The 121,896-nt window shown below is 38.6% G+C and overlaps 4 protein-coding genes across 5 annotated transcripts in view; 2 read left to right on the top strand and 2 right to left on the bottom strand.

The window, feature by feature from the left end:
- Nucleotides 1-1,066: 1,066 nt before the first annotated feature.
- LOC117783636 (probable serine/threonine-protein kinase yakA) lies at nt 1,067-104,563 on the top strand. Of its 2 annotated transcripts, XM_034621139.1 has the most exons (8): nt 1,067-1,318; nt 3,036-3,149; nt 37,485-37,530; nt 49,177-49,224; nt 99,631-100,847; nt 102,172-103,512; nt 103,591-104,214; nt 104,419-104,563. In XM_034621139.1, the coding sequence occupies exons 5-7, from the start codon at nt 100,231-100,233 to the stop codon at nt 104,039-104,041; spliced, it is 2,409 nt and encodes an 802-aa protein (XP_034477030.1). In that variant the 5' UTR covers nt 1,067-1,318; nt 3,036-3,149; nt 37,485-37,530; nt 49,177-49,224; nt 99,631-100,230; the 3' UTR covers nt 104,042-104,214; nt 104,419-104,563. The 2 variants fall into 2 exon arrangements, with proteins under 2 accessions (XP_034477030.1, XP_034477031.1); XM_034621140.1 differs by lacking the exons at nt 1,067-1,318; nt 3,036-3,149; nt 37,485-37,530; nt 49,177-49,224 and adding an exon at nt 92,277-92,444.
- Nucleotides 43,705-46,413, bottom strand: LOC117785994 (V-type proton ATPase 116 kDa subunit a). Its single transcript, XM_034624300.1, has one exon. The coding sequence runs from the start codon at nt 46,411-46,413 to the stop codon at nt 43,786-43,788; it is 2,628 nt and encodes an 875-aa protein (XP_034480191.1). The 3' UTR covers nt 43,705-43,785.
- Nucleotides 104,564-118,130: 13,567 nt separating the features above from the next.
- On the bottom strand, nt 118,131-119,540 carry LOC117785013. Its single transcript, XM_034622884.1, has 3 exons — nt 119,215-119,540; nt 118,479-119,064; nt 118,131-118,390 (listed from the first exon to the last, which is right to left on the bottom strand). The coding sequence occupies exons 1-3, from the start codon at nt 119,413-119,415 to the stop codon at nt 118,143-118,145; spliced, it is 1,035 nt and encodes a 344-aa protein (XP_034478775.1). The 5' UTR covers nt 119,416-119,540; the 3' UTR covers nt 118,131-118,142.
- Nucleotides 119,541-119,873: 333 nt separating this feature from the next.
- Nucleotides 119,874-121,896, top strand: part of LOC117784840 (E3 ubiquitin-protein ligase Topors) — a 5,725-nt gene continuing 3,702 nt past the window's right edge. Inside the window, exons 1-2 of the mRNA XM_034622678.1 lie at nt 119,874-120,709; nt 120,772-121,226. Coding sequence (XP_034478569.1) covers nt 120,320-120,709; nt 120,772-121,226 — 845 coding nt within the window. The 5' untranslated portion in view covers nt 119,874-120,319. The remainder of the gene's footprint in view (nt 120,710-120,771; nt 121,227-121,896) is intronic.

The following is a 121,896-nucleotide window of genomic DNA, read 5'->3' as shown; positions in this document are numbered from 1 at the left end:
GACAAAGTTATGGAAATTTGACAAAGTTGTGGAAGCTTGACTTTTATCCGACTTTTGGCCTAGCAACTTTACAAGTCAAAATTTTTGTCAAAATTTACATGAAACGGTAAGTTTCGTTTATCAACTGAGCTTTACAATTTTTTAAAATATATTTCTAAATAAACGTATGTAGGATTGACAAATTACTCTGTTTGTTTTGTGGTAATTTTAGAAAAAAAAAATCTATAGTAAGATCTTTGATAACTGTTAGTTTCTCGCCCTTTATTAAACATTTCGTTAATTGCTTTAAGTTTTATAATTAACGCATCATTTAAGCTAAAAGCCTTTCAGTTCGTTTGATTGCATTGCATTCCATGTGTTTGTTGAAGTAAAAGTAAAAATTTGACTCAATTTGTGGCCACACTTGAGCTTTAGTTATTTATTTGCTTATTTATGAAATGTGCCATGGCAACCACCCAGTCAACTGGCCACAAGGAACCACCCACTCAACAACCTAATCACCCAACCACCACTCGAATCCCCACTGCACAGACAAAACAGTCAACCAGGCAGTGTTAACAGCTGTTTGGCTGTATAACAGACACTGTATAACAGCTGTAGTTATAACAGCGAGAGAGCAAAAAGTAAACAAGAAGCACAAACCGGCTGTTGTTGTTGCTGTTGCTGCTGCTGCTGCTGTCGCTGCAGTTTTTACTTCCGTTAAAGAGCATGCGAGCAAGTGAGAGAGCGTGCTATGCAAAGAGAGCGCCGTAAAGAGAGCGAGCAGCTTATGACTGATGCTACTACCTTTTCAGCAAATACTACTACTATTAATACTATTTTAACAGCTGCTGCTGCTGTTAGTGCATAAGTATTTTTGGGCAAGCGGAAGCAGCACCAAAGAGAGAACGAAATGACAACGACTTGAAACGACTCGTTCGACTTTGGCTTCGGGCCGACAGCGACGACGATGCGAAAAACCAGTTAACTGCTTTGGCTGTGGCGTTGGCGTAGCAGCGGCAATTGTAGCAAAGGCAGCAGCAATAGCAGCAGCAAATAGCGGCAGCAGCAGCTCCAACTCTTGGCCAAGTTGACGCATGAGTTTCAGTTGAGCTTTGCCAGCCAAAACGACAACAACGACGACGACGCTGCGTTGGGTGCATTCTCGATTTAAGCTCTTCGACTCATTGACGAGTTCGCGTCGCGTTCAACAAACAACCCAACAAGCAAACAAGCAAACAAACAAAACACTAAACAACAAATCAACAAGCAACAATAACAACAAGTTCAAGACAAGCAAACATCCAGAAAATACAAATAAATACAAATACAAAAAACGGTAAATTCTTCTGTTGCACAAAACGTAAACAAATACACAACAAAACTTGCTAATTAATCAGAGAGAAAGAAGAATCAAAAACAAAACAGGCAACAACTGCGGGAGGCCATTTCGCTAAACTCCCCCCTTTGAGCCAACAAGAGAAACCAGTTTGAGGCACAGCAATAATTAAAATAAAACAACAACAACAGCAACAACAACAAAAAGTAGAATATACTTACTTAGATAATTTTAAGTAGCAGCAGCAGCTTTAGTAAATTGCATTAAACTTAAACAAAAGGGCAGCTCGTGCTTGACAAAAACAAAAACTGCAAGTTTGTGTGTGTGTGTGTTTGGTATGTCTGTGTGTGTGTGTGTTTGCTGGTGTGTGTGATGACTGCCTTCTAAACAGCCTTGAAAGCTGCCTCTGCTGCACTGTCAACCGAGCAGCAACAACACGAGCAACAAAGCGTTCCACAAGTCACAACAAAAGCAACAGCAGCAGCAACAAGAGGCACATAACCAAAGAGCCAAAGCAAAAGCAAAAGCAAAAGCCAAAGCCAAAGCTGTTGATGCTAGGAAGACGCGCAGCTGACTTTATGACGTCGCCAGTTTGGCGTGTTAACCTGGCCAAGAGCAGCAGCCACAGCAACAGCAGCAGCAGCAGCTACCTGGCTAGACATGAAACCTGGTGTTGTGTCTATCTGTTGCTGCCAGCCAGCTTGCAACTGCAACACACACACTCACACACACTTAAAAACATGTACGCACACACACTCACTTCAACACACACACACACATTCTGACTTGTGCTTGCATTTCATACAGAGCAACAACAAAAAGTAGTAGTTGAAAAAAAAACAAATGAAAATAAAAGAAAATTCGCTTTTGTTTTGATGAGTTTTTGCCATAAATTCTGCAACAGTTGCCCATACAAATTTTCAGCTAAAAACCCTAAGAAAATAGCTAAAAGGCGCGCAAAATTTCTATATGCAAGTTTAGCTACATATGTATGTGTGAGAGTGTATGTTTGCATGTGTATGTGTGTGTGTGTGTGTGTGGAAAAACCGGTTGCAGTTAAGTTTTTTGCGCTTGGCATTTTTTTTTTTTTTTATATTTCGCGCTGGGCGAAAATAAATAAAAGCGATTAACTTGAGACAGTTTTAGTAGCCAGCCCCCAAATCCACACACAATGCACACACACACACACAGACACACACACACACACATAGAGTGTGGCCGGCAGTGTTTTTTTTTTTCTTTTACATATTTGCAACATAAATCTGCAGGGCATAAACTCCAGTTGAGCTTCTCTTTGTAGCTTGCTACCAGTTACAGTGCCATATATATTCCAAATGATTATTTGCTTAACTATAGTTTAGCTTTTTTCCTCTCTCTCTCTCTCTCTCTCTCTCTTACTTTTATTCCATTGTTTGTCTGTTATTCATTTGCCTGGTTTTTTTTGGCATATCTTTTGTATATTTTGCAGCATGATTTTCACACACAACTGGAGGTCAAAAGAAATGAAAATTTTCAAAAGAATTTCATAATTTACTTTTTCAGTTATTTTGTTGTGTGTGTGTGTGTGTGTGCGTGTGTATGTGTGTGCGTGTGTATCGAAAATAATAATAATAATAATAATTTTTGATGAAATTTATTGTGTATTTGATTTGTGGCTTTGTTTCTAACGTTTCTAACGCCGTTTTCTGCATTATTGATTGTAATTTATGGCCAAAAGGCATTCGCAACGCGCAACATTTGATCAAGCCGGAGGAGCTGCCCTAATATCAAAGTGAAGCCCGAATCTTTGGACCGGTGTCTGATTAAGCAAACGGATTTTCATTAATCACAGGTGAGTTTGCCCAACTAACTAACTAATTTGACCCAAAAGGTGAATCGATCGATGCAGCTTTACATAATGTGCAGCACGGGAGTTGCCTCAAATTTGGGAATGGGAATAGGAATGGGAATAGCAACTAGAACTGCAGGTGGCAATATTAAGAAGGTTGTCTTAAGTCAGCACAGCTTAACTGAGCAATTTCAAAATGTGTTTTCACTGCCTCGATGCCGGTTAATTGCATTTGGGCTAATAGCAAACGTAACTTGCTACAAATGAAAATAAGCTGTATTGCTGTCAATTGGATGCTTGACTCTTTAATAGTTATTTATATTAAATATTTGCTAGATTCGTTTGCAGATAAATTGCAAAGTTCGCAGAATGTACTTGAAGCAAAAATTGTTTGTATTAATTTGCTGACTTCTCATTAATACAATATGCTGATTTTTGCCTAAAGGGTATTTTCAAATTGTAGCACATTTATTTGTTGAGCTGTCTGGAAAATTTGTTGCTTTTTCTCTGCTTTATGCTGGAATTGCGTTTAATCATCGCCTTTAATGTCTCATTTTATGCACACATTAATTACTCAAATTGCTTTCATTACGTGTATTGTTCTGCTCCCTTTGGGAGTACAGTGGTATAAAAAATATTACGCCCATAGGAAAACAAATTAAATGAAATTGAAATGTTTGTATGCTTAAATAATTTCAACTGTCTAATGAGAAAGACTTTCAATTAGGCGTATGCGTAATAATCTAGTTGTTTTATACATTTAAATATCGCTCATACGCCGCATGGTCTAATTGATATTAAAATTCACACACTCTGGCAGAGCAACAAAACGTGCTTTGAATTATTAAAACGCCGTCAAAGTTGTGCGTAAAGCAAATCAATTAAAATCTCAATATTTCTATATCTACATATAACTCCCTCCATTGAGCTATGCTAAACGCTGCGTTTTATCTGCATCGCTTTGTTGGTGTTGGTATTGTTATTGCTTATGTTTATGTTGATGTTGATGCTGATGTTTATGTTTATGTTTTTATGCTCCCTCCGCTCTACACCTTTTGCAATCTGCATAACAATGGCCTGAAAGCTGCTTAAATGCTGCCATTTTCAGAGGCAACAACATTTTAATTAAAAATCTTTTGCTGCGCTGCGTTTTTGGGTTCGTTTTCGCATTCGCCCCGATTTTGCACGTGTGCGACAAGCCCCCCTCATTGCCACGCCCCCACACTCAAATGGGCAACACAGACAGAGAGTCAGACAGACAGACAGACAGACGGACAGACAGACGGACAGACAGACAGCCGACGGCAATAAATGTTAACGAGCATGCAAAATTTGCATAAAATGTGCGCGTCTCATTTTTCAGGTTGGAAATTCAAATTCAAATTCAAAACACCAAAAACGAGTCAATTTTTGCATTTCAAATTTTTTTTCGTTTTTGTTTTGCTACGCAATGAAATTGTTGTCTCTTTCCGTATGTGTATGAATGTGTTGGTGTTGGCAATTAAACGGACATCGAATTAATCATAAAATGTTAAATTTGTATATGTATAAAATTAATTTTGCAACTGTCGATGGGCATTTCTATAATAGATGCGAAAAATGTTTACGAAAAATATGCAAAACGCATTTTTCTGGTTGATTTATGATAATTGGAAATTGTTAAAGTTATTATTACAAATTGCAGCTAAAAACGAAATATTTTTTTACCATAAGAATTTATTGCTTATTTCATTTATTGCCACAGGAAATATTCAATAAATGTTAACTTTATGAAAAAACAAAAGTAAAATTGAAAAACTTTCTGTTTTTCATTTAGATTTTTATTGCATGTTTACTTGAAATGACTTACTGATATTAAATTAATATTGTTAAATAAATTGAAATGACATTTTTGCAGAAAAGCAAGTCAGTTTTTAACTGATTTGTTTGAGCAACTTACATAAAAATTCAGTCTATTTAGAGACCACTTTAATATTTAAATAATAATAATATGACTCATATATTTTCCTTATCCCTTTCTTTTTTCATTATTTTAGCTGTATATTTATTATTTGCATGCAATTCTTTTGTATATCGTGTTTCCTTCTCATTTTCAAATAACTTCCATTTTTATTACGTGAATTCCCCAATGCCACGCCCATCGCCCACCTCGAATTACTTCATTATTTAACTCATTAAAATCCACTTGAGAAATTTGGGATATAATTACATGAAAGCCCATTTAACATTTGGGCCCGAGTCCAAAAGTGTTCCAATTGAATGCCGCATAATTGAATGAGCACTGCACTAATAAAGGCGTGTGTGGGCGTGGCACTGCATTAAATTATTGCACCGTCTCCCCTTCCAAATGTTGTTGTTGGTTTTTTCTACTAATTAATATTGCATTAATTGAAAAACAATTGCATTGCACATAAATCAACAAACATTTGCATTCGATTCGATATCGTTTCCATTTTCAATCGCCATTCCAAAATGTTCATAAATCATCTGAATTATTGTTGGGTTAATTAAAAAAAAGTAAAACGCAGCTGAAATTGCGTATATTACAATTACAAATTGAAGTTTTGTGTGCCGAGTGTTAAATTGAAGTTAATTTTTAATTATGGCCAAAAGAACGCACACGTTAAATTGCCTTTTAAAATTCAATTAACATTTTGTTTCCACTTTTAACCAAGCCATCACTTAATTCTGCCGCGAGGTGAGTGTAAGAAGTTACAAGAAGTTGGAAGTAAAATGTGATTTATTACAAAATTACTTTCCCATAGGTATTTGCTTTAAAGGTGTGTTTGGGTCAATGCAATCTTAAATAAATATAATTTTTCACAATTGTTAATGCTTTTATTGAAGCCAAAACTGCAAACCACCAAAAATTTGCTAAAAGTGCAGTTTGGCAGTTCGAACCATAGAGCAAGACTTTGGTTCGGTTCGCTGGTTTATGTAACCCCTGAACCCAAGTTTTGGGTTCGAACCTTTAATCAATTTAATGCTAAAAAATATTTTTATTCAATATATTTATTTTTGACCTTGTAAACAGTATAAATTTTATATTTAAAAAAAAAAAAAAATAGCATTTGGTTAGTAATCATAAATAATTTGGAGCATTACGTATGACTAATATTTATCCAAAGTCTCAAATAGTTACGTATTTTTAGAAAAGCATACATTTTATGTAAATATATTTTTCTCAAACCGAACCTTTTTTTTTAATTTTATTTAATTTTTATTTTCAGAAATATTCAGATTTATTTTCAGTTTTCAAGCATATTAAAGTTGAAAATTATAGTGAGTTTTCTTTAGGTTAAAAGCTCAGCTAATTCTTCTAATTTAGTTTAGTTGAAGTTAATGCTATTATACTTAAATTATTTAGCTAGTTTTTACTTTAACTCTATTTGAAGAGCTTTTCATAATACAATAATAATCTTTAATAATATCCAATACTAATACTATTGGCAATTGCATGCACAACCCTCGCGTTTAATTCTCATGCGCAGTTTGATTGGGCCAAAATGCGTACGAAGAACTTATGGCTTATTGTCTTGAGTCTTCTTGCGAGTTGGCCCAAACAATTACGCGCATGTGCGTAAGACTCTGTTAACTTGGCTTTGAGCTGGGAGCTTGGTGCTTTGGCTCTCAACAGGAAGCTGCGTCGCTTGGCATTTAAAAACGTATTAATTTTGACGCGCCAGTTTTCATGTTGTTGTTGTTGTTGTTTGTGTGTTGTGTTGTGTTGTGTTGTAGCTGATGATGGTATCTATAGCTTTGGCCCGGACTTACAGCCGAGAGTGATATAAACGCGAATAAGTTACGTCAATTTTTCTGTTGGCTTTTGGGATACATTTTCGAAAAGGTCTACAACCTTGGAGTTGGCCAAGTGGCAGCTATGGCTTTGAGTTTAAGTTTGTGTTTGGTTTGCTTTGCTTTGATTATTACCATTAATTAAGTCGATGCTGTAAACGGATTGCTTTACGTTTGACAAATGATGTGAAAGAAGCCAAGAATCTGTGCACTCTACAAGATTGGCTAAGATGTGTGTAAATATTAGCATAAGTATTACAATAATCCAAGACTATTTAATGCTAATGAGTGTGGGCCCATCATCTGATCATCTGATATGACAACTTACCGCCGGGAGACACAACAGCAGAATGAATAAGATGAAGAGAATAGCACAGAATAGAACAGAATAGAATAGACCAGGCCAATGGAGCCAATGACCCAAACGCAACTGTTAAATAAACGAGCAATTATTAATGCGAACTCAAGTCGATCTGCGTCTTTGTTGGTTTCTTGTCTGACTTATAAAACATTTCATTACACGATACAATTGAGTGAACGCCTTGAACTTCCGCTTAAAGAAGTTCAAATACACACAGACGGATACAAAGCTACAGATACAGATACAGCGGCCAGAGGAATGACAGTCATTATACCCGTTACTTAAAAAATAAGTTAAAGGGTATACTGTATTTGTTGAAATGTATGTGACAGGTAGCAGGAGGCATTTCCAACCCTATAAAGTGTATATATTCTTGATCAGCATCATCAGCCGAGTCGATATAGCCATGTCTGTATGAACAAAAGAATAGAGCAACCAAATTTGCACTTTAAAACCAGCAGAGCAGCAGTTCGTAGGAAAATTAAGTTTTTTTTTGGTATATAACACTATATATTATTAACTCTATTTAATCTCAGCAAGATCGGACAAGTGGCACAGCAGTAATAGCTAACCAAAGTTCCTAAAGCAATGCAAGCTCCTAAAAGTATGCAGGAATTTTTTTTTTTTTGGAACTTACAAATATGCATCTAACCGAAATTTTTAGATATAAAAATTAGATAGCTATAGTATTTCTTTAAAGTACTTTTATATATATATTTAAATAAGAGACGGGTATACTATAGTCGGAATCTCAACTACAGCCTTCTCGACTAGTTTTATGCTGAGTTGTGGCTCTGTGTGTGTAGATGTGTGTGTGCGTGTGTGTGTGACTCAAGTTGAAGGCATGTTTCACACTTCAGAGCCTATCGGCGGACGCAAAAAGCCAAACAAATTGTAAAGTCATAGGCAATGCCAACGACGATGAAGACGAAGCGCAGAAATGGCAACAGCAACCAAGTCCAAGACGAACTTGGTGTTGGTCTGCTCGTCGAGTGGCTGCAGCCAAAGTTAAGCAGTACAAAAAGGCTTTTAATTTTAATTTGCATATGGCAGAACGCGCTCGAGCAGCGCAACGAACCAGCAGATACAAAGTATTAAGTAAGTATCTGCTAGATACATGCATCGCAGCAAGTACTTAGAGAGCGCGGCGGCCCTTGCAATTTCAAGTGCCAACTTGTGGAAAAACAGCACAGCACAGCACAGCAACAGGGCAGCAGCAACAACAACAAAAGAAACAACAACTTTGCTAGCAAGTTGGACTTGGCCATGGCCCATGGCCTGGCAAAAATGCAAGTTAAATTTAATTTATTTCTGCTGCGATTGCTGCGCTTGTCTAACCCCTCCCTCTCTCTTTCACTCTCTCTCTCTCTCTCTCTGAGTGTGTGTGTGTGTGTGTGTGTGTGTGTAAAAAATGGCCAAAGGAGTTGTTCCAAGTCCAAGTCCAAGTCTCACTCTCTTCTTAAGTGGGGTTCAACTCTAATGACCGCGTGTGAAAATGAAAATGGAAATGCCACAAAAGTTGTTGGCGTCGCCGTCGACGTCGACGTCAACGTCTGCGTCGGCGGCGTTGGCGGCCAACGTTGCGCTCTGCTGAGCGCGACTTGCGAGCACAACTTCAACTTCAACTTCAACTTAAGCTGCAGACACGACTTGACTTGGTCAGGGCGCAACGCACTTGCCACATGCAACATGTGAACTTGTGAAAAATCGAAATTCCAATTCGTTGTTGTTGTTGCGTCTGAGAATGATTTACGTTTAAATAACATGTTGCATGTAATGTGTCTTTGTTGCAGCCAGCCATCATATTTGCTTACCCTTTTCCCTTGAGTACTGCATCCCAATAAATTCTCAGCTACTCTCGAAGTACAACTGTGAGTGAGGCTGCCTCCTCGTATTCTATTCAAAACGCTGAGAAATTGAGAAATGGCAAGCCGAATCACGAATTCAGGTCAGCATAGAACGTTGTTAACTTCTGTACAAATTATATTCAATTACAGAGCTGCTTTATCAAGATTTCAGCAGCTCAATTATGTCTCTCGCTCCAAGGAGAAGGGGAATTAGAGGGGTCAAGGGACAATTTCACAATTCTATCAAATTGATAGCAGTCACCTCTGCATGAAAGCTATCTCGAGTTCAGGCATAATTCTCATAATTATATAATAATCAATATATAGTCCAACAATGGCAGAAACAAAGAAACAAAACAAACACCAATTGAGTTGACAACCATAATGAGAAAAAGAAAAGGAAATACTCAATCTAATGATGCTCTTCAATCAAAACAATATAACATTTCTTAAGACTATAATTTAGAAGATATTTTTATTAACAGCTGAAATTTATTTCTCTTAAATGAATTTTGAATATTCAAATATTTTTTAAAAGCACAAAATAAATAAAACTACTTTTAGCTGTTGCCTTAAGATACCTTTGCAGCCTACAACAGATTACAGGGTATAAGAAAAAGATTACTTCAGCACGTTTTAGAGGAGACAACACTTAAAAATGGCTTTAAACTGTGTGGTTTTTGTTCAGCAGCAGTTTTTGTTGTTGTTGCTGCTGCTTTTCGCATGACTTTTCAACAACAACAATTTTACATAATTTTCTTTAGTTAACTGAAAGCATTTTGCCCAATTTGAATGGCATTTGGACTCATCTGTTTTTATGGCTGGCATGTCGAATATGCCAAAGCGAAAACTAAATTCAAACAAAACAAAACAACTCAATTTAATTTCTTTTGCTTATGCAAAGATCGAAGCTGCAACGACAACGGCAGCTGCAAAAAGGAAAATGTTGAAAGAAATCAAAAGAAAAAGGAAAAGGAAAGAAAAAAAATCTATTGAAATTATTTCGTAATATTTGCAATTTGTTAAAACGTGCCCCGGAAAGTTGAATTTGCTATTTGTTTGTTTGCCATTTGCTGCTGACATACTCCTATTGTAAATATTGTAATTGCTTAAAGGCTTTACACTGCACTTTTTACTATTTGTTGTTGTTGTTGTTGTTGGCATTTGTCTTATTTGCTGCTCATCGCAGTTTGATTGCTTCGTCTGCAGCCGATGCGGCGTATGCGCAATTTCAGCAAACAAAAAAGTAAAATTAAATTAAATAAATGCTTATTATTTACACATTGCTGCAAGCAAAAAATGCACAATGTTGACCGGTCAGTCAGTCGTCTGCCCACGGCAACAGACAAGCATATTTTCATACTTTACACTGGCAAAAATCAACAAAAGAAATACCACAACAACGATAGGTAGGTGTAACAACAACAGCATTAACAAATAAAAATATTGTCCGACGACCTGCTGCAAAATGCACAATGCATTTAAAAGCTAAAGTAAATAATTTAATTAGCTGCTGTTGCTGCAGTCACAAAAATTTTAATTCATTTATTCATGTGCAGCCAACACACTTAGAAAAAAAGTGTACTGCAACTTTGTCAATTGGTTCAGCAAATTAAATAAAACTTTTAAGAGTGTTGTCCATCGATTAATCTAAAAGTTTTGACTATGAATATTATTGAAAATGTAAAAAGATTAATTAAATACAAGGAATTTAGCTTGATTTTAAGAAATCAAAAAATATCTTTAATGGTTATATTACCATAAGGGAATATTTAATCAATTTTAATTAAATTATAATAATAATCACCATTTAAAAAATTACATGAATATTTTTATGAGTAACAAAAATATATTTTAACTTATGTAAGAAATCACAAAATATCGTTAATGGGTTTATTACCATAAGGGAATATTTAATCAATTTTAATTATAATAATAATCACAATTCCAGAAATTATATGAATATTGTTATGGGTTACAAAAATATATTTAAATTTTTTTTCAGAAATCACAAAAATGTCGTTAATGGTTATATTACCATAAGGGAATATTTAACCAATTTTAATAAAATTATAATAATAATCACAATTCCAAAATAAATATGAATATTGTTATAGGTTACAGAAATATATTTAAATTTATTTAAGAAATCACAAAAATATTGTTAATGGTAATATTACCGTAAAGGAATATTTAATAAATTTTAATTAAATTATAATAATAATCACAATTCAAAAAATTACATGAATATTTTTAAAGAATATGAAAAATATATATAATTTGATTTAAGAAATCCAAAAAAATATCGTTAAACATAAAATATAAATATATGAATATTGTTATGTTTAATAAAAATACTATTGTTAGTGCAATAGATTGTATTTTGTCGCTTTTTTATATCTTTCTCCCTCACTTTCTCTTGCATTCTCGCTCTCTGCTCACCTGCCAATTACTTAGAGTGCATTTAAACGTCATTGTGATCTTAATTTCCGGGTTATGCTTTTGCTTTTTGCTGCAGTCTCACAAATATTTAATTTTTTTTTTGGCTAAAGCCGGTTTTTTGTCATTTTTGTCTGTGTTTATTGCACCGGACACGGTCTGCAATTTGGGCCACGCGCCTACAGCAACAAGCACACACGTTATATGTTCACGGATTGGGTGCAGAGGGGGGAGGGAGGGGGAAGGGGGTAGCTGAGATGTAGTGTGAAAAATGGCTAACTGCATTGGCAGCAGCAATTCGGCCAAAGTGACAAATATCTCGATACACAATGTGACAGGTACATTCTTTGTTGAGGTTGCGAAATCGTCGCAATCGAAAAACCTACAGATAGACAGACAGACAGACGGACAGACAGACAGACAGACAGACGGACAGACAGACAGACAGACAGACAGACAAAAAGACAGTTAGATAGATGGATGAATGGATAGACTGTTAGATACATATGGAGACAGATAAACTGTCAGAGACAGAGAGAGAGAGAGAGAGAGAGAGAGAGAGAGGGATGCAGACATATTGAGCTCAGAATTTTGGCACATGCCAATGACAACCGCAGCAGAAAAATGCCAAAAGCGAATGCAGTCAAATGCCAAATGATTTGTCAGCAATCGTTGATGGGGTGACAATGACAGGAAGTGGTGAGTGGGTTAAAGGGATGTGTGTGTGTGTCTGTGTGTGTCAGCCAAGGTAGTTGAAGGCAATTGCAGAACAGACTACGAGTATGCTTTGCATATCGATTTGATTGCATTGCATTCAATTAGGTAAATGGCAACACCTTGTGGCATGCGACAGCTGAGATGTCTGAGTAGAGCAGAAATGTGAAGGGGGACTGCGAGAAGGGGAGGGGAGGGGACTTGAAGCAGCTAATCAACGCAGCAGCAGCACATATTCGAAATTCTGCTAATGACAGACTGCTCTGTGGGTAGCACTTCCAGTTCTAATGCTTCAAATCTGGTTAAGCAGCTATTTTTGAAAGCCAAAAAAAAAAAAACCAAAAATACAGAAAACTAAACTGAAAGTTTGACAAATTTTTTCGCCAGCAATTTTATTAACGATTATCCAAAATTGCAAAGCTGCAAAGCAACTTAAACTAGAGTATAGATTGAATAAATTGAAAAAGCATACAATTAAAACATTTAAATTCACTAAATTCGCATGCCAAAGATTTTTTATGACTTTGATAATAATCCAAAATACACGTGTAACTAATATCAAGGCTAAATTAAATAACAGTTCAATAAAAGTAATTGTGCGTTAAATTTAATTTTTTGATTGGAAGTTAGAGAAAGAAATCGAGAGAAGCTGAGATATAAAAGGAAGGGTATAACTATTATATTTGTATGCTGATATTATCTGCAAATTACTTGTAGAAGAAGGTTAGAAAACTGCACATATGGCCAAATAAATAGATACAATCGATTTAAAATTAAGCTGTGAGATACTTTTATAAGAGCGACATTTGAAAAAATGGCTGTATCAATAGGACTTTTTTTTGACATGTATAGAGAGGTGTACTTCAAAAAAACTCTTTAGAGAGATTTTAATTAAACGTGTACTTTGATGTCGCTTTAAATGATACTTTTACTGGAATATATGAAATTGCATGATTGCTTTAATTTTTGCACTTATATGGCATAGAGAGAGATGGATAGAGTAGGTGTGTGAATAAATCTCCTGGACATACCTTTGAATACAAATTTTCCCATCATTACAGTTTTTATCTTTGGCCCATAATTCACTTCGACATTGGCGCTCCATTTCCGCTGAAACGGCCCTGTTTTAAGGCCTGCTCCTTCCCTGTTTGCTCTCTTTCCGCCTCCCTCTCCCCTCTCCCCTTTGGCTGGCAGCTTACCTCGTACACACGCACTGATTGGCTGTGGCAAGATACGAAGCGAAGTATAAACGCTGCTTTTATGTGTTGTATCTTTAATTGATTTTCGTCAGTCGACTGATTGAATTGGACTTAAATGCGACAAGCGACGCCAGCTTGGGCAGACAACAGTCTGATCTCTTACCTTCACCCTCCCCCCCCCCCCACTATCGTAATTTCCTCATCTTTCTCTAGTTTGCTGTACAACAAAATTATCTAATTTCGTCGTCAGATCGTGATTGTTCCACAAATGACATTTGACATGTTATGCGGATTTTTGTATTTTTTGGGGCTCACAATAAACTTAATTGTATGATAGGAAATGCTGGCAATGTGGCTGTTGTTGTGGTTGTTTTTGTTGTGGCTGCCATATGTGCAGCAGACTTTGGCTTATCTGTTGGAAAAAAAAAGTAGACAAAAAGTGATCATAAATTTGGCTGCTAGTTGCAATTGTTTAATTGTTCGCAGTTGCATTTGTTCAAATGCATTTTTATTATATTTTTGTGTGTGTGTTTGTTGTTGTGGCCGATAATCGGTTTAAAAGTGACTCAACTTTTGGCTGCATTTAAATGCTTGTTGTTGCAGCTGAAAATTATTGTCAATTGTTGTTGGCCATGTGGCGCATAAGCCGAATTAATTTTCAGCTGTTTGTTTGGTGTTGCGTTTTTTTGTTTTTTGGAGTTTTAATTGTGCAATTGTCTCGCTTTAGCATTTATTTTTGTTTTGGCCCGAAGTTCAAGTTGGCTTTTAACAACACGTTGGCTTATGCAAGCAGTCAACACTTGGCTAGCGCGACCTTAGCTCCATAATATTGTGGGCCAACCTATGACATCTGGCTAGACAAAAGATCAAAGATTTTTCGATCATTTTTCGATCATTTTTAGTTGCAGTTATTTTGTGTTACGGCTGATTTCGATTTGCCATTATGTATTTATGATAGAGAGCTGCCCCAATGCCTCAGGGCTGCCAGCTGATGTCAGTCGACAGTCAGTCAGTCAGTCAGTGTGTCAGTCTGTGTGTCAGTCAGTTTGTCCAGCAATCGTGATCGATGCGGCCACCAAAAGTACAAAAATACAAACAAAACGCCGCTCAAAGTTTCGGCGGTTTATTGTTAAAGTTTTGGCCTCTTCTCTTTTGGAATGCGATCATGTCTTGGCTTATTGGCCGAGGGCTAGAAATTGGCCAAAATCAAGCAAACTGATTTGCACAACTGTCAACGACAACAGTTGCAGCTGCATTATTGTTTTTTTTTTTGCCTTATATCTCGAAACTCGAACTCTGGCTTATAAGCATTTTTTTTTGGGCCAAGTTTGTCGTGGCCCTTTTCAATCGGTCAATTGATTTGCCTGCCAGTTCAGTTCTGTTCAGTTCGTGGTCGGGTCGTGCCCATTTTGAATAAAGGTTCGTCAATTGCTTGCAGCTCCTTGAGCAATTTGTCGTTGATTAAATTGAAGGTGGGTTTTTTTCATTTTTTTTTTAAGAGCTCTCTAAACTTTTGCTACATTTGCTACAATTTAGCTACTATTTCCATTTCCTGTGTGACCAAAGTCATTAACATTTCTACTATTTAGTAGCAAAAACTTTTAATTTAATTACACACACACACACACACACACACACACACACTCACTACATTTGTAGTGTAGTTTTGCTGCGTTTAAGTTTTAGCTTCTTACTAGACTCGAACTGTATTTTAATTGAATTGCCGTTTTGTAAGTCGAGCGTTTTATGTTGCTTGGCGCACGTCCTCTGAGCTCAAAAGTCCAAAATCCAATCTGAGCCAAATCCGTTGCCATGGCTAAGACCATTTGCAATGATGTCGAAACTTTAAAGCGCGCAGCCAAATTCCAAATGAAGATAAACATACAAAAGTCACACATGACCAAACGATGCTGTCTCTCTCTCTCTCTCTCTCTCTGACAGACTGACTGACAGACGTGGCTGGACCAAAGTTCTGACAAACTTGGCTAACCGCCATGGCAGACAGAAGGCAGGCACTTGCTGGCATATGCGGCGTATGCGCAATGCACAAATAAATGTCAACTTAGATGACATTGGCTTTTGTGACAGTGGGAAAGGGAAAGGGGCGTGGCGTGGCGTTCATCTCTTTTAGCGCTGAGCCCGCATTTAATAAAAATGAATTAAATTAAAATACGCAACTGCTGACAAAATGTCAAGTGTAGCAATAAAACGCAAGAGCTGAAAAAAGGGACAGACAATGTTCGGCCGTGCCACGCCCGTCATGTGGCACGGGGCACGGGACAAGGGGCAACGTTTGCTGAACTGAAACTGGCAAGCGTTCCTAATGAATTACACAGAATGCGGGACCGTTGTCAGGCAGTACACAGTGCCTTGCCACGGCTTCCAGTTCCAGTTGGAGTTCGGGTTCGGGTTCGGGTTTGGGTTCGGGTTGGGTTCTGGTTCTTTAGCTTTCCGACAGCAGCAAAAATTTGCAAAATTAATTTAACAAATTTTTAATTGCTCATGTCGTTTGCGCGTCCGATCATCGTGTACCAGGCCAGGCAGTCAGCTCAGCTACACTGAGCGAAAACTAATTAGCAATATTACAATATAATAATTATATGATGATTTCTATGGAGTTTCATCTTTGATAATTATTAACAATATTACAAAATAATAATTTTATGATGATTTTTATGGAATTTCTTCATTGATATTGATTAATTTTGTGTAATTTTTGAAAAAGCTGACTGTATTTTAGCGAAAAAAATCACATGTAATGATTATTTATGGTCTAAAGTGTTTTTTTTTTATAAATATTGAAATCACTTTAAATTTATGGCTTAGGATCACGATTTTTTTCCGATATAGTTGCATCTTATTATAAAGGGAACTCAACAAAAAATCTATAAAAATTAATAATTTCAAAATCATGGCAAAAAAAGATCCTAATTTGATTAAAAAAATAAAAATAGCATAATTAACAATTCGAATACCCTGTTTTAAAGTAGGTAAATGGGAGACTCTCCAAAAAATCCTAAGGGAAATAAGTGTATGTGCATAAATGTTTTTATTTAAATTTTAATCTACTTTTAGAATGAATTTGCTTTAAAATTCTTCAAATCATTGCTGACCAATAAATATTTTTACCCTTGAAAAGAGAATAAAAATATAGTCCCGAAATGTGACCAACCCCATTGAGTATAAATATTCTTGATCAGGTCGATCGGCATGACAATCTTACTTGCTTAAATATATTACAATTGTTAACTGCTGCATTTCGCCCAGTGTAGCGATATTAACAACCTGCCTTGAGGCCTGCTGTCTGTTTGTTTTTGGCCGCTTCGCTTTTTGCGTGTCTTCATCGGCAGCTGCGACTCGCAAAGGCGGCACGGCACGGTGGTTTGCCACAAAACAAGTTGAAGTTTAAGGTCATGAGTGTGTGCGCACACACACGTACACACACTCACACACACACACACACGCACACACACTCAGGTGCGTATCCAGTCAACTGTCAACATTAAATATGTATGCGGCAACATTTTATGGCGCCTCAAGTTCAAGTGCAACCTGTTAATGGCGGCAAAACAGAAATGAGTAAAATTCGCATATGGGTTTCTTTTATTTTCGCATTTCACTAGAAATTGTTCAGCAGCAGCAACAACAACAGAAACAACAAGAAAGTCTGCAGCAGCTGCCAAATCAGCTTTCCATTCCCTATCTACATTTTCCTCTCCCTTCAACACCTTTCAACTAGCAACAGCTGCCAAAAATTTCACTTTGCTGACAGGACACAGGACGTAAAAATGAGAAAAAGAAAAGGATTACACCTTAGACCCACGTGTCGTATGTGTTATGTGAGTGTTCAATTGAATGGACAGGCAAAGGCAACAGAATTGCCAAGAGAGACTGTGGCAGCTGCCTATGCTATGCTATGCATGGGGCATGCAACACACACATACCCGTTACACCATTTTACATATATAAAAATACTTTTATTTCGAAATTTTGCTCAGCAATAAAAGTGAAAAAGCTAACGGAATTGCTTGAGCCGCCCTCGCAACATGTTGGCCTGACTTTAATACAATATTTATTGATACACATGAGCTGTGTGATATGTTGCAGAGAATCGCCCCATAAATCTCTTAGCTGATGAAATTTCTCATTCATCAATTGCAATTCGAATACCCTGTTTTGGAGTGGGTAATAAAAGTTTTTAATTAAATTTGAATACTCTTTTAGAAGGAAAATGCTTAATTTTATTTGCTCAAAATTCTCATCATTATTACTCATCATTATTACATTACTGACCAATAAATTGCCTGTTTAATTAATACAAAACTATTCAAATTAAATTTGAAAAATACACATATGCATTTTTATTTTATAAAAATGTTGTAAATTTATTATATTTATTTTTAGAATTAACTTTAAGTATTATTAATATTTTTTCTTTTTTTTTTCTTAAATATTGAACTTTAGTTTTTTTTTTATTATATATATTTTTAAGTTGATCAGTCATATTAGAAGAAGTTATATTTTATCACTCTTTTTATTCCTAATTGAAGCTTTAGAAGTACAGCGTATGTTAAGTCGACCATACTCATTTGTATACATTGCAATATTCTGTCCATATAAATCTCGCGTCAATCGTAGCTTATAAGTATTTTAAAGGGTATTTTTCAGTAGATCAGTCAGTGTTGTCTGTTTGCTTGTGAAGCGACTCCCTAGTGAGTTAATTTGCAAATATTTTGCCACTACTCAAATGCATTCAGCTGGATTCATTCAACGAGTACTCGTACTTACAATTTTAGCCAAACAAATTGCATTCATCATTTGTCAGCTACATTGTTTGGCAAAGCGTTTTCCCCCGAGGGGAGAGCAGCTGTTGGTTTTCATAATTTGCCAGTGGAACAAGCCAACAGCTACCAGTTGGCAGTTGCCTTTAGCCAATTGCCAGTTGGCAGTTGCCAGTTGTGAGTTGCCAGTTGTGAGTTGCCTGAGGCCAGTTGCCAGCTAACAGATTCCCAGCCAGCAGCTTTCAGTTAACTGGCTATCAGGTCTCAGTTCTCCGTTCTCAGTTCTCAGTTCACCGTTCTCAGTTCGCAGCTCTCTCAACTTTGGCAATTTGTGTGGCAGCTCAATGCAGGAAGTTGGCAATCGACAAACGATGGCCATGATAATGATGATACGACTACCAGGCAACTGGACAACTGAACAACTGGACAACTGGGGCTGCAGCTGAGAAATGCAATTAATTACTTATGTAGATGGCTCCCAGTTTGCGGATCCTGTGACTAGCTGGCTCCGAGTCCCAGCCTGGTCATAATCAGGCAACTTAATGTGCAGCTAGCTGGCTAATCAGCCATGCAATCCATTTATAAAAGCCAGCAAAAACAAATTAAACTCTGTCTGCAGTTAACTATCTCTATCTATCTATCAGCAAATATATGTAGCTCTATCTGTAGCTGTAGCTGTATCTGTATCTGTAAATGTATCTGTATCTGTAAATGTAAATGTATCTGCTAGTTGCACTCATTGTTGTCATTTAAAATGCAAATTCGCATCAGCAAAAGCGATTAGCTCGTGTTGATGACGAGCTGCAGAGCTGCCACAGTGGTGCATTTTGCAATAAAAATATTTAAGCGACATTTATGTGCACCACAAAAAAAAAAAAATAAAGGAGAAGGGAGACGGCCATAAAAAAGATGCGCAAACAAAACGCATGAGAAGCAAACAGAAAACTGAATTAAGCGTGGGTTGACGTTGGTTGGTGGCAACCCTCGACATCCGTTGTGGCATGGCACTAAGCGCAGCTTCCGCAGATGGCGACAGCGCAGGATGCCTGCCAGTCAGACAGTCAGTCAGTCATTCAGTCAGTCAGTCAGTCAGTCAGGACAGACAGCCAGCCAGCTGAATGAGTTGCCAGGTAGCCAAAAGGGACTGTGAATGCAGCTGGAACTGGAGTTGCGACAATGGCAACGGAAATGTTAAATGCCGACGTCGCCCTAAGCTCAGTTTCCTCTACACCGATAAAAAAAATGTTAGAAAATCTAAGAATTTTGGTGAAAAAAAATGCGTCGAGAAAATAAAATTCTTAAAGTAAGAACATTTCGACCAAGACCAAGTTTTGATTTTAAGAAAAAATGCTCTAATTATGAGAATAAATGTTAAAATGTATGTCAAAAAATAATAAAATTAAATAAGATTATTAAATTACATTTTTTAATTTTGATTTGCATACATTAAATCTTGGTAAATTAATAAATGTTATTTTTGCATGGTTACTAGTGGGACTCGAACCGCCGCCTTCTGCTTTCAACTAAAGCGGCGTCTCTAACCGAATCGCCACGGATCCACTTATTGCCTGATATAAAATAGAACATATTTATACTTTCCTAACAATTTAGGATTTTAATTCTTTTTTTTTTAAATTAACATTGCCTTTATTATTGAATCTTCTCCAATTTTTATTTTTTTTAATTCTTTAATTCTTGTATTAAGAACTTCGATTTTTTAGATTAATATTCTTAGTATTATAAATATGGTCTTAAAATGGTCTTATTTTAAGAACAAAATATTAAAGATGAGTGTTCTAGATTTTAGAAGTAGGTTTTTTTTTTTCAGTGTACTCACCCCCCTCTCTTACTCACTCACTATCTCTCTCTTTCTATTTTTATCTCCACAATGCGAGTGAATTCATTGATCGTTGATTGAATTTCGATTCGTTAGGTTTTTGCCTGGGCCTGTTACCATTTGCGTCTCTCTCTCGCTCTCCCTCTCTTTCTGTCTCTCTCTCTCTGTCACAATCTGTGTCTCATGTTGTCGTTTTTATTCCCTGCTTTTGACTCTGCAAAAGGGATAACGACAACAACAAGAACAACAGAATAGACATGTTGCCATGTTTGTTTACTGGTCTGCCGCTGGGCAGCTACTTAACTGCAGCTATATATCTATATGTGTATGTATATATGTATCTATATGTGTGTGTGTGTGTGTGTGTGTGTGTACCTTAAGTGACTTGCGACATAAAGTGCTTTTATTGATGTTCATTTGGTATTGCAATTTGTAGCATTTGTGACATTTATGTGTCTGCAACTCAAATCGCATTATGCAACTTCATGGCAAGACTTTCGAAAGGATGCTGTCTTGTCTGACATATGCTGACCTTTGATAGGACATAACATTTGTTAATCTTCTAATGGGCGATTCATATATGCAGATTAGAGCAAGACAGAGCCAGTGTTAGACAGAGACAGTAAGGTGAAACCACAAAGAAGCCATAGACACAGAGGAGACCTAAGCAGCAAAGGAATGAAGTCTTAAAAATGTTACTTTAGTAGAGCTTTAAGAAGACGCTACTAAAGATAGTTAATGCTTAGGCATTGAACAGTAGCTGTTGTTGTTCTCAGGTGCATTGACCAGGCCAACAAGTTGGCTGAGTGCAATGACACGAGCTGAAAGTGACACAATTAATTTATTTACTCATTTAACGCCGACTAAGATCAATGGACAAAAATATATTATTTCGAATAAAAATAAATTTTAGAAAATAAAGTAAATAAATAAATAATAAAATTCTTTTATAGAGAATTTTAAATTTATAACTGAAAAAATAAAAAAAGTTTATATTATCAAAAACAAGGATCTCAAATAAGAATTATTTTAATTATTAAAATTAAATTTAAATACTTAAAAAAAAATCATAAATAACTTTTAAGTTCGATTTTAATATTGAAAATTTAAAATTAAAGTTAATAACAATTTTAACTTAATTATTTTTATAATTTTTTTTTGTTTGATTAAAAAATAAAAATTACAATTAATGTTTACACTAAAAAAAATCTTTTTTTTTCGATCCCTGATCAAAACATACCTTTGATAAATGTTGTCCAAATTCAATTAAATTGGAAATTAATTTAAGTTACTTATATTTTGATTAAGTGGCAACCACAGTTCAATGCTCTGCACTTAGATGGCATTAGCATAAATATTTTAAAAACATTTGAAATTTGCATAGCTAATTCAATTCAGTTCAGTTTTCAACACTCGCTTGACCTACCGCAACTTTTTGCGTTGACTGTAATAAATCGAAAGAGAAAAAAAAAAATGAAATATTGAAAATAATCGAGATAAAATAAAAAATCAGACTGAAAGCTGAAACGCCACATGCCTTAAATATTTGGTTTATAAATTACGCGAAACATGTTTTGTGTGTTTCGTTTAGCGCTCAGCTGAATATGTATCTATCAGATACAGATACGAAATACGAATACGAATACGAATACGACTACGAATATTAGACACATGTGGTGGTAACTCGTTTGGGCAGTTGGGCAATTTGACTTGCCTCAAATTGCGATCTCAATCCCAAAAAACACAGCTTAACGGTTGCAGTTCAGATTCATTAATTTATCACTGCGCCGCACTTGGCTAATTTTATATTTTATATTTCGAGTTAGCAATTAAGTGTGAAACATTGTTTTGTATGCTATTTTTTTTTTTTAAATTTTTTTCCAATTCATTTTCGAGACGGCCTTGTTAACACCACAACCGGGCCAGTAAGAACAGCTTTAATCGGAGCAACAATTAGGAATAGGACGGGTTTTGAGCCACGAATATTGAATACCCTGAATGAAAAAGAGAGATGGAGACAGAGAAAGAGATATAAAGTGGAATGAATAGTAGGTTTTAGAGTGGCAAACATGAATTAAAAAAACTTTTATATAAATGCATAATGTATCCATAAATGTACAAAGTATCTATCTATTTATTTTTTTTAAGTATCTATGACTATATTTTAATGATATATAATTGAGCCATTAAAATACAAAGTGTAAAGTTAAGAGCAACATTAGATTTGATTTGAGCATATAAATAGTAAACTGAGAGATAAGTGTATCCATAATTAATCATTTTATTATCCTGATATTTAAATACCTCAAAGTTAAATTTGTTATTAAAAAAATTTTAAATACCTTCGGTAAGTGTATAACAGGCTATTAAGTTTTGAATTACATTGAAATATGGAAGTTGCTACACGGAGAAAGATAAATTATATTTAATAAGTTGCTTTATCTGCTTCATTGAATATTGCCAGATCCAGCATTAGTTGCCGTTATAAATTTAATATGCGATTTTTCAATTTGTGATTGTGCGATAGCTAAAAGTATTTTTCAGTTTGTCTGCACAAAATTGCTGCATATTTGATGTGACCTCGTGTGCAGCTCATACCTGCCACATGTAGCATGCACGCATATATCTCTAGTGTTTTCATAGATTTAATATGCACACATTCTCGTAAATCCATCCTGAAAAGGGATGCAACTTTTGTGGTTGTGTGCTTTTGTTTTTTTTTTGTTATTTTTGTGCTTTTAATGTTTGTTTCTGTTTCAATCTTGTGAATTTCTTTTTGGGAGCGCATTACGTGCGACGAAGTTGTTGTTGCCACACCACCACAACAAACAAATCAGCATCCTCCACTCCCCCTCCTCCCGCTCTCTCTCGCTCTCTCTCTGCCTCTCTCTCTCCCTCTCAGCATACCATCAATTTGTGTGTGTGTGTGTTTGTGTGCTCTGCTGTTTTAATATGCGTTTAGCGTTTTATCGTTGCATTCAACTTGCCAATGCATTACCTCGCCACTTGCAACATCCCCCCCTCCACCTCCCCCAGCCACTGTGATCAGATCAGCGTTGTGTTTTAAATTTCATGGCAAAAACTTTTGCAAATCCATTTTGCGGTTTGTTGCAAGTGTTGTTGTCGTTGTTATTGCTGTTGCTGTTGTTGTTGACTGCATTTGTCACTTGTGTTTTTTTTTTTTTTGATTGCAGTTTATTATACCCGTTACTTAAAAACTAAGCAAAAGGGTAGATTGTGTTCGTTGGAATGTATGTAACAGGGAGAAGGAGGCATCTTCTGCACTATAAAGTATATATATTCTTGATCAGCATCTACTAATTCGGCTTATATAACAATATATTATTATTTGTTATCTATTTGTGTTCTATCCCACTTAATCGCAGCAAGATCGGACAAGTAGAGCGATAGTAATAGCTAACCAAAGTTAGTAATAATTTAGGCAATACAAGCACTCAAAAATATGCAGTAGTTTTTATTAGACAGCAATCTTAACAGTTTCGCATTTGGTCGTGGAAAGCCAAAAATGTGCCATATTCAAATGTGAGCAAATGTTAGCAAATGTGAGCAAATGTGGCAAATGTGGCAAATGTGAGTGGTTGTGGAAATAACCTTTTTTTTTTATATATTGAAATAAGTAACGGGTATTCTATGGTCGGTATCTCGATTAAAGCCTTTCCGACTTGTTTTATATTTTGTTTCTCATTTCTTTTGCTGCGTTTTGGTATTTGTTGCGCCATGTGGCATGTGCAGTTATTGCCAAGTCCCATGTCCCATGTCCCGTGTCCGATGTCCCCTGTCCAATTGTCCACATGTGTCCACAGCCTGTTCCTGCCCCCGCATCTGAATATTTGTGCAACGTGTTTGCGGCGCTGTTTGCTCAGCTTTATCTGTGTTGGTTTATGCCCCTCTGCCCCTCTCTCCCTCTCTCCTTTTCATCCTTTCTCTCTTTTTCTATGTGCGTATGAGTGTTTCCAATTTTCAACTGTTTGCTTTGGCTAACACACACCAAAACACAAACACACACACATACACAAGAAAACGTATTTTAAAAAAATATATATTCATATGCTGCGCTCTATGAAAATTCATATTTTTTTTTCTCCTGTCTAAAAAAAAAATTGTTCATTAAATTTGTGCAACCTTTTGTGGCAGTTGCATTTGCTTAGCGGCAGAAGGGACACTTAAACTGTGCAATTTATTGGCCATATTTATTATAAAACATGTAGTTCGAGTTCGTGCCACGCAAAGCGACAGAAACCAAAGTCGTTTTGCGTTACCAAGTGGCAAGTGGCAAGTGGCAAGTGCACTGCTGCTGGTTCCCTTTTAACCACAAGTTTTCCAACGTTTTTTTGTACTCGATCGCAGTGGCAGTTTTTTTTGCTGCCAACTAAAAATAGCTTTTCCACACGCTTTCAGTGTGTTAAAAATAACATCATATTTTTTATAGTTGTTGTTGTAGTTGTTGGTTGCCTGCAAATTGAAGAAATATGTTGCAAGCGCTTAAGAGAGTGAGAAAATGGCGCCCCTGCTGCTGCCAGCTAATAGTTAATAAAATGCTTGGGCTTTAAGTGCCATCCTCCAATCCAGCACACTGCATAGTTGCCTCCCCACCCCACTACCCCGCTTCCAGCAGCCCTTGTGAATGTCTAAGCGAAACATAACACTAAATTCTGCAGTTGCTTTTGGTCTGAACTTGTAATCAAAGTCAACGCGGCAAATGTACCTGTTAGCATGTACAATAACAACAATAACAACAACAACAACAGGCTGTTGCACCTGCCAAAGAGAGCAGAAGAGAGAGAGAGAGAGAGAGAGAGAAGGGAAGAGAGCAGGGCTTTAAGGGCTTTCATTCCTGTCGCAGCTCTTAATGCCTGCGTGTCATGAATGGCAGCGCAGCATTTCCACTTTAGGTCTGACAAGCAAACACACACACACACTCACAGATAGACATCACTTGCCTTTTTTGTTGCCTGATAAAATTATGACATATGAAACTTTGGCTGACATCAGAGGCAAAGCCCAAAGCTAAAGCCCAAAGCCAAAGGCAAAGGCAAGCCAACTCTGAAGTTGGCTAGCAAAGCATGCAAAGTATTTTTACCGCCGTTGCCTTTTGTGTTGGCTTTTCGTTCTGGCCATAAACATGCACACAACATGGTGACGTAGCTGATAAAGCGACTCGTCTCAAATTTATTGCAACTCGTTCCAGGCATTGAGTTTGGAGCACTCTTCGTGCTAGGCGCGCACTTGATTAAACTTTACTCGTATGTGTATGTGAATACACTCGTATTATACTCATGAATAGTTTGCCCTGGCGACACGTGTGTCACGGGGGCGTGGCACACACTAAATTCGACAATTTGCTGAGGTCATTAGGCAACGTTACGCATACGCAGCGTTTACACAGATAAATAGATAGAAAGTTAGATAGATAGATAGATAGATAGCTAGTTAGTTAGTTAGTTCTATGGATAGATAGATGCAGAGATAAGATAGTCAGTGTGTGTATGTGTGTGTGACTCCCTGGGGCACACATTGGCATATTTATTTTTGCTGCCCTGGGCATTGCCATTTCACAGTACGCAGTTTTAATTAAAATGAAATTAAGTCGCGGTCGCCGCGCCGTTTGTGGCTGCATATTCGCTTTTAATGCAATGACTGCACTTTTAATATAAATTTTAATAAGTTATGTGCGTGGCAAGGTAATCATTTCATAGCGTGAGATGTGGCAGCATCAGCAAACCGCAAAAACACAAGTTGAACAGGTTGAAAATGACTGAAATCATATTTTGAAATATTATTAAAGAAGAAAGTGGATGTTTAATGTCCGCTATTAATCAATCAAACAGCAGTTTCCTCAATGGACAGTTGATCGAGTAGCTCGAATTGTCGGAAACAATCTTAAACAAAGTGCAGTTTAATGTCATTTCAACAGAGGGAAGAAAAAGATTGAAAGTATTCAAAATGCGTTTCATTTTGTCACTCTCGTTCTTATAAAAATAAAGTCTGGCAGCGCTGTGTTTTAAGTGCAACAAAATGGCAACGCTGCATTTTTATTTTAAAGTCGAATACAAGCAAGTGAGACTTATTTGAATTGCAGTATAGAAACTGTTTGAAATTGAGTTGAAAATACTTGGTTGATGATCGGAGTGAAAGAAAGGCAAGGGGCAAGTTTTAATACGCTCAGCAAGGGTTTACAAGTATATTCCATTTGAAATAAATGCAGTAAAAAAGTAAATAAGGCAGCCAAGAGTCGCAGTCAAGCGGACAGTGGCAACTCTGGCCAACACTCTGCCACAGCAGCAGCCAAGCGGCAACAAAAAGTTGTTTCACTTCTTTTTTTTTTTTTGATGCTATACATTTTTCGTATAATTTTGTGAGCTGCTCTCTTTGGGCCAAGAGTAAGCAGTAGCCAAAAGTAAAGCAATGGGCCAGTTCAGCTTACCAGGGCTGCAAATTTTGGCTTTGAAAAAGGTTACAGAGCTGTGCAAAGGGGACTGCAACTTATAAATAAAAACATATTTATGCAGGGCTAAGACTGAGAGAGACAGAGAGAGAGAGAGAGAGAGAGAATGGCTGCCACAAGGATAAGGATGAGCGTGCAAGTTTTTGAAGCGCACTTTTAATAAACAAAGGCGGTTCAACAAAGTGGCAAATTGTGCTTTGCCCGTTGTTGTTAATTTTATCTTTTTGTTGTTGTTGTTGTTGTCTTTTTAGGGGCAGGCTTGTACTCATATTCATTGGCCCCGAGCAAAGGCAACAAAGGCAAACAAAATTTATTGCAGTTCGCGGCGACGTTTTTGTAATTAAATGTTTGGTCAGCTCGGCGAGTGCTTATTATTCATCAGTTTGATAGCAGCATTTAATTCGATACATTTCAAGAGAACCTTAAGCTGAGGCAGCAGCTAAAACAAATGCAACAAGCCGCATCACAAGAAAAATACAAAAAAAATATGTATATATATCTGCAACATTCTCAGGCTATTGGCCTTGCTTTTTGGGGCATGCTAGGGGCGTGCCTCAAAATGTTGCAAAATGTTCTTTTGAACTGCTCACATAATTTATTTGGTATTTTTCATTTTCATTTTAATTCTCTTTTATTTTTGTGTTTTTTGTTTCTTACGAAACTGCCAGAAATCATGCAAATTAAATGTGTTTTTATTGTTTACATTCAAATGCGAATTCGAAATGCGAATTTGATGTTTGTTTTTGACAGCGATTTCTAACGTATACATTTCGGAATTCTTTCGAGCTTTAAAGGCCGCTAAATTAGCTTAATTATACCCCAACTCGAATGTCATAGACCAAAAAATTCTTCTCATTTTTTTTGCCTTCTTTTTGTAGTCCGAATCAGAAACTTATAAATCAAAAATCGAGTTTGTGATGTCATAATGTGAGCTCATAAAGTTTTATAGTTCGTTTTGCCCTTGGCGAGCCGAACATCTAATAATCTAGTCGTAAAGTTTTGCGAAGCGATAAAAACAGGCAATCTGCAAGTGAATAGTTTTTATTAAACAGTCATAAATGTGCAGTTGAAAGATGTTTCTATTCCTTTATTAGCATTGAAAGTTGTACCCATTAGAAGTTGCCTAAAGGCGGTATATTGGTTAAGTATTACTGAAAAATAATTCGAGAATAATTTTCTACAAGTCTATTAAATGCGATTGAAAGTTGTATGATAAAATATAAAATGTATGAAATTAAATAGTAAAGCAATTTATATTAAAGGAGCAATAGTTTAATTCATAGAATATCTCCAGGGTATCTGTCAGTCAAGCACTTTTTGTTTGCCACATTCTCACACATTGCTTAACATTTATATTATGAGCATTGGCTTTGGTAACTGCCCATTTGAAATTCTAACGGCTCTTGCTACATTTATGCCAATTAAGCCTGCCTCAGGTGCAAGTAATGGCTGCAACAATTGGTGGCAGCAATGCCAGCAGATTATCCATTAAAATAACAAACATTTGCAGAGCACATTAAATAATTGTCATATAAAAGTTGCTCGTAAATATTTTATGGGCATTTTGCAAATGCACGCACATTGAAAGATACATAGAAATATAGATAGAGATACAGATACAGATACAAAGATATACAAATACAGAGTGTAACAGATGCATGCAGCAAAGTGGCAACAACAACAATGAGCTGCCAGAGTTATGAGTTTCCGACTTTTATTCATGAATTCGACATCATTTACACACATTGGCATTGTTTTTGTCTTATGAGGGGGGGGTGGGCAGGGGAGTGGGGGCTAGGGAAAATTGAAAAACTGGGCAGCTGCTGTTGCTCAGTTGTTGCGGTTGCTGTTGCTGTTGCTGTTGCAATTGTATTCAAATATTAGACATAAATTATCATTGAAAATGTGCGCAAAAAGTTTTCGCTTTCCGCAAAACTTTTTGTTTGCCCTTTGCTCTCCGCCCTCCGCTCAGCGTTCCGTTAACCCGCCAGCATAACCCTCAGTCATGTAATGCAGCTTCGGCCTTGTTACTAATAACCTCAATTCGAAGTGTGCACACACACAGAAACACACATCACACACACATAAGTTTTGGTTGATAGTTTGAAAACAATATTGCCAACTCTCTTCCCTTCCAAGAGTTGCCCCCGCCTTGGCATATGGAGCCCAAGAGGGTGTAACAGAGAATTCTTAGCCACAGATTCTGTTTAATTAGACATGCGAGTCGAGTTACATCGTTAAGGAATCCAAGTATACAGAAAAGACCCTTAGGAATTTATTTTTAGCAAGTTGAAGCTAAAAGAGGCAGAAAGGCAAAGAGACCGAAAACTTGATAAGCTTGATAATTTATTATTATTATTTAGCTGGAGAAATGCAATTCGTTTTTGTTTGCTATACAATATCATATTCATTTGCTGGAACTCTTTGAGCACCCCTCGTCATATCAATGTCAAAGTTTTGCAGTAGCAACCGCATTGTTTGCTGGAGGAAAAGTCTAGCTGCTCATATTTCGCCTGCTGTTTGCCAGTTTTCGCTTTTCTTTGGCTTTTTAATGACTTTTCACTTTTCGCTGGCGCGTTCTCAGCTTCAGCTTCAGATTCAGATGCATGACCAGAGTGTGACAGATAGATAGATAGCGAAAGAGAGAGAGAGAGTGTGAGTTAGAGGGTTAGCAGGTGAAGCATTATGACAACAATCTGACAGAGAGAGAGATAGACCCGCGTCAGGAAAAGTGAGTGTGAAATGTTAACCAAACTCGGCGACTGCCACTGATAATTAGAGTACAAATTTGTTGCGTCGGCGTCAGCGTCGGCGTCGCTTCAGTGCCGGCGAAAGTAACACAAACAAACAAACACAGACCAACAACATGGCCAAGATGAAACGTTAACGGCATTGCTTTTGGGCTAGTTGCACCTACTACACTGATAAAAAAACTGTTCCAAAATCAAGATTATGGTCTCAAAACTAAGACGACCAAGTTCTTATTTTAAGAATAAATGTTCTTAAAATTAAAATAATATATAAAATTTTAAAAATGATTTTTTTGATTTATAATTTTCTGTTTTTTTTTTAATTTTGACTTTTATACATTTTATTCTGTCTTGGTAATTTTATAAATGTTGCTAAAAGTTCTAACTTTAAGAGTAAATGTTTTTAAAATTAAAATAATATATAAAATTTTAAAAATGTTTTTTTTTGATTTATAATTTACTGTTTTTTTTTAAATTTTGACTTTTATACATTTTATTCTGTCTTGCGAATTTTATAAATGTTATTTTTATTTGTTACGAGGGCAACGGGCAACCATTTGTTTCATATGAATAGTAAATATTTATACTTTCCAAACAATTTAAGATTATTATTCTTTTATTAAGAACTTTGATTTTTTAGATTAAAATTCTTAGTATTAGTAATATGTTCTGAAAATGTTCTTATTTTAAGAAAAAAATATTTAAGATGAATGTTTTTGATTTTAAAAGTTGGTCTTTTTTTCAGTGTACGGAGACTCGGCTTGTTTTGGGGACGCTGTTGCATGTGCGTGCCTCTAACTGTAACAGATAAATGCAAATTTATGGCCTCAACGTGCAGAACAAATTGCCAACAATTTAGCCGAGTTTACCGTTAAGCAGCTAACCGCTGAAATGCAAGCGAACTAAAAAAAAAAAATACTAAATTTAATTAAACTGCAAGCGAGGCTGGCAAACATTCATTAGCTGCAACTGAAAGAGAGAGAGGGAGAGAGAGTGAGTGAGCGAGCGGGGAAGAGAGAGTCCAGAGGGACGTGGCCCACAATTGGCCATAATACGAGTACAGCTCTCAGCATTTCCGTTCAGAGAGAGGGAGGGAGAGGGGACAGCCATCTATCTATCTATATCTAGTATCTATTTGGCTGCGTATCTATCAGTTACAAATTGTATCGAGTGCAATGTATAGAATTTATTGCTTCCTGTAAACAAAAAAAGAAAAAAAAATAAGAAAAGCAAATCCCCCCCAAAACCAGCGACAACAACAACAACAGCAGCAGCAACCACAACGTTGATGATAATGATGACACTGCAGCAAAGTGTGGTTGCAAGTTGCAAGCATGGCCAAGAACCGAGTCCATTGCTGAGAGTTGGCAATTATGCCATTTGACATAATTCATAACTGCAACGGCTATTGGACCAGTTGGGCAACTGCCACTGCAACGCGGATGCATCGGTTCCAGCTGCAACAACAGCAGCAACAACAACAGTTGCTGGATGTGCAATCACTTGGCCAATTGCCCGTTTGCCTTTGTGTGTTGTTATCATAAATTTATGCGCTCGTTTCATAAACGACAACAACGAAAGTTGTTTGATGTTGTTGATGAGCCCAATGCACAACTGGGAGTTGTTGCTGCTGTTGCAGTTGCTGTTGCTGCTGCTGTTGCTGTTGCTGCTGCGGTTCTGTTCTGTCCACTGACCAGTTTGCAGAGTTGCGTCTCATGGGAATCAGGTTAACGTTGAGCGCGCAAAAGTTTTTAATAAATTGACAAAAGTTTGTCATATGCATTGTTTGCCACAAAACTGCGCACAAGTGGCCCGCTCTCAATCTCAATCTCAGTCCAAATCTCAATCCCAATCTCTGGCATGCTACAAAGTCTCCATTTACCGTTCAGCAGCGTCGCTTCGTGTGGGTGGCTGTTTGGCTGGTTGCGATGTTTGCGGTGGTTGAGCGGTGATGCAGTGGCTTCATTTGTTGCACGTTCCTTACCAACTGCAGTTATGGCGTTTTGATGAACTTTGCGCTAGCAAAAGAATCTTTTTTCATTCGTATCTTTTAATAAACTACAATAAACTGTTAGAAAGTTGGGCATATTAAATGCAGGAAAACATTTGTCACTAAGTTTTGTTATAATAACGCTGAACTTTATCTGCTTTGCCATGTTGCAAATGCATTCTTATGCTTGTAAACATTTTTACAATTTTATTTTTTAATATTGGATATTATAGAAAACAAAATTATACATTATTATCCATGTATATCTAAGCAGTTGATCAAAAAAGCTATTTAGGTTTTTAAGTAAGATTTAAAGAAATCTATTAAACTTAAAATTGACAGTTAAAAAAAAATATATATAATAATTGCTTCAGATGACGTTTTTTTTTTTGAGTATCTAATTATATTTGAACAATATTGCATCAGGAAGCTAATTTAATTAATTAATTTACAATCATTTCGCATAAAAAGGTCGGTCTACAATTTAAATTTGAATAAAAACATTTAGCACAGTATTTATAGAGTATTGGGAATGATGGTGATATGTCTACATAATAAGTTATTCTTTGGATTTGAATATTTAGGAAATTTAAAATATGTTCTCAATCAAAATGTTACTGCAATCTGAATGAACTGGTCTTAGACTTATATAATTGATTGGGTGATAAAATATACCACACTATTTTATATATTTATATTTTATGTTTACATTTAATATGAACTGTAGTCTTATATAATTGATTGGATGATAAAGTATTTCACACTACTTTATATATTTATATTTAATATGAACTGTAGTCTTATCTAATTGATTGGGTGATAAAATATACCACACTATTTTATATATTTATATTTTATGTTTATTTTTAATATGAACTGTAGTCTTATATAATTGATTGGGTGATTAAATATATCACACTATTTTATATATTTATATTTTATGTTTATATTTAATATGAACTGTAGTCTTATATAATTGATTGGGTAATAAAATATATCACACTATTTTATATATTTATATTTTATGTTTATATTTAATATGAACTGTAGTCTTATATAATTGACTGGGTGATAAAATATATCACACTATATTATATACTTATATTTTATGTTTATTTTTAATATGAACTTTAGCGCATTTCCCAGTCGTATTTGTCCAATTCAAATCTTACTTTCCTTTCATACTTTGTATGCGTAGAAACTTTTCACGCAGAAGCACAAAGTGAAGCGGCAACAACATTTGAAGAGTGTTTGCCAAAGACTTGAACCTGCTGCTGGACTGTGAACTGCGTTCTTCCTTTGTACACTGCCTTTACTGTACTTTAGCCAGTATTCTCCCTCTGCTTACTCCTCTACACTTGCTTTTTAAAAATAGATACCACAATATTATGTCTGTGGAATTTAATTAGGGCAACGTTTTTGCATTTGTCTAATAACAAGTGGAGTTTTCTTTTTCACAGTGCTAACATTTGGGTTGTTGTTAGTTGTTTATGCCAAATAGTGTAAGCAGTAAAAGCAACAGCAACAACAGCAACTGAAAACTGGTAACAAGCTGTGCCCAGATAATTACCTGTGTATAAACTTTTCATATTTTTGCTGGTAAAAAGTATTTACTACATTTTCGATGCCTTTGAAAGTTTATAACATGCAAGCAACAGTTGTTGTTGCTGTTGTTGTTGTCGTTGCTGTTGTTGTTGTGTTCTAGTTGTTGCTGCTACATTTATATGCATTTTTCAAAGGTTTATGCTACTCATGCCAAGCTCAGTTTCGGTTGTTGTTGTTTTTGTGGCTGTTTCGTTTTACTTTCAACTTGCAACAAAAAGTGGCACATGTCGGCAGCACAGTTTGTAATCAAATGAAATGCAACACACAGAAGCAGCAACACAAATTTATGAAAACTCATGCCGGCAAAATGGGAAATTGTGTGCAAGCAGCAGCAGCAACAACAGCAGCAACAACAGCAGCAACAACAACAACAACAGCAACAACAACAGCAACAACTGATTGCTGTTGTAGCGCTTCATATGGTGTGTGTGGCACATATGAAAGCCCTGCATAAATAGCAAGTAAAAGTACGAGTATCAGATACAAATGTATTTCACCTGCTTCACGCTTTTCACTTGTACAACTGCAACAAGAATTTTCACTTTTCTTCGGCATTGCTGTTGTTGTTGTTGTTGTTGCTTTAGTACTGAGTGCTGAGTACTTTCTGCCGCTGGCAGACAACTACGAAATGTTGCATGCCACATGCAAAATACAACATCGCCTGATTATTATTTGCCATTATTGTTATTGTCAATAATTTCAACTTGATTCCCCTTGATTGGCAGACACTTGAAAGTGCCAGGGGAGACTCTGTCTCAATTCTCAGTTCTCATCACTCACACTCACAAAACATTTTGTTCAATTTACTCTCTATGTGTGTGTGTATGTGAGTGTCTCTTCCAAGGCTTGTTTATTTATTATGTATACATGCAAAATTGGCCTCCTGTCGAAACTTGCTTATAAACAATAGTTCAAGGTTGCAAGTAAATAATTTCGTTAGTTTGATGCGCCATCGAAAATTTTCAACTTAATTCTAGACAATATTAAAGTTTTGTGAGTTCCATTAAAGTTAAAGCTTATCTGCATAACAAGTGTTGCCAAGAAGTTTCAGAACAAGCTTTAATAGACTTTAAAGTTGACTAAGCAGACTAAGTCAAGTTTATTTTTTTGACGAAAGAAATGAGGGAGATAGAACGAGGAATGTATTTTCAATTTACAGCCAGTTGGGACAAGTGTTAGTTTGTTAAGTGCTAGCTAAAATTAAACTAGCTTAAAGCATAAACGTGCTTTTAAATCTCTATTTTAAATGCTTGTTAAGATGTATAACAGATCCAATTAATTTTCGGATTGTTCTGCATAAAAATTGGAAAACTCAACTTTTCTTCCATACTTTCGATCACTGCCCATGTTTCCCATACACTTCCCTTGACACATTTCCAAAAACTTCAAAATGTCATAACTTTGTCAAATTTTATCCGATTTTATTCCGGATTGTCAATTTTATCATTATTTGGCCTCTATTTTCATTCTGCAACAAAATTGAAAAACTTAATTTTTCTTCCTTCACTGTCAATTTTTTCCATACTCTTACCTTAACACATTTCCAAAAACTTCAAAATGTCATAACTTCGTCAAATTTTATCCGATTTCCTTCCGGATTGTCAATTTTATCATTATTTGGCCTCTATTTTCATTCTGCATCAAAATTGGAAAACTTAATTTTTCTTCCTTCACTGTCAAATTTTTCCATACTTTCGATCACTGCCCATGTTTCCCATACACTTCCCTTGACACATTTCCAAGGACTTCAAAATGTCATAACTTTGTCAAATTTTATCCGATTTTATTCCGGATTGTCAATTTTATCATTATTAGGCATCTATTTTCATTTTGCATTAAAATTGGGAAACTTAATTTTTCTTCCTTCACTGTCAATTTTTTCCATACTTTCGATCTCTCCCCATACACTTCCCTTGACACATTTCCAAAAACTTCAAAATGTCATAACTTTGTCAAATTTTATCCGATTTCCTTCCGGATTGTCAATTTTATCATTATTTGACCTCTATTTTCATTCTGCATTAAAATTAAAAAACTTAATTTTTCTTCCTTCACTGTCTATTTTTTCCATACTTTCGTTCACTACCCATGCTCCCCATACTCTTACCTTGACACACTTCCAAAAACTTCAAAATGTCATAACTTTGTCAAATTTTATCCGATTTCCTTTCGGATTGTCAATTCTATCATTATTTGGCTTCTATTTTCATTCTGCATCAAAATTGGAAAACTTAATTTTTCTTTCTTCAATGTCAATTTTTTCCATACTCTTCCCTTGACACATTTTTAAGAACTTCAAAATGTCATAACTTTGTCAAATTTTATCCGATTTCCTTCCGTATTGTCAATTTTATCATTATTTGGCATTTATTTTCATTCAATGCATCCAACTTGTAATCCATTGAACTTCCTTCACACTTTTCCAAAAACTTCAAAATATCATAACTTTGTCAATTTTTATCCGATTTCCTTCCGGATTGTCAATTTTATCAATATTTGGCCTCTATTTTCATTATGCATTAAAATTGGAAAACTTAATTTTTCATCCTTCACTGTCTATTTTTTCCATACTCTTACCTTGACACATTTCCAAAAACTTCAAGCTGTCATAACTTTGTCAAATTTTATCCGATTTCAATCAGAAATGTCAATTTTATCATTATATGGCCTCTATTTTCATTCTGCATCAAAGTTGGAAAACTTAATTTTTCTTCCTTCAATGTCAATTTATTCCATACTTTCGATCATGTTCTCTGTACTCTGATTTGGCAAGCCTCGATATTTGAAATTCGATGTATTATTTACCAATTGTTTTTTTTTTTTCCATTTTTCCATTTCAATTTTTAACTTGATTCACAGTCTGGATTTACATCACTACTTTTATGTTATTAATATTGGTTATAAACAATACTTACTCTGGAATATTTGTAGTCAATCACTATTTATTTTGAACTAAATTTCAATTTGCAGCTCTATTATTGTTATATCGTCTTCTTATTTGTTGCATAATTGATTAGAAACTTTCTGAGGCGTAAACAGCACTTATATTTATAATAATGTCTTTGCAGCACTTTAAATCTAATTTAAAATTAATTAATTGCTTTCCATTCTGAGATAATATTTAGATTGAATTTTGAGTAGATGTTATAAGAACTGTCAAAAAGCATTTGAGCACGTGGCTATTGTTCATGTCGCTATTAAAATCTAAATGAAATTTTCATGCATGGCCACAAAACTAATTACAACTGAAGTGTCAAGCAATTGAGGCAGTTTATAGTTATAGTTGTACTCAAAGTTGTATTCTGATTGTAGTTATAGTTGCAGTTGCAGTTGTAGTGGAAATGGAAGTTGAAGTTGAAGTGTCTGCCGGCCAAGTGGCAAGCTGAAAAGTTTGCTGCACTCGGCAACAATTCACACATAAACATACATACATACGTAACTTTAAGTGCGCCAGACAATATAAAAAATGTAGCTGTCCAAAAAAAAAAGGAAAAAAAAATATCAAATGAAACTAACAAAACGAACTTTTTTTTTTGTGTGTCTTGCTGAAAAATGGCTGCAACATAAAAATTGACCTCAGCGACAAAAGGCGACGTTAGACGATGTTAGGAGCCAAATAGTTGGAGACAGAGAGGCGCACACAACGACGAGACACAGCATAAAAGTGGAGCAGCAATTGGCCCTGCTTTTGAGCCCCTGCCCCCCCCCCCTGCCCCCTGCCACTGCCCCCAGTACATGCCACTGCAATGCAACTTGGACTCGCACTTGGACACTGAATTGAATTCGGCAGAGCGTGTGTCTGTCTGTCTGTCTGTCTGTCTGTCTGTCTGTCTGTCTGTTTCTCTCTGTGTGTTTGTGTGTGTGTCTCTTTGGTGGGGCAGACAAATTACAGTAGCCAGATTTCTCGTCTTTCAATGTTGTTTTGCATTTGCATTTGCAGCCATAGTCATAGTCATAGCCAAAGCCACGCCTCCCTCTCATCGCCCCTTCATGTAGCTGCCTCTCTTGTTTGCCTCATGCTGCTACACGCGCTGAACGTGTTTTTTGCTTAAACATTGTTGTTGTTGTTGTTGTTGCTGCTGCTGCTGCTGTTGCTGCTTGTTGTTTTTCATGCCTCGCATGTTATTTTGTATATCTGTTTTTTTTTTGTTTGTCCAAAGAATGTGGTTTACTTTTTGGATGAGTTAACAAGCGAATCGTAGCACATGTTGTTGTTGTTGTTGCTGTTGTTGTTGCTGTTGTTACTGCTGCTGCTGTTGCTGTTGCTGCCTCTTCAAGTCTGTGTACATACATGATTTTGAGTCTAATTTGCGTTGAGCTCTCGGAAATTTGTCATAGAAAGTGTTTTGTGCTAAAATAACCGCTCATAGATCAGTTTCGAGTGATAATTTAAGTCAACGTCTGACGTGACAAATAGTCTACAATTTAGCCACTGAGCTGAGCACAGCTTTGTACTAAGAATTTCAAAATGATTTATGCCTGACTAATATGGCAACAAGTGTGTCTACTTAACTATTTTGCTAAAATATGTTCTTTTTATCTTTATCATTTCAGCAAACTGATTTACAAGTGCAGCATTTGCCGTCCGAGTTTCCTACGGGTAAGCTACTTAATATTACGTATACGCCTAGTATATATAACTATAATTAATATTATTATTTTGCTTAAGTATTCGTGTGTGGCAATAAGGAAGCATAGCTTATAATCTATTCTGGGAATAAATAGTTTTTAAAGCTTATCTTTAAATCCAAAATATATGAGCATAATTTTAATTATTAAATGCTTAGATTGAATAGCAAGAACTTGCAGATAGAATAGTTCGTAGTAAAGACAAATTGCTAGAAATTATATTAATTGTAGTCGTAAGTTAGGTAAGAAGATACAGACTTGAAAATATTTGGGTATTCTTTTGTTATTTTTCAACTTACCTGTTGTTATCTATATAAATGCTTTAGGAAGTCGCTTTTTAGTTGAAGATTTTGCATTTTGAGGAGTTGCTGACAGTTTCAAATGGTAGAATTCCTTCTGGCTAAAAATAAGCTAAGCTTGTGCCAAATGTGTCAATTCATTGGCAAGACGATGTCGAAGTCTTCTCTCTTTGGCTGCCAAGTGGAAGCCAAGTGCTAACAGCAATTCTCTCACTCTCTCTCTCTCTCTCTCTCTCTCTTTCTCAGATATTTTATATTTTTTTCTGTCTCTTGGCATACATATGTGTGATTTTTGCTAACACTTATGGTAATGAGGCCTAGTTTTGTGACTATAAACAGATTATCAAAATGTGCGCTCACTTTTCTTTAATGGCTTTCGCTGCTTCAGTTGAGTCATAAAGATTGAAAGATGTTTAATACGCACTTGGGAGCCAGATGTATGTGAATTCTTCCCCCCCTCGCCTCCCTCTGAGCATAGTTGATGACGCAGTTTAGGGCGTGGCCTCATTTACCGCTGACATTTGTCGCACGACGCTTGCTTCGTTCCGTCCCACGCGCTCAGATTTATTGCCAGCTGCGACGCTAAGCGACTCCGTTGTTGTTGTTGTTGTTGTTGCTGACTTATTTATGTGTTGCGTGGGCAGCGTTGTTGCTGTTGCTGCTCTTTTATTTCGGCAGCAAACGGTTGCAAATTGCGCAGCATTTGGAAGCTGTCAGCCTGCCGAATCCATAGAGACTTCACATCTCTCCCACTCTCTCTCTCTCTCTCTCTCCTTGTCTCTTCTGTGTTGCCAGCGAAATTCTTGCTGCCCTTTTGGAAAGTTGCGCATGTGGAGGCGACAACACATTTGGGCCATAGTGAAATTAGTTGCCATAATAATTATAATTATTTATGTAGCATTTTTCCAGTTTGCATATTACGGCTAATTTCTTAAGTTGCGCCAATAAATTTGTGATAGTCTTAGTGATTTTTCTGTGGCGTGTTACGGTAGCATTTGGCATCAATTGTTGTTGCTGTAGATGGCATGCCATTGTTGTTGGCTTTGTTGCTGCCTCTTTTGCTGTTGCACGTCATTCAAATGGCAGACAGCCAACGAACTTCGTGTTCAAGTGCTTCTCAGTTGAGCTGAACTGAACTGAGCTGAGCTGAGCTGTGAACTGAGTTGCTCTGAAGTCTTTTAACTCTTGAGTTGCATTTTCTTGGCTGTCAGGCGAAGGTCAAAATGCTCTTGTTGTTATTCTTCCACCTGCGCTGCAGTTTGTCAAGTGATTAAATCAGTTTGTACACTTCCCAAAAAAAAAAAAAACATGAAGAATTTAAGAAACGTTTTTTTGTGAAACTTTTCTTTTTAATGATCCTGATGCTTAGTTTTACTCTAGTACTTGAAATACATATATTTATGCTGGACAAAAATATCTTTCATATTATCTTAAGAAGTAAGACTTTTTAATGGTCATTTGAACATTTTAAATGCTGCACTTTTAACTGCCATTTGGATAAATATATCAATTGTATACAAATACAATGTTTTTTCTGTCTTATTAATTAAATTTATGGTCAGTTGCATTTTTAATAAATATATTAAATTCATACAAATAAAATGTTTGTTTTTCGATTTAATTAAATTTCTTAAATGATGTTATTAGCACTGTTTATTTCTTAATTATTTGTGTTTATTATTTAAATATTTCTTAATTTGTCTTATTTATATAAATAGTTATTTAAAAGTCTCCCGTATTTGCTGTCAGTGTACGCACAGTGACCGCAAAGGTGGCCCACACAAATTAATTGTAGCAAATTATGAAAAGTTAAACAAAAATTGTGAACAACTCCAAACAACTGACAAACTGGCAACTGACCAGGGCAGCTGGTGCTTTTGACCAAGTGGCTGCTCACTTGGCTGGTCAATGCCATTTTGTTGCTTTTGTTTGCTTTTACTTATATATTTTTTTTTCTATTTCTGTTGCTGTTTTGTTTTGTAGCTGTCGTTGTTGTTGTGGTTGTTTTTTGGGGTTTCTTCAATTTCGCGTATGCGCGTAAACAGCAGCAAAAAGCGTTAAAACAAAGCTAACGGTACATATTTGCGCTACGTATTTGCTTTGCGCTGTGGTTTTTAACGAGATTTCGTGATGTTTTGATTCGTGCTGGCAACTGGAGCACACACGCACACACACTCCAATACACACAGCATCATGGTGTATAAATATAATGTAAATAGCATACAATCAGCTTGTGAGATTTTGCACTGCACATACACAGATACAGTTGCATATACACAGATACATTTGGGCTTATGCACACTGTTAATTTCGCGTTTTGTTATTTAATTTGCAGCTGATTAAATTTACTTTAACGCAGGAATGCAAATGATAGAAAAAGAAAATTAAATTAAACAACAAATAGTTAAACGAATGCTGTATATTTATTTGTTATTTATCTGGTAGATAAGCTTTATTAAGTAGCTGATTATGTGGTACTTCACTTGTCGCCTGTCTTGCATATCTTATATACTTTCTGCCTTTGTCAATATCTTTATCATCGTTGTCTTTCGCTTGTCCTCATTATAAAACACAAATCATGCATTGCGTTTACTTAACGGTGCTCACACAAAGCTGACAAATTTATTGTCGCCGACGACATAACATAAATCGGTATCAGGTCTGACCCACAATTTGATGCCAACTGGAAATGTGTCAGCGACAAGCAAATTTGCCAAAAATCGTGCTGTAATTGACATATATATGGACGCATTATACAGTTAGCGTGTATCTCTCGTCTGGCTTACATTCTCATTATACATGCACGAAGGGGGCAAAACAAAAGACTGAGACAACGAACTTGCCAAGATCATGTTAAGCACATACAGACATAAAGACATTCTCATACATAACACTGTTGAGTCGATTTAACATACAATACCATAAATCCATTGCAGATATTTTCATTGTTAAGTCAATTGAGAATTTTACACTTTATGAAATTCATTCAATAATAATGTGATTGAGGGAAAAGTTCTGAATGAAATGTGAATATTATTCCAATAAATAAATTATTACACAATACAAAATTACTCTTAAGAACATAACTTGATCAAATTAATTACGAATTTTATCTAAAAAGTATAGATTTATTTATTTAAAAGTCTAGGACAATTGAAAATATTTTTAATTATTGCTCAATGAAATTTCAATTCCCAAGAAGACATTTTGAATAAATAATTAAAATCAACAAAGTTATAGTTGTATTTACTTGTTAATAAAATGCATTTACTTGTTAATAAAATGCTAATTTGCTTAAATTTAGAGAAGAAATTATTCTGGTGAATTAGCTAAAGTTTCCCAGGTTGATTTATTTCGTAGATATTTTTGCCAATTTGCATTTCTCAAATCGAATGATTGTCTTTCTATGGCGAACGTTTATTTAATTCTCTTGCCTGGTAATAAACTGCTAAATGCTAAAAATGGATTCCAAGTTCGAACAAAATTTCACTTTTTCGGGCAGTGGCTGATGCTGTTGCTTATAAACAAAAAACAAATAAAACAGAAGCGAAAAACCGGTTAAATTGCCAAACAAATTCCGACATAGTTAAAATTAATTTTTCTTTTTGCAATTTTAATTAAAGCGTTTTGTTGCGTTCAGTGAAAGTCTCGGTTAGAGTCCAGAATTTTGGTCAACTTTTTTTTGTTAATGGGGCCAATTGTCGGCTTCCGTTGCGTTAAGAATCAGCTAACAAATAAGTGCAAAACAACAATGCTATTAAATTTAATTAAAATGAGCTAACAAAAAGCAGCAGCAGAAAGTTTTAAACAATGCACAATTTGTGGCAATTTCAGTTGCACTTTTTCACTTGCCAACTGGGAAGCTGGACACTTGGCAGCTGTGGAGTTGGGGCAGGGGGGTAAAATGTGCAAAATGTGTGGCAAGTTAATTAATTAATTTAATAACGCGCTGTTTACAGTTATGTGTTTTTTTTTTTCGTTGTTGCTTTGCTCATTTGCATTGTGTTTGTTGATGTTTTCATCAGGTAGCTGCCATTGCTGTTGTTGTTGTTGTTGTTGTGGCTTTTTGTCGAACTCTTGACTTCATTTGAGACGTAGCAGCTGCCAGCCAAGTGCAAACAATATTTTTGTTAGCCGCTGAAGTGAGTTAAGCACTTGAGGTGCTTCAGGCCTGTACCCCATTTCCCTTAACCATTCCTCCCATTTTTCCATTCCCCATTGGCGTTGTTGGCATTCGTAGCTCCACGTAGCTCAAATGTCCTTCTGCTGTGGCAGAAATTCTTCAGCGTGCATTGACATTGCGCTTGGGCTTTTCGAGTGGTTGCTGCTGCTGTTGCCTGCCATGAGTTGAATTTAACACCTTTTTTGTTATGGCCGGCATGTAAAGCCCAAAAGCAGAGCTAGCCGGAGCCTGCCAGCCTAGACAGTTGTTGGCCAACAATAGTACAAACAAAAAAAGAATAAATAAGAGAACGTGGCAACAATGACAACAGCCACATAGAAGCAGCAGCAACAGCAACAACAGCAACAGCAACAGTGGCAACAACAGCAGCGCCCTTTAAGGCTGGCGCAATGCACTCAAAAAAAAAAATAAATTGATGACCCAGCGCGGAACGTGACGTGATGTGAAGTTGTAGCGGGAGATGGAAGCATCAACAGCAGCAGCAACAGCAATGCGACGTTTTAGTTTGAAATTGATTTTCCCCATGCGGCGACAACAAGAACGACGTTGACCTTGCTTTGCTTCTCCCGAGGGACTTGACAATTGTTGGCCATAAACGCGCTAAGCAGCTGCCCATGGTGGGTACACACTCACACACACACACACACACACACATGTATGGGCATAGAGCGTTTCGCATTAGAACACAACTTACCAAATATAAACAAAAGACTTAGGCAACGAACTTGCCGCACAGCAGAACTAAACAATGGCGCGTGCTATGGCTAAAAGCCAAAGCCAAAGCCATAGTCACAATCATACACATAGCCAAAGCCTGTTTTGGCCAGGCCAATGCGTAGCTGGAAACCTGCTCTGATCATGAAAATGCAACCAACTTGAGTTTTACTCTGCGCTGTCGTGTTTGTTGCAGTTGTTGTTGCTGTTGCTGTTGTTGTTGTGTCTTTTGTTTAGCGGCCAGAGATCTAATAATAAGGTACTGCGCTTGCTAACGAAAGTTATTTATGCATGCAACAAGTCTACTTAGGCCTGCATGCGTCATCGGTTGCTGTTCATAATTTATGCCAAGACTCGCCCCAGCAACAGCAACAGCAATGGCAACAGCGTGGGTGTTAATGGCGGCGCGACGCAAACAGAGCGGCAACAGTCGCTGCCACAGCAACAACAACAACTGCTTACTGCAATAGTCACGCCAGCAAATACTCAGCTGTGTGCTTTGTATAGAAAACAAGCTAAACAACTACGACAAGAACAGCAGCAGCAACATTAACAACAACAAAGCAGAAAAAATACAAAAAAAAAAGTGCTGGCAGCTTCAAAAGGGTCGACGACTTTTGCGCCCGCATTGGCACCCATTGGCAAACGTGCAACGTGCAACATGCAACATGCAGCTGGCAATGGCCGTCGCGAGTGGCATAAACCAAATAAATGGAAATTGTTTAAAGTTTGCTTTGGTTTATGGCCTTAGACGCTGTCGCAGTCGCAGTCGCTGTCGCTGCCAATGCTAATTGCAATGGAATGTCCACACACAAAATGCAGATGCTGATGCTGATGCTGGTCATTTGCGTGGGTTGCAAGCAGCTTTGTGGCCGTTGCAAGCCGTTGTTAATTATGAGCATTTGCCACAGCTGAAAGACACTTCCTTATGTTTAGCTCTATAGACAAAAGTTTTAATTTGCAACTGACATTAGATATCTACAACAAAAAAAAGAAAAACAAATCGAAATCAAAGAATTAAAAGCTCCATTTAACCGCGTATAGTAGATGGCGGAAAGTAGAAGGGACGAAACATTTCGCCGGCGCCATTAAAGAATTTGGATTGAAACTCCACCCAGTGGAGTCGCAGTGTGTGCAGAAATGCCGATAGACCCTCCATCATGACCAGAATGGCGACAGTGAGTATGGCCCAAATGAAGAAGGTGGCCGTCAGCACGGGCACGCCCAAATAGATGGGTAAATTATTGGAGATGCCCTTGGTGAGCACCATGTGGAACAGAACATCCGCCAGCTGGCTGTGGGCCAGAGATAAGGCCCAAAGGCGCAAATAGGATGCGGTATGGGATACAGAACCCAAAACACTTTCGATGGTGTGAATGCCAGAGTGTATCCAGATTTCGGTCAAGTCAAACTCGACGGCATCGGCGACTGAATGTGATCTGGTTTCCGATTCGCGTTTCTCCGTATCAACACTGTAACCGACAGAATAATGCAGCGAGGATTTCATCTCCTTAAGGGTTTCGCGTCCTTTCTCCTGTAAATCATTCATATCTCGCTGCTCGCGTTCCTTAGTCAACCTCTTCTGGCGACGCGTCAAATAAATGGGTTTGCCGGCTAGCAAAATGGGCACGGCACAAAAGGCAATCAGCACCAGGACATACTCGAGCATGCGTTCGTGGGGAAACATGCCTTTGTTGCAGGTCTTCACCTCCAGCTCGGTTGTCTTCATCAGCATCATGTCAATGAAGGTGATCAGCACCGACGGGGCACAGGCAGAGTTATAGGGCGTCTGTTTGAGGCCACCGTAGGTGAGCCACTTGAAGAAGATGAGAAAGACGAGATAGCAGAATAAACATATCATGAATATACACTGTGGAATCACCATCAGAAACAGATCGCACTTTCGATTCAGTGAAATGCAGTTAACAGCTGCCAGAACCAAGCCGAACATCATCTGTGAAATGCCCAAAATGATGGCCAGTTTCATTTTCAATGAGTTGACAGTGGTTATCGAGTCCTCGCCACTGATCTTCCATATGGGATCCAGGCCAATCGGATATGGATGACCCGAGTAGAATTGCGGATTGTTTGGATCCAGGCCAAACTTGGAGCTCATCTTACGAACTGTACTCGAGTTGTAGACACAGCTCCAACTGGAGCCAAACACGTTGATCGGCATGGCAAGGACATCATTGTAGATGAACCCAACGTACACCGAGAAGATGCCCATCAGCAGAATGATATAGCGACCGGCATATAAAATATTTAGTATCTCATTATCACTGCGCGCAGTGCGTTGCATTTCCTCGATGCGTTTCTCCTGGAAGATCAGGATGCAGGCAAACAGGATCAGAATCAGGCCATGTCCAAGATCCCCAAACATGATGGCAAACAGAAAGGGAAACGTGATGATTGTATATGGCGCCGGATTCAGCTCCTTGTAGTCCGCCATGCCATACGAATCGATGAGATTCTGAAAGCCGTGAGTGAACTTGTTCAGCCGGAAATATGTGGGCGGTGTGTGTCTGGATTTGCGAGTGCGCAACAGGAGCAGAGGCTGCGGATTGAAGCCTTCAGCCTCACCAATCTCGGCCAGAGCACCACGATTCAGTGCGTCACGAACTTCAGCAAGCTGTGAGGCGGGCAGAAAGCACTCGGCCTGCAGATACTTCTGATGCTCCTGAGCTCCCACTGGACTGAGTCGATTGAGCAGATCGTAAATCTTCATGGCTTTGTTGAGATTAATGCGCATTGTGTAGCTGGTTCTGGCGGCAATGAGCAGGATTCGTTTTTGCACAGACTTCGTCTCGCTTAGCACGAAGCTGACGTCTTTGGATTCCCTCTCCAGTTGATTGATCATCAGCAGACGCTGAGTGGATGTCTCGGGACACTCAAAGATGGTCACATGAAAGGCTGCACAGCACTTGAGCAACTTGGGGCGTATGTTCACCGATATGGTCATCAGAAGCACCACAAATTTGTGGACCAACAAACGTCTATGTCCAATCTGCTCGTAAACCTTCTCGGGCATTTCGGCACGTCGGACCAAGAGATTACGCCCGAAGAGTCGGTACAGCATCAGCTCAAAGACCGGAAACTTTTCCACATTGATGCTGCCCAATATGTAATTGAGATGCGAACTAAATGGTGAGCCATCGGACGTATCTTTCAGTATCTCCTTCAAGTTCTCCTCCGCATAGAGCAGCTGGGCACCGTGTGATCCATCGGATGTGAGCATCTTTTGAGCCTTCTGTATGGCATAACGTTTCTCCTCCAAATAGTTGTGACGCCGCTCCAACGTGGTGTAATGCTCCATAACAGAACGCATCTCCTCATTCATTTGACGCAGCTGCATATCATAAAGTGGTATCTGCGATTCCCTCGGACGCTCCTCCACATCCACTTTGTCGTAGTAAGTGGGATAAATGTCCTGACTGGGCATCTGACTCTCCAAGAATTCCACATAACGCAGCAACTCCGAGCATTGATATACCTTATGTGTGTACATGCCGTTTAGCAGACGATCCTCGTCGTAGACATTGTTGAACTGCAGGCCGCCAGTGTGACCCACCTCGACCAGGCAATTGAAGGCGTTATCCTCGTGCACCAGCAGCTGTGCCAGCTCCATGTTCTCACTGCAAAAGAATGCCTTGGCCATGCTGAATCAGCCAGTCAGTCAGTTGAACAGTGGAAACAAATGTCTAATGTCGTTTGGAACTGATTCGAATATATTGTTTGCTTTGACTGGAAGCTGGCCAGGCCTGCTGGATTCTGTCTCCTGCTAATTGATACGTTGCTCACTCTTGTCGCTTAGCCAGGCAGACAGTTAGTTGCTGTTGTTGTTGTTGTTGTGGTTGTTGTTGGCGTGTTTGCTGTGTCTCCACTTAATACGAGTAGCTGCAATGCTGCACAAACACCAAGCAAGTCTCAAGCTTGCGGCCTGTGCATAAGATCAACTGCGATAATTTAGCGTTTGCATGCTGCTGTGACCCCTCCACCTTCACTCACCGCTCCCCTCTCTCCGTTATCCCACTGCTTGCACACAATTGCAGTCTTGTATCCGCCCACATCTCAGCCTTTGCAACGCTACACTGCGCAACACAACAACACATTAGCAAGCAAACAATTTATGCTTTGTTCTCGATGGGAAAACTTAAATTTACTTTATGCTGATTTTGTGCAGTTTGCACTGTATTTTAATGTGCTGTATACATACAAAACTGTTCTGAATTCTGCTTACGCCTTTAAATAATATATGATAATACATATTTATATATTTAAATATTATTTTTAAAATTAAAGAAAAATTATTTAATATCTATTTGATGGAAAAATTTTGTTTTGTGCAGAGCATTATTGAGTTGTTAATGAAAATATTTATATAAAACCTCGCTTCAAATTAAGTTTACTCTTATACGTGTAATAAATATATTTGATATTTAAGATTATGATACACTTTTTAGTTATTACTCAAAATAATAATTTGTATTTAAACAATTTATGCTTTGTTCTCGGTGGGAAAACTTAAATTTACTTTATGCTGATTTTCTGCAGTTTGCACTGTATTTTAATGTGTTTTATACATACAAACCTGTTCTGAATTGTGCTTAAGCTTTTGAATAATTTATGATAATACATATTTATATATTTAAAAAATATTTTTAATATTAAAGATAAATTATTAAATATCTATTTGATGAACAAATTTTGTTTTGCGCAGAGTATTATTGAGTTATTAATGAAAATATTTATATAAAACGTCGCTTCGAATTAAATTTACTCTAATGAGTGTAATAAATATATTTGATATTTAATATTTTGATGCATTTGAAAGTTTTTAATCAAAATAATAATTTTAATTCTATTATTTTTTTAAAATTTAGACATTTATAAATAGACATATTGTATTTTAATGCACCACATTGCTTATGGCTGAATATTTACTGCAGTTTCTAACTAAAACACTTAAATATATATTGTTATACTGATTGTAAAGCTCAACAAAATCGCTTTGATTGAAACTTGAATTTTAGGAAATATAAGTAAACCAGTTAAAATTTCCGTCGTTTTGATAATTTTAGAACAGTCTCAATAAAATTGTGCTAAAAAACCACATTGAGTGTAGTCGATAATTGTAGAAGTTGTTGTTGTTGTTGTCCCAAACGACATTTTACTCGTTTGACAATTATTTAAAAGCTGCGTTTGCATTTATTCAAGTGTCTGTGCTCAATGTGTGTTTTTGGATTTGCTTTTGTTTCGTTTTTGTTGAGGCTGTCAACGCGGCGTATGCTTAATCTGCTTATATAAGAAGCACTAGTTGGCATTGTTGTTGTTGTTTTTGGTGTTGCTTTTGATGCTGATGCTGTCGCTATTTTCTCATCAAATGCCACAAAGATGCAGCAACGTTTTCCCATACAAATCGAAGCTTAAGCGTTTAACACAAATTGTTTTGTAATTTTAGGCCTCTGTTGTTGTTGTTGTTGCTGTTGCTATTGCCAAAAGCGTTTTACTCATTAGCTGCTGCTAAAAGGAAAATGTGCTTGGTGAAAATTTCGATACCATAAAATGTTCGTTAGCGTTGGCCAACAATAACAACAATAACTATAACAGCAACAACAACAACGACGTACAATAAGCCCAATGGCAACAATGGCTAAGATCGCTCAACAATGAAAGTAAAAGTGGCAAAGCGCACTGCACTTGATAATTTCTTGGGCAAGCAGCTTGTTGTCTCTATAGAGTTGTTGTTATTGTTATTGTTGTAGTTGTAGTTGTTGCCCCGTAGTTATTTTTTGGTGGACAATAAGCCGCAGTTGTTGTTGTTGTTGTTGCCGTGCCGTTCGATTTCATTAGCTTTTATTGCAGCACTTTTGTTGCCAAAGAAATTAAGTCACCAATTGAAAGTTGAAGGAAAGCAAAAGTGGGCTATGTTTTCACTTTTGCCAGGCCCAACAATTGCAGCCAATTCAGTTAGCCATTTGCATGCTGGCCAATAAATAACCAAAACGTGGCCGAAAACCGTTCAGAACTGCAGCTGCAGCCCAAAAAAACAATGTAAATTGCAGCACGTGCAACGGTTTAGAAGGTGACATGAGCAAAGAATGGGAGAGGAAGGGAGGAAAGGGGAAACTTGTATATTCGCTTGGTGTCTAATGCCACAACTTGAGTTGGGCGTAAAGACAAAACATATGCCACATGAATGTTGAAACAATGCAAGGAATAAAGTTAAAATCATTTCGAATAAACTTTAAATTATTTAAATGTGTTTTTAATGATTCTGGTCTAAAATAAATAAAAACTTACTAATGACCTAAAAGTACAGTATTTATTTATGTTAAGTGCAGTTTATTTTTAACAATTTGTTTAGTTAAATTACTTACGTAAACTAATAAACTTTCATAATGTCTCTCTGTACTTACAGTGTAATGTGAGTCGCATTGAAAAGCCGAAAAGCAGACGCCATTAAAAGGTAAGAAGCAATCGATTTTGGCATTAAACAGCAATTAAGTGAACGCGAAAGCCAACGCCCACGCCCTTGCCACGCCCACGCCTCCTATACAAACACACAATTCACTTTTCAATCACAGCAAACGAAGAGAAAGTGCACTCACAACTCGCAACGTGTAATTTGCCACTGGCCCACAACAAGTAGAACCCAAAATTAACGCCTAAACAGACTCAGACTCTTCAGCATTATTATGGCAATCAAGTGATGCCAGGGAGGGGGGAATCATTTTAATTACAATATGTGAAGCACTGTCTGAAGTTATTTGAAAATAGGGTCAAGTTTGGAGCACACGAAGCAGAACACACAGAGATGAATTTGTGAAACGAGAGCAAAAGACAAGCGAAAGTTGAAAGTGACAACAATAATGAAAGAACAACAAATTGTTGCTACTTGCGTGTACAAGTAATTGCCACAAATTTTTGGGGGGGCCTATTTAATTAAACAAATTAAAAAAATAAAAATGTATAGAGAAAGATTGTTGTCGGATACAAATGATTCACATTTAACATTCGTATATATACGTGTATATTTATAAATGTACACATGACGCTGAGCACTTAAGAATTAACTGTGCTTGCCAACTGTTAAGATTTTGGCATTGAATTGGACACTTTGGCTTGCAGCTGAATGCAAGTTCGTTGCTTAAGTCATTCGTTTTGCGACCTTATCATTTTATGACTGTGACGAGCTGTTCTTGTTGTTGCGGTGGTTGTAGTTGTTATTGTTGTTGTTGTTGTTGCGTCAGTGCGTGGCAGCTTGATCTTGGCCTGGCTGGCACTGGCACCGTTACAAGTCTCAGCCTAAGTCTGAGTCCCGTCACTTGCAGCGCTTCATTAAAATGTCTGCCTTGGCCAAATGGTTTTTGAAATTGAAACGTCTACGCAAATGCATCTTCGTCTGCCGCAACTGCAACGTTCAACGTTCAACGTGCAACGTCGTCGTCAAACGCCGGCGGCGGCAACTCTGGAGCTTATCTGGCAGTGAACGCATCAAGCGCTCGCACTTGGCTTTGGGGCGATGCCAAGGCCCGAGTCGAGTTCGAGTCGAGTTTGAGTCTAAGCCCGATCACGGCTGCTCTTGTGGTCGTTCTTTGTGGCTACGCTTGCCCCGCCGACGCTGCCACCAGCGCACAATTTTCAATTTGCCAATTGTAGCAGTAAACTTTATAGCTGTTTTTTTTTTTCTCTCCTTCTACTTTGAGTTCTTTTTCTGCTCCCTCTCTCTTGCCTGTCCTGTGTACCGTTAGTTTGTTGTGCATGTGATTGGCCTAAGGTGTTGGCCAGGTACTTGGCCATTTATGTACTTACCTGCGTCTGCCTCACCTGCTCCACATGTATGCCTATCTGTGTGTATGTCTGTGTGTGCTGGCCTTACTAATTTGCGACAATTGTTCAGACCATTAGCCAAACTATCTGCTTGTCTGGCAGTCCAACAGTCTGGCAGTCTGTCTGACTGACTGACCAGTAATTGTGGGCGTGGCCACAGCAATTCCAACTCGCCCGTACATAATAATTTATTGAGGAATTCTGGCATGAAATGACGCTCATATTGTGATTTAATAAACGGTGAATGCCCCCAGAGACAATTCGTTGATTGCCGGTTTGACAATCATGCAACGAGGCATGCAACAAATGATGTGATTAATTTTAACGGAAATGTCAAAGCATTTTTCAAATGCAAACTCAAGCTCATTCAAGCAGAGACAGGCCTTCAAAACGAACACGTTTTCAATACTTGTAATTATGTGAAATTAATTACTTTGAACTGTTGATTATATATTACTAAATTTCGAGTTTGTTGCCAAAAAAACAATTCATGGACATGGCAGAATAAATACAAAATATTATCTGCATTATTTTAAATTTTTCATTGATTTTTAATGTCTATTAAACTATTTATGACAAGCATTCCTGGCATTTTATTAAATCCAACTTATGACAATGATTTTATTATTAATTATTTGCTGTTTTAAAATCAAGCTGCAAAAAAATTATATAATAATTAATTAAAATAAAATAAAATAATAATAATAAGGCGAGTTTCCATGTAATACAATCTCTGAAATCATTGAGTAACCCTCGTTGCAAGCACGCCTCTCCGCCTCTCCCTTTTGCGCTTGTCTAGCTACGGGGGCAACTTTACTTTGATCAATTTATGAGGCAAATAAATTGGAATTGACAGGCGGTGGCAGCTGCAGAAAACTTCTAATGAATTGACGTTGCATTTTGCGTAACTGCGGCATTTTGTGGCAAAAGCTCGTGCAACGTTGTCTAGTCATTAGTTTGCTTGGTAATTTGAAACAAAAGACCGCACACAAATTTACACACAAGCACACACACACAAGCACACACACTCACACAGAGAGTTGGCAATTCATTAGACACACGCTGTGTTGCATGATTCTTGCAATTTGCAACAAAATATTTTGAGCAAACATGACCCAATTTTTTATTATATTATTTTTTTTTTATATTTTTGTGTTGCGAACTGACCAACAACAGGAACAAGAACAAGAACAACAACAACAACAGCACACCGCACATGTGCAACAGAGAACCCAAAAGCCCAGCAGGGCGTCCTATCTAAATGTGTGTGTGTGTGTGAGTGCGGCACGAGTTCAAAGTGAAATTCATAATGAAACACAACTCTCGACTCAATCGACTCGAAATTCACATGGCCGCAATTTGCTGTTGTTGTTGCTGTTGCTGTTGTTGTTGCTGTTGTGTTTCAGAACCTAATCAACACATCATCAATAACAGTGGGAAATCATTTGTTCTATGTGTACATTATGTTTCAGTCCGTCCAAAAGCTGTGCAACTGTCCAGCTGTCTAATCTGCGCTCCATTGGAGCCGCGACTCTTGCCACACATGCCCCGCTTGCCCCCTTGCCGCCTGCCACTCACCGTGTGGGAGATTAATCACACACGGGGCCATAGGCTCAAGCGTGAAATGCAAACAAACAAACAGGCAGACAGACAGCCGGACAGACAGCCGGACAGTCGGACAGTTGGACGTTGATTATACACAACACTTCGCATTGAAAACTTAATGAAAGCAGGCAAATCTCAGTGGCTTTTCATTTGGATTTTACATTTGATTTTCGTCTTTTTTTTTTGGTTTCTTTGATTTTCTTTTGCTTTCGCACTGTGTGCACTGACCCGACACGCCCACTCATCCTACAGCCGCCCACTGTGTCAGCGCCTGGCAATTTGATTGCCACTGTGTGTGGGCGATTTGCAGTTGCCTGGCCACGCCCACTGCGCCCACTGCAATTGATGCTCGCAATTATCTAAAGCCGCGCAAACAATGCGCAAATTAAATGCAATAAACAAAATACAGGGTGGTGCATGGTGGTTGCCTGCAGCAAGGGGGGAAAAGCGGGAGGTAAACGAGTGCAATGTAAATATTTTATGTTACAATTTGCGCGTTGATTTGTTGCATATTACACACAAAATAAGTTCGAAAAAAAGAGTTCGAACAGAGCGAACAACCACAGAGCCGCTGGCTACGTGGGCTGCCAAACGAACCAATGATGTTGTGGTGCAATTAGCCGGTGGTTTGCTCATATTTTGCGGCCAACTTGGCGGCGGGTGGCAGCCAGTTGGTTGCAGCATCGCCATTTGCCATGCCGCTCCCGTAATTTGCTCATAAATGCGCCTAATAGACACTGTCAATGTGTCTGTGTTCGTGTGTGTGTGTCTGTGTGTGTGTGTGTGTGTGTGTTGTCTGCGTTAGTTTTTGGTTGGTGCAAATTGAAGCAAGTCACTGTCGTTGACCGTAACACGCGCCACAGCCGCAACATTCTGGGGCGCGGCTTTATCTATAGATCTCTATCCAACTATTTGCCAGGTGACCTTAACCCATTCTGTTCTATATCTAATATCTATTATAAAATAGTTACAGTTATGCCTGATGCTTGCGGATTCACAATTCACACAATTTCAAGCGCATTTTGTTTTATTTTTAACTTTTAATTGTTTCTGTTATATTCTATTGTTTTTGATTGCATCATAACTTCTTTTTGTTAATTGTTTTCAATAAAGTTTCATTTATCTAAAATTTATTTATATTTTCAACATAATTTTATAGATGTTGTGTGGCTTTCTGGCTCATAAGTTAAGCGCGCAATATTATTAAAATCATTCTGAAGAAACTGCTATTATTATCAGTTATTATTCAGTCATAAATTGTCAGCAACTGCAAAAGATATTTAATATTATCTCAAACTTGATTTGCAATCAACTTATTATTTATGCAATTTGTTATAAATGTACTTTGATTTTGGAATTCTTAATTCACACTTTAATCATTATTTTTTTCTGCTTTTAACAATTATATTTTTCTTTTGTTTGAATTGCATATTGTTTATCATAAATCTTACGCAACATTTTTGCTGTTATATAATTTTCATGTAAATTTTATTATATTATTTTCAAGAATCTGGGGCTTCGTTGTCATCAACATTATTATTTGCTATCCTTCAGTTGATCATCGACAAATCGCAAAAATCTTGTAAGCGACCTTCGCAGCGCATTTGGTTTTTGGCTTTAATGCTCAGCTTTTTGGTGGAATTCATTTGACTTGTCATTGTTTTTTATTGTTGTTAGTATTGTTGTTGTTTGTGCTAATGTTGCTGTGTAAATTCATGCATTTATTCATGCGCTCATTGCCTCAATTAATGCGACATTGAACGCAATTTGTCGTTTGTCATTAATCTTCTTTTCATTTTCATTTGGCCAGTCGCGCCTTTTGCGTTTTTTGTGGCCAAAACAAATTTTAGGCCGCAACAATTTTGGCATTTTCTTTATTTTTTCAACACGTAATTTAAGCTGTGATGTTGTTATATCTTTTAATATCTGTGGAGTGGCACAGGAAATCCTATGTTGTTGTCATTTATCAGAAGAGCAACCTGAAAGCTACACCGTGGTAGAAATATACTTACATAATTGGCATAAATTAATGTTAAAAATGTAAATTAATTAATTTAAACGGAGTTTACTTTAGTATTTAAGAAGTAAAATATTGAGAAAACATTTTTATACCCGTGAGAGATAGAGATAAAAGATAAAGCTAGCAAATTTGGCACATAGACCACAAGCCGGTAAAGTTTGTTTTCAATTTGTTTTTTTTCACCTTCCTCACCCGCAAACCGCGTAAAATCACCACACAGTTTTTAAGAAAATACGTTTTTTATTGTAATTAACGTTATCTATTAATATTATATATTATCTCACTTAACCGCAGCAAGATCAGACAAGTAGAACGGCAGTAATAGCTAACCAAAGTTATTAAAATTTAAGGAATACGTTTTTTATGGTAATTAACGTTATCTATTAATATTATCTATTATCTCACTTAACCGCAGCAAGATCGGACAAGTAGAACGGCAGTAATAGCTAACCAAAGTTATTAAAAAACAAGCACCCAAAAGTATGCAATAGTTTTTATTAGGCAGTAATTTCTATGTAGTATATATTGAAATAAGTAACGGGTATTCTATGGGGATCTCGAGCATTTTCTATAGCTTTTTCGACTAGTTTTAGTTTGATTCATGCTAATTTTGAGCACTTTTCCACTGTGCGCTGTGCTGTAGTTGACAAAATGACTTTTGGCTCTTTGGCTTTGTCTGGCTAATAGACTGCTAAGCCAAGCTGACGCACTTGCTCTGAATCTCATGCATGCAACACAGGTCGAAGCAGCAGGCCCAGTCTCAGGCTCAGGCCAAGGCAGAGGCTCTGGCTCAGATTCCATGGCCATAGACACAGCGTGGGTTGTGTTGTTGTGGATGTGGATGTTGGCTTTGGCTTTGGCCCCTGGGGACAGGGATTGCCCTGGCCCACATGAGCGCTTTATGCGGCCACATTGCCAGGCTGCTTTGTTATCAATTCAAGTGGAACGTATTACGTGCATTAGTATCCTTTTGCTCTTGCTGACTGGCTGACTAGCTGACTGGCTGACTGGCGGACTGGCTGCCAGCCTTTTGTGTATCTTGGGCCCTATCGTGGGGTGCTGCGTATTTATTTCACTGTGTCAAGTTCTTTTGTGTCGACCTGCAAGATTTATGACACTTTTGTTTAAGCCAAGCAAAAGCTTTTAAACGACAGACACAGCAAGAGTGACAAAGAGAGAGAGAGGGGTGGAAGTGGGAGAGGCAGTCATGCAAAATCGTTGTGCGATGCTTATCAGAATTGTTGGCCGGATTTGTAGCTTGGCTCTCGATGCTTGGCAGCTTGTCATAATTTTGTGAAGTGCGCTTGGCTTAATTTGGTGCGAGTGAAAGACTTTTGCTACCCACTGTAGCAGCAACTCGACACTAGATTGAGATAAGTTGTGTTGTAGTTGTTCTGTCGGATGATTTATGCTTGACACGCTTATTGAAAAGCCATAAAACCGTTGATGTCGCTGCTGTTGCCGTTGTTGCAGCTTGGCAGCTTGAAAGCTAGCTTCTGAGGAACGGGGTCATCAGCTGATAGCATTTGATTTATACGAACCGCATTTGACATAAATATTTTATCTACACTGCGCAACGTGTCGTATGAGTGACATTAGCCAAAAAAAAAGCCAAGCCAAGAACGTAAGCCAACTAACAAGCTGCTGCTGAACATTAAAAATAAAAAAAAAACAACAGTTAGCCTTTTGCATACACACTGATAAGGCGCACAACAATAAGCAACACTGACAAGCAGTAGTTGGACTTGCAACCTGTCCCGTTCCGTATGTGGCACCCACCCAGTCACTGCCACCTCCCCCCTGGAGATGGGCAACTGTGACGGCGACGGCGACGCCAACTGCGACTGCGACTGCGACTCGTGTCTGGTCGCGGCATCTACTTAACAGTAAAATAAATATTTTACTATAAATCATGCATTAGAGTCGGCAGCGGGCTGGCTGCCTGCCTTGTTACCTGTCACATGCTGCCAAGCCATCAACAGCGCTCACAGTGGCCACCTCAAGGGGCAGGCAGGAGGGGGGGGCAGTTGCATAGTGGCAGCACGACTTTTGCCAACGCTCGGAAGTAACACACATTTAGCGCTCGAGCAGCCAAAAATATTTGCTAAAGAGCAGCCAGTTAGACAGGCAGCTAGTCAGACAGTCAGACAGTCGGCCAATGGGGGGATTAGGCTAAGATAGCAGTGAAAAAAAGAGGGGAGCGGCAGCAGAAGTGCAGCAGGGGGACAGAGACAGGCAGCCAGACAGACAGACAGACAGACAGACAGACAGACAGACAGACGGCCTGTGTGCCAAGTCAGGATTGTCGTAGCATACAAGTTTTGCATGTGCTGCGCTCAGTGTTGCCAAATTAGCCAGAAAACTGCATAAGAAGGCAGTTAAAACTAGCAAAATAATAAAATTAAATTATTTAAAAAGCAAACTTTATTAAAGAGTTATAAACTCAAATCAGCACAATTTAAGTTGACGATATCTCTATCATTTCATAATTAAATTAATTTATATTCATGCATATTAAGGCATATTACAAGCAAGGCTTTCAAATGTGCAAATATTTGTTGTAAGACTTTAAAAAAATTCTAAAATTTATTTAATCAAATTATTTGCATTTCAAAATTGAACAAATTGACATATAAAATGTATTTTTTATTATTGTATAAAATGTACCAAAACAAAACAAATGTATACTAAATATTCTTGTTTCAATTGCCAACTATTTTCAAACAAATACTTTATTCATTTGCATGTTATAGTGTTCAAAAAAACGTGTTTACTCAAACTAGCTGTAAAAAATCCAAATGAAGCTCAGCACTGAAAGTGTATGAGCTCGTTTGTTGCATACGAGGGAAAATGTTTATAAATAAATTGCCAGCGATATGTTTGATATTTCATTTAATTTATTTATGCGCCGCATTGCAACTGCCTTGCACACCAAAGAGACACAACAAATGGAAAACATAGTCAAGGCAGTCTCACTTGCAGCCACTCTTCCCTCCTCTTTGTCTCCTTGTACGTCTCAGCCTCGTAATCGATGAGCTGCTGCACATTTGGTCAATAAACGCATTTCTGTCATTTTTTCGCAGCGCAAAATTTATGGCGTGACTTTGGCTCTAACTCGGACTATTGGCAACTCCAAGTTGCGACTGTGGCTGAGACTTCGACTGAGACTGAGACTGAGGTTGGGACTGAGACTGAGACTGTGGTTGGGGCTCGGCCTGGCGGCGTCTTGTTGCCAAATGCCATTTTCATTTGACTTTGACATTAATTTGTGGCCGCACTTTGCCTTAACCAGGAAGTTGCGCTGGCATCGCGCAAATATTTATACATTAGATGATTTAGAGAGCATTGCACTCGTACTCAAAGTACTTGTACTTAAATCAAAGTAAAAAATAAAGAAATATTTATACATATATGCGACCCAAAATGCTAGCTGATACAGTGGGGCCAAAATGAGCAAGGCATTAAATATTTGAAAATGCAAATTATTAATTAATTTTCTAAATTATTTTGGTTTTTATTTTCTTGATTTTTAAACCAACAAAATTATTTAACTAAATGTGTCTGTCACTTTTAAAAAATTTGAATACGATTTATGATTTTTTTTTTTTGTACTGCTTGAAAATTAAACTGGAATAAAATTAAAGAGTGTACAACAGATAAACAATATTTGACAATGCAGATTAATATTAAATTGTTTTCTCTTTTTTTTTCTTAATTTTGAAACCTATACAATTTTTTAAATAAATGAATTTGACACAATTAATGACTTTAAATAGGGAAAATAATTTTGTTGTTTCTTTACTGCTTAAAATTCAAACTGAAATAGGATTAAGGGCTTCAAATCTTGCCCCACTGTACAACAGAAAAAAACAATATTTGAAATTGCAAATTACTAATTCATTTTCTAAACTATTTTCCCTTTTGTCTTCTTGATTTTGAAACCTATAAAATTATTATTTACATGAATATTTCACTTTTAATGAATTTTAATATGGATAATGATTTGGCTTTTTCTTCACTGCGTGAAAATCAAATTGAAATAAGATTAAAGAGTGTAAAATATATAAAGGTTGGAAATCTCGCCCCACTGTACAACAGATAAACAATATTTGAAAATGCAAATTAATATTTAAATTTTTTAATTGCTTTCCCTTTTTTTCTCTTGATTTTTAAACCTATAGAATTATTTAAGTAAATGAATTGCTCACTTTTAAAGAATTTAAATAAGGATAATGATTTGGTTTTTTCTTCACTGTGTAAAAATCAAACTGAAATAAGATTAAAGAGTGTAATACATATAAAGGTATGAACTCTTGCCGCACTGTATAACAGATAAACAATAGAATTTTTTGGCCATGTGCAAATGTTTGTGGTTATTGGCCCATTGTCAGTATGGATGTTGTTAACAAGCTGTGGCAGCAACCAGTAGGCAGATGGCAGACATGGCAATGCGATTTATGCGTGCAAAATGATGAGAACGTGCTGGATGGTCAGGGATAGGCCAACATTTGGATGCTTGTCTAGGACTGCGAACTGGGAACTGAAAACTGGAAACTGCAAACTGAAAACTGCAAACTGAAAACTGGATGCATTGTCATCATTATTTGTGACAGCGGCATTGGGTTATTTATGGGTCTTTGGGTGAGACAACGGCGTTTTGTGACAAACCGCTTTACCGGTAAATCGGTAAATCACAAATCTGCCTGCCACAGCCGTTGCCACTGTGGCTGTTGCCACTGCTGTTGCATGCAACGGCAACTAACAAGTGCGCACATCGTCCCGATGAACTGCCTTTTGTGGGCACACTGACAACGAGAGGGTTTATTAAATTTATGCAAATTTTATTTATAAACGACAAGCCAGCCAGGCATCCATGATGATGCCCCCCAAAAAAAAAAAGAACATATCCAACTCCCAGACGCTGCTGCAGTTCATCCAATATGCCCAAATCCTACGCCTCTCTCTCTCTGGGCCAAAAGCTCTGCCAGCTCATGTGTGCAATTCCGATTTGGCTTGCATCTGATATTATGCGAGTATATATATATATATATATATATATATGTGCATTTTTTTGTTGCCTCCTTTATGATTTTTGATTTAGTTTGAGGCTGATTGGTTTGCAGACATCGCATCCACGTCGCTGACATGGCGCGGGCGTTGCTCGATTGCCTTGTGAGCTGGCATGTCTTTATTATAAGCCTGTTGCCTCAGGCCTCAGGCATTTACAATGCCTTGATTTATATGCTAAAGAGCAGCCGGCAAACGTGGGGCAGGCAGCGATTATGGGGCATGCATCAGACATCAGCCGCTGGCAAACTTGTCACTTCATAGACAAAAATTGGATTGACAGCAAGCAGATGGAATGACGTGGGTTAGGTAGGTTAGTTAGGTGGCAGGGGGGCAGAGGGACAGGGGGGGTTAGTGACCCAAATAAGTACTCAAGTGTTTGCCATTAATCAATGGCAAATTAACTTGCCAATTCTCGGTTTAGGCCTGGCTAACTAATGGGCTAGTGCGGCCAATGCCTCAGCGCAGCATGCGGCATATTAAATATTAATTTTTAATTAAGTTTCCACTGCGGGTACAGCAACAACAGCAACAACAATAACAACAACAGCAACTTTCAGCAGCAACAGCAACAGCAGCAGCAAAAAAGCGGAAACAAAGTCGAAAAAGTCTGTCATCATTTTAATTGTAAACTGGGTCGAAGAGCTGGAAACGAGCGTTGATTAATTTGTATCTGGAAATCAATTTGAAGCTTGCAACGTGTTGAAAAGATATTCATTAAAAATACATAACAACAATACAAATACCAGGGACACCAATGAACACTCACATGCCAACACACACACACACACACACACACACACGATCCCAGCCCCAAAATAATTGTGAGCCATTGCGGGGGGTGTGCAACATGGGGCAACATACACGTACATACATACAAAAAAAAGGCGCGAGATTAAAAAATAACATGCTTTAAAATGCGCATAAATAACAAAATAAAATTGAAACCAATATACACATACACACTATACATACAAACAAGACAGTGCAGTGGAGCAAGGCGTGGCCATAAAATAATACAAAAGCGCCATCTATGGTGCGATTTAGCTGAAAGGAATTTGGCAATTTGCCTAATGGAATATGCGCAACCAATCGGCAAATCAATTGGCTTTAAATAATGCCAAAAAGGCTTTCAAATTATTTAAAACACTTATCAAAGAAATACGACAAAAAAAAAAATATATGGCTAAAGTATAATAGATTCTAAATGGGATAATGTATGACAAAGGCATATCTTGAATGCTTATTTAAAGAGTATAGTGAAATTTCATATATATTTAGAAATATTAATGATGCTGCTTTTAATTAGAGTACTAACTTATGAGACTATAATAGCTAAACTGCATCTCTTCCTAACAATTAAATTGATATGCAGATTTTAATATTTAAGCTTCGATTTGACTTTGCACTTTTTAACTATTTTGTTGATATAAAATTTTAAATTTTATGGCTTGCACAATTATTAAAAATTAATTAGAATTATATACATAGTCAAAAAAATTATTTAAGATTTAAATATTTAACTAAAAGGCTTAAATCAAAATTATTTACTTTTTATATTAACTTTAATTCGATTTCCTTTCAAAAAATGTATCATGGTAAAATAATTAATTACTGTACTTAAGTCTGCAAGAAGTACAGTTCTCACTGCTTCTTTCTGCCCGTTAAAAAAATATGCCATAAAATACAGAGTAAATATACATTTATAACAATAATAAAAACATTCATATCTACCCACTTACTGCTTTCTTAAGCTTTGAATCACTTCACTTTGATATACATCAAAATATTTATTGTAAATCAATAGAATTTGAGCACTCGAATTGAAGGAAAGTAAACGGCAACACTTGGGGGCAACACTTAACCCATTGTGGCCGGCAATTGCAATTGCTCATGTGACAGTTGGCTGTCAGAAATTTGACACTTTCACTGACCAATTTTGATGGACACAGGAATAATCATGCATAGACAGTGCCTACTTACCCGGTGGCCCGCTTTGATTTAATCGCATTTCATTTGAGTGGAGTTGAGTTTGAATTTGAGTTCGAGTTCGAGTTGATTTCGTTGTGTTTTGCCCAAACTGACGGAGCACAAAGTTAATGACCTTTTGCTAACGTTTTGTTCCAGCATTCTTGTTGTTGTTGTTGTTGTTGTAGGGCACGCCCCTAGCTCAGTTGCACGCCCACTCGACGCGTTCGCTTCGCTTTGCGCCTTTTTGGCCAATTTAACACCTTTCTATTCTGCGTCTGTCTGCGCTGGCTTTTACCGCGCTCATATGACCGCGTCGACTCCAGTTTCGACTCCAATAAGCCAACATCTGCCTCTTGGCCGTTACAATTCAATTGTTACAAATTAACTGGCCGCACTAATGTTTCACGCTTGCTTAGCCATAACTTCAAGTACGCTCAGGTTCGAGCCGAGCATCGCGTTCCATATTGATTGTGTTGGCTCTATCTGCATCTTTGGCTTTGGCTGCCACTCGTGGGTGCCACAGATAGACGCCAGACGCCAGACGCTTTGGCAGCCACAAAACCACTGACACACTGCCCTTTGCCACATCGACATTGCCGCATGCCTCCGCCTTCGTCTCCACCTTTCCTCTTGCGCTCATTTACATCCGCATTGTTTGGCATCTCATCCATGAAATTTATAGCTTGGCCAAGTGAAAGGTGGCTAAGAAAGAGAGACAGAGAGAGAGAAACTTACTACCTGGCAATTTCAATTTATGTTTTATTTAATTCGTACATGCCAAAATGTTTGTTCTCCCACGCTGCTAATTAATATACAAATTACGCAGCTAATCAAGCGAATTCGCAGTCAGATTTAAAGCCGAGTGTGGCGTGTGGCATGTGGCAAATGCAAATGTATGCGGCAATTGGCCCCAAAAAACAAAGCGAATAGCCAAGTCAAAAGTTGCCACACCCTTTACAATTGCGGCTTCGGATGGATGATTAATGTGCCGCGACAGCCAAGGACAAGACTTCAGTTGGCGTTGCAAGGATTTCAGTTAGCGGCAGCTTAGTCACCGCACATCGGCAACATTTGTATTCGTATTCACATTTACAGCACTCACAGATATAAATTCAAATTGTGTCAATTACATCGCTGCGGCTGCTTATCGACGACAGCCTCTGACAAACTGCGCCGCCAATGGAACTGCAGTTGAAGTTGGAGTTGCAGTTGCAGTTGCACTTGGAGCTGTTCAGCTTGACAAAGTTGCACCGGCAACGGCAAAACGACAGACGACAAACGACAAACGACAACGGTTTCCATTTCGACTTTGCCATTTTGCCTGACATGTCTGCAAGTTGAAGTTGAAGTTGAAGTTGTCTGCAGTGGGGGAAATACTCTTAGATTTCCCATTTGCTTAAAGCTGACTTTTCCTATCGACTATTTGACGCGAGAGTTGTTTGAGAAATTATGTAACTATTGCACTTAATTTCAAAATATTTAAAAGTAACTATTATAACTTTATAAATTTAAACTTAAAATAAGAGTTACTTTTTGACTTTTATCATACAAGTTAATTTTAACTTTTATTTTTGATTAAAATAAAATAAAATGTTGAAGTATTTACTTCATTTATTTATCCCATCGAATATTTGACGCGAGAGTTGTTTAAGAAATTATGCAACTATTGCACTTAATTTCAAAATACTTACAAGTAACTATTATAACTTTTTTAATAAAAACTGTAATATATGAGTTATTTTCTGACTTTTATCATACAGATAATTTTAACTTATATTTTTGATTAGTAAAATAAAATGTGAAAATATTTACTTCATTTTATTTATTTAAATTTGGAATATTTAATTTTATATATTTAAATTTTTATATAAAAGTTGCTAAAGTTCATTTTATATATTTAAATTTTAAATATTTAATTTTATACACTTAAATTTTTATTTAAAAGTTACAGAATAACTGTCATTATCAATTACTACTAAAAAAAAATCATAAATAAAAGTTATTTTTAAATTTTTAAAATAATCTACCTAACTAATCGTTCACTTCTAGCTAGCTTACTTGCAGTTTTTAAATTTTTTTGACTTTATAAACTATAAATTTTTTAAGCCAAACACTTTTCTATAATTTTTTAATAAATTCCATGACATTTTGCTTTCTCTGGCATGTATAACTTATATGGCAGCCCTCGCGTGCTGCTCACATACAAAGTCGTATTTACTTAAACATATCCATGGGTATTTATGAACGCAGTTTTTTTCATTTTAATGTCAGACATTATCCGCCCTGCGGCTAGCTGCGATCTGTTCTAATTGGTTTATAGATTTGTCTGCCTCGATTTCCCTGGCTCGAACGCTGGATTGCCGTTTGCCAATTGCTTTATTAATGGCCACTTGACGGTTGGACTTGGAGTTGGACCCTGGGTTAATGTCATCCGTGGCCACGGGGCACAGTGTGGCAAATACGAAACCGACAAGTAAAAGTTATAAATACGGCACAAAGTATGTCACGGAAATGACTTAGTTAAAATGCGTACAACTACAGACAGGGTGTGGTGAGGGGAGAGAGGAGGTAGGGTGGTAAGGGGTGATGTCTGCAGGGTGTGGAGTGGAGTTTAGTTGGATATATGTAGCTGCATTAATAAACAGCAAAATAGAAATCGAAACGAGGCCCTGCAGCAGATTTGCCTCACATGGGCATTGCCAAGACAACAGCAACATCAGCAACAGCAACATCAGCAACATCAAGAAGAAGAAGAAGAAGAAGCAGATAAGCAACAACAAAAACAACAACAGTCAAGGCACATCCTTTAATGGCAGTCCGTGTTTGTCCGCCCGCCTGTCGCGCCTACTGCGTCAGTCAGTCAACGAAGCGATGCCAGCAGCAACAACTATTGTTGTTGTTGCAGTTGTTGCTCACTTGAACATGTAGTGCAGTCATCGTCGCGCATTTTAAGAGCCTCCAACTAAATGCAACTCTCAACACGGCAAACTTGGCAAGGACCGAGAAGTGAGCACTGCCTAGACAGGCCACAAGACACGACAGCAACAACAGCAACAACGACAGCAACAACTGCAACAGACGCATCGTCAAACATATAGGCTATGTGCTATAACTCATTAATATTAAATGCTGCTGGCAAGGCAAGCCCCTTAGTCACACACACACACACACACACACACACACACACACACACACACACAAACACCCATACAACACACAACAACACAAACACAACACATGAATGCCTGGAAAAAAATTTATGCGCATTTCGTTTCAATTTCATACACACGTGACTTGTAAATTATCCATTGATGTGGCAAAAGGGGCAAGGACCAAGTCACTTAGAGAGAGAGAGAGAGAGAGAGAGAGAGATAGGGAGAGAGAGAGCGATAGAGAGAGAGAGCACAGGATGTTGCTGTTGGAGTCGCAAGTCTGCGACGATTTCTTTCGTTTCCTAAACGATAATTGTACAGGCGACAAAATGCAGACAAAAGTGCTGCGAGTCGTAAGTGACACGCCCACGCGCCCACAGATTGAGATGCAGAGATACAAATGTATCTGCAGCAGACTGTGGCATGCAAATCTGTTGTATGCAATAAATATTGTTTCTTGTTGTTGTTGCCCAAAAAGAAACAGCAACAAAAACCACAAAATTATGTCAGACAGAAAGCAAAAGTTAAGCGAGAACTGTGACAAAAGCAAAGACAAAACAAAATGTGAAAAAGTGAAAATTATGACACATTTCTGGTTGTTTCGGCAACATTTCGTGTGAAAGTCAAGTCATAAATACACATATTAGCCTCATTTAAGGTCGGAGATATAGAAAGATTTATATATGTGTACAGCTAGTCAAGTAATTGTTTTGACCAAATAAAAAGTTAACACATTTGTTCCAAAACAAATAAAAATTATTTTTTCAAAGTTTTTGAAAAAATGTTAAGGGTTAGTGTTAGTATTCAAATAATGAGTAATGGACGGCTTATAATCGAAAATAAAGAAATTTTCTAAGTGAACTAATTTTGAATGCAGAATCAATTTAGGGGCCAAAACATGAACAAAATGACATTCCGCATGAAAATCGGTTGAGCTTTGACAAAGTTATGAGAGATCAAAGTTTTTGAAAAAATGTTAAGGGGTTAGTATACAAATTTTGAGTAATGGACGGCTTATACTCGAAAATAATGAAATTTTTTAAGTGAACTAAATTTGAATGCAGAATCAATTTGGGGGCCAAAACATGAACAAAATGACATTCCGAATGAAAATCGGTTGAGTTTTGAAAAAGTTATGAGATATCAAAGTTTTTGAAAAAATGTTAAGGGGTTAGTATACAAATTTTGAGTAATGGACGGCTTATACTCGAAAATAATGAAATTTTCTAAGTGATCCAAATTTGAATGCAGAATCAATTTGGGGGCCAAAACATGAACAAAATGACATTCCGCATGAATATCGGTTGAGATTTGACAAAGTTATCAGGGATCAAAGTTTTTGAAAAAATGTTAAGGGGTTAGTATACAAATTTTAATAAGTGGAAGGCTTAAAGTCGAAAATGATGAAATTTTTTAAGTGAACTAATTTTGAGTGCAGAATCAATTTGGGGGCCAAAACATGAACAAAATGACATTCCGCATGAAAATCGGTTGAGTTTTGACAAAGTTATGAGAGATCAAAGTTTTTGAAAAAATGTTAAGGGGTTAGTATACAAATTTTGAGTAATGGACGGCTTAAACTCGAAAATAATGAAATTTTTTAAGTGAACTAAATTTGAATGCAGAGTAAATTTGGGGGCCAAAACATGAACAAAATGAAATTCCGCATGAAAATCGGTTGAGTTTTGACAAAGTTATGAGAGATCAAAGTTTTTGAAAAAATGTTAAGGGGTTAGTATACAAATTTTGAGTAATGGACGGCTTAAACTCGAAAATAATGAAATTTTTTAAGTGAACTAAATTTGAATGCAGAGTAAATTTGGGGGCCAAAACATGAACAAAATGACATTCCGCATGAAAATCGGTTGAGATTTGGCAAAGTTATGAGAGATCAAAGTTTTTGAAAAAATTTTAAGGGGTTAGTATACAAATTTTGAGTAATGGACGGCTGAATCTCGAAAATAATGAAATTTTTTAAGTGAACTAAATTTAAATGCAGAATCAATTAAGGGGCCAAGACATGAACAAAATGACATTCCGCATGAAAATCGGTTCAGTTTTGGCAAAGTTATGAGAGATCAAAGTTTGAGTAGTGAACAAAATTTGAATGCAGAATAAATTTCAGAATGAAATTTCGTTTGAAAGTAGGATTAGTTTTGAAAAAGTTACGAAAGCTGTAAATTAAATTATAATATTCACTATTTTAATTTAGTAAAAATAGTTTTTCAAGTAACCGTGTATAATACTATATTATATGAGGGAGGTGTGCATTGTGTGTGTCTGTTTGAGTGGTAATGTGTGTGTTGCAGGCGTTGAAGTTGCACATTTTTCGCTGTCAACGATTAGTTCTCATGCTGTAATTAAGCCTAATTACTTGTGTCAACAGAACAGATGAAGCTTAAGCTAAAACTGAAGCTGTAACTTAAGTTGAAATTGTATTTGTGGTTGTTGTTGTTGTTGTAGTTGTTGTTGTTGTTGCAGACGCAGTCGCAGCTGGATTATTTTGACAGATTTCACTTAAATATGTGCAGGAAATGTTAAATCTCCACAACGCATGCTTCACTTCCATTGTTGTGCCAAGCAAACGAACTGACTGGCTGACTGACTGACTGACTGACTGACATATTGTAAAGTTTCTTTAGGCAATTATTTGCATGCAACATTCGTGGAGGGGAATCGTGTAAGTCATTTTGTGGTCAACATTAAGGCCCTGCCCCGGTCAAAGCTGAAATTACCCAACAAACAACAACAACAACACGAAGTCAAGCATAATTCTGGCCGAAAAAAGCGACCAGCCAGAAGACGCAACACGTTAATAACAACAGCAACACAAATACTTCAACTTGGCCAAGTTGTAACCCAAGCGGATCTCAACTCTCAGTTCTCAGTTCTCAGTTCTCATCTGCCTTGTCTGCGTCTGTGTCTGCGGTTGATTTTTATGGTTTCATTAGTACTCCACATGGTACATGGTCTATAGTCTATAGTCTTGGTAGTCTTGGTAGTCTTGGTAGTCTTGGTCTACTCGTATGGCTGCCATTGCCAACTCTCTTTTGGCCGCGCATGCGTAGCCAACTTGCCTTAACCAAACCATGTTGTCGTTGTCGTTTGTTGTTCGTTGTTTGCTGTTCGATGTTGTTGTTGTTGCTGTCGATGCTGGCCAGTTCGTTGAGTTGGATTTTGGCCTGAGAAAATTCTACTGACCCACAGAACTTTAACTTTTTGAGTGGCATTGTTCAATTTTACAACCAGACAGACGATCGACCAACAACAACATCAACAAAACAGTGAGAGATTTCACAAGCCTTTTGGCCATTTTCCACAATGCATTCTTTTAGCTTACTGCTGCGGTTTTGGCCTTAAGCTTGACTATTGATGCCACCGACTAACTGCAGCAGTCTTATCAGACCACAATAAAAAGACCTCTGTGTGATTTGTGCCACACCAACAACTTGCCACAGAATGCTAGACAAGTTCAAGAATTTATGTATTTATTTAATTATTTAACTTGCACTTATAGCAGTCGACTAATGTGAAAAAAACATTTTTAATTAAATGAAATATCTCAAATTAATTGTAACTTTATCAAAAAAATTAAGTAGTCTGGATATTATTAAATGTAGCCTTGAAAAAGCAAACAATTTGACACAATTTGTTGTTTGTTTACAACTAAAACTCCCCTCTTTTCACTGTATCACTGCAAAGTTGACCGCAAATGGATGCGGAGAGGCAGGAAAGTTGCAACTGGCAACTGGCAACTGGCAACTGTCAGTGCGACATATTTGAGCATTCGTTTTCAATAATTTGTGGCAGCCACAAAGCGACAAGGTGGGGCAGCAGCGGCAACAACAAGAAATTGCGGAAATTGCCAATCGAAATGGAAAACATTTTCATTATTTTGCTGCTACTTCGGCCATAAACATGTTGCATGCCCCGTCCTGGCCTGTCCAGGTGGGTGTTCGCATTTGTATATATATATATATATGTGTGAGTGTGTGTGTGTGTGTGTGAATTGCATGGTCTACAAATTTATTGCTGGAAACATAAATTCGCTGCTGCCGTGGAAAAAACATATTTTGTTGCTAGCGCAAAAGCGCGAAATTGTCAACATTGAAACTCTTTCCGACTCTTGAGCCATATTTTGCTTTCATTTTCCATTTTGCCATTCATTCAATAGTTTTTTATAGCATGCTAGCTGAGATGACATTGCCATTGATTTATAAGTATTGCCATCAAGTGCTATAAACAAGAAATTTGTAATTAATCGAACCGCCGCCTGCCTGATGGCTAATAACTTGTGCTAGTCACATAAATTAGCCACAAAATGGCACTTGAGCTTATAGCATAAGTATAAGTATGGCTTTAGCTTTAGCTTTGATTGCATGTCAGCGCCTAGTTTCTAAGACGCGTCCTGTGGCCATAAAGAGCATGATTTGTTGGCTGGCTGCAGGACATGTAGTTACGAGCACATGAGCTAGCTGTGGCATATACGAGTATGCCAATGATGCCACATGTGGCGAGCTTGCGCCCACCCGTTGCCACAGGCAATTAGAATTCACGCACGCAGGACATAAGTCCTTCAATTTTAATTGGCGGCAACGATCAGGTCCCCGAACTCGGATTCAAATGTGCCAAAAAGGTGTGTCAATTGCGCATGGCGCACCCCGAGATTTATGTAATTCCTGCCATATGCAAGCGGGGCAGGACAGTGAAGGAGGGCGGCAGCGAAGGGGGTAGTCAATGGCCGCAGCTATAAATATGTCAATATAAACAGCCAGACAACAAAACAACACAACTGCAGCAATAACAACAGCCGAAACATTTCAATAAAAATCAAAATCAATAGCAAAAGTTTTTAAGCAACACTCAAAAGGCAGCAACGACTAGCAGATACTTTATAAACATAACAATGTTAACTGTATGCGTATATATATTTTTATTTGACAGAAATTTCATAATAAAGGTTCAGCTCGAAAAATAATTTTGTTACTTTACAATTTATATTTTTTTTTATTCGATTTCGTAACTGTGGAAAAATATTTAAAAAATCATCATCTTAAGTAAGATTTTAGAGCTTGGGTATTCCTTTATTCAATAGTCCTCTAAGCATTAAAAATCTATAATAATTGAAAGAAAACAAATAAATAAAAATTTAATAAATGAGAAAATAAATAAATGAAATAATAAAATAAATTATTTAAGCATTCAAAATCTAGAATAATTGAAAGACAAATAAGAAAATAAAATTTAATAAATTAATTATTAATAAATTATATAGTATTCAAATTCTAGAATAATTGAAAGACAACTAAGAAAATAAAATTTAATAAATTAATTAATAATAAATTATATAATATTCAAAATCTTGAATAATTGAAAGACAACTAAGAAAATAAAATTTAATAAATTATAAAAAAAAAATAAATTCATAAAGCATTCAAAATCTAGAATAATTGAAAGACAACTAAGAAAATCCAATTTAATAAATTATATACTAAAATAAATTAATTAAGCATTTAAAATCTAGAATAATTGAAAGACAGCTAAGAAAATAAAATTAAATAAGTTACATAAGCTGTGAATGGCTGCATATACCCCATGCCTGCGCAGTACAGGGTATCAACAACCCAAAAACGCGCGCCGGACGCTATCAACTTTAATGCGCCTTTGTTTCGCTGCGTTGTATGTGTTCTTTCTGTTAGGGAATTGTGCTTTGGGGTGTTGGAGTGAAGAGAGACGAGACGAGAGACGAGAGAGGGGTTATTGTGGGTATTGTCAATTGCCTACAAATTGGCGCAACATTCAGGCTGCAATGCATTTTTGACTACTTCCACTCATATTGTAGCCACGGGGGTTGAGTAATCGCCATCGCCATCGCCATCGACGTCGTCATCGTCATCGCCATCGCCGGGTAACCAGCAATCCAATCCAGCGGCAGGCGGCATATCGCACCACTCCATTGCCATCGAGTGTGCCCAGGTGTGCAACGCTGACGCAGCATCAGTGGCAGCAACAACATCAACGGCAGCAGCAGTTGCCACTGCGACACAATATGTTGGTCATATGCAGACACAGACACCGACACAGATATACAGATACAGATACACAGGCCCAGGCGGAACAGACCCCATTCTGTGGCATGACTATATGTATGTATAGTATGACACCGTTGAAGGTGGCCCACTGCTCGTGCTGGTGGCGCCCCTGCCTGGCCCAGTCGCGTTGCATGACTCAGGTTCAAGTTGGCCGCATGACTTTCAACGCCGCTGACACACAAAAAATAAAATCAAATCGCAGGCGCTTATAAAAAATTCGAGTATTACGAGTAAAACTCGTACGAGTCTGCGGCACTTTTATTAAAAATGCAACAGACAGGACTCCAAGAGGGGGGTGACAGGGGGGGGAGAGAGGCATATGCGGGAGATGTGAAACGTTTTGCCAGATTTCAGGCACGACAAAAGGGTTGCACAGACAATGGCTTAAAGGTCACACAATAGGGCCAAAAGCCTTTCAACTCGAGTCAAAGCTAAACGGCATACAATATATTTTATATGAAAGCGAACTTTTCAATGAAATTAAATAATAAATAGGCCAGAATATTCGAAAAGTTTAGATATTAAAGAATAGTTGGTTACTGAAATATATATATTCACAAAAAAGAAGAGGGAGAGAGGTTTTTAGATTAATGAATATATGGATAGATAGATTTAAAAACGGATTAAAGAGAAATTAGACAGGAAGAAATGTAGATATAAATTAGGATAAAACATAGAAAGAGAAATAGACTGATAGAAAGATATATTGATATATAAATAGACAGATTAAATAGTCCAAAATATTCGAAAAGCTTAGATATTAAAGAATAGTTGGTTACCAAAAAATATATATTCACAAAAAAAAAGAGAGAGAGGTTTTCAGATTAATAAATATATGGGTAGATAAATTTAAAATATAGAAAAATAGATAGATATATAAATAGACAGATTGATGGATAAAAAAGTATATATTGAGATAAATATGCATAGATTTGTGGATGGAGAGACAGATAGTTTAGAAAATAGATTGACACATAGAAACAAAAATAAATAAAGAGAAAGAGGGATAGAGATAGAAATAGAGATAGAGATAGAGAGAAATGTGGACTAGCATATCTGTCTATAGATAGATTGAAAACAAGAGCTGATTTCTATGAAATGAGTCTAGTTTCCAGTTAAATTTGGGCTGAGGTTAAGGTCCGATTAGATTTATGACGAAAGTCAGCCAAGCATTCTGGCCAATTACGTTTCCACTGACCTACATACTATTAATTTGGCTAATGTAAAGAGTCGCTGAAACAGAAACAAAACACACCAAATACCAAATGTGAACGAAAATTGCCTAGACCAACAAAAAAAAGACAGCGGTATCCGTTGGGCCTAAGGTGTAGGGTGGTTAGGGTGTGTAGTGTAGTGTAGTGTGGTGTAATGTGGAGCTACCAGTAACCTACATGGCCAGCTAACTTGAATGAGTGTCAAAGCTATTTTGCGCTAATTGCCTTTTACGATTATTTTCACATTTGGACGAGCGAACAACGCCCGGCGACAGTTGGAAGTCCCCAGACCCGAAACCAGAGACCAGAGCTCAGACCCAAACCCAAAGCAAGACCAAGACACAGAGTTGGAGCTGGAGTTGGAGTTGTAGTTGCTGCCACACACTTACGCGCACGCATGAGTTCACAGCACACCGGGAAAAGGCGACGGATGCGTTGTCCTCCTCATCGTCAGCATCGTCATCATCAACTCAGGCATCTGGTGGAGCTCAAGCTTTGGAGCATGCACGAGTGCGCCACATTACACAAACACACACACAGAAATAGAGATAAAGAGGAAGACGAAGACAGAGAGATAGATAGAGAGATGGAGAGAGAGGGAGAGGGAGAGGGAGAGCGCCTAACTGCAGCAACGTGGCACGCAACATATTCGCTTATTAAATTGAATTAAATTTTTCGTACGTTTTATTTGCGGCACTTTTCGTGCGAGGTATGCGAAATGTGAGGCCGCTTTGGGTTAATGTCACACCAGCAATAACAATAACAACAACAATAACTGTGCAACCTCATAGATAGGGGGCAACAACGGCAACAACTACAACTACAACTACAATGGCGACTGGCGAATGCCATTGCGCTTAACTTTTGTTATTATGCTCAATTATGGCTAACGGCATTCGTCGATTCAACGACTCTTCGACTCTTCGACTCTCCGACTCCTCCGTCTCTTTGACTCTTTGACACTTGGACTCTTCCGCTCAGCAGCGCCACATGCGACAATGCTAAATATGAAATTGATGATGCCACGTAATTGTGGGCGTGGCCGCAACTTAAGCCAATAGCCAAAGCCAAAGCCAAAGCCAACACCAAGTGACCCAGTTAACAGAATGCCTGGCTAACACCAGATGACACGTGCATTTCATGTGACCGAGCAAAAATCAATTTGAGTAATTTAACCATGATTAATAATAATTATTATTTTTTAATAATTGTGCAATGACCTTGCCCAGAGAGACGGCGAGCCGGAAAGAAAGAAAAGACCATACTTAGCCATTAATTGACTTTAAAGCAGCAAACAAATCGTTTAAAATAAAATACAGAGAACCGCAATAAGAAAGAAGTCAAAGTCTAAACAACGAACAGCTAAATACGCTATAGTTTTTTACTTATTAAATCATTAATAAACATACATAAATAACAATAACGTTAACTTCATTAGAAATTATTATAAATTTCTTTCAATTTTCTTATTCAGAGTTTTTTTTTAGTTATATAAAACTTTTTATGAAAATTTCTTTCACTATCGAAGTGAAGTTAAAAATAATACTAGACTCAATATTAAATTTATAATAAATCCTATTTTCTAAATAATTTCTAATTGAAGTCTAGTGACTTAACTTAATCATTTTTTTTTTAACTATTTGCAAATAATTAAATTGAGACTGTTTTACATGTTGTGGACTCGTAAGTTTGCACAAACTTAAAGACATGTCTGTGTTGCCCAGGGAAAGGGCATAGAAATAATTTAAAAATGTTTGCTAGCTGTTATTCGCCATTTGTACAACAGTTAATCATGCTGGCAGAGGCAGAGATTGACTGTCTTACTACAGATACATTAAGTATATACTATATAGAGATATATAGATGTATCTGGCTGACTGCTGCTCATCTGTTGATGGTGATGGTAATAGCGATTGGCGATTGGCGCATAGCTATAAATAAACGAGCTGATTCTAAGCTTAGATTAATGTGTGTGCGCCTACAAAACAAACAAAAAATAAATAATAAAATAAATAATACGTGTACTTTGAGGGGAAACATGTTTAATAGTACATCCACATACCAAGTTTTTTAAGCGGACAACAGCTGAATAAATGAATGCGAAGATTGCTGGGATCGTTGAGTACTCAGACTGGATAATGAGTACCGAGTACCGAGTACCGAGTACTGAGTACTTCCAGGCAAAAGGCAATCATCTAATCGAGCACTTGGCACTTAATTACCACAGACACACGGCTCGAGTGTTGTAACTGTTACAAACTGGCGCTATATAATTTTCAAATAGTCATTAAAGACAACTCCAAAACATGGCCAACAAGTAATAGCTGATGTTTTTCATACCCTGTAATTGTGGAAGAGTTAAGAAAGAGCAGCTTTGAACAAAGTTATTTTAGAAACTTTTAAAGCTACAGTTGAGGATACTACTACAGGGTATCTGCTGTTCAGCTACTCACGACTTTAGCATGTTTTTCTATACGTTTTAAAAGTAATCTTGTAAGTACATATAAATAGGCAGCTGATGTAGAGTTGTGTAGAGTTCAATGCCAAGGTAAGAGACAACTGGCAACTAGTTGGTGGCAAGGTCAATGAAGTCATCAATGTATTTGCCGTATTGCAGACTCATCGGTGCTAATGCTAAGGAATCTATCTTACATAGCTACATAATTCAAGCTAATAATAAGTATTCAAATTGCTGTCGAGATGCTTATCTCGTTGCCATTCTCTGCAGACAGCTGACAAGTCCGCAATTGGACAAAGCCAGCTTGGCAATCAGTTAAGAGAGTTGTCAATGCACTCGAACTACAACTGGAACTCAAACTGAAAATGGGGCGTGGCATTGTGGTATGTGTCAAGCACAAATGCAATAAAGATTGAGTACTCAATACTGAACAACTGAAACTGAACCCAACCCATAATTGATTGCGCCAAGGTGTCGCAATTAGCCCGGCGATAACAAAAGAAAAGTCTATTGAGAAACTGTCTTTTTTTCGGCATTGGAAAGTTGTTTGACCACAGGAAATACAGACTAACTGACAATCAATATGACACACGACGCATTCACTTCAAAAATTGAGTGCTTCAAAGTGAATAATGAATGTATAAATGTATAAATAATTACACTAACAATGTGCATCTAACGGCTGCATGCAACATAAATTACAAATTAATTGAATCGTGACCAGCAATTAAAAATGTTAAATTTGTAAATGCAATCATCATGCAAATTGGCCAATAAAATATCTCACACAAGTGTCCGCTAAAAAGCCAATTATAATATGGCCAGAACTATGGTCACATAAATAGCTATGAGTAGTTAGTTGTGCTAAACACTCATTTAGTAGCTGTGGCTATACATCTAACAGTGCTCAAGGTTAACCCAAAACTCAGTCTTAATTGTTGTGGTTGTTGTTGTTGTTATGCAACAACAAAGCGGCTCTTTGTTTACAAATTCGTCTTGCTTAATTTCTTTTTTAATTATCAATATAAACACAACAATGCCGAAGGTGTTAAAACTGAAGAAGCTGCAGCAAAAACCAAACTTAGAAATACAGACAGACAGACGGACAGACGGACAGACAGACAAAAAAAAAATAGAGAGAGAGAGGGAGGGGAAGATGCAGCAACGTTTATGTTTTAACAATATAATTTGGCAACACGTCGTATGCGCAATTTGCGACTTTGACTTATGGCCAATGATATGGACACAAATCACTTTGTTCACAATTTTATTTGATGGCCAAGTGCATGTAAATTGCAATTTGGCACAGTTAATTAGCCAAAATGTCAAATAAAATAAATTGAGAAAAGTTAACTCGTTGTTGCAGTTGAAATCGGAGTTGAAGTTGAAGTTGAAGTCGCAGTCTGATTGTCTGTCCGCTTGTTGCGACTGTTTGTTATAACATGCAATCCGAGTGGTGTTCTAGTCCATGTTTGTGCATTTGAAATTAATTTATGCAAACATTCGTACGCTTCAAGACAACACACAAGACACAACACACACACACACACAGGCTGGAGAAGAGCAAGCTTCTCTCCCTCTCTCTCTCTGTCTGTCTAGAGAGACATGAGCAGTTGCCGGAGTAGAACTTAAACTTCACTCGTAGCTGCGGCGCATACATAAATAAATTAAAATTGCTAATGGCTTGAGTGTGCGGCATTTTGTGGTGGGGGTTGTGGCTTTGGCTTTGGCTTTAAGAGCTGCACGCCCATAATTAAAAGCAGCAACAACAACAACAACAAAACCAACCCATGAGCAGCTGAAGATCGCGACTGTGTGCAGGGCTCATGGCATAAATCAATCAATTTATTTGCCCCGTCTGACCAGACAACGATGACGACTTGCAACTTGCAACTGGCAACTTGCAACTGGCAAACTGGCAGCTTGTAATCTTTGCCAGCGGGTGCAACGAACTTCACCTTCGCAATTCGCAATCTTTAGCTAGTTTTCAGTTCCTGACTTTTTGCTACTCCCACAAAAACCTGACTTAGTTCCTCAATTCCTTAGTGCAACTTGTAAGTTGCAAGTTGCCAGTTGCCAGTTGCCAGTTGAAAATGCAATTTGCTTAGCAGTTGGCTAAAACTTGCGCCGTAATGCTTCATAACTCATTGACAATAGACAACGGCATACTTGGCAGTTGGCAGAGCAATACGTTTCTGACCAGGCCAACACAAAAAGAGAAAAAAAAAAGTTAAAAAAACATGGCCATAAGTTAGCTGACTTTAAATTTGAAAATAATTTCATTTCAGTAGCTTTTGCCAAAATAATTTCACGCCAAGAATTTGTCGTGATTGCGCCAAGCCAAGCAATTTGTATAAGCCACGTTAATAGGGCAGACTGCAGGCAGCGAGGGGCATGCAAATAAAGAGCGGCAAATGTGGGCGCAGCTTTAACCAATCCTAATACCAAACCAAACCCAAACCCAAACCCAATACCAATTCCAATTGGAGTGCAATTGAAGTGCTGACCATATAATTAACGCTTGCCAGCTGCCAGCTATTAGGCCGTCAAGCGCTTTGGCCTTCTGCCGGTTTCAGTTATCTCCCTCCCAAACGTTGCCTCATCATCATCATCATCAGTAGCATCAGCATTGGCAGCAACACCAATAATTTAAGCTGTCATAATGAAGCCATCAGCTGCAAGAGCAGTACAAATGCTTTACTTTCCCCTTTCTTCGTATACCCTATAAAAACTCAGCTATGGTTTTGGGTTGCTTTACCTATGCCACTTGATATGTGTAGTGCAAACATTTAGCTAGAATGCTTTTCAAAATTCCATTTTCTTTGACCTTTTATTTGAGTTCTATGATGATGTTGCTGTCAGAGTATTTATTGTGCAATTTTTGAGTGAAAAGAATGAAAGCCTCTCATCACAGCAAAGTATTTAAGGCTTAATCGATGGCGCTTTATTGGCAACCCTGCAGCCCGACAATTCCGGCCAATTCTATAAACTCTGCTTCTCAATTCTCAATTCCCGCTTACAGAGCCAACGTGCAATGCTTTTTTTTACACTTGTGTCTCGGCCACGCTTCGTTTGTGTCGACAGCAGCTTTTCATTAGACAATTTCCCAGGAGAGAGGAAGAGAGAGAGAGAGAGAGGAGAGAAGGAGAAGAGCTGGCAGCACATTTCCACTTTGTTGCAGGCAGCGATAGACAGAGAGAGAGAGAGCAGAGGAAGAGGAAGGGCAGTAACTGCTGCAGATTTTCATTATGTCGAGTCGAGTCGACACTAACAACAACTTTTACTTGTGTGTGGTACATTGTTAGCTTAATTGTTGTTGCTGCTGTTGTTGTTGCTGTTCTTGTTGCTGCTGTTAGAATGTGCGCGTTATTGAGTTACGTGCTTGGCGGTACAACAGCAACAACAGCAACAACAACAGCAGCAACAAGCAATTGCAACTCGGCACGTTTGCGTTATTTAACTGTCAGCAACATCAACAACAGCGGCAGCAGCAGCAGCAGCAACAGTAGCAACAGCAGCAGCTACAACAACAACAACAACAGCAACAACCACAGCTGCAATTTAGTCTCAGACCAAGGCGCTAATTGACAGTAAAAATGTCGCGCACTTAACATTTGTCTTCATCATTGGCCCCGAAATGTTGTTCCTGCTACTGTTGTTGTTGCTGTTGTTGTTGCTGTTGTTGCAGCTGCCAATCGTTGCACGCTTAAGCGGAAATCTGAGCTGCACATTAAATTAAACCCACTTGCATATCATATACAATCTGTACATAGCCTGCGCCTGGATCTAAGCTTATGGGTTAGGCTTGCCGTCTCGCTTATCAAATGCTCTAATCACAAATGCAACTCTGGCTTGACACCTACGCAGGGCCAACAGGGCTGAGCTGAAGAGCAAGAGATGAAGGTGGAGGCGGAGGTGGGGGAAAAGGGCGAGGTTTAAGCTTCAAAAGTTGCCGCACAGCCCACACAGAAAATCAGCCGCAACTTATATACAAATTAAACGTTTAAAATACCCTAACAGGGCAGCTAAAAAGGGCAGCTTACATATTGACAACACGTTTGTTAATTTATTTATTTATTTATTGTCAAACTATAAGCAGACGACACTTAACTATACATTTAAATTAACAAATAAATTAATATATTACAGTGTAATGTAAGTGTAACTGAAATCAATTTCAACTTATTAGACTTATTACGGGTTATTTTTTAATTCACTTAAATTTAATTTAAATATTAAATTGAATAAAATGTAGTAATTTTACAAATAAACAAAATTTCTAATTGGACTGGAAATAACTTTTTGGTTTGAAAATAATTTCTTTAATTTGACTTTACAGATCTTATGTGTAACTTGCATATTACAGATACATTTTGAGATAAAAATATTTTGTTAATTGATAAAAAATTAATGGACTTGTTGCCATAATAATACTAACTTTATTTGTTCAACACTAATGACAGCTACTTTTTTATTTCTGAATAATATTTAAAAGAATAACTAATTCACATACGCCTAATATTTGACAAATTTATAAGGTATGCCTCTATTCGGTTAACTATGACTTGACTTTTCCATACGCTTGCCGTTTTCAGTGTGTGATGATGATGTGTGTGTGTGTGTGTGTGTGTGTGTCTGTGTGTGTGAGAGAGGAGTGTGTCTCATTAAATGGAAGTGCATTCATGTTGGGATGTGGATGTTGATGTCGATGATGATGATAACTTGATGGCGATGGCTTTTGACGACATCAAGATAATTGTTTCCCGGTTCATAACAAGCACTCAATGTGGGCTGCTGCCACGCCCACCCCCGCAATATATACTTATTTGTTTTGATAGTACCGAATTGAAAGAGAAATTATTAATTATAGATGCAGCAATTTGCTTAAGCAATTGTTCAACAGTTACTCGTATTTCTATGTCTTGGCAAGGTCGTTGCCATTGAATTTGTGGTTGCCTGTGTTGAGTTTCGTTTTAAAGCGTTTACAACAATACACAAGCATAAAGCACACTTCAAGGCTATAATGCTTGAGATCTGGTCTATGCAAATCGCTGTAGCTAAACAATAAATGTGATCGAGATGTAGCTGGCATAATAATACGAGTAATAATACTAAAAACGGAGGCGCCCACGCGCAATTATCAAGCGGCTTTTGTTTGTGGGGAGGGGTATGGAAGGGGTAGGGGGGGATTTCTCAGTGACAACTTCTTTAATCGAAAAGCATTTCAAGAAACGGGCGTGGTTGAACAGCGAGCTCGAATTCAGTGTTTCAGGTCTCAGTGTTTTGCCTCATTACAAATTTGACACTTTGGCTGACAGCATTTGATTTCTTGCCATTTTCGTGGCGTAAATCTTTATGCTTATGTCATTTAAGTTAATGGCAACAAGTCAACAGAAAAACTGACTGCCAGTCAGCCTCTGTGCTGGCCCAAAGTCATAAGACATAATGGTACGTCTGGGCTAACAACTAACCATAAGACCAAAAAGCCAAAAGACACTGACAGCTGTTGATAGTTTATTGAACATTGGCCAGGCTAAAAGATGTGGTAAAAATGTACTACATAAGCTGCTAAGGTATTAACTCGCTAAGCTTTAATTACGGCTTAGAACCTATGCTAAAACACAGCTCAAATGAGCCTAATAAACACGGCTTTAACTACGAGCCCAAAACACGTTACACCTTCATTACCAACTTGATTGCCCAGCGTCGACTCATTATTATCAGTCACATGTATGTGTATGTGTATGTGTGTGTGTGTGAGTGTGAGTGTGAGTGTATTGTCGCCTTTTGCCATTTTTGACAAACTGCCATTTGGGACTGGCCATAAGCGTGACTTGACCAAGCGTTGACGTAGGGCAATTGTTTGAAATTGGCATCAAGAGCGTGTGAATATATAACGTAAGTCGGCTACAAATTAAGCCTTTGCTGCTGCGGTCCGGTTTTGGCCATTATTGACAGCGATTTGCGGTGATTTTGACCATGAAGGCGACCAACAACGGCGCCTTGAGTTCAATAAGCTTTTGTTTGGCTAATTTATGCCGGCCAACAGACGAGCGAGGACCAGAGGGGAGGGAAGACGGCAGCAGGCTTAACTGAGGCAAAGTTCTTTAATTAAATTTTCAATTTAAAACACTTGACGCTCTCACCCGCTCGATGATGACGACAATGATGGTGGCAGGTGGGGGAAAAGGGGATTGCTGCTGCAACAGCAGGCGCCAAGTTTTCATTAAGCCACAGGCAACATTGGCCAACAGTCGCCAGTCAGTCAGTCGTCTAGGCCTGAAGAGATGTCCGCACAGCGTGGCCAAGTCTATTTTCATACAAATTAAATGCCGCGAAACTTGTTTCAATTATTTTTTATCGAGTGCTCTTGCATAGAAATTGCAAATTGATAATTGCTATGCGCCACCTGTAGGCCGCTGTTGACACTAATTAAAGTAGCAGCAATAGCTTGATTAAGTTTTTTTTTTTCATTTTTTTTTTTTTTGCTGCCTTTTACTTTGTTTTAACCGCAGTTGTCAGTTAATAATTCTCTTTAAATTGATCACTAATTACAATGAAATTTGTAAATTGTCTGCAGTCGAGTGTACTGGACTTAACGATGCCCTGTAAATTGAATTAAAATACTATAAGCTTATCCTAGATATATATTTAATATATATTATGTAAACTGATTTAAAATATTACAATATTATTTTATTTTAATGCGTAATTCTAATGATTTGCTTAGTAAGTTAGTCTAAAGTAACTACATAGATTATTAATAATAGAATGGAAAATTAGAGTACTTTAAGCTTATCCTAGATATATATATTTATATATATTATGTACACTGATTTAAAATATTACAATATTATATTTATTTTAATGCGTTACTCTAATGATTTACTTAGTAAGTTAGTCTAAAGTAACGACACAGATTATTGTAAATAAAATGGAATATTAATGCTAAACAGGTTCATTAAAAGACTTTTCACTTATTTTAATGCTCATGTTGATTCTGTATACCAATTTTGCTGTGCAGTGTAACACTTGCAACACTTCCGTTAACACTTCAGTTAACGGTAAGTTGTGTCGTCTGCTGGCAAAAACAAGTTGTCCAATTGCCACATAAAGAAAATCAACATTAAAATGATGATTATTATTAATTTAATTATTTGTGTTGCTATATTTTTTTCACGTAAATGTTGCTTATGTTTATCTCTAATTTTATATTTATTTATTTTTTTTTTATCTGTTGCAGGTAAGCACGAGGAGGGGCAACATCGACCTCATAAACCCCAAATAGAATTACGGCACGTGAGTAAAAGCTACCAAATGTCAGGCACTTACAGTTAATGTATCTGAATCTCAAGCCAAGTTGTAGTGGTGTGTGTGTGAGTGTGTTTGTGTGTGTGTGTGGGGTATGCTAAGATGTATCTTTTGGGGCCGGGTATTATTCACTTTCTCTGTTTTAATTGCGGGCAGCTTTACTTTGATGCGTGCTCATTTTAATGCATTTAAAGAGCAGCAACAACACGACAGCAACAGCAACACGACAACAACAACAATGATAGCAACACGACGACAATTTCTGTTTGGCTTGGCAAAAACTTCAGAGCAACTCACGTACGAAAATGATTTTGTTAAGAGCCAACCACGCCACACTCAACTCAGACTCAAACTCAGGCTCAGACTCAACCCGACCTGGCCAGAACGGAGCAGAACATTTAAGCAGCTTAACCCACTTCCGTGGCACATTATCATCAGCATTTAATATGTGCTCTTGCCATTGTTGTTGTTGCTGTTGTTGTTGTTGCTGCTGTCATTAAACTGTTGCAGCTTTGTGTTTTTCCTTTTTAATTTCTTTCAATTACGCCGCACTTGTCACAGGGCCTCATAACATGCCAAATGGCAAAAGGGTCTGACAAAGTGAAAGAGAGTGAGAGAGAGTGAGGGAGAGAGAGAGAGAGAATAAGAGGGTATAAATTGAGCTGGCCTGTGAAATTCCCTCATTAATAAAGCATGCATAAATACCCAGCATCTAATGAGCATTCAGTCTGTTCAGTTGAGCAGCATTTAAGCCATTCATTTAACAATTTTTGGCAGTCAACTTAATGAGTTTTCAGCAGACTGTAAGTTCCCCACTCTCTCTCTCTCTCTCTCACACTCTCTGCCTCGCCTGTTTACTCCGTCTTGCTCTTAATTAGAATCATATTCGCAAGGCAGTTCTCTAATTATGTAACTCATGTGGCAGACAGCTGCTGCAACATCATTATTATCGACTTTGGCGAGGCGAAAGTTGCAGGTTGCCAGTTGCCAGTTGCAAGTTGCAGGTTGCAAGTTGCTAGTCGGTCTATGACCGCATCATTGCTTGCTGCAAGGAAAGTTGTTGCCTTTCTAAAAGTAAGCTATGTAGAATAGAGTCGGCGAGTCCGTGGCCAACGACAATGGCCAAGTTACAGCATGCCAAGTTGCAAGTGGCAACGTGTTGTTGTTGCTGTTGTTGTTGTTGTTGCTGTTGTTGTTATTGCCTATTGCTGTTTGCCATTCAATTGATGCGCCTGCAACATGGCAGGCAACACAAAACCAATTTAGGAGACCCAAAACAGGCAAAACTCATCGCGTACTCGCATTGCATTTTGGCCAGATAAAAACCACAGTCGTAACCACAGATAAAACAAGAAAGACGTAAAAAGGGTAATGAAGAAGAAGAGGAAGAAGCAGAAGAAGAAGATGCAGTGCAGCACTCTCGTAATGGCAATGGATACAAAATGCAGGCCGTAAAAACAATTGAAGCCAAATCCGAATGCCAGGCGAGCATAGCTAATGCCACATTGCCTAATGCCACTGACTGTGGCACAGACGGCGGCAGCGACGCGACGCAGGCAGAGGCAGCGATTGACCAGGCGCACTTTCAGTTTTCAAATGGAGGCCTGCAGTCAGCCACAACAACAACAACAGCAACAACAACAACAACAACTGTAACAGCAGCAACAGATAACAAGCAAGTGTCTCAGCTTAAGCAAGTCGAATATCAAATACGCTACAAATTGATAAAGGAAAATATAACAAAAGATAAATCAAACTAAATGCAATTTTAAAGAATTCTGAATAACCTTTTTTTTATTAATTTCTATTTATATAAAACTCGTGTTGCTAATCAAGTGACTGATGCAATAATTTATGCAAATTCAATGTGTTTTTTTTAATGAGTCATTATCTTAAATAATCGACTCATAAATTGTAGAATTATTAATCATACTTAAATCTATTTAATACAGATACTTTACAAAAGAAGATATTAAAAAAAAAAACACCTAATTGGATTTCAAATTTTATTCTTAGATTTTTTAGAAAAGTAAAATCAATTGAAAAAAAAATACTCCTTATATTTTATTCAAATTAAAAAAGTGTAGTTTTGTATTAATCAATTCAATATTTTAGTTAGTCTACTACACACAATTTTACTTTTTGGATATATCCCAATGGGAAAGGGCATTAAGGAGGCTCCGCTCGATTCGTTTTTTATGGCCAAGTCAAATAGTAAAACAAAATAGAAGTTAATCTAATAACAAAGATGCTTAGAATTTTATTCTTAGATTTTTTAGTAAAGTAAAATCAAAGGAAAACCAAAAACTATTTTATTTTTATTTAATTGAAACAATTATCGAACTAAACCTTTTCCAATTTTTTGAAGAATTGTATTTCCAGTTAGTCTTGTACACACAAGCTTACTTTTTATATATACCCCAATGGGAAAGGGCATTAAGGAGGCTCCGCTCGATTCGTTTTTTATGGCCAAGTCAAATAGGAAAACAAAATAGAAGTTAATCTAATAACAAAGATTGAGCGCAATAATTTCAGCGATTGGCAGCGCAGATTTACCATGCCAAGGGACGTCCAGGGGCAAGTCGAGGAGCAAGTCGAGGGGCTGTCGAGGGGGAGTCGAGGGGGAGTCAGAGTCCGTCTCCTGCAGCAGCAGCAAAAGTAAAACCAGCATCTAGTAAAAGGGAGCGTCGCTGTCTCGACACGGAGTCCAAGCATGGTCCACACTCCAGCGCAGTCCACAGACAGGGGGAGGAAAGCAGAGAAGGGGGGGAGAGGGAGAGCTATGGAGCGTGGCCAAAGGCTCGTTAGCGTTTTGGCCTTAGCAAGTGCAGCAGCTGCTGCCAAATGGAAGCTGGAGTCGCTTTGGCTGCACTTGTTTCACTGTCTGTGTGTGTGTTTGTGTGTGTGTGTGTGTGTGTGTGAGTAGATAGCGTACCTAATGGTTACATTTTAGTGCATACAAACGTATCTAATCGTCTAAACGTTTTATTAAATTACGTTAGTCGTTGCTTTGTTCAATCGAATTTGTTGCATCATTGTTGGCCAAATGCTCGTTTGTTTATTTGTGTTTGCTCTACGTCTATGTGAGTGTGTGTCTGTGTGTGTTTGTGTGTGTGTCTTTAAGCCATGACCTTGCCCAGCTGTGGCTTTGGCTTTGGCTTTGACTATGTCTGTAGCTGAGGTTCAAGGTGATATTTATGAGATTGAAATTTGTTGCAATTTGCTATTGGTATGCGCTTAAGTTGATACACACTTGAACTGTAATTGCCAGCAGTAACAGCTGTTACAATAATATCAACAACAACAATAACAATAACAAACAAACAAACAAAGATTTTGACAAGTTAAACAAGTTGACAGGCAAACAGAGAAATGCAAACAAAACGCAAAGAAGTAAAACTTATGCGAAAGAACGAAAGTTTTTGCATAGATAAACAAAGCAGGTAAACTGGCAGCTAAAGGCTGCAAATGTGGGCATGGTCATGAGTCTAAACGCCCCGAAAATGTTGACAATGGCAATGCCAGAACAGAACAAAAGATACTCAACAACAACGACAACAACAACGACAACAACAACAGCAGCAGCTACAAAAGCAGCAGCTCGAGGGCAACATGCAAAATCTGCTCTTAACTTTCATGAAAGCGGCAGCAGAGAGTAAACTGCAACAACAACAACGACAACAACAACGACAACAACACCGCGCAACAGCAACAATGACAACAACAACAATGCCAAGTCCTATAAATGAAATTGAAATCGAAAATGAAATCAAAGCATGCATATGGATGTCCTATGTCGGGTCAGGAATTGAATTGAACAGTTCCCTAGACCGAGACAGACAGAGAGACAGACAGAGAGAGACAGAGACAGAGCATTGCATGTGCCGTGCAATGAAATCAAGAGCTGAGAGACTTGCAACAGCAGCTGCAACAACAAAATGAAGCCGCACATTGAACACGACATTGCCACGGCCAAGCGGCATGCAAATGAGCCGTAACACCCCCCTTAAAGCTTCTTCTATGCCAAAAAAAATATATAAGAAAAAAAATGGTCCGTGGGCGTTTGGGGGGGATTATTATTTGCTGAAATGAGCACAAAAAAAAAACTAGCACCGCCAGCGTGTTAAGTGTGTGTGTGTGTGTGTGTGTATGTGTGTGTCTAGCAATAATTGCTGCTGTGTTTTTTTAAATGGCAACAGGAGCAGCAAGGAGAACAATTGAAGTCAAGCCTCAATGTTAGTTTTTTTTTCCTCGTTTTTTATGTTTTCTTTACTTTAGCTGCAGGCATATCCAGAGTTTCAGATCCATGTCTATGTCTCCTCATCATCGTTTGGCTGCTGCTCCTTGATTTGTTTGCTCTGGGCTTAGTTTAGTTTTCAGCTCTCAGTTTGCAGTTCTCAGTTCTCAGTTTGCAGTTCTCAGTGTCTGTGGCTCGTCCATTGGGCTGCCCTTTTTAGCCTGCAGCATGAATTTATTTGTTTTGAAATTGTAACTCTGCAACATCCGCAGTGGATGCAACCGGAGCAGCATCATCATCATTGCCAGTCTTTCAGTCTTTCAGCCTTTCAGTGATTGGGCTTTTGTGCTCCTTTTTGCCAGTGCTGATTGTGCGGTTTCGATAAGTTCAATGCAACTGTGCAACTGCAACTGCCACAGCAGCCACAGTAGCAATAAACCCAAAAGCAGCATACAACCCACATACATCACGTGGCCAAGTGATAAATTAACGCCAAAGCAAAACGAAGCCAACATCAATGCGAAAATGCCCAAATGTTACCAAAAATCAAGCAAAATAAAACTGATTGAAAAACCAAAAGTAAATTTCAGAATAGAAGAAAAGCAGCGCACATTTTCACTTTATGTGGCAGTCAACAAAAAGTACAAGATTAGAAAGCCAGACAAAGGATGAGTCTGTGCTCAATACATACCCTATTCAGTAAAAGTATATATACGTTTTGGAGAAAAAAGTGTCATTATTATTTTTTATTCATTCATTCATTTTATCATTGAAAATAAAGTAACTGTTCTATTTTAGATTCTTTCGAATATTGCAAAAATATTTAATAAAAATAAAACAAATTGGGAATCAATTGAGAAAATAAAATAAATTTTTTTTTTTATTAAATTAAACCAAGGCTTTCATTCAGCTACATGTTTTATCATTTAAAAAAAAAGTGATAGTTACTTTTTGATTCATGTAAGATTCTTTAAAATATTGAAAAAATATTAAATGAAAATAAAACAAAATGGGAATCAATTGAGAAAATAAAATAATAATTTTTTTTAGTAAAATAAACCAAGGCTTTCATTCAGCTACATGTTTTATCATTGAAAAAAATTAACCATCCTATGTTAGATTCATTAAAATATTGAAAAAATATTTAATGAAAATAAAACAAAATGGGAATCAAGTGAGAAAATAAAATAATTATTTTTTTTAGTAAAATAAACCAAGGCTTTCATTCAGCTACATGTTTTATCATTGAAAAAAATTAACCATCCTATGTTAGATTCATTAAAATATTGCAAAAATATTTAATGAAAATTAAACAAAATGGGAATCAATTGTGAAAATAAAATAATTATTTTATTTAGAAAAATAAACCAATGCTTTTATCTTGATGTGAGAGTATATATAAACTTTTAATGACATAGAAATAAAGGTAATTTAAAGAATTCAGCTACATGAATAAATTGCACTTTTTTCAATAAGTTTTTCAGCAAATAATAAATGATAAGTCGAGTAGCGTAACTTGCCACAAGTAAACTGAGGAATTTGGGGCTCTTATAGCAAATTGAATGCGCTTAGAATTGACAAACAACTGAGCTCAACGTATAATACCCTTCATGTAGTGCTGCTCTCAGACCAATAGAAGTAAAATCGATGTGCAATGTGCGAGTTCATGGCAATTTTCTCTCCATATTTCTGGCTGATGCGAACGTGCGCCTCAAAGCGTGCAGCGGGTGGTGCTGCAAGCGGCAAGCTGCAAGCTGCAGGTCTGTGGCAGCAACTGGGGGCAGAGCCAAACAATGAGAATAAGCCGCATCTCAGCGCATACGCTGCTAAGATTAGTGAGGAGTCGCCGGAGCTGGATCTGGAGTCGTTGCAACTGTAGCAACTTTTACTTATTGTCCGCGTGGTTGTTTATTTCAATTTTTGGTTTGAGTTTCGGTTGGGGTTAAGGCATGGGTGTATTTTTGTTATTGTTGTTGTTGTCGTCGGTTTGGCTGTTTGCATTTAATGTGCCCAGGAACAGGGACGTGTTCTGCCGCGAATTCGTGAAACGTGATGCTGCAAGTCGTTTTTATGTTTGTTTATTTGCCAGAATTCTCCTCGATTTCGCCTGCCCTTGCTTATTGTTTTAGGATGCGGATGCCACAGCCAGTGGCAGTGTCTGTGTGTGTGTCTGTGTGTGTGTGTGTGTGTCTGTGGCAATGCCACAGCCAGTGGCAGTGACTTTGCTCCTATTTGAATGCAGCTCTATGGAGCTGTCCTTGTTATACGAGTTCAACTCCACATTGTTAGTTGGCCTGAGACCTATTAAGGGTATATATAAGTATATAGTATTGTATCGTAACATGAGAACTTTCCACCAAAGGGCCCCATCTATGAAAATGAAAGCCAAATTGGCAACTTTCCGCTTTGCTTGGCAGCGATCGAATGAAATATGTTATGTGTGTTGTGTTTGGATTCTGTGTCCTAATTGGTGTGGTGGCCAACGTTTGTCGCCATTTGGCCAAATAAATAATGGCACCTGGAGCGCCAACATGACAGCTAGAAAACCGTTTGAGAACTCTGAGCTGGGAACTACCCAGCGACCACTGAGGCCATTGACTGTTGAATTGACTCACTGAGCGAGCGAGCTAGAGAGTGAGTGAGTGAGTGAGTGAGTGAGTGAGTGAATGACTGATTGATTGACGCGCGCGCTTTGAGCTGTTTGCTGTTAACAATTTCATTGTGGCCACGTACAAGTTGGCAATGTAATTAATTGCTTTCCAACCTGTGAGCTATGTGGAAAGTGTCCAAATCCTCAATGTGGCAACTGAGGCAGCTGCGGCAGTAGCCCGCACAGTTAAATGGGTCAAAGCTATTGAGTCAAGCCATCAGAATGCGAGCTTGCAACAAAAGATGTCAGGCTCAATATGAATATTATCAGTTAAGCGAGGGTTGACCCAACAAAATGTGAGCGCAATCAACTACATTTCATTCACATGTTAAACTGTTGTGGCAACCCTCGCCATTGCAGCTGTGTGTGGAGTTCACTGAACCAAAGCAGGCAGTAAAATTAACTAATTTTCGTACGAGAGTATGAGTCGAGTCGTAACCCGGCCTAAAACATCAATCAAAGCCAAATTAAGCGTAAAATGCTGTGCAGGAAACGAAGCGTCAAAGTCAAGACACAACACACAACACACAACACACAGCAACAGCAACAACACAAGAGAGTGCAGTGCTAAAGGTTAGGCCCGCACCAGGTAAGCAGAGCCCGCATGTATGTAGGTACACTTACGAGTACATACCGGTACTTGCCACACAGCCTCCATACAATGGCCAAGGCAATCAATCAACGTGCAACGCGCGCGCTTTCCAAAGAAAGCCCTGCCCCGAAAAGTGCAAGCTAACAAAAGTTGCAGCTAATTTTTTTTGTATTTTATTTTTATTTATTTATTTTTTTTTTTAACCAACTGCAGCTTTTGTTCCTGCTGCCCAACCAGCTCCAATTGCAGCTCATTTGCATACAACATCGTTGAGTTATGGATGAGTTTTTGGCGTGGGCTGCAGCTTAAAATTGGCACACGCACAAAAAAGTCTGCAAACGCTCTGAGTGTTTGTGAGAGTGTGTGTGTGTGTGTGTCTTATGCAAATCTTTAAGCCGACAAACAGTTTCCTGATAAATGCACACACACACACACACACATACCCACTCAGTCAACCGTTATAAGTCCGATTTCCACAAATTTGATAAAGCAACGCGGCAAATGCAGTCGAAAACAAAAGACTTAGGCAACAAACTTGCGTATGATAAGATAGCAGCAGAACAAGCTAAAATGCTGCCAATTACGCTTGCCACACCAACAGCATACCCTAAGAAATTTAGTAAGCAGTGGCAACTACAGTCAAAGCTCGATATAACGAATTTCTATGCAAGCAATTCTTTGCTGTAGCATTGTCTTTCAACTTTAATTAAGTTTAATCTTCTTATATGACTTCTAAACAAATGTTGTCCGGTTAATCTACCTCTTAGAACCAGAGGTTGCATAGGGTATAAACTTGACGTTTGCTGATGTACTCTTGTCTGTTGCCGGTCAAGTCGAAAGGCGAATGCTCGAGCCATAAACCTTTCGATAGGCGGCGCTGCTTTGGCTACGCCTTGACCGACACCGACACCGACACTGCCACCAACAACAGCAACAGCAACAACTCAAAAAGCAACAACAACAACAACTAGTACAACACTAACCCAACACAACCCCGCACAGTGCCGCGTTGTTCTTTTTCAATTTTATAAATGTTTTTTTATTATTAAGCGCGACGTGCGTGGCATGCACAAAAAGGCAAAAACAAAAACAATATTAATACAACAACAACAACAACAACAACAGCAACTACAACATGGTTGTATGCATTTCCCTTAGCTGCATTTGGCTTTGCATTTTTAATTTCCCATTGAGACGCAGAAAGAAATTAAAAAACAATATTTAATCAACGCACATAATCTGCATTTTAAAATTGAGTTTCAGTTTCAAGTTTGAGTTTGAGTTTCAGTTAAAGCTTCAGGCATTGGTCGTGTTGGGTGTTGACCACTTAACGCGCCTTGTTCCCCGCCCCTATCCCCCTAAATAACTGCGGCCCTTGTCACGCTGCGAGGCTGAGAAAAATTTGTTAGATTTTAATCGCTTTGCTGCGTTTTCGCTTGAAAAATAAAAATAAAGAAAAGGTTCAGGTTGGCAGTCATAAAAATCAAATCAGCGGATCGGACGATGACGACAACGATGACGACGACGACGACGATGAAGACTTCCTTGAAATCAAAGTCGACTCGGCTCAACGTTTGATTCATTTGATTTTGATTTTTTTTTGACTGGCTTTGGGGCTGTGGTTGGGGCTGGGTTTGGGGTACTGCTTGTTAATCCTTTGACGTGACGTCTGTTCATAATTTGCGCTCATATTTCATGTGCTATGCATGCGGCCTTTGCCTTCGTTTTTTATTTATTTTTATTTTCATTATTTTTTTTTTTTTTTTGGTTTTATGGTCCAGCTTTTACGAGTAGAACTTTGGCCTTGCGGCATTTTGAAAGGTTTTCTGATTGAATATTCTATAGTTACTTTGTCGTAAATCATTGGCTCGGACAGCTTGCCAGTTCTTGTTCCTTAACCCATTTTGGCAAAGCCGAAAAGCAGCATGATGATATGCATATGTTGCACACACTCTGTTGGATTGACTGAATTACAACAGTTTTAAATTTCTCAGTCTCTGTCATCTCTTCAGCTTTTGTCATCTTAAGCAGAATGGTAAAGCTATTGGTTCAATCAACCCGAAACTAGACTTAAAACTCCCAAACAAACTCACATTCTAAATGCCAATCGGTCGCTATAAATAAAGCCAAAAAGGCAGCGCTTGCTTTTAATTTTAATGAACCATAAAAATTCACACGCACAACACAGAGAAATATTACGACTCTGCAGATGGTTGACAAAGAGGGACAAGGGACTCCACAGCCAATGGAAATGTTAATGAAACTTAAAGAGATGCTAACAAAGCAAATCAACAGTTGCTTTCTGGCTGGGAGTCGCGTTTTTCTCAGCAAACAAATCAGATGAAAAAAAACATAAAAGAAAGAATCAACGAAAAAAAAAAATAGTAGAAAAAAGATCCTCAGAATTCGAAAGAAAACTATTAAACAACTGTCCGTCGCTTATCGCAGAGAATCTCTGTCTCTCTCTCTCTCTCTATCTCACACACAACGTTTGCTTAGAAATTAGAGCCCAAAACAAATGCCCGAAAGTTGAGCAAAGAAATGCCTCTCTCCCCTTTAGTATTTGTTGCCGCAACGCCAGCAGATCCATAGACCTTAGACCGGTTTAACAGTGCTCTGCTAAGTCGCTGTTAGCCAACAGGGCAACGTAACGACGCTGACTGCGACGGCGACGGCGACGCTAGCTGCGACTGCGACTGCGACTGCGCATGTTCTGGGCACTCAACTCGACAGCTCTCAGAACCGTAGCTCGCATTTCATTAGCTTCGCATCCAGCGACCGGTTCATTCCACAATCGTCGTCGCTCCCAGCGAGATCTGTGCGCGTGCGCGGCCACAACAACAACAACGACAACAACAGCGACAACAACAAGAGCAACCCACGCGAAACACCGCAAACGACAAAGTTAGTGGAAGAGAACATTCGTACATAGTTCGTAGTGTATTCAGAGATACTGCGATTGGGGATATTCCGGCAATTCAGCGCGTTTCGTTTTTTATGCAAATCATGTGAGTGAATACGTCTAGAATGGTGAATCGCTGAAACGAAGGAAGAGAAAAGCAAAAAAAAAGAAGTAACAATCTTAAGTCACATTTCGTCACTGGCGTGAAAGTAAAAATTCTTTGTGCCTCATTTGGTATTGTGAAATTCACAGTTAGTTTTGTGTCAGCATCCACAACAAAAGAAATTTCGCACTGAATGTGAAACATTACGAATATTACGAAATGATCATAAAACTCGCGTAACCAACAACAAACAAACAAATAACACAACAACAGCAACAACAAAGGCAAATAGAAAACCAAATTCAAGTCAAGAAATGAGTAATGAGAGTTTATTCAGTGTCTGTGCCTCTCTCTCTCTCTCTATCTATGGATTAGTGTGTATGTTAATTGATTGCCAAAAGGTGTAAATGTAAATGTTTATTATACAAATATAACGGCAGCTTTTTTGGAGCATATTCTACAGTTATTGCATTGTACATTAGGTGAGCAGTTGATAAATTATGTAAATGTTCTCACACAATAAACATAAATACACAATAATATTATATTTATGCATATATCATTTAAAGGGTAATTAGCGTCATGCTCTATAAATTGTGTTAAGTGTGGACATTATTGTGTTTCCTCTGTGAAATTTTAGACATTTAATAGCCAGCCATATTAAGTGTCAAAATTGGTTTATGAATTTATGTGCTAGACTTCCGAAATTAATTATGTTAAATTCTCAGCATGAAGTGTGAAGGGAGCTTGAGGAATTATATTGAAGGCACAGTTTGATCTATTAAAAAAATCAAATTCAAAAATAATTATTGATTTTTTATAAATAAATGGGTTAACAAAAATTATATATTTTTATAATTTTCTGTGAAATGAAATTCATTAAAGCTGTACGCAAAACTAATAAATTTAATTGAAAACAAATTATAATTACCTTAAATATGCACGTTATGAAAGAAAAAAAAATATGGTAACTTTTTTGGGAACTAATCAATTAAATAAAATCAATTAAATAATAAAGATCTTAAATAAAATAAATTAATAATAATTATGAGATGACAAGGTTAAATTTGCCATGTTCGTTGAGTAAATAAATAATTAAATTGGTATTAAATATTAGTCATTTAAATTAAAACCCACGTTTGCTTAAATGTATTTTGAAATTGAGTTGAATAATAATATTTATAATGACAGTATAAATGATGAGAATCTTAGTTTTTCCCTGAAATGATCATTTTCTTTTTAATCTGACTTGAGAATAAAAAGATATAGAATACGAGTAGTTGAAGATTTTGATTGAAAGTTGTTTTTCATCTGCCTTTCACTACTTGCAAATGAATAGAAATAAAATGGGTAAGAAATTAACGAAATTTGTTTTGCTATTCATTATCAGCTCGATTATATACCCATTGCTGCCCACTCAGCTCGGATGGGGCTGACAAGTTAATGGACTGTCTCTCTGAGTTGACACCAACGCACTTCTCACCTAGCTCTCAAAGGCATCTGCCAATGCTCAACACTCTCCATTACCATTTGTATTGGATTTTGGTTGTGTTTATTTATTTTTTTTTTCATTTCGTTTTTGGAGAATAACAAAGACATGCAGCAGATAGCTGAAAATTTCACTTACAAAAGACGGGCGCAACATTTTCTTATTGTATTTTCATTTTCTGGGTCAAAAGCAAAGCAACAAAAGCCCATCCTCGGCATTGCCAAGCCCAGACCCAGACCCAGGCTTGGGCCCAGCCCCAGTCATAGTCACAGTTCCAGTAACAGTCCCAGTAACAGTCCCAGTCCCAGTCCCCAGTGTTATGTGCCCAGCCCCTTGTCTATTTGTCTCTAAGTTGCAGCATTTGCTTATAAATGGCAATGAGGCAGCCCCAAAAAGGGATTTCCCTTTTACACACACACACACACACTCAGTTGCACTCAGTTCAATCAATGTGAAGAAAAAGATACTTTCGTTTGGTCTGCTTAAGGTAAACAGAACTTACGGTTATAAAGTGCCAGTCCAAGGTAGAAAGAACCCTACAACAATCAAGCACTCGTCGAGCATATATTAAAGTCATGGGCATGGAATGCTCAATGAACTGCAGCCCCAGAATAAGCCTCAGACTCAGACTGAGACTCAAGACCCAAGACCCATTGAATTGAACTTCAAAAGGCAGCCAACGGTTCTTTCTTTGTGTTCTGTATGCCAGCGAAGCGGGAACAGTTCCAAATATGATACAGCAAATGTCATTGCAATTCGGTTTCGATTTCCTGTGGCTCTTTAGGTTCTGGTGAAACCCCTACCAAAAACTCTTCTCCCTTTAACTATTCTGGTTCTTGGGTTATTTGTGCATGCAGCGCATGATTAATAAAATGCCAGCAATGTGTTTCCCACTCTGACCGCTTCGTTGATTAGTAAGCACGTCAACATTTCAATAAAAAATAAAAAATAATAAAAAAATAAAAATACAAAAATCATTGGCGCAGGCAACCTCATCAACGTCACAACAACAAGAACAACAATAATGTTACCCTTTGCCGTTCTGTGGCTTTGCATTTTAATTGCTTTTGATTTGCTGCCCCCGCCATTTATGAATTGGAATCGGAATTGGAATTGGAATTGGAATTGGGCGCGTTCCGACTGTTAAATTTAGCATATGAATACGAATACGAATGCGATACAGAGAAAAATACGTTACATTCTGTCTGACTATACATATAGAGCATGATGAGCCATCATATCTATATTTACATACCAGATGTATGGGTTAATTTAATGGCATTGACAGCGTCAAGGTTCTACCAACTGTCACGTGGCTTTTGTCAGCTTTAACTGAATGTTTTTCTGGCTTAAATAAAGTTCAGTTAGTTAACAATATGACAACAGTTTAAGCCCTAATGCGCACAGGTATCTTTAGGTCATAAATATATTTGAAAAATAAACAAAACCCAAAGGGTTCTATCGCTAGATCCCTCTGAGACTCAGCCCATCAAATGCTGCTACTGTCTCATTACTCAAAAGCAAGAGGTGCTATCCCAAGAGATAATGAGTGAGAGAAGCAGAGCGAAGAGAGGGAGTGAGAGAATTCATAACACTTTTGGTTTCGGTGCAATAACCTGAGGTACATAACCTTGTGGTTCCACCCCAAAGGCCAAAACGGAACCCAACAAGCTCCTATGTCTTTCTCACACCAGAAACAAAACGAAAAGTCGCAAAAAACTCAACGCAACTTGACAAATGAAAGCAAAAACCAACTGTCCACCAAATAAAAATCATGAAAAAAGAAGTCAAGAATGGGCAGAGCGTTAATTTTTCATGGTAGACAAGAGAAAAACCATATTATTTCATTATTTACATCAGAGGCAGAGACTAAACAAACGATGTGCAAGAGGCAGGAGGCAAGTGGCAAGTGGCGAGCGTTGTCCGTTTGGCCGGCATGTCATTAGTCACACCAAGGGCTAGATATGAATGACAACAACAATAGCAGCAGCAACAGCAACAACAACAACAACAATAAGCTGTTTGCCAGTCAGATCCGCGTGCAAAGCGGATAAAAAGTAATCAAAAGCGCTAAGAACGACATAATAAGGCAACTGAGCACAGGACTAGCTGAAGCTCTAGCTGAAGTCGAAGATGAGGTGCTAGCTGAAGCTGAGAATGAGAAGGATGAGGCTGAATTTGAAGCTGTAGCTGAAGGATGAGCATGAGAATGAGAATGAGAATGAGATAGAGACTGAGACTGAAGCTGTAGTTGCAGCTCAAGTTGAAGGTGCTTCCAGCAGCTTGACAAAACGGAAATGAAATTAAATAAAGCAAAGCATGAAGGAGTTTTAGTCTTGTATTATATTGCATTATACGACGACGACGTTGACGTCAGCGTCTGCGTCAGCGTCAGCGTCAAGTGCTGCTGCGTTGGCGTTGGGGCGAAATTCTTAGTCGAGTAAGCTGCTTGCCGCAAAGACGGGGCCGCAATTTTTAAGCCGCAGCTTAAAGTGGTGACAACAACAACTACAACAACAACAACAACAATTACAATTACAACTACAACTGCGGCAGCAACAACAAGAACTATGACTGCGACTTTGGTTCGCGCCTTAGCGTTGCCAGCAAGTTGAGTTGCATTTTGTAAAACTCTTTAGAGTGATTAATGTGCCCAGACATACACACCACACACACACACACACACACACACTATAAACTATGCAAACATATGTGCATGTGTGTGTGTGTGTTTGCTTCCTTTTATGACCTGCGACCGGTACGTGCTCCTTACACTTTTCCTTTTTCCTTTTTGCTTTTGCTCCCTTTTGCTCGCTTTGCGCGTCTGTTGCTTTTGTTAGCACAACAAAAGCCACCCACCTCTACAGAGATTCTGTTTACCTACACACACACACACACACACACACACTCTCACACATGCAGAGGCACGTAGTGCTATAGCTGCCCTAATCCTTTTGAACGCTGCTTTTATCGCACTTACTTCTACTTATACACTTACGTTGGGTTGTAATAACTTGGTCATTAAGCAGACACCCCACATTTACCACTGTACTTACCGACCCAACAAATCTGGGGCATATACTTATGCATATATGTTATGCATGAAGCCTAGGCAACTTCATTTCGATGACATAGATGAACAAGTGGATTTCTATCTATCTAAGAGTATTTGCTTTAATCTTTATGAAATGCCGAAATGCCTGCAAACCGGTTCACTAACTTGGTACACCTGCTGTAATACTAAAATTTAATTATCACACAATTGACTATATATATTCTACTATGTAAATTTTGCGTGATAATACACTCTTTATCCTAAGTAAGATTCTTTTAACTTGTTCAGAAAATATATTTATTTAAACTCATTTAAACTAGTTTTATTATTTCTTAAAGTTAGTAATAAATTTGTTACATATTTTTTATGTGCGAAAAATAGACATAAATTAAAAATCAATTGAGAAATTATAATTATTTAAACTCATTTTAACAAGTTTTAATATTTTTTAAAGTTAGAAATAAATAAATAAATAAATTTTGTTATGGGCGAAAAATAAACACAAATTAAAAATCAATTGAGAAATTATAATTCTTTAAACTCATTTTAACAAGTTTTATTATTTTTTAAAGTTAGTAATAAATTTGTTACATATTTTTTATGTGCGAAAAATAGACATAAATTAAAAATCAATTGAGAAATTATAATTATTTAAACTCATTTTAACAAGTTTTAATATTTTTTAAAGTTAGAAATAAGTTTGTTACATATTTTTTATGTGCGAAAAATAGAGATAAATTAAAACTCAGTTGAAAAATTTAAATTTGCGACGCGCACTACATTTTTCAAGTTAATCAAAAATAAATTCAATTTAAGTGGAGTATTATTTTTAATAAATTAGGAATCATATTAGGTTAATTTATTGCATCGAGGTTTGTTCATACAATAATAATATCATTAGCAAGAGTATTTCAGCTTCGTTGCATCATTATGAACTTTTGCTTTTTAGATTGTTACTTGTGTGTGTTTTTTTTTTCTTGAATATTGTTGCTTTCCGTTTCGTTTCTTCGTTTTTTTTTTGTAAGTTGTTGTTTTTGTGTATCTCATTATATGCGTCAGGCTTCTTCTTGTTCTTTATTTTCTTGTACTTGTTGTAGTTGTTGCTGTCTACGTCTTGGGTTACATATTTCATATTTTGTAGTCATAGCAGAAAACAGAAAACGTTGTCACTTTTCCTGTGGCTCGCAGTCAACTCGTATTGGGACTCGACTCGGTTGATACCTCGTTTGTTCAAGTGTTTTGCCTGTGGCTTTTGTTTGTCCCCGCAACCCTTCGAGGCAGGAAGCAAGAACAGCAACAGCAACAGCAACTGGCCACAAGGGGTAGAGCTCGACATATGCCAACGTCATCGCCATCGCCATCGTCATCGTCATTGGCAACCATTGACTGTGGCAGGAGCTTGAAAAGGATTTCATGTTTATTGCCAGTATATTTTTTTTTTGCTTATTAAAAAATGAGACAAGAAAAAGCGAAAAACTTTTTTGTGTGGCTTCTTTCGATGCTGCAACGTGTCAGCTACAAGTTAAATGAGTTTCTTCAGTTTTTTATCCCTCTTGTTTTTTTTGTTTTTTGTTATGGTAGCTGCACAGGAAGTTGTTAAGCGTTGTAGCGCCTGGGGGAGCGAAAGAGGTAGGCAGGGGGGACACTCTCTCGAGTGTCAGCCCTGAGCGAGCCTGACAAAAGCTGTGCCACTTTCCAGGCAGGCCAGTCCAGGGGCGCCACTAATTAATTAAGACATTTTCAATGAAATCAAGTTAAATGCAAGGCAAATAATGAAACTGTGTCAGGCCATGCACCGAGCATAATAAAAACAGCAGCTTTAACTCCAGACACGTACGCGCCAGGAAGCCACAACAAGAGACTCAGACTGAGACTCAGACTCGTTCCAGTCGCAGTCTTGGCTTAGCCAATCCTCCAGTTAGTGGCATCAATTTTTGTCCAGTAGCCGAGAAAATGTCACGTTTCCACATAAGTTACAAAGCGTGAGAATTGTTCGCTTTGGTTTCGCTACACGTCGCGTCGCAGGAAAAGGTACTTTCCATGGTGAAAATTAATTGCAGGCCGTGTTATCTGCGTCTCCAACACAGTCTAACAATTAATTGGAAAGCACAAAAAATACAAATAAAAATAAAAACAAATAAAACGAAATGAAATGAAATGAAACGTAAGAAAATAGTTCAGCAATTGAGCTGTAGCTCGAATTTGAAACTGCAATTGCTTTTCCAACACTGGCAGCACATTAAAATTTCAATTAATTGTTTAATGCGCTGCACGAAATGTTTATAACTTTTCCAACTGCACTTTTCATCTTCAACTGCTCGTAAATTGTTTATGAGCAGCTTTTCTCGCTGAGCACTCCAATTGAAATGGTCGGAAAAGTCATTTTCGAAATGCATACGCCATGCTCTCTTGTTTGACTATAAAACTACCTGGCCACGCCCCCCTCCCCGACCCCAAAGGGGAGCACTGCTCACCTTCTCTCACTTATTCTAATTGTCAACTAATTTAGTCAAACGGGCAGACAGATCTAACTGGATCCTACTGGAGGGTCTTGGCCACTATCCTCTGGGACTTCCACTGTCTCTGTCTCTTTCTCTTTCTCTGTCTCTTTCTCTGTCCCTGTCCCTGTCTCTGCTTCGCTGCTCGCTTCTCTCAGTGGTAATCAGCCACATTTATGTGGGCTCATAAATATGCAAATATCCTTTAAGTACTTTTAATGTCTTGCCATTTGTTGGCCTGGCTTATTGCCAATGGAAAATTCGCAGTTGCTGTTGCTGTTGTTGTTGCAGTTGCATTTCCTGCACCTCCCCCTAATGGTCTTAATAGCCTGTTTGCCATTGTCGCCATCATCTTGGCCATATTTACACGCATTTATTCGTTTGCTGCCTTTTTGCAATTTCATTTCAACTTTATGGGCTCATAAATAACGACAACAACAGCAGTATGTGTGTGTGTGTGTGTGTGTGTGTTTGCCTGCGTGGGTCGCTTGATAATAAGTATTAACTACATGTTAGGTATGGATTTAAGTTCGCGTATCCCTTGCTTGATTGCCTCCATTGATAGGCTAAGAAATATCATAAAAATACGAGAACCTTTTGGCTAATTATGCACAACATTGTTGCAGGAATCGAAGCACTTGCAAGTTGCAAAACGAGGAGCAAAGAGACGACACAATTCGCACACTGTGGCCAGCGGGAGACGAGCAGCAAACCGAATGCAGTATCTCAACTACGCACTGCAGACATCCACGCGACTGCTGACCAGCCAGAGCAATAACCACAGTCACAGTCAGAGTCAGTCACACACACAGTCACACACACAGACACAGACACAGACGGCAGCCCAGGAGGCAGCGGCGGAAGCGGAAGCACAGGCGGAGGAACAAATAGCACACGCCTGTTGCAGTCGAGGCGCCCAATTGCTCAGATTGCGCCAACAGGAGCTGGCCAAGCGACGTGCCCTTGAGCTAGAGGATCAACTGAACGCAAACGCCATTGCCATCAGATTTGGCCAGGATCAGGACGAGGACGTCTATAGCGAGGCATCCAGTGAGCCGGAGCCGGAGCCGGAGCGGGAGGAGGGCGCTGTCGGTGGACATCTGGAGGCGTTGCACGTTGCTGGACACAAAGCCAGCGAGTCGACACCGCAGCCAGTCCAATGAAATTTACTCTCATTTAATGTGCAACTGGCGCGAAGCAAACTGTTATCGTTTTTCAACCGCGACATGGCCGCCACCGATGGCCAAATCATATTGGCCGCATCCCGTTTTGGCGACTCGACGCCCGTCTATTTGCGCGACTTCTCCAAGCAGCCGCTGCCGGCGGTGGCCAAGATCCTCAAGGGCCAACATCAGGCCCTGGGCGTGCCAACGCTATCGGCGCCATCGCTGCAAAGCACGGCGCTATTTCTGAGCGCCGGCAAGAAGTATCAGATACTGGCGCAGCCCATCAAGATCAAGGAGGGACGCAAGCCCACAAATGTGGGCGCCAAGGTGCTCATACCGGAGACCTATGGCGGCTACTTTGAGCTGCTCAGCGAGGATGGCCGCTCCACGCGCTGCATTGACTCCGTTCTGGAGCTGGCACGGCGTCGCAATGCCCGCGTCCTGGTGCGGGAGACGTTCCGCTGCCAGCAGCTCAATCGCACCATCCATGCCGGCGAGCTGCTGACCACAATGAACGACAATGGCAAGTACCTGCAGTGTCGCAACATCAAGGATGAGATCATCAATCTGCCACTCGATACCAAAGCCAAGTTCTCGCCCATTGCACGCGAGGACAGCATCAGCGGAGTGCACACCGTCAAGAATCTGCTGCTCAAGCGGATGCCTGTCATTGTGAGGTAAGTGGAGTAATCGGAGACTGAGCTAAGTCCTATCTATTTTAAGCAGGGCTGCAAACCGGCTCTGAACCGGGTTCGGGCTATAAAGCAGCCTGTACCGGATCATGAACCGAACCCTTGAAATTATTTACTTTGCCAACCCGAAGCTAAACCGAACCGCTTTCTAAAATAAAATGTTCGGTTCGAAAAAAGAAATAATTGCATAAATTTTATGGTTTTCTAATATTACGCAATTATTTGAGACTTTGCATTAAAATAAGTCGTATTTAAAATTTCAAATAAATTTAAAATATCATTAAAACTTGATTTCTTTAAAAACAAATTCAACCATGAACCGAACCCTTGAAATTATTTACTTTGCCAACCCGAACCTTAACCGAACCGCTTTCTAAAATAAAATGCTCGGTTCGAAAAAAAAAATAATTACATAAATTTTATGGTTTTCTAATATTACGCAATTATTTGAGACTTTGCATTAAAATAAGTCATATTTAAATTTTCAAATCAATTTAAATTATCATTAAAATTTGAGTTCCTTTTACAAAAAATAATTTAATAAGTTCAAAATGTCGAGAAAAATACATAACAATAAAAATATTTGGTTGTATGAAATTTAACCAAGGTTCGAACCCAGACGTTGGGCTTAAGTGGTATATTAACCAATTCGCGAACCGAACCTTTAACAAAATTTTGGAGGTTTGCAGCCTTGATTTTAATGTATAGTTTTTTTTACTGTACTCAAACTGCATTTCCTCATTTCCCAATGCAATATTTAGTCTATTCTGTTCCTTATTTATTGAATCCATCCCAATTCTTTATGGTCTCGAATGCCTATTTCTCATTTATTTTATTTTATTTTATTTTTTAATATTTTTTAATATTTTCCAATTTTCTCGTATGCCAATACCTTATTTATTTCCCTATCTAAACTCCTGATATTCTATCCTTACTTTATTGTTACGGTCCCTGATAACTTTCATGAATTGCCTATTCCTCATCCATTATCTTATACTCTTTTATGCCTAAGTCTTCTCATATGCCAATACCTTATTTATTTCCCTATCTAAACTCCTGCTATTCTATTCTATAACTTTTATTAATTGCCCATTCCTCATCCATGTCCTTATTCTCTTTTATGACTAAGTCTTCTCATATGCCAATACCTTATTTATTTCCCTATCTAAACTCCTGATATTCTATTCTATAACTTTCATTATTTGCCCATTCCTCATCCATTATCTTATACTCTTTTATGCCCAAGTCTTCTCCGCTTTGTCGAACTACAAGTGCATAGATTTCTCTATATTTTCTTGCTCCTTCCCAGACTCGTCCATGGCAGCGGGCCGAAGGGACTGAAGCAGCCATTTGTGCCGGAGCTGAGACTGCTGGGATGCGTGGAAATCGATCGGATCTTTGCGCTGCCGCTGCAGAAGGACACGGATCTGGTGCCGGTGCCATTGAATGTGAAAATTAAGCTGCAGCGGGCCAAGAATATGGAGCAGCTGGAGCATTTCATTGAGTACACGCGCTTTCTGGACAAGGCGCAACGATTGCTGGCGGATGCACGCGATCGCCTGCAGATTGTCGATCTCAAGCTGAGCGAGAAGGAGAAGAAGGACTCGAAGTTCAGCAGCCGCAACAGCGGCAACAAGTTGCCCGTGGTCATGCTGCCATCGGCGGCTGGCGTGGCAAGCGGACTGGCCGAGAGCGGCTATGTGCTGCGCAAGAGCGCCAGCTGCGATTCCTGGTCAAAGCAACAGCAGCAGGCATTGAGCAGCAGCGAGATTGCCGAGGAGTACAAGGAGATCGATCACATCTATGATTATGTGCGTGGTCTGACGCCTCTCTCCAAGGGATTGGCCCGCTTTGAGCCCATCTGTGAGTCGCCGACACTCAAGTCGCATCACACGGACAGCAGCGGCAATGGCAACTATTGCAGCTTGATTCGTGGCCCGACAACGACGGCAACACAGCAGCCGAACAACAACAACAACAACTACAGCAGCTTGGAATCGAACAAGCACAGCAGCAGCAACGGTGGCCATCATCATCATCAATACCAGACGCAACAGCAACATCATCAGCAGCAACAGCAGCAGCAACAGCAGCAACAACATCATCATCATCATTCGTCGGCGCTGCTGATCAATCATTATCATCACAGCCATATACAGGAGGACATTAAGCCCGTGCCGCCGCCCATTGAGACAATTCCGGGCAAGAAGCCGGCCGAGAAGCGACAGCGTCCAACTCTACCAAAGCTTTACATCAAAAACGCCAATGCGCACAGCGCCGGCAGCAGCAGCAATGGCAACTCCACCGGCGGCACCAGTCACAGTCACAGTCACAGCCATAGTCACAGTCACAGTCACAGTCACAGCCATTCGCAGCAGCAACAACAGCTGCCGCCAACGCCAGGTAGCAATAACAACAACAGCAACAACAACAGCTGCAGCACGGCAGCAATTGTTGCCAGCGCTGCAGCAGCAGCAACATCCGCTCACCACGCCCACTCGCACGCCCATGCCCATCAACACCAGCATGCCCATGCACACGCACACGCACACACACACGCACATGCACACCATGGCAAGGTGCTGACGCCCAACAACCATTTGCCCGTGAAGGAATCTCTTGAGCCGCAATCGCCGCTCTTTCATATCAGGTGAGTAGCAATGGCCAACAGGGGGACAGGGAGAAGGAAGAGAGGAGGCGGGAAACTAATACAAAATATCGTTCACAGATACAAGAGTCTCAGCAGCCTGCAGCTGACACCGGACAGCAACAACCCAGGAGCAATGACGCCGCCGACGATCTCAGCGCATGCCAAGGCAGCGGCACAATCAGCAGCAACAGCAGCAGCGTCATCCGCTGGCTCGCAGTCACCGCCCGATGTGGTGCTCAAGTGCGGCAGTATACTCAATTCCCATGGATATCTGGCGCACAGTCACAGCCGCAGCTCGAGCAGCAACAATCATCACAATCCGCGAGAGGGCACACTGGACTCGTCGCGCAGCGGGGGACGCACATCGGGGGATTCACAAAAGCTGCCGGAGAAGAAGACGCGTCGCCTGTCGCGGCCACGGAGCCTCTCCAATCTGGTGTGGGATCTGCGGCCATCCAAGGAGAAGTCCAAGAAGAAACTCTATATACACCATTTCGATCAGCGTCAGCAGGCGACGCTGTATCTGTAGAAGATGTTCGGGTTCCGTGTAGATTCGTTGCCAAATCGTTTTGCTGCCATCAACGACAAAAACCCCACAGACAACAACCACAACAACCTAAGCAACAACAACAACAACAACAACAGACAACAGACAACAATAACAAGCAACACCAACATTTAACGCTGTGTGTGTTCCTGCAGGTGAGCAGAGGAGGAAGAGTTCTGGGAGGGATTGGGGGGGAATCGAGAGGGATTGGGAGGGGAGGTGTGGCAATGCAAATCGTGCTGACTTGTGATTGTTTTGCTTATTAAATTCGTGCAACTAAAACTAAATAATTTCCTCTGTCTCTCTTTCTGTCTTCCTCTCTCTCTCTCTCTCTCTCTCTCTTTCTCTCCCCCTTGCAGCTTTCACTATTTTAGCTTGCAGCAGCAATTTTAATTAACATTGAATTGTGCCTTCCCCTGCGCCTAGAACTATGCTTTAAAATTCCAATGAAATATTTTTAAAGAATATTTTGCCTGGATGGACAAGGATGCAAGACAGAGAAGAAAAGAGAGAGAGACGACGAAAGCAGAAGAACCAAACAAAACTAATCACATGAAGCGCTGATAACACACACAGAAATCAAACACACACACAAACACAAACCACAACCTGAACAAACACATACATACACACACACACACACACATCAAGTCTATAAAATTGTGATTTTAATTTTATGTTTTAATTTAATTTAATAATGCGACACTTTTAGTTAATATTTAATACGATGAGGCGATAAAGCAAAGCAAAAACAAAATCATAAAAAATATCTTAATAAATAAAAAGCCATTTTTCATTTTGCTGTCGCTATCAGTTTTCAGTCACATTTCAAATTAAATAACGGCAAATTAACGAAACGGTGTATTAAGCTTGGACACAAAAACACCAAAAAAAAAAACAACTAAAATCAAAGCTTAAAGCTCGAATTGCAAAAGCTGCGAGCGAAGGCGAAATGCGCCCTCAGCAATATCAAAAAAAAATAAAATAAAATAAAATAAAAAACACACACACATTAAATAAATATATACATATATACAAATACATATACATGCAAAATATACCATATATATGTATGCGTGTATATAGGTATATATATACTATATAACATAGGTAAGCAATATTACAAAAATATCGAACATTATTTACTTAGACGATGTTATGCAGCAGCAACAACAACAAGCATATTTAATGTTATAATCAAATAGTTGAAATGAATTTATTAATTTCTCCTCATAATTTAAATGTTGTTCGTTGTGAATGTTGTGAATGTATTCGTAATTGTATTCGCAATTGTTTCGAATTATGCAATTTAATTACAATTACAATTAACTATACTCTGATTAGTCTTTAGTTGCTCAGAGCTAAGCTGACACAGAGCAAGTCGAAGATAGAGACAGAAGGAGAGGGAGAGAGTGAATTATCTCTTCCCCTCCTCCCCTCTATTCCTCCACCACTCGTACAGCCTCTGGCAATGCATTGTCTTAGTCGTTTAGTATGTACATTTTAGTTATTACAATTATATCGCTTATATAGCATACGAGTAAATAGAGTACATTATTACCTACTATAACTACATTCTATTTGTGTCTAATAAATGTCTCAGAAAATATAAATTGTATATGCAAAAATGTTGTAGTTGTTTTTATTCATTTTTTTATGGCTATGAGAACTGCATATGTGGGCGTGTCAGCCCCACGAGCAAACGAAAGCCAAACGGGAATAATTTCTATTGCCAGTTTGGCGTCATCTCATCTCGACTGCATTCTAGTTGGATTAATGGACTCAAAATGGATCGAGCTATTGATTTGATTAAAAAAAACTACGCTGCGTTGAAATTATATACATTTTTCAGATACCCTATACAACACAACCAGAGGAGAGTATCAATACGTATTTGTATTTTTCAGGTAATATATTTAATGCATCAGAAACTATAATTCTACAGGCAATAATTATAAATGTTATAGGCGAATATGAATATCTTTAAATCTATAAGGTATTTTCTAGTCATCACACTCAGAAATTTCTCAATTGTTGGCAATAAATTACGCCTTTAAGCTACTTACTATAACACTAATGCTAAACAGCCTCCAGTCAATCATAGTTAATTAAAAAACTAAAATATAAGCCATAAAATATCAATCGATTGCAGTTGTTGATGAAGCTGGGAATAAATATTTTTTGAAGAGAATGTAAATAGATAATAATATGCGACAGCAAGTATGTTAGTAGATTGACTGAGAACTCATTAATTTCAAGAAAACTCGAACAATTTCAAATGCTCAGCTTTAACAACATTGCATGCCTCTTTATTAGTAGGTTAACAACAACAACAAAAACCACAACAACTGCCAGATTGAACACTTGAAGCGTTATTAAACTAGCTATTACCAAATTGGGTTCAACACCAGGTGAAAACTGCGCAATTGCCTGGCATTTTTCCAAACGCACAAAGCGAAAATTTCAATAAAGCAACAACAACACCTTAATAATATATGGACACATGCCAAATGCTTCCTGCCGAGCTGAGACAGAAACTATGCTGGGAGACAATGAGGCGAAACACCTGCCAAAGCACCGACACCTGACAGGAACATGGCTGTGATTGGACCCATTTGGGCAAAGAATTAAATCTGAATTGCATTACATTTCCATAGAGCGAATGCGGAAAGAAACTATATAGAGAGAGGAGGCTCAATTGCGTTAATACTGGTAATTAGTTGGCAATATCGAAAGATTTAATTTGCGCTCGCGTCGGCCCCAAAACGGTGCGAGTCGATCAAGTTTGTTGCCTAAGTCTTTTGTTTAGTGGCGCGAGCGTAAAGCAGAAATGCTATGCAAATAGATTGACTGTTATTGTTGCCATCGTCGTTGTTATTGTTGTTGTTGATGTTGATGATGGTGGTGGTATTGGTGGTGCTGTCAGAGCTGGAGCTGGTGCTGGCGGCAACGAATTGAATAACATGAAAAATGCGCTTACATTGCGATATCATCACGTTTATGACGCTGGCACAATTAATCAGCCGACATGCAAGCGCTAAAAGGCAGACTCCAACTCTGACTCCATCTTCAACTGCAAGTCTAACTCTGGCTCTGGTTCTGTCTTTAGCACTGAGAAGACGCACAGCTGGCCTGACTTGGTACCTAGAACCATAAACGTTTCTCTGCTCATCAAATGTGCAATTTATAACATTTTCCTATGCGGCAACTGCGGAACCAAAAGCCGACAGCAGACGCCTACGCCAAAATCCCAGGCATTGAAATCCTCTAACTCTACACTTAAAGAAATTGCCAGGAAAGGAGATAAAAGAACAAGTAAGAACTCTCTTATAAAATAAAAAAAAGAGAAGTCTGTTATTCCAGAAGTATTTGAAATATAATTAGGAATCAGTTGTAAGATAATTTTATTGCATTTTCTGTATGAATATTTTAAGGAACAACTTCAAAATCTTACTTATTCCTTAATTTACTTGAGTCTATTTTTTCAATGTCTAGTTAAGGTTTTAGTAAAATAGATGAGAAGCTCCAGTATAAGAATAATTCGCAGTTTCTACTAAAAAGAATTTGAAATTAGTTAAAAAATAATTTAAGTGTATTTTCTGTAAGAATTGCTAATGAATTTGTCTCAATTAGTTGTTCCTTAGCTATGAATAAGTAATTAATTTTAATATATTCTCTATATGAGTTATTAGTCTTAAATAAACAACAAACGGAAAGTCTAAGGAGCACTTTATGAATATAATCTCTTCCTTATTTGCCTGAGTGTAGCTGCGTATCAGTCTCAGTCTCAGTCACAGTCTCAGTCTCCGACTCTCAGACTGTGGCCAGGCTGCATGTTGCTTAGCCATTTGCTACAGTTATGGCACACAGGAAGAACTGAAGAACTGGCTGAACTGGCAGCTGCCCCATCCGCTTGGATCGGCTCATGTGCCGGCGATTTGTATCGCCGTCTGTTTAAACTGTGTAAATCGCCCTAAACTACGCATCAGTTTCGGTTTCAATCTTGAACTTGCTTCCAGTCTCTGTCCCCTTCCTTCTCTCTCTCTCTCTCTCTCTCTCTCTCTCTCTCTTTGTCTCATTGCGTCGCTCAATATGTTTATTTAAACGCTTTGCTCTGCAGTCGAGTTGAGTTGAGTTGAGTTGAGGAAGTGGTTTCGTTTAGCGTGCCTGCAACTTTATCGCGATATACTCGTACGCGATATGCGATGTAGCGGTAACAAATTGCCCAGCCAGGCCTCATTGGTTTCCCCTCACTCCCCCTCCCGCATCATTCTCGCTCTGTTTGTATTTGTTCAAGATCCTGGCCCAGTTCTAAGACGCTTCCGCGTCACATGCTTACAATTAAAAGTGCACACAGTTCAATTACGTCGAGCGGAGAGTGGAGCGGAGCACTTCCCCTTTTGCCCGGTTCCAGCTAGTTAGGGTCTGAGTCTGGGTCTGGGTCTCGGTCACAGACCGATCTGCAATTACGAGGGTCGTCGACTTCTTTTTTGTTGCGTTCTTTATTATGTTCTTTGCCAATTGCGCAACTGTTGCAACTTACAACTTGCAACTGCCTCGATAATCATTCAAATTTACAAGAAAACAATCAAAAACAAATTCCTAGAACACAAATCGACGAAACTCATTTCATTTCAATTAAAGTTGCACGCCGGCTTCGACTTCGACTTCGACTTTAACTCTGGAGCGTAGCAGCAGCTCTGAGAAAAGAAACGAGAAATGATCGGAGCTTAGCATATCGATGTTGATAATACCCTACACAACAGGTGTAAATGGAGAGATCAAAGTTTTTGAAAAAATGTTAAGGGGTTAGTCCTCAAATTATGAGTAATAGACGGCTTATACTCGAAAATAATGAAATTTTCTAAGTGAACTAAATTTGAATGCAGAATCAATTTGGGGGCCAAGACATGAACAAAATGACATTCCGCATGAAAATCGGTTGAGTTTTGACAAAGTTATGAGAGATCAAAGTTTTTGAAAAAATGTAAAGGGGTTAGTATACAAATTTTGAGTAATGGACGGCTTAAAGTCGAAAATAATGAAATTTTCTAAGTGATCTAAATTTGAATGCAGAATCAATTTAGGGGCCAAGACATGAACAAAATGACATTCCGCATGAAAATGGGTTCAGTTTTGACAAAGCTATGAGAGATCAAAGTTTTTGAAAAAATGTTAAGGGGTTAGTATACAAATTATGAGTTATGGACGGCTTATACTCGAAAATTATGAAATTTTCTAAGTGATCTAAATTTGAATGCAGAATCAATTTGGGGGCCAAAACATGAACAAAATGATATTCGGCATGAAAATCGGTTCAGTTTTGACAAAGTTATGAGAGATCAAAGTTTTTGAAAAAATGTTAATATTAAAAGTATTTATTACATATTCAACATGTGTATCTTTTATTATAATGGAACAAACTGACCACAAAAACTGTATGAAATCTAAATTGAAATTAGGAAGAATGATTTTAGACTAGCGATTAAAATTAAATTTATATAATTCTATTCGAAAAATGTTTTATATATACTTGATCCAAAATTTATTGCAAGAATTGACGAATATCTAATTAATGACAGACGATAATAATTACTTTCGATAGTTATCACTTATTAATTATTTAGTATATTCGGTATACATTTTGAAGCGTGTCAAACTGCATTGGATTGTGACAGTATCCACTTCAAGGTTAGCTCACGAGGAAGACAAGGAAGACACGGGAGGCATGAGAGCGTGCAGCAACTGGCGGGCGGGTGTAGCAATAGCGGCGTAGAGAAACAACCCAAAGAAAACAAATTTAAATAAGACAAACGTCAACCAATTACCGTCAATCGCATTTCCCGCAACGTCGACGTTGTTGGCAACCTTTTGCAAGTTAGTAAGCTGCAAGATTGCCAAACGGGATGGCATCAGAAGCGGGTGAGGGCGTCTGAATGCGCATGTGCAGTTACGAGTGCAACTGCAACTGCAACTGCTGCAACATCAACATCAACGGCGACTGCGACTGCGACTGCGTCACACGGCACGCGGAGAGGTCAAGAAACTGAGCGCGTCATTTGAATAAGTTGGGAGCAGCAGCAGGGAGATGCAACGGCAATGTTGCTGCTGAAATCAAATCAAATCCAAATCAAACAAAACAAACTGCTGGCAAAGACACACAACAACAACAGCAACAACAACGAGAACTAGAAACAACAACAGCAAGCAAGCGACAAGGCATCGAACAAATTTCCATGCTGCTGTGAAATTCCGCGATGCGACGTGGACGAAGTTGTTCCCGGTTGTTTGTTGTTTTTTAGTTTGTTGGCTGTTGGTTGTTGGTTGTTTGTTGCTATGTCTATGGCTTGTTCTATGGGTGTTTTTGGGCTCTGAGCGCAATTATCCATCGCGTATTTGCTTTGGCTTTGACTTTGGCATTCTGCCATCGATGTTGATGTGAATGCGAATGTGAATGTGACTGTCGATGTCGATATCGATGTGACTGTGACTGTGGATGTGTTGCAGCCGAAACCTTTCTTCCACTTCCACTTAAATTGCCCATGACGAGCTGTGCGCACTGACAGCTGAGCAACTGGCTGGCTGACAGTGTGCCCAGGTCTATATCCAGCTGCAGTGTATCCATCATCAGCATGCGATTCTCATGCGAAAAGGTCAACAACAAGCAGCAGCAGCAGCAACAACTAGCAAAACAGCCACAGCAACAGCAACAAGTTGGTCTTAGAATTTCAATCATTGACTTTGGCCAAGTGAAATGCGCCAATGATTCTCATTCGGATTCAGAATCCATGGCAGCTGCTGCTGCACTTTGTTGATTTGTTTGGTTTGTTTGGTTTGCAGCAACTGCAACTATTGCAACTGCTGCTGCTGTGCGTCGCTAGCTGCAACATTGTCGCTGCGCGTTGGCCACTTTGTTCTGGAGCGATATCTTGCAGCTTAAATTGCTGTTAGGCAACCGATCACGTTCGCTGCTTGCATACAAAACAGTTGCAGAGCCTATTGGTGTTGTTGTTGCTATTGTTGCTGCTGTTGTTGCTGCTGTTGTGGTTGTTGCTGCTGACTGCCTGCAATTGGCCTGGCCATTTTGAACGCCAGTTGATTTTTCATTCGATCCATTTGAAATTGTTTGATGCCAGTTTGATATGGCCATGATAGATGCCAGCTCGTTACGACTGCTACAACGAGTACTTCAATCATATTCAGTCCCTGACAATGAGATTTGGGCCGCTAGCAATTTATTCGATTCGTCCTGGTCCAACCTGGCCGAAAGGCTTAAATCTGGCAATTAAATTAGGAGATAGATACAGATAGATTCAAGTAAATCATTCCCTAATATTTCACAAAAATATATCAGGTAATTATTATATGATATTCTTAAAATATATTTATGATGTTACAATTTTATTTATAAATCAAAAAATAATTAGATATTTAAATATTTAATAGAACGTACAAAAGAAAAAATTAATTAATCAAGAATAATTTGTTTTATTAATACTAATATTTATTATTTAATAAAACATATTCATAATTATAATATTTGTTAAAGGAAAAAAAATTAACAAATCAATGAAATTGCAACATAAATATGTTATCATTTATTTAAATAATTTTTCTTTATTTTACAAATATATTGTCTAAAAAAATATAGTTACTGAATCTTTTTTATTAAAGTTTGTTCAAATATTAAAAAAATGAGCTGCTCTTACCATTTTTGTTTAAAAAATAAATTAATATTTGATAAGACTAACATTTAACACATGTAACAAGTGATTAAATTCAGGAAATTGCATTTAATTAACATAATTATGCATTATTATGAATTATAATTTTCGCATAATGTGAACAAAGAGGAAGCAATTTGTTTAAATGATTAAAATAATTATTTAAACAAACACAAAGTGGCAGCCTTTACTTTATGTAACTTAACCTTCACTCTCAATTTAAATATTTATTTACATACACTCAATATTGATATGAAGTTTCTTAATGGATGCTTCTCTGTAAACGCTATTGTTGCCGCATGAGTCAGCGGTATTTTTGTCATATTTTATTTTTTCAGTATTTCTTCGAATGATTAAACTGTTTAAATTGAAATTTCATTTAGTGCATGTGTGAAATGAGTTAAAAAGGCAGCAACGTTGACGACAACTGCAGGGCAAATGCGAATAAAATCAATAGCTCTGCACACACACACACACACACAGAGACACACACAGACACAATCAGATACATATACGCACACAGATACACTCGGCGTGTTGCACTGTCAACAGTCAAGTGGCAGTGCATTAAAATTGTAAACTTCAACAACAAACAAAAGCCACAAACAGACGCTCGACGCTCATTCGCCTCGCTGGACACTCTCTCCGCTCTCCGCTCTCTTCAGCTGCTGCTTCAGTTTCTACTCCTGTCCATGGTGTAGTGTGTGGTGTGGCCTGGTCGATTGGCCAATTGGTTGCCTCGTCCGTTGCCGGCAGCCACAAGTTGCTAGTGAAGGTGGAGTTCGATGTGGAACTGGCAGATGGAGATGGAGACGGAGATGGGGATGGTGATGAAGAAGGACAATGACGGACGACGATGTTGCAATTGTGCACATTGGTCGCCTGGTATCCGGCTTATAAGCTGCCAATTTCAAATTGTGCGTCACGTACACGCATAATGGGCAAAAGTAATGAAAACATATGAACAGACACGCAGGGCGAACTGCGAGTAGCTCACCAGCAATGGTGGGCATAAAGAGAAAGGAGTAGGGAGTAGGGAGAAGGCAGCGTGGAGCAAATAGTGGGGCAACTAAAGTTAGTTGGTATGGCCCTGCACGCACTGGGGGCATGGATTGCACATTTCCAGTAGGCAGTTTGCAGCAATGCGATTGCAAATGCACAAAATAATAATTTGCAATACGCGCAGTTCAATTACAGCAGCAACAGCAGCAGCAGCAGCAACAACAGCAACTCCTTTGACTGTGTATCATTCTGGTAGTTTGCTCATTTGTAGCGTTTTTATTTTACAATGCACTGCTGCAGTCATATAATTGATATGCTCTAAGTAATTGGCGCTGACCACGCGAGCAACATCTTTGCTGCTGCTGTTGCTGTTGCTGCAAGTGAGAGATCAAGCAAACGATTTGTATATCGATGGATCGATCATTCGATTATACGTCGGACATGCTGGCGACATACAGGACCACCCCACTGTACTTGCCAGACATCCATCTCGCGCCTAATTGCATACCCCGCAGCAACTGCAGCAACTGCAGCAGCAGCAGCAGCGCCAATTGCAACTGCAATAGCAACAACAGCAGCATTAATGTATTGTTACTAAATTTTGTTTATAAATCAAAAGGCATAACGCTTGGCAAGTCGTTTCAGGCGTTCAGTCATGCCGCACATCATGTTGTTGCTGTTGTACTTGCTGTTGTTGCGGTGTCGCCAGCATGTTGCTAGCTGTTCTTGATGTTGGCGCTTCGCTGAAAGCTTTACGTTTGATGTCGCCACATTTTGTGCTCTCTGCTATCAATATTGTTGTTGCTGTTGCTGCTGTTTTTATCTGCAATGTTGTTGTTGTTGCTGCTACAAAACTGCCATTTATAGGCAATTAGGCTTTGATTTTAGTTGCTGTTTGAATGGTTGCTGCTCCTGCAGTTGCTGCTGCTGCTGCTGCTGCTATTGCTGTTATTGCTGTTGATGTTGCTGCGGTCCTGCGAGCGCCATTAATGCAGTGTGTAACAAATCATGGCTGCAATTAGTGCGTGTTTATGACTGTTGCTGCCGGCAGGACACGAGAGGGACGCAGAGTGTCGGAGGATGAGGGAGAGCGAAAGAGAGGGTAGCTTAAATAGCCAGCATCATTTCAGCGCTCAATATTTTGTACTTTTAGCTGTCTGTTAGGCGATTTTTGCATGTTTAGCGCTGCGCACAATTTGCATGCAACGTTGTCGTTGTCCACATCAGCAACAATGGCCCCTGATGATGGCAACAACAGCAACTGGACCAGTGTCCAATGTCCAGTGTCTAGTGGCGTCGAGTGGCGTCAATAATGGCCTGTCGTTTGCCTCCGCTGTCATGGCCATAAACGCCCGCCGGCCATATTGTTAGCCGCATCAGTCGATAGTTGTTTTTACTGCAGCAGCAGCAGCAGCAGCTGCGGCAGCGGCAACCTCTGCTGCTGTTGCACTAATTGCACTATCCATGTGCACTACACACACACACACACACTCACTTGCATGTGTGTGTGTGTGTATTTGTGTATAATTCCTTTAATGACATAGATCATGCTAATATAATTATATAGAAGCCGGCAACAAAAGCGGCTCTGATATCATATCATCAAATGCCAAAAGAGAGTAAATAGAATCACAGGGAGAGAGCGCAACACAATGAGTTAGAAATGGAGAGAAAGAGAGAGAGAGAGAGAGATGAGTAAAGATAGAGAGAAAGAAATTATAGTATTATTATGCAATTGAGCTATAAGCTTAAAAGATTTAAAGCAATACATATTCGACGATAAAAGAGGTGAAGAGGGGAAGGTGGGCACTTAATTTGCATGGCACAATGTGGGTCATTAATGGACCAGAAAGAGAGATGAAATGCTTGACGCAGCGCTCACGACTTCAACATTTTCCCAAGCATCAAAACTCTAAATAATTTCTATATTAAACGAGCATGAGAACAACTTGCAAATTTTTGACAGCAATAACAGCTGCAACAACGACAACAACAACAACGACAACTTCGCCCAAAGCGCCGATGATAAGCTGAGCAGTTGAAAGAAGAATATCAGCAGTGATATATCAACTGTCTGGAAAAGCCGAAAAATCGAGAGAGAAAAAAAAACCCCAAGCAAATCGTTGGTTGCACTTTATGTTGCTGACGCTTCATCGCTCGCAGCGAGCCAAAGAAATGCAATTTTGGGCAAAAGGCAACTGGCAACTGGTAACTAGCAACTGGCTAACTAGCAACTAGCCACATTCAATAGATATAGAATACATGGCGAAAGCAAAATGTGCAAAATGATATTCGTCTATGACGATGACGACGATGCTTAAATTGTAAAAAATTGTAAAAATTTGTAAAAATTGTAAAATGGTCAAAATGGTAAATGGCGATGCGACCGTCGCGCTGCTTAAAATTCCAAAGCAAATTGCGGGCAACAACGTCAGTTGGTAATGTTGCTGTTGTGCTTGTGGTTGTTGTGGTTGTTGCTGCTGCTGCTTGTCGGCAACAACATTCAGCAACATCACAAACATCAATTGACCCTTTGGTGCTTTAGGATCAAGCGTAATAATCGCTAGCATAAAAACGCTTTGCACTCTTGCGCCCAGAACGCAACAACAGCAACAGCAACAGCAACAGCAACAACAATACCAAAAACAACAACAACAATAGAAGAACAGGTAAGGGAGCCCAACATGCACTTGGTCTGACACTGAGAACTGAGATCCCCGAGCCATGCTATAGTCAGCATATGTGTGCCCTGCTCTGACTCCAACTCCAACTCCAACTTTGAGTCCAACTCCGAATCCGAGTCTAGCCAATAGCCAATGGCAATAACAACGAATGAAGATGAATCGCCAAAGTCTCAGCGCATTTAATAAAACATTAATTTAAGCATACGTCTTACATATACTCGTACTCATACAATATATATATGGGGGTATTATCTATGAAGATTTCAATTGGGCCGCCAGCGACGCGTCTTCTTGCTGACAACTATAATATTGCCATTGAACTGCGTTTTGCGGTGTACAACACTATCGATACACTCTACAGTCGATTGTTTACGAGTAGCTATCGATATTAAGGGTGCCTAATGAACGAGACTGTACGACTGTACTTACCGCTCTTACAGTGGTGGCGTAGAAATTGGAACGCGTCGCTGGCGACTTAAATAAATATTCAAAACTTTCTAATTATAGTTTAATTGATTGCGTAATCTATTTTTTCAATATTTATAGAAACCGTACTCTAATTGTTTCATTCGCATAATTAATTTCTCTTTATTGACAATCGGCTAAAATAGTAATCAAAAATATATTAAACAACTTTTTTTTTAATATATTTATGTGCAGTTAATTTAATACTTATGTATAATATTAACTATAATAGTTGAAAAATATAACTAAACTTATTAAATTTATGTATTGCCGGAAGTTACCTGTATGCTGCATAATTCATTGAAAACATATTTTAATTTCAAACTAATATGCCCGAATCATTTGGTTTAAGCGCAGCGATTGCCTATTTTGAGTGCTTCACATATTTCAGAATAGTCTTTTTTATATGTTATTTTTATTTTTTTCATTTTGTAGTACGAGTATAACACCCGCCTAAGGGTCCGATTTTGCACGCTGTCATGTGTGTGCCCTGATCCATGCAACAGTCCGAGTCTGAGGAGTGCGACTCTCATTCCCAGTCGTAGTCACAGTCAGAGTCTCAGTCAGAGTCTCAGTCTGAGTCTCAGTTGTAGTTCACGGCGAAACGAGTGCAACACGAACTATTTAATGGACTTGCCACGCTGCCTTGGCCATGTGAGAAGAAGACATCTGGATGGCCCAGACTATCATCCATGTGTGTGTGTGTGCAGGTGTGTGTGTGTGTGTGTGTATGTGTGCCCGTTAATCAGCTTTGCTCGCAGGCCTTTCATCAAAGCGCAAGCGGCACCCACAATTCACAGTGAGCCAGAAAGAGAACAGATTAAGCATACGACGTGTTGTGCTGTTATCCTCAACTGCCAAATGCCCAAATGCCCAAATGGTCATCTAACGGCACTGCATGCGTTGACTTCGACTTGGACTGGCGGCTGTTTCATAATTTATGATTTGCAGCGCACGGCGTCCAAATGATCTATTGGCGTAGTCGCCTTCCAAGTCATTTTGTTAAGCGGCAACGGTGTGGCAAGTTGGCGTGGCATTGTATCGCTCCACGTCATCGGCATCGGCATCGACATCGGCACTTGTTGCATCGGCCACAAAACATAACAGTTAAAACAGATTTTCGCATCGCAATGGATGAGCTCCCCCCTCCCCCACCTCCCAAGGGCTAGACAGTTATAAAGTGCGCCCACAAGTTGGCGTTCGAGTTCGCGGTCAGGCAAATGCATTTCGAAGTGACCCAACACCAACAACAGCAACAGCAACAACTGCAACTGCGTCCGTCACGTCGTTGTCGCCGTCTCCGTCGCCTTGGTAATGATTAATGGATTTTCAGTGTTGGCATCGATTGCATAGGAGAATTAATGTAAAAAATAAAAACAGAGAACTTCGCGCTGGTCATAAATAAACAAGAATGCGCTAAACAAGCGAAAGGTGGAGCACGACCAAAGGCGCCTCATATGTCCATGTGTGTGTGTGCGTGTGTGTAGGCGTAGCAGGCAAAAAGTACAGGGTATAGTGCGTATTTATCATTGGTAAACTTTATTCTTTACATTTACATTCAATTACGTTTAAAATTATGTGTCCGATTCAACATGGATTACCATTTAGATTAAAGGTCGATTTTGCAATTGATCGTTTCTCGAAATACATGTATAAATAAAATACATTGATATTTGCAAAATACCCTTTGTTTTTTTGTTTTGTTTTTAGCATTACAATACATACTCGTTATTGAGACTTGTGTGTGTGTATATATATATATGTATTTATATATATAGAAATGATTTGCATTAATATGAACTACGTAAATTTTAAACTAAACTGGCTACTTTAGGTTATGATAGTTGGCGCCGACACAAGTTTTCTTGCTTTCTCATAATTGAATTTGGTCAGCTCTCGAAAATGTACAAATCGAACTGAAACGAGTTCGTGTTTCTTTTCTTTTCTTTTCTCTTATCTTTCTTCTTTTTTTGTTTTGTGTTTTTTTTTTGTTTTTCTCTTTGTCAATAAAAACTATTACTATTGCTGCTGCTTCTTCTTTTGTGGCAACTGTGGCAACTGTTGCTGCTGTTGCTTATGTTGTTGATGTTGCTGCCGCTGTGGTGGCTGTGGCTGCTGTTGATGTGCCTGTTGCTGCAGCTGCAACTGCTCCCGCTTCTGTGTCTGTGGTTCCCGGTTGCTTCTCTGTGAATCTGCCTGGGGCAATGACTATAATGGCGGCGGCTCATAGTGAAAGCCCGGATTGTTGAACTTAAATCGCGCAATCTCAAACTGAAGCGTCTCGTAGTTGATGTCCGCCAAACGCTTAAGCTGGTGTGCTATCTCCTGGGCATCCAGGCCGTTCAAGGCGGCACTCAGCGTCGTTCCTTGTCCCTCATGATGCATCTTTGTGTTGTGCAGCGTGGGCAGCGCTCCACCTGTTTGGATGGTTGTATATGATCGGGGCGCGTTTTTAACTACAAGTAGAACAAACAACAAGAAACAAGCATGAGATGTCTAGCAGAGCTCAGTTGCAAGTGGGAAGGAACTGGGTTCCCAGCTCACCTTCATAGATCACTTGATCCCGCCGTAATCGCTTCACGGGCAGCTCGCCGTTGATGAGTTTGGTGCCGCCGCTGGAGCCGACCGAATGTATGTTGGGAGTGCATACGAATTTGACTGGCTCCCCGGGCGGCTCCTGCTGCTCCTGATCGTCCTCGACGTAGGCGGAGTTGTCCACCACAATGGTGCGATAGCCACCACCGCCTGTGTTCACCGCCGTTGTGCCGCCCACGGTGGGACCATCGATGCCACCGCCAGTCTCGTGCATATTCTCGTCGGTGAGATCCTCCTGATCGACATGCTCCTCGACCATCTCATCCTCGTCAACTTCATCGTTGATGGCCTCCTCAACAGCTGCTTGCAGTTCCTTTTGGAACGATGCCGACGTCCGTTGTCCCAGATCCTCCATGTCGTCCTCGTGCTCATCCTTCTCGCATTTCAAGTTCATCAGCGTCTCACCAGCGGCGGGAACCTTGCCGAATAAGTTGAGTGCTCGCGTCTCCAGCGACGACATGGAGATGTCCTTCTCGCTGGACATCAGGCTGCGTCTGTATTTGCAGCGCGTCGTGTTCTTCCAGTCATTCAGGCGCTGCAACAACAACAACAAATGTGCGCGTCATTTGCCGCCAAGACTCTCATAACCTCCCCTTCCCCTCCCCCTCCACCAACACAACCATAGCACCCACACCTTTTCACCACATGCCACAACAGCCAGTTGGCTGTTGGCTGTACAACTCACCTTGCGCCACTCCTCCGCTGTTAGCGTCGGCCCCGAGCCGCATTTGTTGAGCCTGTCGGAGAGTTCCTTCCACTTTTTGGTCAGATAATTCAGATCATAATCGCGCGGCACGCGTCCGCTGGCAAAAATTGGGTCGCTCTCCATTAGCTCGATGTACATTTGATACTGCTCCGAGGAGGTTCGTTTTTTGCGTCGGTCCATTTTTTGGTGTCTACGCCTTATAATTCGTCAATGAAAACACTTTTTCCCACCGAAAATTGCACTTAAAACACAAAAAGTTGAAATCGACGCCACCAAATGCAAACAATTTTTACGCGCTATGTATTTTTTAGTGCATTTCTTAAGGTGATAGACAGCGTTGCAAATATTATCGGTTACCGATAACATTGCTCATTTTGCGCAACGCTGCGCAGTTTGCGTTTACGCTAAGGCCAGTACGGTGTTAAATTAAACATGCGCGCCAACAGTATTTATAACTTGAAATATAACTTAGGTTGCTTATGACTATTTAATGAGAATAAATAAAACAAAATAAATAGGTATGTTATGCCCAAATGCAGCATATATTTTCTATATGTGTACCTACAGCAATTGCGAAATATATTTTGGCTTGGCGTTAGTAATGTTATCGATGCTTAAAAGTGCTGCCCAGCCACGCGACAGTGCTGCCCATAATCATACGGATTCATTATAAAGTGAATACAGCAAATTATTTTCCGTCAACTTTAAACCCAAAAATAAGTAGTTTATTGTGAAATAGAAGCTTAACGCAAGTGAGAAATTGTAGGCAAATCCAGTGGCAACCGAACGCAGCCAATTCACATTGCAGTTCAGCACATTGACATAATAAAAGCCATGCAAAAAAAGACGCATGTTCATTTCGTAGCCATTCTATTGCGAACAAAACCAGATGATAACTGAGCGAGAGAACGAGAGCGTGTGTGTGAGCGAGTGTGAGTGTGACTCTGTGTGTGAGTGAGGTGGTGAAGCGGAGAGGGGGAGAGAGGGAGACGCGAGTAGAGAAACCGAAACCCGAAGCGACTCCGAGTCCATTTAATTCCAGTTCCAGGAGAACTATCAATACTTGCACAAATAACTACTAATCATGGCCGAGTCGCTGCTGATTGAGGAGGCGCCTTCGTTTGGGGAGGACATCGCCTCCTCCGTGATTGTGGAACCGTCAGCAGCTGACGCCGTCGGCGTCACACTGCCAGCTGCGGCCATTCAGTTCGCGGATCTCACAGAGAGCGGCAGCGAGAGCGGCGACGAGCCCAACGAGGAGGAGCAGCCACACCAGCAGCGGGATCGGGATCAGCAACCGCAGCATCCTCAGCAGCAGGAGACGAGCTCCTCCGGCGCTGGACACAACACGCCCGCTGCCCGCTCCTCGCCACCTCCCAACTGTGCCATCTGTCTGTCCCGCTGCAGGCGCAAGTGCTTCACGGACTCGTGCATGCATCAGTTCTGCTTCAAGTGTCTCTGCGAGTGGAGCAAGGTGAGTAGCAACGCCCACTGCTCCAACTGGTACTCCTCGTACTAACCAATCTCTTTTCATAGATCAAGCCGGAGTGTCCACTCTGCAAGCAGCCCTTCAAGACGATCATACACAATGTCCGCACCCTGGACGACTATGATCGATATCCGGTGCAGTCCAGCTCATCGGCGCACGCGGCGGAGCTCAGCTTTCACATTGTCAATATTCGGCGACAGCGTCTGAATCTCCAAAATCGATTGACCAACAACGATGGCAACGACATCGATGCCGCTGCCTCCGATGACTCCCAGGATGGCACCTCCAATACGACTCCAACGCGATCTCAGGCTCCCTACACTCGCTTCGAGCCGTATCGCATGGAACTCCTGAACTTCTATCGACATGACCCGGATGCTGGTGGCTCCGGATCCCTGAGCATGCTCTGGCGTCGCTACGTCTACGACCGGAAGCTGTATGCATTGCCAGTCAGCGATAGTCTAACGGGACACTTTCGGGAGTGGAGCGCACGATTCTACAGGTGAGTCATAGTGATAACGAAGACCGCCCGACCGACCGACAAACCGGCAACATTCCAGAGGTTATCGCTGTATTCGGCGGGTTCTCCCCGACATCCCATGAAGTTAAGTCGCTTTGACTTTTTGACCTTCCTAAGGCTTATCTATCTCATTCTGTTCGATTCTGCATGTTTATAAGTTCGGCTCTTCCGAGAATCAAGCATTGTATCAGTTTCTGACGAGGTGGAAAACCCGCAATATTTGTTATCAAAATATAATTTCGCTGAAAAATGAAATCCATCAACTGATGGTTTAGTTTACTAAAGTACAGTGACTCATTTTAATATTCGGCATCATTTTAAAGTGAATATTCTGCTTGGAACAGTTCTTTATTATGGGAAAATTGTAAGATTTAAACTATAAACTGTTTTCGAACCACTTGAACCTCTGTAATTACAGTAAACATTCTATTGTAGCAACCTCTGTATTAGCAAGGTTTTTTGATTTCAAATTTTCTATACAAACAACTAGCATGGAGGTTTTTTTTATTACAGTTTCCATATTTCCATAAAATAGAATAGTTTTTAATGAATTGCAAGATGGTAAGAAATCATCAGAGGTCTGCAGAAGGTTCAATATTCATAACCTTACCACCAAAAAAATATTGTTCTTGCGATGAATAATTGATATTAT

Source organism: Drosophila innubila, assembly GCF_004354385.1.
Source record: "Drosophila innubila isolate TH190305 chromosome 2R unlocalized genomic scaffold, UK_Dinn_1.0 1_C_2R, whole genome shotgun sequence".
In the NCBI taxonomy this organism is placed as follows: Eukaryota; Metazoa; Arthropoda; class Insecta; order Diptera; family Drosophilidae; genus Drosophila; species Drosophila innubila.
Note: the sequence above shows the minus strand (reverse complement) of the source record. Positions and strands in the feature narration are given on the sequence as shown.

Bases quoted from the DNA above. Each gene is read 5' to 3' on its own strand.
- LOC117783636 (XM_034621139.1), top strand. From the start codon at position 100,231: ATGGCCGCCACCGATGGCCAAATCATATTGGCCGCATCCCGTTTTGGC. The intron at 100,848-102,171 runs GTAAGTGGAGTA...GCTCCTTCCCAG, and splicing joins CGGATGCCTGTCATTGTGAG to ACTCGTCCATGGCAGCGGGC. The intron at 103,513-103,590 runs GTGAGTAGCAAT...TATCGTTCACAG, and splicing joins TCGCCGCTCTTTCATATCAG to ATACAAGAGTCTCAGCAGCC.
- LOC117785013 (XM_034622884.1), bottom strand. From the start codon at position 119,415: ATGGACCGACGCAAAAAACGAACCTCCTCGGAGCAGTATCAAATGTAC. The intron at 119,065-119,214 runs GTGAGTTGTACA...TTGTTGTTGCAG, and splicing joins CAGCGGAGGAGTGGCGCAAG to CGCCTGAATGACTGGAAGAA. The intron at 118,391-118,478 runs GTGAGCTGGGAA...TTCTACTTGTAG, and splicing joins GGATCAAGTGATCTATGAAG to TTAAAAACGCGCCCCGATCA.
- LOC117785994 (XM_034624300.1), bottom strand. From the start codon at position 46,413: ATGGCCAAGGCATTCTTTTGCAGTGAGAACATGGAGCTGGCACAGCTG.